At 40.3% G+C, this 144,179-nt stretch overlaps 2 protein-coding genes and 4 pseudogenes across 7 annotated transcripts; 3 read left to right on the top strand and 3 right to left on the bottom strand.

Annotated features, from left to right (window-relative positions):
• Window positions 1-10,964: 10,964 nt before the first annotated feature.
• On the bottom strand, window positions 10,965-13,277 carry LOC105101605 (ATPase family gene 2 protein homolog B-like). Its single transcript, XM_064479236.1, is given in 4 exon segments — window positions 10,965-11,389; window positions 11,426-12,712; window positions 12,715-12,964; window positions 12,966-13,277. Coding segments are annotated over 4 exon segments (2,274 nt in total).
• A 23,011-nt stretch (window positions 13,278-36,288) lies between these two features.
• Window positions 36,289-141,666, top strand: C26H10orf67 (chromosome 26 C10orf67 homolog). 6 transcript variants are annotated; one of them, XM_031444696.2, is made up of 18 exons: window positions 36,583-36,705; window positions 37,023-37,137; window positions 45,944-46,064; window positions 52,754-52,897; window positions 55,601-55,675; window positions 71,977-72,132; window positions 78,142-78,289; window positions 79,392-79,450; window positions 88,603-88,668; window positions 100,598-100,657; window positions 101,311-101,478; window positions 113,004-113,063; window positions 113,747-113,829; window positions 113,904-113,969; window positions 116,747-116,834; window positions 122,427-122,510; window positions 122,597-122,657; window positions 140,860-141,657. In XM_031444696.2, exons 3-18 carry the CDS (start codon window positions 46,059-46,061, stop codon window positions 140,949-140,951), a joined length of 1,416 nt encoding a protein of 471 aa, XP_031300556.2. In that variant the 5' UTR covers window positions 36,583-36,705; window positions 37,023-37,137; window positions 45,944-46,058; the 3' UTR covers window positions 140,952-141,657. The 6 variants fall into 6 exon arrangements, with proteins under 6 accessions (XP_031300552.2, XP_031300553.2, XP_031300555.2 ...); XM_031444692.2 differs by lacking the exon at window positions 37,023-37,137 and having other exon boundaries at window positions 36,289-36,705; window positions 140,860-141,666; XM_031444693.2 differs by lacking the exons at window positions 37,023-37,137; window positions 140,860-141,657 and adding an exon at window positions 124,760-130,207 and having other exon boundaries at window positions 36,289-36,705.
• On the bottom strand, window positions 54,028-54,955 carry LOC116150526 (ubiquitin-conjugating enzyme E2 D3-like; annotated as a pseudogene).
• Window positions 83,794-84,630, bottom strand: LOC105106236 (ADP/ATP translocase 3-like; annotated as a pseudogene).
• Window positions 95,514-99,382, top strand: LOC105106233 (paxillin-like; annotated as a pseudogene).
• On the top strand, window positions 118,581-120,031 carry LOC116150525 (E3 ubiquitin-protein ligase RNF130-like; annotated as a pseudogene).
• Window positions 141,667-144,179: the final 2,513 nt, after the last annotated feature.

Genomic DNA, 144,179 nt, shown 5'->3' with positions numbered 1-144,179 from the left:
AGCTGGGTCCTCTGTAAGCAAGAATCCTGTGGTCACCACCAGGGCCACCGTTGCATGAAGACAGGGAGGGGAGAAACCAAATATTGTTGAGCACTTAGCATGTGCCAGGCACTGGGCTCAGTAGTTTCTACACACGGATCATTCAATACGCTTGTCTGCATCTCCCAGAGGTGAAAAGGGGGCTCAAAGTAGTTAAATGTGGCAGAGTCTGGTAACAGTTCCCCAATATCCACTTTTTCTTTCTCCTTGTAATACTAGAACCTCCATGGTTTTAGGTAAGTGCATGACTGGCCAATGAGAGATTACAATTCTCAGTCTCCCTTGCAGTTGGATATAGTCAGGTGGCTCAATAAGAGCCAGGTGACAGGAATTGATGAATGTACCTTGTAGGTCCTGCTGTTTAAAGGAATACCTTCCGCTCCTAGATTCCGCCCCACCCCACCCCCATTCCCTACAGGCAGGAACGTAGATGTAGTGTTGAGACACCTGCCACAACACAGGTAAGACCACGCCTTGCGGCATGGAATTGCCCAAGTCCTCCAATCAGTAACCACCTGAAGCTGCCTGCCTACCAGCTTGGACTTTTAAATGAAAGAGAAACAGAGTAATGTATTTTATTTCAGCCACCGTTAGTTTGATCTCTATTGAAGCAGTTAAACCAGTATTCTAAGTCATACATGAACTCGCCAGAGGTCACGCAGCAGCACATGGCAGACCCGCGACATCTTCGCTTTCCAGCCTCACCTCCTGACATACGCTTTGACAAGGAAGCTGTTCTTATGCATGGAGAGTGTTATTTTTGCTCTTGGTGTTCTCGTATATTCTAAGAGCCAGATAAATATTTGAAAATGGGAGTGCATTCTGACAATTTCATGGCCTTTTTTAGTGAAGAACCAAAGCTACAATTCCTCCAGTGTTGAGCGCAATCTATCTCCATTACGATAAATGTTAACACTTTCTTTAAAAAAAACTTGGGCTCTGCTTATGCTGTTTTGAAGTTCTGACTCATTTTCTTTGGAACATAAGACTATTTGAGGGGTGTGAAATTTACTGATTGTTTTCAAATGCGGTGTTCTCTGAGCACGTTTTTCCTGTACCTTGTACGGATGCCTACCATCTTGCCATCTTTTTATAGCTTTTCCTATTCCTACTAAAAGTAGGAACACGTATAGCTAATATTAAGCCAATACCTACCGGTAGAGTCACACTGGTTGGTAACAAAATATTGAAATAGTTCCATATTCCTTGGGAAATAGCCAACACCCTATGACCTCTGAGGTCTCCCAGCTGCTCTAGCGTCTGTGTGGCTCCTCCTTCGGCACTCCAGATACCCCCAGCACCCAGAACCCAGCAGGGACCCTCCAGCTCTGTGATCTGAATCCTTTTTGACTAATTGGTACTTGTACCCTTTTCATTGCTATCTATTTTTAATGTCAGTTCTGGGAGCATGTCCAGACTATGGCTGGCAAAGTAACTTCATGATAGTTTCTACAGCTCTTCATTTCAACAATGTTTTCGGCAAACCTTTCAGTACAAAGATGTTACCCCTCCTGATAGTTTTATGTCTTCTCAAAAACATAATGTGTACTTCTGTAATTCAAGGCACACATTTTAAACTTTCTTTTAAGGCTTTCCCACCAAATCCCCACTTACCACTTAAGTATTATGCTAACACAAAATTGCACTATAGGGAAATGCATTAAGAATAATTCAGACTTATTCACAGCTGCTCTGTAGTTTAACCACTTTTCCCAAATAATTTTATGTTCTCGAAATGAAAAGTCTCCTGTTTGTTTTCATTGTCAAATTATGTTCTCTAAAGCTGGGGTCCTTCTTGGCATAAAGCCACACTCACATTGGTAATCATGGAACAAAACCCTACTTAAGTAAACTGTAATGTGTTTCTCCTTACCACCTTCTGACAATTATAACAAAATGCACACAGCTTTTATTGTCAGATACAGTAATCTTACTTGAAAAATATATTAAAGAGTGTATGATATAAAGCATTTAGCACACTGTCTGGTATATTATCAACCCAATAAAAATTAGCAATCATTATTATTGTTGTTATTATTATTATATATCAAAACTGCATATCTCATCCTGTTACCCTCCTCTGCTTAAGGTCCTGTGTGGTTCCCCATGGCTTTTCTGAACAGTTTAGCAGGCTCCTGGCTTCCTTTTCAGCCCTTATCTCTCAATACTCATGATTTGTCTCCCCTTTATGTTCCAGACATAAGAAGTGACATTAAGACCCCTAACTGGACCCTGTCTCACTTACCTCTAGGCTTTTAAACATATTGCTCCCTTTGCTTGAACACTTCACCCAGGTAACTCTGATTCATGAAGTCTTGGCTTAGATGATGCTTCTTCCGGGCAAGTCTGGGTACCATTCCGTTACTTGCCCAATTCCTAGATTAGAAGCTCTGTGAAGGTAAGGAAATGACCTGTCTCTTTTCCCTGTTGAATCTTCACTGAGGCTCTCTCTCCACTAATACTATAATGGTTGAATAAATCAATGTTTAAAGAGGAACTTGCGCTTTCCACATGAAAATAATAAATCCTTTCAGTTTGAGGAAGTTCACATATACCTGAAAAGACTAAAATACAAATATCATATGGTATCACTTTTATATGGAATCCCCCCAAAATAACACAAATGAACTTATTTACAAAACAGAAACAAACTCACAGAGGTAGAAAACAAACTTATGGCTACCAAAGGGGCAAGAGGAGGTGGGAGTCTGGGATTAGCAGATACAAACTACTACATACAGAAGAGATAAACAACAAGGTCTTACTGTACAGCACAAGGAACTATATTCAATACCTTATAATAACTTACAATGAAAAAGAATATATATGGATAACTGAATCTCTGTGCTGTACATCAGAAACTAACACAGCATTGTAAACCAACTATACTTCAATTTACACAAAAGACTAAAACAAAACAAATCTGTATTTATTTTACTATATGTAAATATATAAAAGCCTATTACACTTAGACTACAACCTATAAAATGGAGAAAAACCTATAAAATAGGGAAGGATGTTTACTCAATTGTATTAAACTTTGAGGACTGTGAGACAAAGAAGAAATTATAAATATGTATTAATATAATTATTTTTTAGTAGTAGGTTAATAGGTATGCAGTTATATAAATTTTATACCTTTTCCCCATTAAGCACACTTTCAGCAAATTTCTTTTAAACAAGTCTTTTTGAAATTTAAAAATGCCTGGGGTATGACTGAATATACTATTTTTTAAGAGATGACATATATTTAATTTACCACTTTCCTAAATGTCATGATTAGAGCATCTTTAATTAATGTTGGTGTAGGTATTTTTTTAATCCATCTATCATGTCATATGAGATATAAATATTCATATATACATTTAGAACTAAAAGAGGTAGATGAATTTTAAACCTTAAAATAGATTCTAATCATTAATGTAATTAATTACATCATATTAGGAATTTTCTTTGAATTTACTTGTGTATACCTGGTTATATTTCTATTCTTGCATGGTAAAAATTTTTCTGTATTTTCGATGAAAGCAGTGTGACAAGCACTCAAATAATGACTTAGTTCAAAATTAATGCCTGAAAATAAGAGTGGGGCCTTCAGCCTTCTGAATATTTTTTTGAACCAAATGTCTAGAACCCTTTTTCAAGCAAAAACTGAATACATTTCTTGTTACAAATAAAGGAGAATTGCTGTCTTTAGACTATGTATAGGCTTTCCCACTGGGATCTGAGATCACGTTTTCTGAAGAAAGCAGGCAAGTTTATCAGAACTACTTGTTTTTATGGAAAAATAGTCAAGTAGGAATGGATTATTCAACTGCCTGCCTGGAAAAAAATATGGGGAGGGTTGCAAGTAAAGATGTTCACGTTTAAGGAGGGGAAAGGAGTCAGATCTGCTGAGGTAGTCTTGAACTGAATCAAAGATACAGAGTTTCCAGAAATAAGGAGTGATCAAAAGAGTAAGTTACTAAGTGAAGAGGCAACTCACAGAATGGGAGAAAATGTTTGCAAATCACATACCTAGCTCATCCAGAATGTGTAAAGAACTCTTATACTCAACAATAAAAAGACAACCTAATTTTGAAAATGAGTGAAAGGATTTAATAAACATTTCTCCAAAGGAAATATAAGTGTGGCTTATAAGCACATGAAAAGATACCCAATGCCATTGTCTTTAGGGCAGTGTAAACCAAAACCACAATTAGATAAAACTTCTCACCACTGGACAATCTTTAATCAAACTAGACACAAATCTGTAGAGACAGAAAGTAGATGAGTGGTTGCCTAGGTCTTTGGGTGGAAAATAAGGGGGAATGGGGAAGTGAGAGTGACTGTTAATGGGTACAAAGTTTCTTTTCGGATGATGAAAATGTTCCAAAATTAGATGACAGTGATGATTGTTCAACTCTGTAAATATATTTTTAAAGCTGGCATGTACACTGTAAATGGGTGAATTGCATTGTACGTGAATTACATCTCAATAAAGCTGCTGAAAGAGAATGAATTACTAGGTATTTTATCAACATTCAGTTTTTAAGCTTTTACTTTCTTTCTCAAAATGTGTCTCATCCTTTTAACTGGCCATAATTCTTGAATAACATGGATATTCCTTGTACCTGAGTAAATTATGTTGAACATTTTCTGTTTTTTCTCGTAAAAACCAAGTAACTAACTTAGCATTTTCTTTCTTCCTCTTTCTGGTGTCAAGGATTACTGTTCTAAAATTGAGGGTCTAAATGAAGCAATCTGCACAGAGATATTTGAGTAATCCTCCAAGTAGGCAAAAGTTATTCTTCTTATTCTGCAAGACTTCCTAACCTATGCTGTACAAAATCTGCTCGCACCGCAAAACTTCTGCCATCACTCTATAAAGCTCACTAATGTAAAGATTTATGACTCATTAAAAGAGCTTCTGGTCAAACGTTTTTGAATTGTGAAATCTATTTTTTTTTAAAATCTGAATGCAATCTCTCCTTCCCATTTCAGGCAGTCACGCATCTCCAGAGCTAAGAATATAAGGATAGGAAGACAGACAATCTCAAAATACTTGATGGAAAAACAGAAACTTCTTTTTCTAAAAGGCTTCTTTATGTGTTTTTCTCCTCCTTCTCCCTCTCCTGGTCTTCCTCCTCCTTCTCCTTTTTCTTCTTTCTCTCTCTCTCTCTTTTTTTTTTTTTTTTTTCCAGAGAGAAATTTCCTCTGTTACTGGCTCTGTAAGTGAGATCAGAGCCTCAAAAATACCACACTGTATCATTTACTTGGACATTTTCTCAAAAGAGCATTAACTTTGGGAAGTTACAAATGACTCAGAGAGATACAAGATGAGTCAGTAAATGTTGCTAAGATTGTGGTCCCTTCACTATAACCTTAGGGATATTGGATTTCTTGGCAACTTGGCTACCATGAACATTTATTGATTAGGTTAATGGATTCCTTGTGAGTGTGATAGTAAGACACAGGCAGAGTGTTCTTAGTATATCAGTAAATCCTATCAGTCATTATTTGATGCTTGAAAAAAAAATCAGACTAAGGAAGCAAGGTATTAAGTACATAGCAATTTTTGCATTACTGAAAAGCCATATAGGAAGAAAGTCACGTTCAGTTGGATCTCTATTTACTCAATAATAAATGAAGATCAAAGGACCTTTATTAAAAAACAAACAAGTTAAAAAAAATAAAAACTTATTTGGGAAGCTCTCGCCCAAGCCACTAGTTGAGAAATTTTCTGATTACCTTCAATCAATATCATTTTTAACAGAATACTTTTGAATAAAACCACATACAAATGACTAACATTATTGAACCCTTAGTATGTTCCAGGCACTGTTTAAGAATATTCCATGTATTCAGTTCAACCTCACAACCACTTTACAAGATAAGCACTATTATTATTACCATTTTACAGATGAGGGAATTAAGGTACAGAATATACAGCAAGTGGCAAGAGATGGATTTGAACCCAAAGCAATCCCACTCCAGAGCAAACATTCTTTATCTTTGGTGTCATTCATCTATCTTGAGAGAGTACTCAGTACATGTCCTGGTCCAAGGTCTTTCCAAGGAAGAAGGGAAATTCCATTTAGTCTCATGAGTAGACCTTTGTGATGAAGATGAGTCTAATTTGTGCTGATCCTGAAGATCTTTGGGTGCTTTTTTGGATGAAATTTCTAGGAATCATCTGAAAACCTTATGAAACTGAAAGGGAAGGGTGTTACTCTATAAATGTGGTCCTTTGAGTCAGGTTAATAATAAATTGTTTGATTACCTAAGTGAATGGAGTGATAATCTTTGTCAGGAATAAAAAGGCGGCTCCTAATATATAAAGTTCTTAAATAGTATCTTAATTTAAAGAGTGACTTTAAGATTATGCCAGTGATGACTGGTATTTTGCATCCAAGACCATCCAAAGGAAAACTGTAAGGACTTTGACATTTTGGGATCCAATTAGAAGCAAATACCACTTAATTTAGGTGTGTTTCACAACTTCAAAGTAGTTTACTATGTTTCCCCTCATAATGGATAACCAAGAGCTTTATGTATTTTAAAGACATTTAAAAATCCTCAGGCAAATAATAATAAAACTGAGAATAGAGATTCTGACCTATTGAGACATTGGTGTTATTTGCTGAAATTTGTGATATGATCAGTGGTTCCCACCAGGAGTCTAGGAACATAATGATGGAGATTTAGAGCTATTTTTAATACTTTAAAAAGATCAGTAAAACCACAATTTCAAAAGGTTATACACACTGTTTCTTTGCTTTTTATTGAAACACATTGACTGTGTGGTTATCGCACTGGTAATTCACTACAAGCTCTCCAGAAAGGGACTGTTTCATTCATCTATCTTGGGAAAGTACTTAGTACATGCCTGGCACATGGTGGAAAGTAAACAGTTATTTAGTCCAGTGACTACATACCAACAGAAGCTCTGATTGGCGTTGATGACATCATAGAGATTCCTGGAGTTTATTAGATGAAGCAAATGGTTACCAGAGGGTTCCAACATTCTAGAGTTTTAACAACCCCAATTTTATCCATCTAACACATAATTAATGTCATACATAAGTACAGAGTAACTACTAAATTTTAGTGAGCAATAATAACAGTGAACAGTGCCAATGTGTCCGTGTATTACTTACATTATCATTTGTTGGTATCAACTAACACTTCTGCTTATTAACATCAGAACAACAGCTCTGGTCTGTGCAGTTTTTAATATCGTTAAACTTTTGATAATGATTTTTACCTGATGGAGACATGGCTCAATTTTGCAATAGACACACAATTGCAATAGATCCTCTCCCAATATATGTTTTTAGCCAGAAGAGCTCATTCAAAAGATTGCAATCCATTGGGGAAGATAATGAAAGGAATTACTGTGGATAGACAAGGTGATGGAAAAAAATATACATCTTTGTATTTCTGAGCCTGCTGGTCATGGCCAACAGTTCTGGAACTGTATGTAAGGCTGGCCTCATGACTTGGACTGAAGTCAGATACAGGAAGCACTCCCTCCCCCTGCCGGTCTGCTCCATCACCATTCCTGTCCCCTCCATCCCTCCACCCTTACCTGTCCCATTGCTCTATAGCCTAACTGCCAACTGGAATCCAGATTTATCCAGGTTCTCCGAAGCTCAGAAGTTAAGTAACAAAGAGAAACTTTGTTTCCTGTGGCCATTATTCAAAGTGGGATGAACAAGTCAGAGACAGAAAGGTGACTGGCTGATCGGCAGGGCAGGATTCTGGCATTCCTGGGTCCCCTTACTAAAGACCTTCAAAAATTCCTTTCTGAATCACCCAAAGTAACATAACTTGCATTGCTCTTTAAATCTCGGGAAAATACTGAGTCTCTGCTTTGAGAACAGGACATAGGTTTATTTTTTTCTTTATATTCACTACATTGTCCAAAGTTTCCAAACACTGAAATTGATTGATATTGCTTTTGTAATTAGAAGAAAAACAAGAAACCAATAAAGAATATAGGAGGGGGAACCAAGAAAATAGCTTCACAGCTGTTGTTGGGAACAGTTTGAAGTCCAAACTCTGGGGGATGGTTTTCATGACCACTAAGAGTCATGTTAGGAAAAAAGTAAGTGTGGTTTACAAAGTGGCTTCATGGATATTTTCTAGTGTATTTTGTTAGGACTTCCTCCCCACAGGCTGATGACTACCTAATTGCTGAATTCCTCTCCTATGGGAGAGATGTGTGAAGAATCCAGGGAATATGAGTCAACTCCCAATTTCCTCTGTATTCATTTAATTAGTCAGCAAATACTGAGCATCAACTATGGTCCAGATAAAGACTAGGTGCTTTGAATATAACAGAGAACAGAACAAGTTTGGTCCCTGTCCTGTGGAAGCCTGCTGTCTAGTTGTGAATACAGGAAAAAAAAAACTAAACAGATAGTATAATTGAAACATTTAGTCCACGCTATGAGAGGGTCATTTCCCTCCAGCCAAAGACCATCATGTGTGGCTGAACAGGTTGGTTTAATACTCATCACAGCAAGGAGAACACACTGCACGTGGAATCATGGGGCGTCTCAGTGACAGGGTGTTAGAACCTGATTGGGTGACTTGGAGGAAGGCTTAAGGAAGGGAGGGCTTTGCTCCATGTTGAATGCTGCCAGAAAGCGGGGGCCTGTCTCTGCCTGGGTACAGACATGGTCATCACTCATTTAGTAAAAGAGCGAATGTTTGCTGTTCTGTGGCTTGTACAGTGGCCTGGCTCTGTCTGTGCTGGGATGAAATGATGAAGTGGCCTTGCTTTGTCTCATTTTATCCTGGTCTCAGAGCAGCCTTGTCTGAGCTTGATACTCCATATGATTGTTTATGTCTAAGAGCAGAATAACATGGTCACCTGTGAATGCCAGGACAGCCTCTGAATGTCGGTCACCCCTCTTTTTTTTTTTTTTTTTTTTGTCCTTTTTGTTTATCTTTCTCCAGGGAAACAGAGGAGGGGCTGCAACAGTAAACCACAGGAGAGAAATCTTTATTCATTGGGGGTGTTCAGGAATTACTGGTATCTTCCCCAGAATTATTGTATCATGAGAAATCCTTAGAGGGACTTCTAGAAAGACATACTAATTGGTAATGCAACTAGGTATCACTTTGTCTCATGTAGAAAGAGAAATGTGTGTGTGTGTGTGTGTGTGTGTCTGTGTGTGTGTGGAAGGTTCTGGGCAAGGTAATTTTACAGTCCACATATCTCAGCCTATTTGTGTTATTCTGTCCTGTGCCCCTGACAAGACACCACAGGCATGTTCAGTGACAGTGTAGTTGCCCTGCATACCTGATCAGTAAGTCATTTGGAGGATCATCTATTTATAGTTAACAGTAACTCAGGCGTAAGACACTCCAAATACACAGTGGCAAGTTCCAGGAGTTTGACTGCCTCTGAAGATGGCTATGATACTGACTGGAGTTTAAATAATGGTACCAAAAATGGGGGGGATAAAAACCCCACACAATGAAGTATGGTTTATTTTTCCAGTCCCTTCACCCTACATCAATGCACTGCTCTCTCCACTTTCTATTTTTATTAGAAAACCTATATTAGGAAGATGTTTGTGCTCTGTGAATGCTGTCTCAAGTGCCATGGCAACCACTTGCTCTTAGTCAAGCGTTTGGTCTAGATTATACATTTAGAAAAAATTTTAAATGATGCTTAAGAGGATGGGCATAGCCCAGGAATAACTGTAGACATGGAATTCTTGTTCAGAGGGCCAGAAAGTTCAATGTTGAGGGAGAGAGGGATGGGAGATGAGGACTGACTAGTGTCTTTTACCAACAATGGAGGGCTTGAAGGCATTGTCCCATTGGCAGGTAAGCTTTCCATCACCACCACACAAATGTCTACAAGTATTGAGATGAATGGAGAATGGATGTTCTGTACATCTGGAGACCCTGGGTCCATGTGCTGGCTCATCTGCTAAGCATGTGACTGAGCGCTGTGTGACTCAGCTTCCCCATCTGGACGGAGAGATCTCTTAAGTTCCACTGGCTTTGTGCATCTGTGATTACAAATTTTCCTTCTTGAGGCCGTCCTCTCAAGAACTTTTACCCTGTATTTCTTCTTAGATGTAGCAGTGTGGTTAAAAGTTCAAGCCTGGAATGGAAACAAACCTGAGTTAAACCCTGGCTCTGCCCACTTAACTTGCTGTGTGTCCTTGGGAAGGTTCTTTACTTGTGAAATGGATCTTATAATAGTAACTACCTCATAGGGTTGTTGGGAAAGCTGACATGAGTCTAATATTAGTATCTACCTCATATGTTGTGTGGATTACATCAGACAATACACACAAGCTTGTTAAGTACTGTGTCTGTCCCATCAAAAGCAACCAATAAACATTATTGATATATTGATAAACGTTAACAAATATCAATTAAAAGACATCTTTCTCTTTAGAGTGTCCTTAATGCACAGTCCACCAGGTGTGTTGAATTAAAAATAGACCAACCAACAAATAAATAAAACTTTTAGGCTAAAGCAAGAAAACCTTGCTATAAAGTATTTGTAGCATACTGGTGCCTAGTCACTTTTCTTAAACTATCTTGAAACAATTTAACATCTGTTACCTAAAGCTTGCTGGTTCATACCACTAACCCTCACTGGTGGGATTATTCAAGCCTGGGTTCGAGGGTAAAATGGGTTTTGGTACAGCTATCTTAAAAAAAAAAAAAAATCACTCTGTGTAATTGTGTCCCAGACCTAAGCCTTTCTGGGCTAATTTGCGTCTGGTCAATGAATGTTTACCCATCAGGCTCTGCAGCTTTTACTCTGTATCTTTATTTTACTGTTTAGTTTTTTTTTTTTTTCAGGAGCAAGTTTTTTTACTTATAGGAAATACACAGAGTGTGAATATGTAAACTATAGTGCAAGTTCACATTTCAATTAATCCTTTGGCAGTTATGTAAAATAATTTTTAAATATCTTCTAAGGTAGAAAATCTTGGTTTATGAAATATGTTTCTATATGAAGTCAAATCCTTGTGACTTAGGGATGGTTTTACAGTTTCCAGTGATTTTAGAAAATGCTCTTGTCTCACTATGGTTGCTTCTAGTCCATTTTCTTGCAGAGCCAGCAAGGTGGCTTCTTTGCAAAGGTTTCCAAGATCAGCTCCAGAGGAAAAACAGGTTTCTGCTGCTAGCTTTTCTAAGGAAACATCAGGTCCCACTGGCATGTTTTTTGTGCAGATTTTCAAAATAGAAAGCCTGCCCTTTTCATCTGGAGGTGGAATATGAATGATCTTATCTAATCTTCCAGGCCGTAACAAGGCATCATCTAACACATTAGGTCTGTTTGTTGCTGCAACAATCATGACATTGCTATTAAAAACTTCTTGAAACACTAGCTCTTCTTTTTTTTCCAGCTCCTTGTATTTACCATGTTGTTCTGAATTACTTCCACTTCTCTCTATAGTCTTCAGTCCAGCCCCATCTAATTCATTTAGGAGAACAGAAAGAACACGCTCTTGAACATTACATCCTGTTCTCCCAACTGATCAAGAATCCAAGATTGAATCAATTTCATCCAAAAACACAATTGCTGGAGTATTTGCTCTCACTTGTCGAAATACCTGAGACAAGATTTTTTCTGAATCTCCAACAAAAGATGAAAAGAGATCAGCTCCGCTCACTGAAACAAAAGAGCAGTGACAGCTGGTGGCCAGGGCCCTGACCAGGGTGGTTTTCGCACAGCCAGAGGAACCATACAGGAGAACCCCCTTTGGTTGTGCCAGGCCCATCCTGACAAACTGCCTGGGGAATTTCAGAGGCCATTCAATGCTCTGTTTTAACTTCAGTTTTACATCTTCAAAGCCACCAATCTGCTCCCGGTCGACAGGCTTGATGTCCGTCTGTCCAATGACACTTCGGAATGATGAAGGTTGGATCTTTTTAAAAGCTTCAAGGAAGTCTGTTTCATCAATCATTGGATTGTCCTGGTTCTGAAGAAATTCACCCTTCTCACTATGAAGCAGAGCGTTCATGGCAGCCTCGCTACAGAGTGCGGTCAGGTCTGCACCAACATAGCCAACTGTCATTTCTGCAAGGAGGCTCAAATCGACTTGACTGGACATGGGCAACTTTGAGGTAATCACTTGTAGAATTGCATTTCTTTGTCTAAGTGTGGGAGTCCCAATGACAATCTCTCGGTCAAATCTCCCAGGTCTGCGCAGCGCTGGGTCTAGCGCGTCCCGCCGATTGGTGGATCCCACCACTACCTCGCGGTCCCCACTGATCCCGTCTAGCAGCGTCAACACCTGGGCCACCACGCGGCTCTCGGGGGCTTGGTGTGGGCCGCCCCGCCGAGGACACAGGGAGTCCACCTCGTCCAGGAAGAGGAGGGTGGGCCTGCGGCTGGCCAGCTCCCGGGCGCGCTGGAAGACCCGACGCACGTTCTCCTCGGCCTCCCCGGGCCGGGCGCCCTGCAGCGCCGGGGCGCTCACGGCCAGCAACTCCGCGCCCGCCTCCCGGGCCGCAGCCCGCATGAGCTGGGTCTTGCCCACTCCGGGAGGGCCGGCCAGGAGCACCCCGCGGGGCACTGCTAGCCCCAGTGAGGCGAGCGCGCTGGGGTAGCGGAGCGGCAGGCGGAAGAGCTCCCGTAGCGAGTCGGCTGCCTTCGAACGGCCCCCCAGGGCCACCTCGGGCTGCGGCTCCACTTCCGAGGGACCCCGCTGAGACCGATGTGGGTGCGAGGGGTGACCAGCCCGGCCGGATCCGGGCTGGGCGCCCCGCTGATGATGTGCAGGGCGGCCACCGGGCCAGGAGCGTCTGGAGGAGCGGCCACCACGTGGCACAGAGAGACTGGACGGTTCCTCAGCAGCTCCTGCGCCGCCTCCAGCACCGCGGCTGGATTCGGAGAACCGGGCGAGCCCGCCTGCTCCCGCAACACTGGCCACATGGCGAGGCGCTGAAGAGGCGGGGCAGGGTACTAAGCGGAGGCGGCTGAGGTTGAGACTCCCCGGGGACCCCCGCGCCCCCACTGCCATCCCGGGACTCGCGCACTGCTGATCCAGCTGCATAAAGCCGTCCGCTCCATCCCGCCGTGGCCAAGCGATGCGGAGACAGGAGCCGCCGTCAGGCAGCGAGATCTTCACCGCGGAGCCCAGGTGCGCGCCCAAGGCGCGGAGGGCGGCCGGGCCCAGGCGAGAGCGCTGGGTGGCCCTGTCCCTAGTGTCTACGGGTAGCAGCTTTAAGAGAGGCCCTTCGGGTAAGGGACTTGAGTCCAGAGCCATTGCACACGGAAGGCCCAAGGAAGGTACTGTTTAGTTTCTTTAAAAACAGCCTTCTCTTTGAACCAGACCCTGTGCTAAGTTACCCGCACAGGGGCGGAGTCATATTTGCATATTTGGCCTCAGTTATATAACACCTGTCAATTGGTTGTAACAGCACTGTATGTGTATTAAACTCGTATTAATATAGTGATTAGTTTTGATACCTCTAAATTTATTTAAGAAGACTATTTTAAAATCTACCTGTGTATATATTATTTTTCCCATCACAAAATTATAAGTAATCATTAAAAATTAAAACATTGTAGTGTTAAAAAATGATTCATGACCCTTGTTAAAGATGGTAAGGTAGACTTGTTTTCAAGTGGGTGGTTAGGTGTAGGCTACTAACAGGGTTTTGTAAAAAGTGAGACTTCACTCCAACAGGAACAAGTGGGGATTTACATGCAAAGAGCAGGCTGGGGTGTCAGTGGATGGAAAATTACTAAATGGAAACCTCAAGGGTAGGGGATTCATAATGGATCCAAGAGAATTCTTGCTGACAGCAGGCCAGAATGATAAAATATAGATGGTGGAGGATGAGGAATTTGATCAGCAACCAAGGATGGGAGATTTTCTTTAATTTGACCTAGCAGCATTCTTGCTCAAACTGGGTTCTGCAAAGACAGAGAGGGAAACTCAAGATTAGGCTTAGTTGAGCAGAAGCCTTAGAAGAGCCTGATTAAATTTAGGTCAAGAAGAGAATCTTGGTCAGTAAAATAAATATCCTAAAGTGATAACTTCCCAAAACACTACCCACGGACAAAGTCTCTATTAATGTAGTGTACAGTCTTCTAAATTTGTTCCATGCCTAGACTAACTTCATTAGGATAAAGACTAAGCTGTTACTACAAAGGGACTCAATGACTTTAAAAGCACAGAGGTTTATTTTTCTCATAGCTAAAAATGCCAATGTGAGAAGAGGCTAAATACGATGTGATTTCAACTGTATATAACATTCTGGAAAAGGCAAAACTATGGGAACAGAATAATGGTCAGTGGTTGCCAGGGGTCATGGGGGGTGGGGGAGCAGGTAGGGGAAGGATGACTAGGTGGAACACAGGGCATTTTTAGGGAAATGAAGCTACTCAGTATGCTACTGTAGTGGTCGATATTTGTCATCTTACATTTGTCAAAACTCATAGAATCTACAACACAAAGAGTGAACCCTGATGAATACTATGAACTTTAGTTAATAGTAATCATCCCCTGCAACAAATATACCATGTTACTGTGTGATGTTAATAATAGATGTTAATGATAGAGGAAACTGAGGGGGTGGGGTGGGGGAATTGTGAGAACTCTCTGTAATTCCTGTTCAGTTTTTCTATAAGCCTAAAGCTGCTTAAGAAAATAAAGTCTTTCTTAAAAAAATACTAAAGTGAAAATTCTACCTGTTAGGGAAGTTTCTAGATGTTAGGGATATTCTGCTCCATATGGTCATTCAAGGACCCAGGTTCCTTCTGAGTCATTGCTCTGCCATCCCCATGATATTGTCATTGTCTGCATAGAGAGATGCCACCGTCTCTAATCAGGTGGTTCCAATTGGTGGAAAGGAAGAAAAGAAAGTGGAGGAGGTACATCCTCTGTCCAAGACCCTAGCCCTACCCACAACTCCAAGCCATATTCTATTGTGAGACTACAGTCACTTGACCACACCTCACTGCAGGGAAAGCTTGGAAACACTATACAGATGCCCAGGCAAAAGTGAAGAGGAGATTATGCTGAGCATCCAGCCACATGCAAACACACACACAAACATTTGTATTTTATATTTTTATTAAGTATTTTATATATAACTGTATAATTATTTTCATTTACAAATATCTTATAATACCACAGCACATGCTATTCTGCAACTTGTTTTTTCAAATTTATAATGTATCTTGGACATATTTACATACTTTTGAGCTATGTAATTCTTTGAGAGTGGTATATGAGTCTATTTACAGATTTGTCAAAATGGTTGTAAACTTTTAACCTGTCACGAACTTTATGTCATTCCAATTTTATTTCTATTTCACTTATCCAGACTGGTCCACATCCTTTAATTACATGTTTTCATCGTGGCCTGTACTTCTCCTTCATTTGGAATTAAATGATATGTAATGTACTTCTCCTTCATTTGGAATTAAATAATATGTAATTAAATATAATTTGAATAATTTGTTGTATTTGGGGGCTTTTTTGTAATTTTAAATTAAATGTCTAAAAAAATCATGAATAGTGTGATTTGTTGTTTGATATCTATGCTGTCTTCTGGAATAGAAACTTTGTGACCATTCTTCATTAAAGTTGGACTACAGCTGATTCGTTCACTAATCTATCTCTAGAACACACCCCCACACCTATTACACTGTAGGTACCCAATAAATTTATGTCAGTTGAATGTTGAGTGTATGAATAACTGAATATCAAAACTGCCACAGACTTCTCAGAGTATTTCTGGCATAATCCTTAAAGCAAAGTTACTTCATCAAATTCATGAACATCTTGTACTTTTATAGATTGTGCCAAATTGCCCTGCAAAGAGGATGTACCAATTTAGTTTTAAGATTTTTTTTTTAATAACAGAAATATGTAAGACCAAAGAGAGGAGTTATTTTGAAACTCAGTTTGTTACATCTCTATAATTGTGAAGAGATAAGTGTTATTTTGGTTTTGGGGAAGGACATTTTTTAAAGATAAAGTAGAGAGAGCCCCCTTTAAATGAGAGATTTAGGTCTATTGAACTTCACAAAATTTTCAAACATTAGTTGATCTTCGATACCATTCAAATATGTATTGTCACGTGTATACAGTGTACTGTTGCAATTGCTCACATTTTTCCTCAAAATGTTGAAATGTAATACAGAAAAGTGTGCATATCATAAGTCTTTGGCTCAATGGATTTTTGCAGACTCAACCTGGATCAAGAAACTGAACGCTCTCAGCACCTCAGAAAGCCCATCAAATAACAGTTTTAGTCTACCTAGGTATTTGTCTCATTTATGAAAGCAAACTGATACGTATCTCGGTAATTGTAGTAATATGCATTTGATATGAATATATTTAAAATACCTTTGCATGCATCCACATATACTATTGCATAGGGGTTCCTATCAAATTTTTCTCCTAATTTCTTTCATCCTGACACTCTGTTATTTTAAAGATAGGTCACTGGAGATAAATAGAAGATCCCTTACATCATGCATGGTTAAAATTAAAGTCACTGATCACCCTGCACATTCTTAGAGGTTTCCAGATAGCGCTGAGAGCCAACCACGCAAGTCGTGGAAACAGCTGAGGACTCTGTGACAGGCTGTGACGTGGGGTGATTCAGGCGCAGGGGCTATTATTAGAGTAAGCAAGTGTTGGATGTGTACACAGACTATTAAGTAATCCCTCTGGAAGAGGAGGAAGGAAAGGAAAAGTGAATCTGAGTCTCTGGTGCTTTATTTCTCCAAACTGTACCAGTCACAAGCCAAGTGTAGGGTCAGCAGGTGTCCACGTTGCCCTGCTTCTTGGACTCCGTGTGTCTGTAGAATTCCTGTGAGCTGAGCCAAGCTCCATGTGTCTCTGTGTCCCTTTGAGTGAACTCAGGGTCACTGCTCTTCATAAAGTTCCCCCAAGGAGGAAAGGAAGACATGCACGTGATTACCAAGGAAAATTCCAGAGACTTCAATAAGCATATACATCTCTTTTTCTCAGATCTTCTATCCCATGTTACTTTAACTTCAAATATGATTGCTTTTTTTTTTAAGGATTTTAAAAAGAGCCAGAAATGAGGCAGTATTGTACAATTTTGTTGGGATGATAATTATTCTACATTTGAAGGCCCAAGTATGAATGACAAGCACCTGTCAGTGGTATAAATGGAATCAAAGCAGAATCATTAGCAGAGGTTAATACAACTCTCCACTAAAAACAAAGCCAACCGCAGAAAGAAAATAACAAAATTTAGAAAAAGTATCTGTCCTACCTTTACCAAATAATTACACACAAATCTGATTTTCATTTGGTAGACCCCATCCATATTCAAAATATCCCAGAAAATTAGAGAAATTGTAATATTGTTAGTGAATAGTGAGGCCCCTAAATTAGGATGCCCACCAAAATGCTGCACATCTTCAGAGAAATTCATTTTAAACTAAGAATAAGTTCTACTTTTAATAAACTACTGGATTACTGAAATTTAATATACGCAAAGCAGTATAACAGTAGCTATACAGGGTCAGAAACACTTGGGTGTGAATCCTCATTTAAACATTCACTATCCATGTGAACTTGGGCCTCAATTGGATCATCTATTAAAAAGGCTATAATAATACATCACTCACCAAGTTGATATGATTCAAGGAGAAAATGTGGACAGACGGTGTAACAGATGGTCTCGCACATAGTAAGCACTCAGTAAATGATAGCTTGGCTAATATTACGAGCAAGGAAAATTAGCTTATTGCCAGAGTTTCCCAAGGACAGTCCTTGGGTACCAGGGAGTTTCCCTGCTATGAAAAGTGTGACCTTAATGCAAAATCTCCCACTGCAAATCTCTACTTGCAGATGATTAGGATTTCTACAATTTCCCAGGTGTTTACTTTGTTATCAGGCCATGGTCAACAGAATTTTGAGTTCATCTTGATTTTTAACATTGTATCATCTTCCTTTTAAAGATAAGATACTTTTCTGTAGCTTCTTCAGAACCAGTGTGGCTGCTGCGGTTTGTTTGGTTAACTCTAGAGTAAGCAGTAATGTAAATTTGCATTAGCTCTTTTGGGGCCTGTAATTTTGCAGTAACCAGACCTTAAGACATGAATGCATTGTGACTTAAGTAGGAATTATCCCTACACTTCTTTCTAAGATGTTTTTGTATATTTGAATAACTTTTTCACTAAAAGTGAGACTAGGTGGACTTTGGTCCCAGTAAAGTGGACCATGGTCAAATGAGATTTAAAACATGACAACATAATATTCAAGACTACTCCTTGGAACCGTGGTTGTTTTTAATGGAAAGCCTGATCATTTTTGAAAACTATTAACACATCTTAGAGCATAGAATGTAAGGACTGTGGAGTAATTGTCCTCTAAATTTGGTACTAGTCATATGCTTGCAAACAATATATTTAATCCTCGGCTTTGTATCTAAAAGGGGACAGAAAACTTGGAGAGAGTTTAAAGGAAAGCTATAAAAATGATTAAAGCTTTGGGAAACAAGACCCATGAGGAAAAGCTAACGAGACCTTGCTTATTCTGTCTGCAGCAAAGAGCCTGAGCCCAAACTTGAGAAAAGCCTTCGACTTAAAAAGAGCTATTGTCTCTAAACTACAAATGGAAAGAATTTCACTTAAATATGAAATACCCTGACAATGGAGTACTTTACCCAAAAGACTATAGAAAACCCCTAAGCAAAGGATTTTACAAATAGAGTAGATTTTCAGTTGCCACATAAGAGAATTTGAACCTGATGATAAGAAATGTATACGCTGTTTTTTTGAAATGTCTTTCAGTCTCATGATCTGAGGACTTTTTCTCTCCTAAGTGAACAGCTAATGTTAAATTACAAATGGTGAGATTCCAACCTTAGAGTTGTGTTGAAGATCTTAATCAGACCCTGATGATCTGGTTGAGTAATAAACCTTGTGGTAATCCAGTAAGTGTGATTCAGCAATGACCATGACAGTACTGATGGAGGGGAGAACCCAGTTCTATTGGTGTTTACACCAATTCCTGAATTATGTGAAGAGTTCTCTGATTGCAGCCCTGCTTCATTGACAACTCTAGGAAATGTGGAGGAAATCATAGGGAACTTTGCTTGTTCTATAGGTTGAACTGTGATGACCAATAACTCAAAGACACATACATGGCAATTTTAATAGTCAAGAAATGTTGTTTAAGATCAGAATGCCATAAGCCAACATGTACCTTTCTCTGTATCGCTCTTTACTGGATGTTTGACCATGTGTGTTCTCAACAACTGTGTAGACCTTTCAAGGTACAGATGATGAACTGTGTAATGTGCACACGAGTGTTCTCTGCAGGAGTGAGAGCAGGGGACCACAATACTGTGCATTTGCTTGGTATTAGGAAGGTTTAAAAGGAAAGTCTGCAAGACACACCCTCTGGCCTCACAAAAACAAAACATACTAAAGAAACACGTCTTCTATTTGGTAGTAGGACCATGCTGTTTATTATGTAGAACAATTTTTTTTTTAAACCAAACTTGTTTACTGATGATACCAGAAGTTTGGGGAAGCCAATAATACCAAATAAAGAAAATCCAAGATTTGTTTTTAAATACAGCTTTAACAGCAACATAAGTATATCTGCCAGATTTGATTAATCTGAATCTAATAATGAAGAAACAAGTTAGAGAAATTCAACATGTGAGATATGGTTCAAGATTCTTGGGGGGCAGGGGGAATCATTGGTGTAGAATATTTTTTTAAGGCAGGGAAATTGTTCTAAATTAAAACTAAAGAATAATACAATGGAAAAATCTTGGTTAGAACCCAGATTAGGAAAACAAAAAAAAAACTCAGCTATGAGATATTTTTGGAACAATTAAGGGAATTCAAATATGGACTGTATATTAAATGATATTATACAATTAATGTTAATTTCCCCAAGTATGATAATTATCTCTCTCTCCCTCTTTCCTTCCATATGTGTGTATGTGTGTATTTAATGAATAGCAAGCAGGATTCTTTTTTTTTTTTTTTTTTTGCTAAACATGGAACAAAGAATTTAATTAGCAAAACAAGGCAAAACATTTCATGCATATATTTGTACGAGTATGTGCATAGATAGATAAACAGATCAGGCAAATGTGACAAAATATTAAAAAGTGGTGAGTTTGGGTAAAGACCATATGTGTTCAAATGAACTTACATATAAAACAGAAATAGACTCACAGACATAGAATACACACTTATGGTTACCAGGGGGAAGGGGGTGTGAGGGATAAATTGAGAGTTCCAGATGTGCAGATACTGACCGGTATATATAAAATAGATAAACAAGTTTATACTGTACAGCACAGGGAACTATATTCGGTATCTTGGAGTAGCTTATGGTGAAAAAGAATATGAAAATATATGTATATTCATGTATGACTGAAGCACTGTGCCGTATACCAGAACTTGACACAATATTGTAAACTGACTATATTTCAATTAAAAAAAAAAGACCATATGTGTTCATTGTACTATTCTTTTGACTTTTCTGTAATTTTTTTGTTTGTTTAAAAAAAATGCACAGGAGACATGGAATTGCTTCAAAACAATGCAGTTAAAAAAAAACTAATATATAGTTAAGGACCCATATTGTATTTGAAATAACAAAAGACGTGAACTTCTTTTAGTTGTCATTATTTTCTGGTAGCTTCTCTTATTCTCAATTTAATAATTGCTCTTCAAGAAGTATTTGCTTTAAAGACAAAAACTTCCAAGGCTAAGAAATGAAGTGATACAGAAATTAAATACAAGAGAAAAAGTAGAGGGAGTGTTACAGCTCAGTGGTAGAGCACGTGCCTAGCATGCATGAGGTCCAGGGTTCAACCCCCAGTACTTCCATTAAAGGAAAAGAAAAACAAAGAAAAAAGTACTAAATCTTTTAGCAATATGTACAGTCATTATGTGGGATACCTTAAACTTACACAGAGCTCTATGTCAATTATATCTCAATAAAACTGGGGGAAAATAAGTATTATGGGAATTAAAATGTAGATCCATTGTCTCATGATTCACAATTCTTTTTATTCCTGAGTTTTCAGAAATCCCATCTGTGTTTGCCTGTGTGATCATATCCAACAGTGAAAAAGTGAATAAAGATGAGAGGCATGATTATAAAAAATCCTTTGAGTTCCTATTCTTTAAGATGTCAGACTGTAGACCATGGCCTGTAATTTTCTTAAAAACCTTAATAGCGTGTAAAGTTCATTCAAGCAGACTGCCCGTTGAGTTGATCCCACTAACCCAAACTGTCACAATTTAAAAATATTTTTGTGCTCTGATCTTATCAAGTGTAAAAAAATTGATGAAACTGTACCAAATTCAATTACGTTTACCAGCATCAGCCTTTTTATTGTCTTGGCCTATCACAGTCCTCCTGAGGTTCATTTGCAATCTGCCAGATGAGTTGTAACTTGCGTATTTCATATTTAGGTTAGGGAATCCTTCTGGAATGCTACAGACTTGTTGTGCTTTGCTGATTGAATTCTTTGTTGCAAATGTTGCAAAAAAAAGAATTCAGCTGGACCATAAGAGGGTACACCCAGTCAGTACTTCAGAAACACAGGTTGGACCAAGCATTTTGTTTTCTGCTCAGCGGTTGCCTGAGTCACCAGATGACTTGTTGGATCTTGAGAACCTGCTTAAGCAGAACAGGCTTGAGGCATGAATCAGAGCAGCTGTTTGTGGTGTGCTTATTACACATCGGGTTCAGTAACTGGTCCCTGGATTTTTTTTTTTTTCCCCTTGTAATAGTCACATTATCAGATTTCTTCTGAAGCATTTATTATTGAAAAGCTATTCAAATTCTTTTGTGTTGGCCTATAGGTATTAAACAATTTGGGAGAGTCAGAGGCTGTTAAAATATTTCATCAGGGAGCATGCAGCTCATTCTTACAAGGAGAGGTGAAACATTTTACAATGGCATGGGAGTAGTCCTCTATGTTTTGTGGAAGGCAAGTTCAAAGTTCTCTGATTAATCACCAAAGAGAAACCTAGTAATTATGATGTACTTTCTTTCTTGGCAAAATCAGGTTTGTGCCATGGATATGTTTGTAGCAAATTATTTGTTACATAATATGGCATAGATCGGATCTGAGGAGTAACACTTTTGCACATAAAGGTCCACTCTTGAGTACATAGGGTTTGTGGATTGCATTGAAACACTGCAGAGAAAAAGAATCATCAATTGAGCATCATTTCCTCCCATGGGGCATTTTGACATTAGTGGATTAAGAACAACTCAGTCATCACAGTAAACGTTCTTTTCCCAAATGGAATGTACAGCCCTTTGTCATGTTTTATTCAATACGCCACCTGTATATAGGAATGCTTCAGTAAATGTTTACTGATTATTAATTGATTGGGAAGAGACAGTATGAGAAAATAAAGGACAATTAAATCTGGAATAAAATGTGTAGCCTGGACAGCCAAGACAAAGATGGAGCAGGACACAGCCATTCTGGTGCCACTGGGAGCAGCTTCCGAACCCATAAATTCAGAGAATTTATGAGCAAGTGGAAATGGCCCTTCAGTGCCCTTTTATTCTTCCCTCTCTTAATGCCTTCACTTCTGAGCTTTGCTCTCCGTGGAAGTACTTGGCTACTGAATTTCTGGGCTGCAGGAAATGCTCAGAAGTGACTCAAATTGTGATCCAAGTGGGCCCCCTTGGAAGTCCTCTGGAGGAAAGAGTTTTTAAATCTACCTTCTTAAAAATGGGTTGTTGTCTCTTTAATGGTAGCTTTTAAATTGTGTTTTGAAAAACCCTGGGCTGGAGTTCTAAATGATCTCTAAAAGATAAATGATCTCTATCCTGCCCCCTTTGTCCATGCTTATTTATCATCTCAAAGAACTGTCTTAAATTACTAAGATCTGATTTCTCCTTTATCTTTGCTTCAAGATAGCTGATGTCTCTTTCTTATCTCAGAAATCTCTGAGGATGTGACTTGTGTATGTGTGTGTGTGTGAGAGATATGTAACAAGCTGGATAAAGCATTGGTATGTTTTAAACAATTTGAAATTCACTTTTTAAACACAGAGAAAGGAAAAAACTAACAGGCCATGATCTGGTTCCAAATGAAAAGGTCAGTGGATAAGTTCCTCTTCGTGTTTCTCTACTTCAGGGAAGCCTGGGCTAGTTCCTCCTCCCTGAGTCAGAGAGGAGCTGATAAGACAAACTCACACAAAACTCTGTGTGATTCAATAGTTATCCTCTCGGGAGGAAATGCATCAAGGATGTATCAGAAGGCATGACATCATACAAACAAGGAATTGTTGAAGCTGGGAATTTTGATCATTAGCCAGAAAAGGAGATATTTCCAAGCTTCACATCAGTCATTTGTTCAGTAAACATTTACTGATTACTTTCCATGGCCAGACATTGTATTAGCTGTTAGGGATACTCAGAAGCTCTGGCATTCAAGAAGACTGTGATTTAGTAGGGGAGAGAGAAAAGACACAATTATGATACATTATCCTAAACTAACAGCAGGTTAAAGACCTGCCTGGGATACAGGATGCCAGGAGAAGAGACGCACAAGAACAGAAGCTGTGTTTACTCCACATCCACAGCACCTCTTTCTTCTTCGTAGCAGACACAAGGTTAGAGGTTTGAGCCCACCTCTGAGGGATGGGCCCTGAGGCATCTAAGTCTATCAGGATCCATTTGCTTCTCACTGGACACTGGGCAACACCCAGGACACTGGTCTTTGTTTGTGTGCTGCAGTTCAAGTCATTCCTTTGTGAGGAGAGGTTTTCCGAGAACTTTTAGCAAAGAAGTGTCCATGCTTCTTTTTTCATTAATTGAGATGTAATTCACACACCATAATATCTACCCTTTTAAAGTGTTCAATTCAGTAATTTAGGCACACTCACAAAGTTGTGCAGTCATCACTTCCATCTAATGCCAAACACTTTCATCACCCCTCTAAAGAAACCTGGTACCCATCCCCTATTCCCTGCAGCCGCTGACAACCATTAGAGTTGCTTTGTCTCTTTTGTCTATCCTGGATACTTCATGTAAAGGGAACCATACAATACATGGCTTTTTGTATCTGGCTTCTTTTGCTCAGCACAGTGTGTTCAAGCCTCCGCTCTGTTGCAGCATGTATCAATATTTTATTTCTTTTTATGGTGGAATAATGTTCCTTTACGTAGATAGACCACATTTTGGTGATCCATTCATCAACTGATGGGTATTTGGGTGGTTTGTACTTTAGTATAGTGAATGTTATGAACGCTGATATGAATGTTATCAAAAGATTGGTCCCTGTCCCTGATGAACCAAACTGAAACTTAGAGACAGGGTTTTGGAGCTTAGAAGAAAAGAGACAGCTTTATTATTTTGCCAGGCAAAGGGGACTCACAGCAGGCTAGCGCCTTCAAAACAGTGAACGCACCTTGGGGATGAGGTAGGGTGATTATGTAGCCATCGCTCAAACAGTAAAACATGGAAAACAATCAACAGAAACTTTTTCTCGTCATAAGACTTCTGATGCCTCCAGGTGACCAATGCTATAGAGGCCAGAGGTTGCCACTTTTTCAATCTCTTTATCTTGTAAGCTCCCAAGGAGTGGTCTTTTTGGTATTTAGCTTATTTTGTAAGATTACAGTTCCGTGACCTTCTCCCTCGAGAAAAACTCAGAAACCAAGTATGACGATTACTTTCGATTACTGGAATAAAGCAGAAACAGTAACATTAATAGCTTTATTTTCACAACGGGCCTGGAGCTGTGAGTAGCAACTGATCAGTCAGGTCAGTTGACCGTTTTAAGGGCGAGCATGAGAATGAGCAATCTGTCAGCCTAAGTGTGGCCATTTTATTAATCCTCCTTCATGAACAATCGTGCACACATTTTCATGCATGCCTATGTTTTTAATTCTCATGGGCAGATAGATACCTGGGAGTGGAATTGCTGGGTCATATGGAAAATTTCTATTTAACTATTGAAGGAAATGCTAGACTGGTTTTCCAAAGTGCCTATACCATTTTCGATACCCACCAGCAGTGTACAAGTGTTCTAATTTCTCCACATCATCACCAACCCTTATTGTGTCTTTTTGAATAACTAACCTCCTGTGTATGAAGCGATTATCTCATTATGGTTTCAATTAGCATTTCCCTAACAACTAATAGTGTTAAGCACCTTTTTTACAGGCTTATTAGCCATTTGTATGTCTTCTTTGGAGAGATGTTTATTCAAATCCATTTTCCATTTTTAGATTGTACTATTTGTCGTCTAATTGTTGAGCTGTAACAGTTCTTTATACAGTCTGGATACCAGACCTTGAATGGATGTATGTTCTGCAAACATTTTCCCCTCTTTTGTGCATTGTCTGTTTGTGCTCTTTTGAGAGAACTCTTGCATGTTACCCCCTCTCCCTCAGCCTGTGGGTGTGACTTTTTTCCCTTCCAGTTATAGTGAGATATCATTGACATACAGCACTGCATAAGTTTAAGCTGTCCCTCTGTATGTTGACATAATTGAGGCTGGACTGGTTGTAGCCATCCTGCTACGGGCCAGAGAATGAGCCAAAAGAATCCTAAGACATGGAGGTGGCGCTACTGGACTGAGCCAATCCTTGGGGGACTTTTTATCTTACCCAAGTTCATGAGCCAATGCGCTGATTCATTGTTTAACTGTGATGTTCAGTGACCTGCAGCTGAAAGTCTCCTAAATGACACAGGTAGCCAAGCCAGCCTGAGGGGGAGGAAGGCTTGAACATTTCCTTCTCCTCCAATCAAACCATAAAACTTAAGAACTAATGGTCAACAACATTAATAGCAACAACTGGGAGTTTATCCGAACATTTACAAGAGTTGTGTGTAGAATCACCTCACAGACAGGGAAACAGATGACAGGAAGTAAGTGGTTAGGGACATTTCTGTTGCGTTGTTATTTAACTGTTAATTTAACAAACTTTTATCTCTGCATTCAATTTTCTGAGGTACAATCTATATTTTAATGGCCTTTGGGCAGGTCAATAGAGGAAAGACTGAACAGGTAATCTACCTCCTCAGTCAGGAAATCATTCTGACTAAATGGGTTTCTTAATAAAGTGCAACATCTTCGCCAACCCCCACTTCCTCTCCTGTGGCACAAAGGAAGCATTTAGCTCTTCTGTGTTCAAAAACTTCAAGGTGTATCAGTTAACTAGCTGTACTGGATGTGGCTTTGCTCTTTTGTGTACCGCTACTGAATGCATTATCAAAGAAAAGAAAGAGAAAGCAAAAAAAAAAAAAAAAAGCGTGGAGAGAAGTAATTACAGTAAAGAGACCCAGAGCACCCATGGGTGAATTTCATCCTTGTTTAGAAATTCTAAAGCTGGTGGAGGCCACTTAACGCCTACTTGATTGTTTTTTTCCTTAAAAGAGAATTCCTTTGCTCTAGGAATCAAAACCCCTAATCATTTTTGACAACATTTTATTCTGTGGCTCTCTCAGTCCATCTTCTCACAAAGAGTTAGTAACAAAACTTCCCATTAGGTATCCTGCCCCCAAGACTTTCCTCTAAGACAACACTGAGTCGGGGTGGGGGCTAAGTGCTTAACCCACCCCCTGGGTAGCGCTCAAACAGCTGAGGAAAATGCATGGATCTTTCAGGCAAAGTACCTACTCAGTGGGTCCCAGCAACAGACATTTTAAAAAGGCACATTTCCCTTGCAAAATAACCTGGGCTGGGCTGGGCACCATAGAAGATTATATTCATGTTTTAGTCCAGTGAAGCAGTGGTGCATTGAGATGGTGATGTTGTACACTTTGGTTAGTGCTGCTGCCCCACCAGGAGCCTGCCCAGGACCACACAGCAGAGGGCACCCCTTCAAACCAGCCAAATACAGAGCAGGGGTACTCCTGGGCTAATGTACCTCAATCACCCTGGCATTGAGAACAAACACCACTATGCTGTGTAAAATGACCTCCAAGGATATTTTGCTGCTTTCTCCAGCCCTGGGCTCATAAGAAGCTTTAACAAATGCTTGCTTTGAATTTTATATGCTCATGTCCTTTTAGTTGAATCATTTATTTCTCTATCATCTCTGCATCGTCCCTCTGACTTAATCCTCAGCTATTGGAAGTTGCTCTTCTAAAAAAGCCTCCCCTGACCACACTAGCAGATGCTGGCCTTCACTATCCATGTCCCTCTCCTGCTTTATTCTCTATCACAGCACTTATCACCACCTGACACAGAATATATTCACTTATTGATTGTTTATCTCATGTGCAGTCACACACACATACATGCACACATTAATATAAGAGACACAAGAGAAGGGAATTATTTCTTCTTATTTCTTCTGTATCTTCTTCCAAAAGCCTAAAAAATTAAATGGACAATGAACTTTTTACAGGATAAACAGTTCAATGAATCTGCCTCTTTATTCTCTGATTCATCTATTTAAATAGCTTGCATAGAGGTTAGGATCATGGGCTCAGGACACAGACTGGTTGAAACCCAGTTCCTTCACTTACAAGCTGTGTGAATTTGGGCAATCACATAACCTCTCTGTGCCATAGTTTTTTGTCATTAATGTAGCAGGAATAATAACATACATCTCATAAAGTTTTTATGAGTATTAAGTGAGATAGACATAAAGCACTGAGAATAACACCTGGACCATACACAGCACATAAGCGCAATTCCTATAAAATCTCACGTGCTCACTACATGTTAACAATCATTACTCATTTATTCAGCAAATATTTATTGAATGTTTACCACAAGCCAGGTGCTGTGCCAGGTGCTGGGAATACACTGATGAACAAAACCAAAACTGGACCCTGCCCTTATGAAGCTTATAACATAGTGGGAGAGACAGTTATTAATCCAAGTAGCCACACACAAGAATGCAGAATTAATACTCCCTTAAATATTAAGAAGAGCTAGGGCAAGAGTAAATTTATATGGGTATTTGATCCGGTCAGAGATAGAAGAGAAAGATTTCTGGGGGAAGCTATGCACAGAGGGGGAAAAGTGGGTATAGCTCTGTATAATTGAATCACTTTGCTGTACACCTGAAATTAACATTGTTAATTGACTACATGTCAATAAAAAAATTTTTAATAGATGTAACATCCAATTTCAAGTTGTTTTGTGTTCTGTGCTATTCTGCAACCTCTTTTTCTTCAAAGAGTCAGCAAAACAAGAATGAGTGAACAGCCTTAAGTAGACAGTGATTTTTGCCTTGAAGGTTGATCTCTGCTTAGGGAGCTGAGCTGAGAGTAGACTTTAGCCACAGGCACATGGGCAAGTGGAAATGAACAAGGGAATAAAATTTCCTTCTCCCACATCTATGCTGGGGATCAAAAAAAAAAAAGGAAAATATTGAGATGTATAATTAAGCCATTTTATTTGGGTGTAAAAGGAAAGTCAGAGTGCTGACGTCTGAAGGAGTTTTGAACATCTGTTTATTTATAAATAAACATCTGTTTATTTATAAAACAATGGTCGGAGAAAATTTAGAGGAAAGAATAAGTTCATTCAAAATCCCACCTCTGTAAAACATAATCATTTTTCCTTTTTTGTTTTCCCTCTCATTCTTGGGTTATTCTAACTGCAGGCATTCTTAAATGGCTGTACTCAAAGGGCACAAATAATTTCATGTCTTGCTTTTATGTGGTGGTGTGTAGTCTTATAATTATTTGTATTAATCATCATCCTCTTTTTATAAGGGGAGAAATAGGAGCCTTTAGAACCTGGCTGATTGCTGCCCTCAACAAATTAAAGTCAGGGTGGCAAGTCTTTCCTTGGTCTGGAAAATTCAGTTAGTTGAAGCATCTTCTGGACCTTAAGGACCTGTGCAAACATGGGATGTCACCATCACCATCGCCACCATCATCTTCATCATTGGGATGATCTCCATCACTATCTTGTTGCTTGCAAAGTTGTTTAAGGAGGGTGATACGATGGAAGAAATACCAGTAGATATTACTAGTGTTCCCCAGTATCAGTTCCCCTCTACTTCTGAGCACTTGGAAGAATAGACTTTCCAGTTGCCTTCGCCTTCGATGGAGCCATGTGCCTCTCTCTGCTCAACAGAGTGGGTGAAAGGGGCCAATGTATTTAATCAGCAGTGCCTGAAAGTTTCTCCTTCCTTCTCCTGGTAAAGTGACTCAAGAGGCCTTACATTCCAGACAGATAAAATGTCTATCAGTGGATCCCTAAACAGCTGTGTGGAACAGAACTCACTGCCACCTCTGTGGGACTTGTCATGTGAGTAAGAAATTAACTTTTATTGTATTGATTCACTGAGATGTGGGATTATTTGTTATTGCAGCATAACATAGCCTAATGTGACAAATACACTGTGATGGACCAAAGGATAAAGAAATCCTAGAGGTAGCTGTGGCCTAACTACCTAAATGTCCTTGAGTGAGTGGACTCAGGTATGCCATCTCTAAGGTCCCTTCAGCTCTGGAAACTCTGACATTACAACACCACAGGGCAATCCCATGCAAATGACAGAGAAATGTTGCCTATCATTTAAGGAATGAAATAAAATTTCAGCTACAGAAAATCATCTCAGAGAGACAATCAAGCTAGAATAACTTTTAGAATTAAGACAATATATTTTTAACTGTTTTATACACACACCTGCCTCTTAAAGAGAGTGTGTTAAAATAGTTGCATTAAATACAATGACTCATGGTCATTATTATGAACCTTAGTTATTTTACAATATTATCCTCAGGGCCAGTGATGAGCGTAAGTCTCTTGATCGCTCACAATGGCCTAACCCTCTCACGTGACTGGAACGTCTGTTGTGGATTTTTTTATAGTCTTTTGGGGTGTGTGTGCTAGACACTACCTTTCATTGCTGTCAATCTACTGACGACCTTCAGCAGCCTAGCTCCCCACTTTCATTGGCTGCAGAGGTAGAAAACAGATTTCAACTCTGTTAGAATTGCACATGATAGTTAGGCTTTACAGGATATAAGTAAAGCAAATAGGTTTTCAGCAGGAACTTTGTAGCCTCTGTGGGTACACATTTTTTTTGCTTGATTTCTTAGTCTCACTAATATTGCACAAAGGTAAATTTCCCCAATAACTGGGCTCTGGTAGACAGTGTGTTAATGTATTTGATTCTCTACAGCAACCCCAGCAACATATATTCATTACGTTGCTATTATGTGCCTGATAGCTTTAGAGATACTTCTTAGGCCACTGCCAAAACTAACATCAGGGAAAAACTGCAGTAATTTGTCCCACGTGAGAGTTTGGTGAGGCAATATAGCATAATGATTAAGTGTGGAGGCTCTGGAGCGAGACTGTGTTCAGAGGCCCGTTTTACCATTTGCAAGCTCTATGAACTTGGGCAAGTAAATCAACCTCTTGCTGTCTCCATGTCTCCTTTTTAAATAGTGAGTAATCGGCTAAATGAGTAATGTGTTAAGTGCTTAGAAGAGTTCCTGGCACAGTCAGCATTCAGTAAATATTAGACTTGTAAGAAGTATCTTTCTCAGTTCTTTTAGTATATTTACTGTATTGGTCAGGGGTAACAGAACCAATAGGATATAGGGATACAGAGAAGAACTTATCATGAGGGATTGGTTCATATGATTATGGAAGCTGCGAAGTCCCATCACCTAATGTCTGCAAGCTGGAGGAACAAGAAGGCAGGTGGTGTAGTTCCATTCCAAAGGTGGAGGCCTGAGAACTAGAAGCCAAAAGAGGAAGTCCCAGTCTAAGTTCGAAGGCCTGAGAACCAAGAGTGTCCATGTCTGAGGATAAGAGTAGATAGATGTCCAGGCTTAAGCAGAGAGCAAATTCACCCTTCTCCCACCTCTTCATTCCATACGGTTCCTCTCCGGATTGGATGATGCCCACAGACGTCAGTGAGAGGGCTCTTCTTTACTCAGTCTGCCTGTTTGAATGCTAATCTCTTCTGGAGGCACCCTCCCAGACACACCCAGAAATCATGTTTTACCAGCTATCTGGGCACTCCTTAGCCCAGACAAGTTGACACATAAAATGAACCATCAACATTCACAATGACCGATATCAACACCAGCAAAGAGGATAATGGTATTCCTGATTGTTAATTTTTCATTGGTTCTGTGTTAGGTCAGTTCTCCAGAGAAATAGAGCCGATAGGGTGATTATATATATAATATAGAGGTAGATTTATTTTAGGAAATTGACTCACGTAATTATGGAGGCTGGTGAATCCAAATCAGAGCTGATGTTACAGTGCTAATTTGAAGATCATCAGGCTGATGACTCAGGAAAGGACCCATGTCACACTTCAAGTCTGCAGGCCATCTGCTGCAGAATTCCCTCTTGTTCAGGTGAGGACAGTCTTTTGTTCTATACAGGTCTTCAACTGATTGGGTGAGGCCCACCCACGATATAGAGGCCAACAGGCTTTATATAAAATCCACCAATTTCAATGTTACTTTCATCTAAAAACACCCCACAGAAATATCCAGAATAATGTTTGCCCACATGTCTGGGCACCGTGGCCCAGCCAAGTTGACACATAAAACTAACCATAACAGACACATACCATTTTTCCTTACTGGGTCAATTTCTTCAATCAGCAGCTTGGACCTAGCCCTATAATTTCCTGATGGGAAGTTCTCACTTGCAATCCTTTCCCTCTCCTCACTTATACATTGATAATGGGGGTTTCCTTCTCTGTGAAGGAGGCGACAAATGATTAAAATCTCTCTAGGCTGAAATACCTTGTTTCTGCCCTGGAGTGAGAATTTCTGCATGAATTTCTGTAGCCATCAGACACTGGCAGCTTGGATTAATCTCTCAGCCTACCCTTTAGAAAGCAGCCAGCAGAATTTTTCTGCCTAGACTTCTGGGGCCAACTGCTAGGTGCACAACTCTTTAGGAATGGCTCTTTTAAAGAACTTACTCAATTACTTAGTCATTGATTCACTTGGTAAATACTGGACACCTACTATGTGGATGGCATGGATTGCCCCGGGGATACAAGGATGAATAAGACAGATACATATTTTACACACCAAAATCAGTCCTATTAAAGAAGATTTTATGATTTCTTCTGGTTTCTCAGAAAACTGACCTAATCTGGTCACATGCAATTAGGTTTCTTTGGTTAGAGGCTGTATCCTTTAAAGATGTTTGATGAAGATCAAGTTTGGCTATTTCCCCACAACTTTGACCTCAGTCTATAATGAAAGCAAGTTTCAGACATTTATTAAAAAAACAAAAACAAAAATCATTCACTCGCAAGCAAGACCCAAACAGTTTATTCAACCTGTTCAGAGAGGTCCACCAAGTCCTGCCTTTCTGTTCTTTTAGGTGCTCTGACTACTGCCAGGTTTGAATGGTTTCTTCTAAGCAGATGTGATAACTTTCCAGAAGCAAATTCCTAGGCCCTTTTAGTAAGCATCAGGCCACTAGACAGCAAAGGCTGGACAGAAGACTGTTAGGGGATCAAGCCCCATCTCTCAGGGTCTTTGTGAGGTTCTTGCATACCTCCTGTAAGGGTGCGAGGATTTCTGAACCATGTTAGCTGACCTCCATATCTCGAGGATCTTTAAATTCAACAGTTCAAGCCTACTTCTAACATCTACCATGATAGTCAATAGGCCACTACATTCAGTAAAAGCCCACTGCTGATTTCCGTATACTAACTGGCACAGTGTGGCTTGTTGGTCTAACAACAAAGCTCATTAACAGCAAAGCTCGGAGTAGTCCCTTGTATTGTGTGAGATTCCTGATCTGAGCAACAGTGGGTGGACCAGCCCTGGACTGTGTGCTGCTGATCAGCACCTTGGTTATGTGCTAGGTTATGGCAGAACCCATGGGCCATACACATAATACCTCTCTGTGTGCACTGAAGTGTTTCCAGGTAAATACATCCAGGCAAATAAACATACGTCACAAAAATAAACTGAGCTTCGCACCACTATATTCTTCCACATCCAGCATTCCCCCAAGAGTTCTCAAAATTGCTACAGTCAAAATTTTTCCACCATATTTCCAAGATAGGCTTTGAAGCTGAAGAAAAATGAAGGTGCCTGATTTTGCAGCTACAGGCTGTTCATGAGAAATGAGCTGACTGCCCAGGTGGAGCCTGACTTGGTGGTTTGTTGTGGGGAACACACACGGGGGCAGGTCTAAAGCCTGTATTTTATAAGTTTGTTAGGTCAGGGGAATCCTCATACTAACCTAAAATCACACTTTCACTGTCTAGACCAAGTCTTTTTTGGAAGTCTCTCTACCTGTGACTCTGTGTTAGTTATGGGCAAGCTACCTTGTGACACTGGAAAAAGAATAGAGAACTACATGGTACTATGTGGGTATTTTATCCAACTCATGGAAAAGCCTGATGAATGTTCTTTTCACGAGACTAGCTCCCTCTATGATCTGATGAAATGGAGCCCCCTGAACAGGACTTTGCCTGATAAATCCTTATTAGACCTTTTTCAACGGATTCTAAGATTCACATTTTGAACACCTTTGTATAAAATCTTGGATTGCACGAAATACGGTCACTGCCTTTATGACACTCCATTCAGACTTTTTCCTGAACCACCTCACCATAGGCTGCAAAGGACGTGTTACAGATTTCCTAAGAGCTGGGCGTGAAGATCCCCTCTGGTCACATGACCAGACCTGGAGATTTCCCCATTCCCTTCAGCAGCAGGTCCCTAAATCTCTCAGGTGGATGGCTCAATTCTCCCATTTTCTTCCCATTTTTCTTGAGCTCCCTTTTAAAGATCTAAACTTAGCTCCAAACAGAGGATGCCCTATTATGACACTGCTGGAGAACATTTGGCAGTAAGATCCAAATTCCCTGTCCAAGTCCCTCCTGCCCAAACTCCCTATCCCGTCCCTCCTCTTGCTTTTCAGCTTTAGCCAGATAACAAACACTTACTGATGGATTTTTGCAAGAGCGGACACGTTATCTCATGGCAGCAAAATTTAAGATGTGAAAATGATCATGTCTCAGGAGTTTTTCCATAAAGGATTTAGCAGCATCACATTGTCTTGGCCAAGGACTTTGCTCTTTGCTTTTCCACCCTTTTTATTTAAGATCTTTGGTTCTGGATGAAGCACGACATAAAACTAGTTTACATAACAGAGCCTGCACCACATAATGATAGATTACAGCTGGTGATAAAAGAAAAATAAGCACTTTACATAGGATGACTCTCTAGAAAGAATTTAAATTACAAACCTACACTGAAACCTCTTGGCTTTTATTATACTCTAGAACTGATAATATCCAACTGGAATATATAAATTACTACGTTTAGAGCCAGCATTTGACTCTTCATCAAATCCTTCTGCTATTTAACCTGAGATGTGAACCCTTTTAATAATTGGTAGGTGTTATTTTCATATAAATACACATGATATTTATACATGTTTCAGAGAAGCACTTGAAAATTTAAAACTGGGCCCTAAGTCCTATTAATTTAGCAAGTAAAAACTATTTCAGCTTATGAAATATTTGACTTTTTTCAAATGGAAAATGGGAAACAATGCATTCCTCAGTTGTGGTTTAGAAGGAACACACTCCTTGAAGGCCAGTTCAGCATCGGACTCGCAGTGTGTTCCCTGGGCTGCCTGCTTTTCTCGCTTTCTGGACTATTCCCAACCACCCCAAAAAAGGCTCCTTATTCAGTTTATACTGGTGAGAAAACAGGGGCTCAGAAATGCTATTTAAAAAAAAAAAACAAAAACTTCCCCCATGTGCTAAAGCAAGTAAGTTTTAAAGCTACTATTATTTTTTAATGTTTACTCCAGAGCTAATGAGCTTTCTACTAACAACCATCAGTGAATTCAACATGTGATACAAAAGGCCTGGATTTAGTATGATAAATGCTTTGCCAGTGCAAGCCCTGGGTATTAGAGGCGGCCATAGGATCTGAAATGAACATTTTTATAAGGCAGAACGCCTGAGAGATTAATGTAGGTAACTGATAAGAAGTGTTACGTAGTTAATAGTTTGAAAAACAAACATCATCATAACTTGGTCTCCTAGATACTGAAATCTGAAGCTCCTTGATATGCTATATAGCATTGTTTCAAACAAAGAGGTTTTGTTCAGTACATGTTTTCGTGGGATGGTGTAACCACGCATCCCATATAGATCAACAAACACTGCACAGGGCTGACCAATGACTCATGAAATCTACTGTGAAATCTCTCTCCTCAGTTTCAAAATATTCATTAAGCATTCCATTAGCAAAATAGCCAAAGGCTTGTCAGTCTTGTCATTATTTTGGCCCAGCTCTAAGAGGATCAGGCTTTTTATTTTGACTTGGAATTTTACTCCCCTAAAAAATGTCATATGCATTGTGGTAAAATAAACACTCACTTCAGGAAAGACAATTAATTTTATTTACATATATTTATTATACTTACATATATATTTAAAAGTACTCTTTTGATTATATAGTAAAGTTTTCCGAAGAAAACTTAGAAGTTAGATTTTGAAAATAAAACTGGCCATAGAGTAAAAGTAACTCTTTTTCTCCTCTCTTCACCTTCCCGGAGGAAAATGAATCTTCACAAAAGATTGTTTTGGCCCTGGTTATGATTTTTATTTGGCATTTAGGACTTCACATCTTTGTCTTTAAATATAGGAGCAGCGCTAACACTACAGTGATACATTCTTTGTATTCTTTGTATTTTGAGCTTCCAATACCAAACTAACTTCTTTTTCACACAATTAAGAGAATTATAAGAGAAGAAAATAGTATTTTCCTGTAGACAGTAGAAAGAAATGAAAATGTAGTCTGCTTAGTTCTAAAACCAGGCAATGACATAGTGATGCTATCAAAATAGATGTCTCTCATCATTGCCAGTAAGTGATACACAACTTAAAGGCTGAGCAACAGTTTCCCTATAAGGAACTTGTCTTATTGTTGAAACTCAGTAAAAATGAATTTCTCGCAACACGATATGGATTGAAAGTTAATGCCTTTTAACTTAATGTTCTGACTTTATATTAAATAAGAATGTAAGCTTGTTTAATCTCTGCAAAGAATTTTTTTGTCCATGAACGCCTGTGGCCAAGTGGCAGGTGTAAGGCCATTCTCCTGGCTGCCTGCTGCCCTCTTACTATGGGATTGCTCTGACAGCCCAAGGCTCACTAGGTAAAGGGCATTCTTATTAGATGAGCGCCCTATTTTTCATCCTCCCCGAGGACGACCTTTAGCATAGGGCCAGAGTGAGCCTGTGACCTCCCGATGTCACGTGGAGAGGGGTGTAGATGTAGACAAAAGCTCAGGTGTCCACTCCCCTCCCTCGCAGGAGGCAGAAGAAGACACTGCGAGTTCGGGGCGTGGCGGGATGCTGCGGGATGACTATGGGGTCCAGCTCTCCTGGAGACACATCAGCGGCGACCTGGCCCATGCGCACCCAGGGAGAAGCGAGCCTGGTGGTGAAGCCCTGCGCCAGGCGGGCCGTAGACACGGCAGCGGGGCGACTGCGGGCCCGCCCAGCTGTTCCGGGGCTGCCCGCCGCGCCTGCGCCCCGGGATTCTCGCGCTCCGCGGGTTCCCGAGGAGTCGCCATGATAACGGTCGCAGAGTTCCCGACTCCGCGGGAGGCGCAGGTACTGCCTGGCCGCCATCTCGGCGGCTCGGATGGAGAGCTGTGGCGACGCGAGCTGTGGCGACGCGCCCGAGACCGAGGAGTGCTGGAAGAGCATCGAGGACCTCCAGTCCACGATTGAACAATTCCAGTTCAGCCCCAGGTGACCGGCGAGAGCAGCGGCGCCCGGGTCCGCGCCTCCTGCCTCTCGCGGGCCCGCCCGCCCGCCGCCCCGCTCCTCTTCCCCTCTACCTTCCCGCGCTCCACCTCCCCGCCGCTGCCCCGCGCCTCTTCCCGCGCTCCACCTCCCCGCCGCTGCCCCGGGCCTCTTCCCGCGCTCCGCCGCCGCCGCCGCCGCCGCCCCTCCCCTCTTCCCGCGCCCCGCCCCTCTTCCCGCGCTCCATCGCTCTCCAGGTCCCTCGCTCTAGGCCACAGGGCTGCCGTTTTAATGTCTAAAGTGTAATACTGTACACTAAGCAGGGCTCTGGAGCCAGACTGCCTGGGCTGGAATCCTGACACTCCACAGGGCCCAAGAGTTGGGCAAGTCACTTAACTTCTCCGTGCCTGGCTACCTCATCGGGAAACAGCTGTGATGGTAAATAGTGCCTACTTCATAGTTTGCAGCAAACATCCAGTGAGTTCATCTGGGTAATGTGTTTGGGAAAGTACCATAGATACATAGTACGTAGAACCGAATAACTTTGCCAATGTAACTGTTACTCCTTGATCCTTTTTTGCAGTCCCTCTCTCATAATCCTTCTTTACCCCCTCTGCCTCAGCTTTGTTTATTTGGGTAATGTAGAGCTGATGTTTTGGGCCCAGGGTTGGGGGAGAGTAGTATTTTCCTTTCTAGAAACCATCTGAAATCCTTAAGTGGCCTGCACTAGGTAAGCTGCTTTGGTGGGGGGGGCGGGCGGGCACTTAAGAGTTCCCGAAGACAGAAGCTTCATGGTGCCAGGTGGGCTGGCTTAGAGGCAAGCCCTGCACACTGAGGCAGCTCCAGGGGTGAGAAGAAAGGATCATAGCGCAGTGGTGGGGACTGGTGAAATAAGATGGCACTGCCAGCTCAGTTGCCCCCGCTCAACTGTATGAAGTGGGTGCCTCTGTTAAAAGAGATGAGGGTGCACACAGAATCTGGTTTATTGGTGGTTGTGAAAGCGCATATTGGCGCTAGCGGATGGTAAGCACTGTGGGCACAGTGTCTAACCTGTTCCAGTTGTTTACTGATAGGAATGACTTCTTGCCCTGGATTCCCTGGCATTCCCTGGTGGGGATCTTCTCCGGCCAAAGGCAGTGGCTGTGCCCAGCGGACAGACTGACAGTGCCAGGTGTTCAGTTAATGCTTGTTGCCTGAACAAAGGAGCCACTGATGCCCATGTGAATTTTTCTTCCCCCACAGTCCTGGGGGGACTGTGTTAATGCTCTGGTATCTGGTATGTGTGGGAGAAGCTCAGTACTGACCGCAGTCCTGGGATTAGGGAAGAATTAGTCACTGCGGAGGCAGCAGTCCACAAACTGACGAAAATCTGTCCTTTGTGAAGTGTATGTTCTAGTCAGGAAACCAATGATAAACAAGCAGACTGTATAATAAATAAGCTAAGTGGTGCTAAGTGCTAAGAAAGAAACAGCAGGGAGGGAACAGGAGAAATATTGTGTGGAGTGGGGAAGGGGCTGTCATTTTAGATATTGTGATCAAGGATGGCTTCTTGGACATGTATTTGGGGGGAAGACCTGCAGGCTTGAAGGGGAACCATTCTGATCTAACAGGGAACTGTGTTCCACGCAGGGGACAGAAGCAGGAGAGAGTGGGCATGGGTGTCACAGGCCCAGCAAGGAGGCTGGTGTGGGGGGAGCGGGGAGAGAGGAGGGACAGGGGGAGCAGTGCAGATGAGGGCAGAGGTGAGAGGATGGTGCCGGAGGGGATGAGACCTAGATCATTGTAAGGACTTCAGCGTTCACCTTAAATGAGGTGGTCAAATGTGTTTTTTTCAACACCACCAAGCAGTTCCTCAATTCTGAGCAGACACTGACTGGGTGTATCCTGTAGTTTGCTTATTGATTTATATGATTTTTAATGGAAATATAGTTGCTGTATAATCTTATGTAAGTTACAAGTGTATATAATATAGTGATTCATAATTTTTAATCATTATGTTCCACTTATAATTATTATAAAAATATCATCTATATCCCCCATGTTGTACAGTATATCCTTGTAGCTTATTTTGTACCTAACAGTTTGTACCTCTTAACCCCCTACCCCTGTGTTGCCTCTCCCCTTACCTTCTCCCCCTGGTAACCACTAGTTTGTTCTTATGTCCTGTAGTTTAACTCAATTCTGATGCTGTCTACCTGGACATAGTGTTAGATCCCACATTTTGAGGGCTCAGTCCCGCAAGACTGCCCCATCCACCCTCTTCAAGGGCTGGTTGCAAGTCTAGGTTGTCACCTGTGTTTCTGACAACCAGCTGTAAATCAGAGGTTCCTGTGAGCCCCCTCTTCAAGTTCAGTTAGTTTGCTAGAGTGGCTTATGGAACTCAGGAAACCAGTTTACTTCCTTGGCTATGGGTTTATGACAAAGAATATTTATTAAAGGATATGAAATAACAGCCAGAGGAAAAGAAACTAAGACTTATGCTGGCGAGGCCTCCTCCTGCTCCAAAAAGCCAGCTTCTAGATGGGTCCAGAGAGAGGAGTCAGAGAGTGGGGTTGCCCCAGGCTATCAATGCTGGGATTGACTTAGGTAACAACATGGGTGAGGGGGCAGGAAGGAAGTGAGGCCTGGAGCACAGGAGCTCCTGTCCCCGTGGAGTTCAGGGTGCACTACTCTCCTGGCACATGAATGTGTTCTTGACCACCAACCTGGGAGCTCTTTTAACCCTGTAGTTCAGGGATTTTTTTGAAGACCTCATTATATAGGCAAAATTGACCTAATCATTGACTTTTGTGATTGATTCAACCTCCAGCGGTCTCCGGGGAGGGGGTGGGGGGCTGGGACAGAAAGTTTCAACTCTCTAACCCCCATCCTAGGGGCTTCCCTAAAGTGACCTCATTAATGTAAAGTCAGGTGTGGTTGAAAGGGGCTTCTTATGAGTCACCAAAGACACCCAGTTCACCTTTTTTCCTGCTATTTCAGAAACTGAGGACAGAAGATGAGATATTATAAAACATTATAAAAAAAGATCCTATTGTGCTTGCCCCTTAGGAAGTTCCAAGGGTTTGGGCTGCTGTGAGGCAGGAAACATGGCTGGAGACCAAAACATATACTTCTTGTTATAAATCACACCATCACAGATGGGAAGACATGAGGCGGTTGATACAGAGGAATGACATAATCTGGTTTATCTTTCGACAGAATTACTCCGCCTGTTGTTTTGCTGTTGGACTATAATGAGGACAGGGGCAGAAAGAGGGTAACTAGCTAGAGGACTATTACAATGTGCCTCATGAAAAATGCCCATGGGGGGAGCAGTGGTTGGAGGTGGGGAGACGAGTTGGGGCCTAGATCTGTGTCAGAGGTGGGACTGATAGGCACAGAGTGCGGAAGATGCTGAAATTTTTGAGCTGAATGATGGGAAGAATGGAGGTGTCATGAACTGGGATGAAGACCAGGAGAGGATTTGCCCTGGGGGGACAATCATAAGCTTGCCTTTGGACATAATATCTTGGGAGTAACTATTAGCCTTCCATCTAGGCTGTTAAGTTGCTAGGTGGTTATATGAGTCTTTAGGGGAAGAAAAATAATTTACCCTGTATTCTTCTGAGTTCTTGGCTGAGAACCCCCCGCCCCCACCCCCCCCACCCCCAGTTGTTCAAAGATTAACAAGAGGAAAACAAACAAGTGTATTAGTGTTTACATAGGAGTTATCCAGGGAAAATGAGTAAGACTCCAAGATGTCCCAATCTAATACCTTGAATACCATCTTCAGTTAAAGACAAAAGAAAGATGTTGGGTAGAGGGAGACCAGTTATGGGAGGTTACCAAGAAGTCCAGTAAACAAGGATAAGTTTTGTTGTGCAGATTTAAATTTGTGCCTTCTCCATTAATAAGATTCCTCCCTGAATTAGAGTCATCTTCCTGGTGAGAGAAAGACACTTACACTTGGAGATTTCCTTTGTAAGTGTAAATTTCTTTTACAAAGGGGGAACTTCTACTCTGTTTCCAGGACTTCTCCTATATGTGCAGTTCCTCAAAATAATTAGCTCAAAATAATCCTTATGCTAACGGAGCATATTTTGGGGGTGCTGTATTCTGCTACCCTTCAAGCCTAAAGTTGAGAAGGGAGCTCCAGTATGGCTGTATCAGTTTGGAGATATTTGGCACAAAATTGCACCTAGAGCTGGGAGACTTAGTGAGATCACCCAGGAAGTGAATGAAAAGAAATGTGCACCTTGGGATGCATCAAATTTGTGTGGTCTTTGAAGAGAAAAAAAAAAAAAAAAAGGGAGCAATGTTTTCCTTGTTTAAAATTGATCAGTACACCATAGTGAAAGTTCAGCATGTTTAATCCCATTTTCTTTGACTAATTCATTAATAAGCGTTTGTTAGGATAGGCTATTCAAGGATTTAGTGAAAAGTGTCATTGCCTTCTATGAATAAATATTCATGAACCTGTTTTCTGTAGTAAGTTAACATGTTAATTTTGTATCTATTTAAAAAAAAATCTGTAATTGCTGTCTTTCCAAGACTGTATTTTATGCATAACAACCAAGCTATTATTCAGAAATCAAATTGCTGAGTCTATAAATAAGGGCTGTGTCGGAATCACTTAGCTCATTTGTTGTGATGCGGGTTTCCATTCTAGGCAGCGGGGTTGTCATCTAAAATTGGGACATTTGGAATTTGATGGGAGGCTGAAGAAGGAACCTTCTCATTTCACTTAGATTCTGAATGAACCAGAACTTTCTGAATCAGTCATTCAGAAAGTTAGGACTCAAGGGATGGTAAATCCAGAGACCTGTACTTGCCATTCTCGCCAGGGGTGAATCTGTCACCTCTCCGGCTTATGGTTTTAGGTGAGTTACTTACTCTCTTTGAGCCTCAGCTTCAAAGTTAGATAACCTGAGAAGAAAATGTGTGTGTGTGTATTAAGACATGTACCTTAACTAAGCATGAAGGACAAGTTAAGCATTCGATTGGTAGAAAACAAAATTCAGCCAAGTACATTTGAAGATCTAATCAGCTTTATTAGGTGATTCATGAATTGGGCAGCCACCCACCTAGCAATTAGAAGGGTGTTCAGAAGGGGTTGTACAAAATGGAAGGTCTTTATAGGGAAAAGGATGGGGTGAGGGAGCTGTTAGCACAGAAAAGAAAACATTGTTTTTAGGCTAGGACTTTTTTGGGAAAGAGCAGGGGTTTTTATCATGCAGATTGCCTCTTCTTCCTCTGGGGGTGGGAGGGGAATGGAAAGGGCCGCGTGACAGATTATCTTCTTGGCACTGACCAGAAAATTCCAGACTGGTTCATTAAGATTACACTTCTGGGGGAGGTCAAAACTTCAGTTAAGTCAGGTATTATGTCTAGATCTGGTATCGTGGACTTTAGAACACGTGGTATCATGGGCTTTAGAATGCCATTTTTCTCTTCAACATGATAAATAGGTGCTAATATATTTTTAGACACCCCAGGGGAGGTATCTATAAAATTCTTGAATCTGATTTGAAAATATCATGTTATATTACTGTAATATTATGGCACCAGAGGGAATAACTGAAAACATCATTCCAAGTTTCTAAATCATCCTGAAGATATATCTGGGGTGTTTTAATTTTACACTTCTATTTTTTTCCAGCTTTGAGATATAATTGACATATTATATATTTATCATAGAAACTACTCACACTCAAAATGTGCCTCCCACCAAGATCTTTTGCTTAAAATGGGAAGGAAAGAAAACATACATGGTTAATGCGAATGAAAAATGAAGTTGAATAGTAAAAAGCAGCCACGTGGCACTGGGGAGGATACAAGATTACATTTCTAGACTGGAAGGATGAGTCACTGAGGTCTGTTAAATGGGAGGCATTGAAGAAACAGGTTAAGTTTAGGTAGTCGTCTGTATTTATTATATTGATGTAGCACTCAGGACCCAAACAGGAGACAGAAACCTCACCAGTATTTGAACAGGGAATAAATATTTCCTGTTTCTTATTAAATATTAACAAGGATTTTTAACTAGGCAAAGGCTGTCAAGGAGATAAGACTCTAAGCAGCGTTGTAACAGCCAATGCGAATGCAGGGGTGACCCCAGGGGCAGAGGAAGAGTAAACATGGGAGGGACTAAGAATTTAGAAGACCCCCACCCCCACCAAATGCTGAGATTAAGACCTCTTAGGGGAGGATGCAGCTGGTGGTAGAGAAACTTGCCAGGGGGTGCTGGCCAGAACTGGTCTATGGAGATGGCTTGTTGAGTGGCCAAGAAATTTGGTGAAAGATACAGGCAGGCCAAGGTTCTTTATGTAGTTGGGAGATCCAAATCTTCATTCCTGAAGGTCCTGAGTTCTCAAAAGCCCTGCCTTTTTTGGGAGGTTGCTGTATTTTTCCATTAATGTTTACTGTTTAACGTGGAAATACTAAGAGGCACCCCAGAGAGACTCCTGAGTTCCAGACATAGCCCTCTTTGACTCTGTCGTGTATGAACAACCCACTTTCCCCTTGATAATCAGAATTAATCACCTCAACCAGTAGAGTGGCCCCTTTGATACAGGTAAATGGGGCATGAGAAGATGGCCATGTCCTAGGTCCCAGGTGAGTCCCTCAGATGCTCCCCATCAAGTGAGGGTCTTTGGCTTCGCACAGGAAGAATTCAAGAGTGAGCCATAGTTGAATAAAAGTAGATTTATTCAGAGATGCACACTCCATAAACTGAGCGTAGGCCATCGCAGAAGGCCAGAGAGGCCATGAGGTGTGTGTGGGGGTGGTGTTTAAAGTAAAAGTAGATACACACTCCACAGACAGAGTGTGGGCTGACTCAGAAAGTGACGGAGCGAGAGGCCATGAGATGCAGTGTTGCTAGTTTTATTTCATATGCTAACAAGTGGGAGGGTTATTCTGGCTACTTTGGGAAAGGGGCAGGATTCCCAGGAATTGGGCCACTGCCCTCTTTCTGACCTTTCATGGTCAGCCTCAGAACTGTTGTGGCACCTGTGGGTGTGTTATTTCTCATGCTAACATATTACAGTGAGCATATAATGATGCTCAAGGTCTACTGGGAGTCAAATATTCCACCATCTTAGGCCTCAAGATCTCCTGGGAGCTGAATTTTCTGCCATCTTGGTGCTAATTGCTGTGTCCTTCCTTTAATGGCTGTGCCCTCCCTCCTTCCTTCTTGTCTTGCCTTTCTTTGCCTTTGATTTAGTGTATAAGGCCAGGTCTCAGGTCAGTTCACTCTCATCTAATTCAGTGGAACCACTGTACTTCCCAGTAGAAGCAGCCTCCCCTTGGGAACTAAGACCTCCAAGCCAGCAGATCGTGAAGTTGCTGGGACAGGAAGCAATCATTTGAGGGGTGGCTTAATCCTGACTAACTCAATGAAATAGTCACTATTATTTTGCCTAAGAGGAAACTAACTCACAGAAAGGGTAAGTAATTTACATCATGTCACTTAGCCAGACTATCAGGATGCTTTCAGCTAGAGCTGACAGAAACTCTCACCAATTGTTGATTTATTATATGACATTCCAGGAAGACCAGAGACATGACAGGTTTCCGAGCTAGTTGAGTCAATGGTTAAACAAAGTCAGCAGTCAAAATTATTTCCTTGTTTTTAAAAGCTCATCGTGGAGCGTGGGGGTTAGCTCAAGTGGTAGAGCACATGCTTAGTATGTGCAAGGTCCTGGGTTCAATCCCCAGTACCTTCGTTAAGAAAAAAATTATAAAATAAAAGCTCGTTCTCTATGCACTGGTTTGTGGCTACCAGGTGACTGTGCCAGTTCCTGGCATCATTTCCACATGTGGCAGTGTTGAGAGCCACAGAGAAACCTCCTCCCAGTGCTACTGTGTTCCCCTCCGCCACAGACCTTTCCTAACATCACACTGCCCAGAACCAAGTCCCACGCCCACCCCTAAAACACCTGCCCAGAAGACTGGGAACAGCGTGGTGGGCTGGACAAGAGATACCCCTGCACTGGGAATATGTTCACCCCCCACAACCGTGAGGCCTGTGGGAGAGAAATCTGAGGCTCTGCCCTCTGTGAGAAGGGTGTTGCCGTGTGTTGCCCCCATCACAGTCTGCTCCACCTGCTCAGCAGAAAAAGAAGGGTAGAAACACAGGTGCTCCATCTACGGAGCCTGCCCTGGGAAGTCTGGAAATTCTATGTGGGCTTTCATGGCTCTCTTTTTTTTTAAGCAGACATTTTAGAAAACCATAGTTGTGGTAAGTCTGATCAAACTGACAGAATTCACCCAGAAAATTGGCCTTCTTATTACTGTCTGAGATGCCCCTTGTTAAAAGTCCATAGGAGGACTTTACAAATTCTTGCTCCTACTTAGATTTTTTTAGGGAATCGAGTTTAAAATCAAATAGAGCACAATGGTGTGATTATCTTAAAGAGGGAGTTTGCAGATTTTTGGTTTCAGAACCTCTTTATGGTCTTAAAATTATGGGGACCTTAAAGAATTTTAGTTTATGTTTAGTTACCATATGAGAAATTTTAAAGGAGAAACATTTAAAATAATGATAATCTAATTCTGTGTTAGTACAGATAATGTTTTTTTTAAAGAAAAATGAACTCTACTTTTCAAAACAAAATCTTTAATGAGAATAGTGTCATTGTTTACATTTTTGCAAATCTTTTCAATGCCTGGCTTGATAGAAAATAGCTGAATTCTTCTGTCTGCTTCTGCATTCAGTCTGTCAAGCAGTCATATAACCTATAGATTCTGGAAAAGCCCATTGAATATTTGTGAGAGAATGACAGTGGAAAATGCAAATAAAATCTTAACATTATTATGAAAGTAATTTTGAATTTGTGAATTTCCTCAGAGTGTTCCGGAACCCCAGGGGTTCCTCAGACCACACTTTGAGAACCACTGTCTTATTCTTGCTTAATATGCCCATGCATAATTTATAATGGCTTTGAGCATCAGCACATGCAAAACAGTGGATAAGCTATTAAAAGGAGGCTCATAAATTGATCCATAGCTCAGAAAATGGAAATAAAATGATATCAGTGGAGTAATGTGCTGCAGTCCAGGGAATCTGATAATCCAGCAGAGTCCTAGGGGAAAACCCAAATTGTGAGCAGATAATTCAGTGTTTTCCTCGCTTCACCAATCCTATGAATCTTTAAAATATGGTTTACACAAGATATGCTCACTTAATATATTTTTAAGGAAATATCTATTATATCAAGCACATTTAAACTCATCCCCTCTCCCCTCCACCTTTTTCCCCCAGATTTAACATTTCAGATGATTTGAAGATTGGCTTTTTCAGCACAGACCATGCCACCCAAACAGATTACAGTGAGATTGTGCCATTAAAAGAGTTGAGTTTATCTATACAGAAGCTCATGCAGGTAAATCTGGATTTATTTTGAAACTTCAGATAATTTTTAGGTATTATTTGCCTTCATATTTCTTTCCTTGACAGAATTTAAATGACTAACATTCAAAAAAAAATTGACATCTTTTACAAACCGAGTTGGAGGACAGTTGGGGTTTTGAAATTATTAGTATAAACTACTATTTTTATTTGTGTCATGTTTATGTCATGCTTATATATGTCAACTTGTTTAGTGAAGTGTTTCCTTAGTCTCTCTGGAATTCTTTTGACATCTGTGAACATTTTCTATTTTAGGATACTTCAAAAAAACATAAAATTTTTTTGGCATATAGGAAAATGTCAAGAATAATATAATGAATAACTGCGTTATCCATTGTCAGAAAAGAAGAAAGTTTCCTCTGTGCGTCTGGATTTTTCTGGCTGGCCTAAGAATTGAATTGACATAAGACAGATTACCAGGAGAAAATCCAACAAAGGTTTAATAACGTAATGTGGGAGAGACCCAGAAAAACTTCATAACTTCCCTAAATAGCCAAAGCTGTCAACTTTGCTAAAGACAAGGGAGAATGTTGAGGGTAGCACTTTGGGACTTCAGAGGAGAGGAAGGTAATTCACATGAAGATGGACAAGCAGATATTGGATTAAAAAAGTTTGCTGGGCATGGAATTTTAACAAACAGACTTTACTAGGTTCCTCCCTGTCTACACACCTAGTTCATATTATCCTATAGTCATCTGTAGTGCTAGCCCCCTTCCTGGACCAGGTCTTCTTATACATTCTTTTAGGAAGTTATGCAGAAGATCAAAATTTCCTCTTGAATCTTCGGGGCCTAAAAAGCAACCATCCTAAAGAAATCCTCATGCCAAAGAGACACAATTTGAGGTGGCAGATTTTGCTCCCCTGGATAACCATACAATTTTGTTAAATCTCAGTATTCATCATATTTCCTTCGGTTATAAAAAGAAACAGAACATTTCATACACATTGGATAACAAGTATTATTATTAAAAGCCCTAAATCAATAAAAATGTGACATAGGGTGGCGTGCTGCTGTAAGTACAGGAGGGTCCTTGCTTCTGTTTTTTGTTTTTTGTTTTTTTTTCCACTTAACAACATAACTTGGAAATCATTTATGTCCATTGGTTCATGGAAGGCTTCCTCATCTACTTCACAAGTACATTGTGTCACAAAATGACATCATGTATTTAGCTATCCCCCTAATGATGGGCATTTCAGTTGTTTCTTTTACTGCAGTGAGTAATTCTGTACATCCTCACATGCCAGTCAATCTGTGGTGTCAGATCTTAGAAGTAAAATTTTTGAGTCAAAGGATGCCTGCATTCATCATTTGGAAGGCTGTTGCCAAATTGCCCTGCAGAGAAATTATACCAACTTTTACTCCCACTTTAGAGGATGTCTCTCTTCCCACCCACTGGCCAATGTACTGTCTTCTTTTTAGGCCTTCAGAAAAGTGTTATAACTTTATCACATTGCAACTAGTGTCCCAGTAATTAAGTTCTGGTCAGCAGAATTTAGATGGAATTTTTATATGGCTGCTTTGGGGAATCTTTAAGACATAGTCCATATGCACTGTCTGCCCTTTACTCCCTCCTCCCCTCCCTCTCTCCTTCATCTTTTTTCTTTTTCTTTCCTCTTTTCTGTGCCTGGAACATGGATGCCAGCACGTGCACCATGATTTTGAGGCATACAGGGGACTAAGGAGATAGAAGGGTCTTCGGACGTCTTTACCACCTAGTGAAAGAGAAGTACACTTTCCTCTCTTTTAGGCTTCTGTTATTTGGATTTTTTCAATACAGCTGAACCAAATTCTGATACGATATGCTTAAATCAGGTTAAAGATGTTTCCTTTATTTCTAATTAATGAGGAACTTTTTAAAAAATCATGAATGACTGGATTTGAATGCTTTTCATGGATCTGTTGAGATGATCATAGAGTCATGTGGTTTTTCTCCTTTATCTGATGATGTGATGAAATTCAGTTTGTGAATAGTGAACTTGGAATGAACCCAATTGGACCACGATGCTTGTTTTTGCATCTTTACATTATTTGCTGTTATTTTGCTAAGGATTGTTTTCCATCTATGTGCGTAAGTGAAATTGTCCTATAATTTTCTTCTCATGCTGTTGTTTAATCTTGGTAGCAAAGTCATAGAATTGTCATAAAATGAGTTGAGAAGTGTTCCCTAGTCTGTTCTCTGGAATAATTGGCATGAGATTGGAATGAGCTATTCAATGTAAAATTGCACATAAAACTGCTTATTTTTACTGCTATTGTTGTTTTGTTATAGTTATGTTAAGGTTTTCTTAAATCTTCTTGGGTCAGTTTGATGTTACATTTTTCTACAAAATATTAATTTTGCTAAATTTTCTGAATATCAGTTATGATGTTGATTATTGTCATCACTTATTATTTTTAAAACTTTATTGAATCTGTAGTTATGTTTCTCTTAAAATTCTTAATGTTGTCTGCATACCTTCATTCTTTTTTTTTTTTTTGATGAATCCTGACAATGTTATCTATTTTGTTAATTTTTTTTCAGAGACTCAATTTTTGGATTTATTAATCCTCTCTATCATATCATTATTTTCTAGTTCATACATTTCTGTTTTTATTATTTAATTCTTTCTACTATCTTTGGGTTTACTCTGTTTTTCTTTTTCTTATTCCTTGAATTGGAGCTGAGTATCAGTTGGGTTGGCATATAGCTCTATGTATAACAATGCAACTGTACTGACTTAAGTAGCGAGAAGTCTTGGGTTAAACAGTCTGGGGTTAGGGCAGTAGCTCCTGATGTCACCTGTGTACCAGATTTGTTTTATCTTTTCACAGCTCCATCATTAGTGCATGGCTTTTGCTTTCATATTTCCGACCTCATAGTCACAAGATGGCTGCTCCATTTCTAGCCTTCAGCTAGTTTTCAAAAATTCCAATCTAATGATCTCTTTTAACAGGTGATTTGTTCTATTTGTATTGATTATGATTACTGATATATTTTTATTTTTATGCCAACTTACTCTGTAATTTCCATTTACCTTTCTTTTTATTTTTTTTTATTGAGGTATAGTCAGTTTACAGTGTTGTGTCAGTTTCTGATGTACAGCACAATTCTTCAGTCATACATGAATATACATGTATTCATTTTCTTATTCTTTTTCACCATGAGCTACTACAAAATATTGAATATATTTTCCTGTGTTATACAGTATAAACTTGTTTATCTATTTTATATATACCAGTCAATATCTGCAAATCTCGAACCCCTAGTTTATCCCTTCCTACCCACCTCCCCACCCTGTACCTTCTTTTTTATCTATATTTCTTTTTTCTCCTTCCCTGCTTTGTTAGCTCTCCAAGCATGCTTTTTAGTTACTGTTTTGTTGTTGAGTTTTAACTCCAGTGCTTTGTTGTCAGTGAACAGTCTTTGTGAGACAAATTATTTAGTGTTTGTTGCGACTTGACCTAAGGCTTTGTGCGAGGTCAGTCTTCATGATTATGCCACGGAAATGGAAAATGTAAAAAGCCCCGCCCTGCTTTCCACTGAATTGATAAACTTTCTTTAGTTCCTGTTCTCTCTTCTACTAGAAATCAAGTCAGTCATTTTATCTTTCTTCTTTAATGGTTGTCCTCCAACGTGAACATGCGTACCTGGTTTTACTGTGTCTGCAGTTAAGTAGAATTTCTAATTTGTGTCAACAATCCAAGAAACGTAGTACCTTTATCTATAATCGCCCCCTCTGTCTGACATATTATTGTCAAGTGTTTTAGGTCTACCCTCTTCCCCAATTATTTTACAGTTACTTATTCATATCATTATTTTATACAGTTAATGTTAGTTTTTTATTTGCTCACATTCACCAATTTCTTTGCTCACCGTTTCTTCTTATATCTCAGTACTTATTTTTGAGCTTAATTTCCATTGATCCTAAAACTCGTTGGATCCTTCTTTCAGCAAAGATCATAGTCTACTTAACATTAATCTCGCACAACTTCAAGTGACGTGTAATAACCTTTCAACTGTGTAGGTGCACTTACCACCCTCGCCTACCCTCTGCTGTGGTTATCATGTGTATTACATCTACATATGTTACGGATGCAAGTTATAACGTGCTTTAAACAATCATATATATTTTAAACTAAAAAGAGGAAAAACTGGTCTTTATATTTACCTGGATATTTACTATTTCCAGTGCTCTTCCTTTTTCCCTAGAGAGTTACGTTTCCAGCCCATGATATGTCTTCTTAGCCTGAAGAACCTTCTTTAACGATTCTTGTACTATAAGTATTTGGGCAATGGATTCTCATAGTTTTATTTAAAATGTCTTCACATTGAATATCGCATTCTGGGCAGACAAGTTTTTTGTTTTTTGTTTGTTTTTTGTGTTTCTTTCACTTGAAAATTGCTCTTCTGGCTTCCATAGTTTCTGATAAGAAAACGTTAATTGTTCCAAGTGTTTTCTAACGTTCAAGATCTTTTTACCTTAGGTTTTCAACCATTTAATTCTTATGTACCCAAGTGCGTAGGTGTGGTTTGTGTGTATTTATCCTGCTCAAGGTTTGTTCAGCTTTTAGAACTTTTCAGCAAAACTGGGAGATTTTTGGCCATTTATGTTGCTGAGTCCAAACTCATTCTGCTCACCACAAGACAGGCCAGTAAATTGGGAGACGAGGTGTTGGGGCAAGGAATAGCGACTTTATTTGGAAAGCTGGCAGACCAAGAGGATGGCAGACTAATGTCTTGGAGAACCACCCTGCTCTAGTGAGAATACAGGCTCCTTTTATACAAAAAATAAGGGTTGGTGGTGGTTGGTAGTTGGTGGTTGTAATCTTCTTGCTGCAGGCATTCTTTGTTCTTGCAGCCATCCCCATGGGCCAGGTCATGGTGTCCCTGTGAACCTCCCACAAAACAAAGGTTATTCTCTACTACGATTTTATCCTCTCCTCCAATTACTCCTATGTCAGACCCTTGATTATTGTCTAACAAGGCCCTGTACTCTATTCATTAGACATTTTTAAAAAAATCTTCTTTCTCTCTATTGATCTATTGATCGATCTTCAAGTTCAAACCTGGACCTCCCGTTTACCAGCCACATCGTGTTGAGCTGGTCGGTCACTTAACCTCTCATGGCATTGATGTCCTCATCTGCAAAAGAAAACCTTCCATGTGGTATCTGGATCCCAAAATTGAGATCCTCCCCAGATTGCTAGTATACAAGGCATCCAATCCCTAAGGGGGCGTGACATCCCATTTGCAGAATTTGCCAACAGGATGTTGTACCTCAGATCAATGACTCTTAGCTCTTGAATCAGACCAAGGGTAAATTTTTAAAAGGGGGGGTCAGGAGGTGAAGGGGGAAAATGACTGAAGCCAGTTCTTTCGCTGGCACTAGTGCCACGCTCTTTGTGGGAGAGGGGTAGCGGAAGGGCTCTTGCTCAACTCTAAGCCAGTAAGGCGGGCTTTTGTGGAGCCTGAAGTGTACTTGCTGCTGTTGGAAGGCTCAGAGGACTGGAGCTGATTCACGTGTGAGGAAGCGAAAATGGGCTTTGAAGAAAGTGGAAGGACTAAGCTGGGATCAGCCTGCACTTGCAGAGTTGTTGGAGTGAGGGATGCGATTGCTTCCTGTGGACCATGTGTAGCCAATGAGAGAAAGAGAGAGAGAGAGAGAGTGCCAGCATGGGGCCATTCTGAGTCTTATCCAGTGGAGAAATCTAGAAAGACAAAGATCCCCCAACAGCGGGGAGAAGAAAGAGAACCCTAGATTCATGGGGGCTAGGATGGAGTTGCAGAGACCACCTAGAGTAGAGAAGCATCTTTGGTCAACATGCATCCACGGGAGAGAGGGTCCCTGAGCGGGCATCTCTAGAGAAGCAGTATCGTCGGTGCCCAAGGGAAGAAGGGTTAGTTCTCATGTCCTGCCAGACCAGGGTGAAGCCCCCCTGCCAGGTGGCCACAGCTGTGCCTCGCTATCCCCTCTGCCTTGTCTGTGGTGGAGACACCCCAGCTGGGTGTGGGGGAGGAAGAGAGAAAGGACAGAGCTCAAGAGTGAATCCCACTCTTTTCCTTAGAGACCCGTAGCTGTCAACTCCTGCCCTTGGCTTGGAGTACAGGGAGCAGCCTTACCCATGAATGAAGTTGGAAATGTCACATTCTGAATGCTACTTTGAGGCTGTGTTTTGAGTGATGGTACGACTTTCTGTTCTCAAGAACCCTGAGCATGAACTGCCTACAGTTTCCATTCAGGGTAGAGTTACCTTGTGAATGCATTTTAAATAGGTGGTGGGAGACAAAAGTACATTGTGTTTGGATGATAATGGTTCTTAGTCAACATGCTGGTTATATATTTAGGTACTTGGCTGGTGAAGTCACAATTGTTGATTCTTGCCCATCTTTTCTGATCTGAAAGCCACATCTTGAAAACTATTTTTTTTTGGTAGTTTTTTGAGGTGTGGCAAATGGGACGAAACTGCTAGGACCCTCCTGTCCCTTCCTCCATTAGCATATAGTAGTTGAGCAGATTAACTGGACACCCCCCAATGTACATGATATTCAAGAGGGAGCCTTAGATTTGGGACAGGCCCCTGACCAGGCACCCAGGTTACCTGCCCAGAACCAGGCCAGTTGCTGGAATCTTTACACAGAGGGCCCTTACTCTCTATAGTAATGTCTTTGTTTCCATTTTTAGATTATGAGATCCCTTCAGTTGGATTTTGGGTTCCTCAGACAACTGCTTCAACAGAAATTCGAAGACCGTCTTCAAGAGGAATCTTTTAGGCTCTTCACTTCTCTGCATGACAGGATCCTGGCGATTGAAAAACATTATCAACAGGTAAACGTTCTCTCATTTCCTTTGTTTTGTGTGGAGATTAATTTTGTGCTTGGATGTGTAGGTCCTGCAGTTTTTAATGTAGTGTCTTATGAGGGCCATATAATTTCCATGTGTTGTGTCCCCTCTGATAGCTCCACAAAGCTGTGTAGTACCTGTTGCTTTACGATGTGCGGGAACTTTTGTGAGTGCTCCGTGTACAGACTCATTCAGTGCTCACACTAACCTGATGAAGTAGGTCCAGTTATATTATACCTCTTCTACAGATGAGGAAATTGAGGCACAGAAAGGTTAAATCACTTGCTCTAGCTCACCCATTAGAAAACCAGCAGGGTTTAGGTTCCAGGCCAGACAGTTTGGTACTTGAATTCCAGCCCTTAACTACAATTTTATGTGATCTTATTTACGCTTAATGGCTCTGTAGGAGCCAAGAACATAAAAACTGCTGCTTTGAGGAACTTCCTAAAGCCTTCGGTCAGATTGGCATATTTACTTGTCATTAGGAACAGACATCAGTGTTATTTTCCTGCTGTAAAACAAAAAGCCCATGTGTTGTTTACTACACAATTCAAAGTACCTTTTATTTTATTTTATGTTTTTTTGTGGGGGGGAGGTAATCAGTTTTATTTACTTATTTTAATTGTTTTTTAATGGAGGTACTGGGGACTGAACCCAGGACCTTGTGCCTGCTAAGCACATGCTCTCCCACTGAGCTATACCCTCCCCACTTCAAGATACCTTTTTTTTTTTTAAGAACAAGAACAGATCATTCCTTTATTGACATGCATAAAATACATCACATTTTCTGTTCTGCTGATGCTATAAATTCAATACCAATTCTCCAGCCACATCAGTTATGAGCATAAAGCATATCATGTAACTTCAAATCTCTAACAGTGGAAGGCTTAAACAAGAATGGATGCTGCTAGAATAATGCTGCTTCCTTTGATGTGACAACTGAGCATCCATCTCCCTCCCCCTCAGATGATTCTTCAGCATGTTAGAGCAGTGAGGAATGGTTTTAGTCTCATGACCAAGTTAGAGTGAAGATATTGGCCACATAATACACATGCTCCATTTTTTTTTTTTAATTCTGAATCTTGGGCAACTGTTCTCTTGTAACTACTAGTTTCTAAAAGCAGTTATTGTCCAAATCAGGAAGAACTTAAGTCTTCTCAGATGAGCATGTGAATGAATGGAGGGAGGTAAACAAAAAATAAAATTAAAGAAGATGAGGTCTGATGAGGGGGCAGCCGGATAAGAAAATCAAAAAAGGAGCAGTAATTTAAAGTCTATTCCAGCTATAATGCCGGTTATTCTGACTTTAAGGTAGCATCACATGGCATACTTCTGAGCCCATTCCTGAGATATTCTGTTGTACTTATCTCTGTTTTATAGATCCGTGGAATCTCTGGCACTAGGAGGTCATCTGGGTTTGGATCACATAGCAGTGAACAAATGGATAAAAGAACTTTAGAAATAGTGAAACCAGGAGACCACTGTGATCTTAGAATATCAAGACAAATACTGCCATTACTGTTAATATTGGGATGTAAATTCTTATTGTAAATGCAATCTTAGGTGGTTTGAAGGGGTAGTCTGTAGGGAAATGAATTGTCAAAACGAATACATGCCTTGATATGGGCTGTTATTAGGTCCCAAAATTGTGGCTTGCCAATGAAACATCATCCCCAACTGGACCTGCAGAACATTGTGCTGGAGGGTCACGGGCCAAATCACTAAGTTCCTTAATCCGTTTCAGCACCATAGTCTGTGCTTTTCGTCTGGCTCCTCACTCTCTCGGTGTGTGCTCAAAGGTCCGGCCAGAACTCTTGATTATCCTTGAAAGGATTGTCTCTTCATTTCATACCAGCTCTACCAGACACAGGCGCAGAGGGGCCGGGGTCTCCCTCAAGCTGCGGCCTCGGCCTCCTCCCGAGGGCGGCAGCTGGTGCCTCCCCAGCCCTTCAGGGCTCACGCGCACAACACCCTTCAAGATACCTTTTTAAATGCATCTCCTCTTTAAGTCCCTCAACAATCTACAAGTGGAAATCCTGTTATCCCTGCTCTACAGATAAGGAAATGGAGCCACCCAGGTTAAGTCACTTGCTTAAAGTCAGACAGTAAGTTGTACAGTGACATTGAAATCCAGTTCTGCCTGATTCTAAAGCCCATTTGTTGTATACACTCCATGTTAGAATCAAAATTGGTAAGAATCAAGGCTATTTTTTTTTAAACGTACTACCTTTCATTGCTATCCATAACAGACAGGATCAAATAATTTGTTTAATCAGAAAATGACTCTGGCTTGCGGATTAACGGCACTGGATTTCTTTTCATGAGCAAAATCCATCCAAAAAGTACAAGGACCAGAAGGAAATGTGAATTCCAAATAGATTTCACTACTTTAAAAAGAATTTCTAAGACACTAAAAAGACTTTGATATGTAAGGTAAAACAAAATGTTCACATTATCTGTATTTATTTTATCCACATGAGCTCTCGATTGCTCTTGGTAAAGTGTGAGTAACAGTGGAATGTGTTGTAATTGCTGTAGGGTGGGGGAAATGATTATGAACTGAAGTTTTCAAGGAAATGTGAGGATTTGAATGCTGCTTGTATACTGAGCCCTTCCCTTGGAGGTGGGAGAATTGTATTTGGAAATATATTGTAGTGCTCACTGACTGTATTTATATTTCATTTGCAGAATGAGGATACTTTAAGAAAATGCTACAATCAGCAGTTGGCCGATGCCATAGCTGCCATCAAAGGGATGTACAAGGTGGGTTTTTAGTGCTTTTGTGAGTGAGAAGGGCTTTATAACCTGGGAATTACACAGTGTGGGTCTCACCCCGGGCTCCCTGTCAGTGTGTTTAGCTTTGAAGATCTGATTCAGGTCACCAAAGGGGGATCAGATCTAAGGCTATTCATGTTCAGTTTAAATCCAGAGACTGGAAAATTCCAGTCTGGTGTCTAGTGCACCTGGGTAAGTGGCGAAGTAATCCGGAATTTGGTGAGCACGCAGTTGGGCAGAAGATCATATAGTAGTCGCTAGAGAAAGTTCGTCAGGTCTGTGGTAAATCCCAGTGAACAGTCTCAGATCCTCAGTGGAGTAACTTTATCTAATGACAGGGACACTTCTGTCGGCCAGGTCATTTCCAATGATTATTTTTCAGTCTTACCAAGCACCTTGCAATTCTTTTAGTACTTATAACTATGATCTTGTCTTTATCTTTGTTATATTCCCATAAAGATATGTTATTTTATTTACAGCAAATTGTGCATTGATTGCACACCTTTTTTCATAGCCCTTGATGCATTTGTATTTAATTATGTGTTTGCTCATTACATGTCTCTGTTCTGTGCTGGACTGTAAGCCCTATGAGGACAGGGCTGCTCGCCTTACTCGCTGGTGTGCCCCGCCTCTTAGCACTGCGCCTGGTATGTAATTAGCAAGCGGCTAATAACTACTAAACTGATGGATGGTTGCTGGTACTGGTGGCACCACTGTCATTCTTCTTCCTCGTCCTGTTTTTTAATTAGCAGAGGCACTTCTTACTACGAAGTCAAAATGCTGGATCCTTTCTTTCTCAGCTTCCTTTTCAGCGATGACATGAGCAAGGGCAAGGGCCAGTCCAATGTGACCGGAAAATAAGTTGACTGTGTTTGGAAAAGGAGGTTTTTGTTTGTTTGTTTGTTTTTTGTTTTTTAACTGAAAGAGACTGATGAGAAAAAAAACACTCTCTGTTGTTTTGCTTGACATTATTATGTCTCCTTCTGAGGCTTGGAATTGCTGTAGCCAGTTAAACTGAGGACTGAGATACTCTGGATGTGTACAGGGTAGCAGAGAGGAAACACAGGAAGCACTGGGTTCCTTGGTGACATCACTGAGCAACTAAATAACTCTGGACTTGCCCTGCCTCTGGCCCTTTTATTTCATGAGACAATAACCCCCTTAGTATTTAAGGCACTGTTAGTTGCATGTTCAGTTACTTGAGGCTGAAAATACCCCAGACCCCATTGCTCTGTCAACAGTTTCTGTGACTCTGGGCAAAATTGTGTTCCCAAAGGCAGCCCTGACACTGTCTCCCACTCACCTGCTCTTCTGCAAGGTTACCTTGCTCCTCCTCCACCAGAGGTAAAGCCTGATTCCCCATCCCTAGATCATCTGGCCTTGGTGACTTGGTCCTAAGGACAGAATGTGGAGTAAGTGACATCCAAGGCAAGGGCACAAGAACTACATCCTGTAGCCTCAGTGTTTGCTGTCTGGAGTCTCTCCTTCTGAGAGCCCAAGCCATTTGGAGGGTCTGCATGTGGGTACTGGGTCCACAGGCCCAACTGAGCCCAGCCTTCAGGTCATCCAGCCCCCAGCCATTTCGTCTTTCCACCTGGGGTCCTGGCATTATGGAGTGAGGACAAGCCATCCCGCTATTCCTGTCCCAATCCCTTGACCCACAGAGTTTGTGAGCACAATAAGTAGTTGTTGTTGGGTGCTGCTAAGTTTGAAGAGATGTGTTATGTAGCAGTAAGTAGATGGCTGGGACAGGATCCCAATTCTCACATCAGTAAGCAGTTTCTTAATGATGTTTGTTGGCTAAATTACTTCTCTTATGATTCTACCAGCATGATACAGCATAACAGCTCTGAGTTAGCACAGTGTGCATTTCAGAACAAGGACTCCAGAGTCCAACTTCTCAGGTTCGAATCCTCTGCCACTTAATTGCTGTGTGATCTTAGGCAAAATATGACCCTCTCTGTTCACATTAATACTTAATTTTAGGTGTTTAGTAAGATAAGTTGTCTCACTTTCTTTCCTTCTTCAGGAGTGGCTTGAGCACTCACAGCTCTTTGTTCTTCCATATACATTTTAAAATAAGTCTGTGTTAGGGAGGAAGATAATTCCTTCTGCCCTTCTAAGTTCTTCTGGCTGCTGTAAGAATTAAATTGACATGAAACAGATTAACAGGAGAAAATCAAACAAAAGTTTAGTGGCATGCACATGTGGGAAAGACCCAGGGAAGCTGAGTAACTCACTTTAAGTATCACTTCAGCTGAAGACAAGAGGATGTTGAGGGGTACGGTCTGGGACTTCAAAGGGGAGGGAGGAAACAGAGATGGAAAAGCAAATGTTTGGTAAACAAATGTTTGCTGGGCCAGACAGAGACAGTGGGACACAGAGTGGACTCCGAATTCTAGGCCCTGCGCAAGTTCCCCCCACCACACCTCGCCCACATTCTTTACAGATACCTCTGTTGATAGCTCTTTTCTGGAAACAGGCCCCTTCTCTACATTCTTTAGGCAGTTAAGGGGGAGGTAACAAGAAAACCTTTCTGAGTCTTCTGTTTCTTAAAAATAATCAACCCAGTTAATCCTTTTGCCAAAGAGACACATTTTGGGATGGCAAATTTTGCTGTCCTACAATTCTTACACCATTTCTTCATTCATTCATTCATTCATTCATTCATTCATTTCTGCCAGCTGCACTGTTGGGGCATCTAGTAAAATGTTAAGTAAAATTGATGACAACAGGCATCTTTATTTTGTATCTAATCTTACAGGGAATGAATACAGTATTTCAACATTACACATAATGCTGTAGATACCATCAGGCTATTTCCTTTGCTAGAGACTTTAAAAAAATTTTTGAATGCATTTTAATTTTGTAAAATATGGGGTTTTATGCATCTACTGAGAGGCCATATAATTTCCCCCCCCCCTTAATCTATTGGTGTGGTAAAATTAATTATTTTTAATGTTAAATCAACCTTTCTTTGTCTAAGCCCAACTTGGTCATAAGGTGTCTTTTTGTTTGTTTGTTTTTAAAATTTGTTCCTGAATTCAGTGTTAGTGTTTTATTTAAGATATTTTAAATCTGTATTCATTAATGTGGTGAGTTGTCCTTTTCTTTTCTTTTTTTTTTTTTTAACTATTCTTGTTCAGGATTATGCTAGTTTCACAAACTGAATTGGGAAACATTACCCCCATTTTTTTCCCTAGGAGCGTTTGTGTGAAATTAGAACTACTTTTTCCTAAAATATTTAGAATTTTGCCAGAGGAGCCAACTGGGCCTGGAGAGGTTGGTTAATTGACTGACATATTTTGAATTCCCCATTCAATTACCTAATGATTACTGGACTATTTGGGTTTCATATTCCTTTTGAGTCAGATACAGTGAAACATTATTTGTCTAGGGCCTTTGTCTGTTCCCTTTAAACTCAAAAAATTGATAGGAATAAAGGCTTTATATCTATCTGTCTGTCTATCTGTCTATCTTACTGCTCTTGTATACTTTAATCCTTTATTTTTTAACCCCACTGCATCTTTTTATTGCTATTTTATGCATTTTCATTGAGTTTTAAAATACCACTTGTTTTTTATGACTAGAAGTTTTTCTTGCTGACATTCTATGTTCGGTTATTTTTTAATGACTTTCTCTTTGCCCATAACATGTCCTATTAGTTCTATAAATATATTTAAATGCACTTGATGGGTAGTCCATGTTCCATAATTCCCATGCCTTCCGTCTTTGAGGGTCTGATTAGTGTTGACTGTCACTCACGGTATGTCATTTACTTTCGGGGTCATGATTTTTGACTGTGAACTCATATTTCTGTGGAAATTCTTTGAGGCCTGGATTGGGGATGGGTTTCTGTGAAGAAGATTTGTTTGCTTCCGTGAGCTCTTGGATCTGTGACCACTTTAACCTAATTCTCAGCTTGAGACACTTTAGACCCCCCAGAGGTATGAATGCAGGTCACAAAACTCCTGCTTATAAAACTCAGAAGATTCTTCCCTCCTCTGTGCTTGGAGCCAAGTTTCCAGACAGGAGGCAATTTCACTTTCAGTTGGGTGGGAGGAGACACAGGGTTCAGGGTGATTACTTCTAGTTCATTCTAACGCTGAAGAGATGGCCCTTTGGTGGAGTGGTCTCCTACTTTTCCAGAATCACCTCTTTGAGGGGGACCTATGTGCTGTCTCTTCTCTGTGCCCTGTAAAGAGGTGTAAACCAAAGTTCAAATATACCGGGTCTAGCAGTGCCCTGCAGGGCGGGCCAGCTTCAGTGCTCTGCCTACTGCTCTGGATTTCTGCACTTTTTTTTTGCGCTCAATTTTAGCCTCATCATTCCTTACTTTGTCAGCTTATAGAAGCATTTCACCTATTTTTTTTTTTTTTAGTGTTTATTTTCCTTTGATTTAAAAAAATATTTATTTATTTGTGGTTCATTCTGAAATATATTTCCTTTTTAAAAAAAATTATTTGGTGGGGGGGGCAATTAGGTTTATTTATTTATCTATTTTTAGAGGAAGTACTGGGGATTGAACCTAGGACCTCGTGCATGCTAAGCATGTGCTCTACCACTTCAGCTATATACCCTCTCCCCCACATTTCACCTATCTTATCCAGAATTTTTGTTGTTTACAAAGAGAAAGTCAAAATAACATTTTTTGGGGGGGGAGACACTTTTATAGTTCTTTGTGTTTTCAACAATTTCTGGATCACTGATAAACTTCTAGTGCATATCAAATACTCAAAAAATATGGCAAAATAAGTGACTGTCAGTGTTTCTATGTGCTTTCTTTATGTCTAGGAGTAGAAAACTCTGAAAAGATTAAATGCTTTATATGCATCAGTGTTTCATAAACGTGTGCTGGTTAAATACGCTTAGCCAACTGTGTATTAATTGTGGTTCATTGGTTTATCTAAAGAAAGAATTGGTTTAAAGATACAGGAGTGATTCTTTGGATCTTTGCTTTGGCTTGTTGGCATGACTTTGATCCCTGACCTCAGACAGCCTTCCAAATCCTGGCCACCCAGTTTGTTAAGGCTTAGTCTTAAGGAAGAATAGAAGAGTGTTGAAAAAAACAACCTAAGCACACACTTCTGGTTAAGAGGTAACTTTTGGTTAAGCGTAAATGACTCTCTGCTGCCCTCTGGAGACCAATTCTGGTTACAGATACAAGTGTTTTTTTAAGCTATAGAGCAAGGTTTTAAATCTTTTTAACTATTAAAACAATTTCTTGTGTGATATAGTACTTTATTTGCAGATAGAAGAAAGTATTTTACTAAAACTTACACCACCTTTTCTTTTTTTGGTCTTGGAAATGTATCAGCTCTGATTCAGATAAGAAAACACACTACTCTGGGTCCCTCAGAACAGAGGGATTTGGGAACATATAAAACCCTTAGAAAGACTGGAGGAGTAAAAGTTTGGGAGACTGTCACTAGCTTTCAAATTAATAAGCAATTTTCCCAGTATCTTTTGTTTAGGATCTTTTCCTTTTCTGTTGATATATGATGTTTCCATCATATTCAATGATAAACTGAGGCATATTAAATTTTTAAGTTTATTTCAGCAAAAATTAATAAGTCATGAGGATGTAATGTAAGGAGTAGGGACTCTAGTCAATGATATTGTAATAAGTTTGTATGGTGACAGGTGGTAACTAGACTTACTGTGATTATTTGGTAATGTACACAAATATTGAACCACTATGTTGAACACCTGAAACTAATATAATATTGTCTGTTTATTATATTTCAATAAAACAAGAGGGAATAAATAAATGGTATGAGTATTTTTAATGAATTTATTTGTGCAAAAATTGATTCAAGTCAGGCAGCAATAGAGCAGAAGTGGTTAGGAGCGCTGCAACATGGGAGTCAGGGGAAAAACTTTTATAGAGGAAAGGTGGAAGCAAAGGAAGGGAATTATTTGATTGGCTGTAGCTTAAGTGTTTGCCTTCTATGGAAAAGCCTAGTTGGCTGTTTGTGACTGGTTGTCCTCAGGTATTAATTTATTAACCTTGAGGCATTTACAGGCACAGGTTTGCTTATGTAGGCTGTGAAGGTATTGATGGCCTCCATGTTTAACTAACTTAACACTCATCATACATCAGTAATCAGATAAATAATCATTTATCTCAAGGTTACTTCTGCTGTTTTGTGGCTCTATGTTAAGATTACCTATGCAGTATTATATCTATCCATTGCTTTTTTTGGTATTTAATATTTTTAGCATTATAATACGTTTTAATATCTGGTATGTTTGGGTCTTTTTTCATTAGTTGTTCTTCCCAAAAATGTCTTTGCTTTTTTTATTTATCCAGATTAATTTTAAAATAATTATATCTACTTCTTTTCCATAAAGGCCTCCCTTAGCATTTGTATTCAAATGAAACTGGTTGGAAACTTATTCATGAGTTTTGGAAGAAGTCTGTATCCTTTATAATTAATTGTCAGTCTTCCTATCCAAGAATATTTTTTGATTCACTTATGTCTTACTTCATGTATCTCAATAAAGTTTCATAATTTATTTGCATACATTGAATATCTTTTTCATGGAACTAAATTTTTCCTAAATATTATATTTTATGTCTTTAGAGAATGAAATCTTTTTTAGCCATATTTTAAGAGTCTATTTTGATGTAGATGGAAACCATTGATTTTTCAGCAGCTTTATTGAGATATAATTTATATAGCATAAAATTCACTCATTTGAAGTGTACAAGGGGAGAGTGTGTGCTTAGCATGCATGAGGTCCTGGGTTCAATCCCCCAGTTATCTCCATTAAGAATAAATAAATAAACAAACAAACCTAATAACCCCCTCAAACAAAGAAAAAGTGATTAAAATTTAAAAATAAAGTGTACAGTTCAGTGGCTGATGTTATATTTACAGAGTTGTGCAACCATCATCATCATCTAATTTTAAAACATTTTCATCACTCCCAAAAGGAAAGCTTGTACCCATCAGCAGTCACTCCCTGTTTCTCCCTTCTCCCTTCCGTCTCTTGTTCCAAACCTCCTGCAACCTCTAATCTACTATCTCTACAGATTTACCTATTCTGAACATTTTATATAAATGGGATTGTACAATATGTGCTCTTGTGTGATTGACTTCTTTCATGTCATGTTTAATTTTGCTTTCAGGTTTGGAAGATGCTCACTTCCTGTGCCTTGCTGCATGTGCTTGAAAGCTGCTTTAGATAATGGTCTCCTAGATCTTTTAAAAGAGAATTTTAGGGAGACCTCGCAGCTTTATTCTGTTCTCCATCTATACTGGATGTTGAGGATTTCCTTTTTTTTCTCTCTCTCTCTCTTTTTTTTAATTGAACTATCATTGATTTACCGTGTTGTATTAGTTTCTGGTGTACAGCATAGAGATTCAGTTACATATGTGTATATATATATATATATACACACACACATATTCTTTTTCATTATAGGGTACTCCAAGGCATTAAATATAGTTGCCTGTCCTATACAGTAAATCCTTGTTGTTTTTTTCTGTTTTCTATATAATAGTTTGTATCCGCTAATCCCAAACTCCCAATTTATCCCTCCCCCCTCCTCCTTGACAACCATAAGTTTATTTTCTATGTCTGTGAGTCTCTTTCTGTTCTGTAAATAAGTTCATTTGTATCATTTTTAAGATTCCACATATAAGTGATACCATATGACATTTGTCTTTGAGGATTTCCTTATACATAGAATACTTTGGGACTAGCCTAGAACTGTACCCAGTGGGCCCTGTGGATATTTATAGAATGGATGCTGACGTGTTCTTGCAGGGTTCTGTGTGTGGACGAGATCTCTTAGGGTGGCACAGTAAGGGAAGAAGGCTTCCCGTTGTTCAGAAGCCTTGGCCCCAGACTGCTGGAAATATAACCATCAGCATTTCGTTCCCTTAAATCACCTCCCTCTCCTTTACCAGCAGGGGGCTAATGAATGAAGTCATTACCTTCTTAGTGGGTATTCTTTCTTCCATCAGTAAAACTGGGCTGGACAGAGGACCTTAGGTGATGGACTATTGGGGGAGTTTGGAGGAGGAGAGGGGGATGGAGGGATGTTTACACTGAGGAGAGGATACAGAGGAGCAGAGAGAGCCCTGGATAAGCTGTACCTCCACTGTCCTGTGCGTACCTGATCTCCTTGAATCTAATGTAGACTGGGGCTCCCCTTCTTTTGTCTTAGGTGACACTGGTGACGGGGCATCAGTTATAGAACAGTGAGTGACAGTGCTTGGGGAAACCTCCTCCTTCTCTCTAGGCAGATAATTAATGACAATGAAAGCTGTTGTCACTAAGTGACTTACTGCGGCCCAGGCCCTGTGCAGAGTGCCTCATGTGTGGCATGATATTTATAACATTTCTATAAAAAGACCTAAAGGACTAGCCTTAAACTCAAATGGATTACAGAAAAATGCAAAGTTTAATATCTAAGTTTTTATCTGAGTGCCTTCCTTTTTGGTGTGACCATAATCAGCATTCAGAACGAAAAGGAAATGAAACTAACTCCTTTTCCGCACGTCCTCACTTGGATATTTGGAGAAAACCCTGTTATTCGTGCCTTCTCCCCTATGGCTGGGCCACCATCTCCCTCATTTGTCCTCATATGAAGAAGATTCCAGATTCCTCAGCAACCTGCTCATGCTCTTAAAATGCCCTCTGGTTTGTTAGTCCTCTCGTAACATGCAGGATAAATACGTAACCAGAACCACCAGCAGTGTCTCCCTAGTGACTCTGAGAAACTTCAAAATCCCAGGAGCATGAGAAAAGTTATCCGTCCTTATTCTAGTTCCAGGCCCCGGGAGTGAGAGGAGTCTTCCTGAAGCAGACCGTTGGCTGTGTATTTTTTTATATTTATTTTTCATGAAATAGAAATAATGCTATTAATAATATTTAAAGTATTCATTCAATATTGTTAAAATGGTCACACTGCCCAAGGCAATCTACAGATTTAATGTAATCCCTATCAAATTACCCAGGACATATTTCACAGAACTAGAACAAATCATAATAAAATTTATATGGAACCATCAAAGACCTAGAATTGCCAAAGCATTACTGAAGAGAAAGAAAGAGGCTGGAGGAATAACTCTCCCAGACTTCAGACAATACTGTAAAGCTACAATCATCAAGACAGCGTGGTATTGGTACCAAAACAGACATATAGACCAATGGAACAGAACAGAGAGCCCGGAAATGAACCCACAAACTTCTGGTCAACTAATCTTTGAGAAAGGAGGCAAGAATATACAATGGAATAAAGACAGCGAATGGTGTTGGGAAAACTGGACAGCAGCATGTAAAACAATGAAGCTAGAACACTCCCTTACACCATACACAAAAATCAACTCAAAATGGATCAAAGACTTAAACATAAGACAAGATACAATAAACTTCCTAGAGTAAAATATAGGCAAAGTATTATCTGACATACATCTCAAAAATGTTCTCCTAGGGCAGTCTACGCAAGCAATAGAAATAAAGGCAAGAATAAACAAATGGGACCTAATGAAACTTACAAGCTTCTGCACAGCAAAGGAAACCATAAGTAAAACAAAAAACCTACGGATTGGGAAAAAAATTTTTGCAAATGAAACCGACAAAGGCTTGATCTCCAGAATATATAATAAGCAGCTCATACAACTTAATAAGAAAAAAATAAACAACCCAATCCAAAAATGGGCAGAAGACCTAAACAAGCAATTCTCCAAGGAAGACATACAAATGATCAATAGGCACATGAAAAAATGCTCAATTTCACTAATTATCAGAGAAATGCAAATCAAAACTACAATGAGGTATCACCTCACACCAGTCAGAATAGCCAGCATTCAGAAATCCACAAATGACAAATGCTGGAGAGGCTGTGGAGAAAGGGGAACCCTCCTTCACTGCTGGTGGGAATGCAGTTTGGTGCAGCCACTGTGGAAAACACTATGGAGATTCCTCAAAAGACTAGGAATAGACTCACCATATGACCCAGGAATCCCACTCCTGGGCATATATCCAGAAGGAACCCTACTTCAGGATGACACCTGCACCCCAATGTTCATAGCAGCACTATTTACAATAGCCAAGACATGGAAACAGCCTAAATGTCCATCAACAGATGACTGGATAAAGAAGTGGTATATTTATACAATGGAATACTATTCAGCCATAAAAACCGACAACATAACGCCATTTGCAGCAACATGGATGCTCCTGGAGAATGTCATTCTAAGTGAAGTAAGCCAGAAAGAGAAAGAAAATACTATATGAGATCGCTCATATGAGGAATCTAAAAACAAACAAACAAAGCATAAATACAAAACAGAAATAGACTACAGACATAGAATACAAACTTACGGTTGCCAAGGGTGCGGGGGTGAGAAGAGATAGACTGGGATTTCAAAATTATAGAATAGATAAACAAGATTATACTGTATAGCACAGGGAAATATATACAAGATTTTATGGTAGCTTACAGAGAAAAAAAGTGACAATGAATATATATGTTCATGTATAACTGAAAAATTGTGCTCTACACTGGAATTTGACACAACATTGTAAAATGATTATAAATCAATGAAAAATTTTTAAAAAAATATTTAAAGTATTCAGGATGCACTGACTTTTTCCAGTTTTATTGAGATAGAATCAATGTAAGCACTTTATAAGTTTAAAGGATACCATGTAATGACTTGACTTACACATATTGCAAAATAATTACCACTATATGTTTAGTTAACATCCATCTCCTCATATAGTTACTAAAAAATATTTTTTTCCTTATGATGAGAACTTTTAGGATTTACTCATTTAGCATCTTTCAAAAATTACATAACCAGGAAAGATGCAAAGAAAACTTGGTCTACACCACAGTACTGGACGTGGGTCATGAGTTCTTAGTAAACACTACATAGATCAAAGGCAATGCATGATGTTGAGTGCTTTAACTGTTCGTTTGCTCAGGTATTTTTCCATCATCTGATTTTGTGGCAGAGGTAAAAACAGTCCTTGCACTCAAGTGGTTCATAATCTAGGGTCATGGAAGGTAAGAAATGTAGCAATTCCAGCTTGTAGTAGAGGTGTGCACCTGATGGCTGCCTGGTTACTTGGAAGGATAGTTAAGAGAGACTTTTAAGAGGAAGTGATTCTTGAGCTAAGCCTTGAAGGTGTGGGGGAGGGAGAAATTTCCCCCTCCACCCCTCTCTAGTTCTTCTGGTGGGATTTAGAATACTGTTGACACAAGGCAGATTCACAGGAGAAAAAGAAATTTTCATTTGTGCACATGGAAGTCTTACAAAAGTGAGACCTAAGAAGTAGCCAACACAGGAAGCTTTTATTTTTAGATGAAGAAACAATACACTGAGGGATTAACAGGACAAAGAAACAGGTTTTGAGTGCCCAGTAAATAAAGAATGTGAACAGAGTGTGGGTTTCTCAGGTTGAATTTCCTCTCTGGTGATTAGTGTATGCACCTACCTCCAGATGCAGGGAGGGTACCTGTCTTATGGGAGATTTATTTCCTGCTTTCAGGAAGACAGAAAAGAGGGTCAAAGTACCCCCCTTGCATTGACCATTTCTTAAGTAATTTTAATTCAAAGTAATCAATATGCCATTGAGGGGCAGCTTACACTGGGTCCCAACAAAGGATGATGAATTTTGATGAGCTTAGGGAAAATAGGAGAAAGACAGGGAAGTGGCCCATCTGACAACAGAGAGGCATTAAGTTTCAAGGCACAGCCAGGGAACTGGCAGGTCTTTGTTAGGACTGGAAGACAGGGGGCTGGAGAAAGTGGTGAGAGGAGATCCAGGAAGGGAAACCAAGGAATTGATATTTTATCTCAAAGACATCAAAGAATTGTTGTAGAATTCTAAGCAGCTTTCATGACCTGCCTAGATTTGCAGCCTTGAAAGATAAGTATTATTGGAGTGTCTATGAAACTTGATAAATAATACCCATCTCTCCCACCTAGGTTCTGGATCAGTTAAAAAATGAAGTCAGGGAGCCAGCAGATGGAGATGATTGGTTTTACTGAGAAGACAGGCTACTCAGTGCTAAATCCCACAATTTGGCAGATTATCTCCCATCACAGGCAGCACGGGGCTGGGGAGGTCTGTTCCCACTGGGGCAGAGCATCTGCTCCCCCAAAGAGAAAGGGAAGGGGGAGGTGATGGCCAAGATATGACCAAGTTCCTTCTTCCAACGTCTTAATCAGATAATTGTTGGAGGATGTCCCTCTACATGGAAGGAAACAACGTTCCCTGGGTTCTTCTTCTTCACTTAACATATTGAGCTCAACCATTTAGCCTGTGATCAACTCAGTGTGTGTCTCGGCCTTGGAGAGGAAAGCCCTGCTCCCGCCTTCGTGATGCAGCCCCCACCAATAACAGCCATGCTCCTCTGGGGGTCCTGAGACCACCGGTGCCCCGGAAGACTCAGCAGTGGGTTAGAAGAGTGCATCATTTACATTAAACTCCGAGATCACTTTGTCTCCAATATTGAGAATTTACTTCCTGGTTAATTTCTTACCCCAGATTATGTCCAGCTGTGTTGACCAATTTTGTCTGTCAAGAGATTTTGCCCATGAGGTCAAATGACATCATAAAATTACTCTATAATAAAAAGCCAGTATCTGTGCCCCAGATTTAAATATTAACTCCTTCTCACTTTCAACTGTCAAAGGAAAAATTTTAATATAAATATTAATTATTCTTATAAGGCCAAAGGAATTAAAGTCCAAAACAAAATTTTCTTGCCATTGTGAATGAAAAGACCAAAAGACACACTCCTGCCTCTTTCCCTTCCTCGTTCCCTGCATCAGAACCAAGCTCTCAGAGTGCGGTGTGGTCAGGATATTAGGTACATGAGGGAGGATGGAGCAAATGTCAGTGCATCGAACATCATGGGCACCAGTTTTCTTACTGCCAGAGAAGGTGTTATACTCTGGAAAGGAGACAAGCCATAATAAACACTGTGGTGTTGGGTTGGAATGGGTGGTGTTGGTGTGACTGTGTGGTCTTTAGATGTAGATGTTGATTAGTCACGACTCTCTAGAGAAAGAGAACCAATAGGATGTATGTACAGAAAGAGACAGAAAAAGATTTATTTTAAGGAGTTTGCTCACATGCTTGTAGGGGCTGGCAAGTCTGAAACCTGCAAAGCAGGCCAGCAGGCTGGAGACCCAGGGAAGAGTTGATGTTACAGCTTGAATCCGAAGACACTCTGCTGATAGAATTCCCTCTTCCTCCAGGGACCTCAGTCTTTCTCTGAAGACCTTCAACTGATATGACGAGGCCCACCTGCAGTGGGGTAGTCTGCTTTACTCAGTGTCTGTTGATTTCAGTGTTAATCTCACATGAAAAGTACCTTCATAACATCTAGGCTGGTGTTTGACCAAATCTCTGGATGTTAGAAAGCGAAGCCAGGCCCAACCGCTCTTCTTCCCTGAAGGCTGCCAATCTAAGGGAGGCCAGAACTGGGAAAGGTCAGGAGCTTTGATGGGTAAGAAGAGTAGGCTGGATTGGGATTTGGGGATTTTGAGTTAGGGGGGTTTGGGGGGTTTTTTGGCTCTTGCTTTCTTCCTTTTTTTTAAATTCAATTTTGTTGCTGAGAGTTTAAAAAAAAGGCATGGAACTTTTCTGAGAGTTCTAAGAGGAAAAACATGAGGCAGGAGATTATATTTGGAGGGGTGGTGAGAAAAAAAAAACAGCTGCTTTCTGCTTACCTATTCTTGAGTCCAGGGTGTTCAGTAAACACTAGTAAAACATCAGAAACATTCTGGAAGATGAAGAGAAGTGAATCCAATGCGTTTGGGCCTGAACGATTAATTTTTGTAATGTCAAAACTGAAACTTTTTGTTCTTCTGAAGAACTGTGGTGTGGCCCTCCCTGCCCTGAAGTCCAGAGGGGCTGAGCGCACCCTAGAGGCAGGTCCAGCACAGCGGGGTGTGTGCAGTGTCTCAGCACAGTCCTGGTGGGATTTTAAATGAACTCCCCAGGATGGTTTATGCTGTGTCATCAAGGAGATGATTTGGCCAGCTTGTCAGATGCATCTTTGCTCTGCTGTTTTTTTAGGAGGAAAATAAACCCATCATATTCAGAACATAAAAATTAGTAAGCAAAAAACAAGTAATAAATAAATGGACCCCAAAAGAATGTTTATAAGGTATAGAAAGAAGCCAGCACTGGAAGGGGGATGGGTAGGAGAGTGGTGCTCAGGCTTCCCAGAATACGTGGCATCTGGGTTTGAATGACAAACAGTAACAAGAACAACAAATGCTAAGATAAAGTACAGATGGGGAGCAAATTGCGCTGTAGACACCATCCAAAATTGTTTACATGCATTATCTTACTGAATTCTCATGGCAATTCAGGTGGCATTATTATTTGGCCCATTTCACAGATGATAAAACTGAGGCAAAGGATTTAAGAAACTTTTTCAAGGTCACAAAGCTACTAAGTGACAGAGCCGGTCTGCAGACCCAGGCCCCCTTGTTCTAATGCCATTCAGGAGACTGACAAGTAAGAGCTCCCCAGCTGGCCTAGGAGTTCCAAGTGCAGAGGCACGGAGGCCTGATCACCATGTGCTTCCGGGAAATGGTGTGCTGCGTGCCAGCACCGGTACGATGCCCAGTCTGGTGGGGAAAGGGAGAGAAGGCTAGCACAAAACAGGTGAGCTGGCAGCAGGCCCTGAGGGGTGCAGTTTTGTCCATCATGCTAAGAGTCGGACTTTACCCTGTGGGAGCCGGGGAGAGCTGCAGTTTAGAAAGGTCATTTTGGCCACAGGCTGGAGATTGATTGCAGAGGACAAACGAAGATGCAGGGAGGTAAGTTAAGGACTGTTGCAATAGTCCAGGTGAGCAAGACAGGGATGATGATTGTAACCAATCAGGACCCGCTGGGGCCTTCCTGGGACAGACCCCTCCCTGAATCCTCTGTTTCAGCTCCTCCCTGAAGTGTCTAAATAACAGTATCTGAGGCCCCTCCCTCACCTGGCCTTTAAAAATGCTTTCCTGAAGTCGATGGGGACTTCGGGTGTTTCGGCACCGGCTGTCCCAGGCTTCTTGCATGGTGCCCTGCAGTAAACGCTGCACCTTCCTTCACAACCTGGTGTCAGTAGGCTGGCTTTACTGCGCGTGTTTTGCTTTGGTAACAGGATGGGAGTGGAACAGGGAAGGAGAGGGTAATTTCAGGAGTGATTTGGGGGTGGGTTGAGCAAATTTGGTGAGTTAGTGAGGGAGTAGAAGGGGCTTAAAATGACAGAAAATGGGTTTCCGGCTTGTGCTGCTGTTATGGGGGAGGCAGATAGGAGGAGTGGAAAGATGGTGACCTCTCTTTGGACCTGTTGAATTTGAGATGCCCAGTAACTGATGCTCAGGCCACTAGTGGGTTAACTCTCTTGGCCTCTGCAGAGCATTTGATCTGTAGACCTAGAAAAGAAAAGATGTGAAGAACAGGTCTGTGTACTTAACACTGTTCTTTAAAATCACCCAATTAAAAAGCGAATATTGTCATATGGATTGTTCTGTTTTCACTCTTTTTAATTCTACTACATATTCATTTACTGATTTTTTTCCATTGGTGCTGTGTAGACTATGTCAGTGTTATGTCCTTAGCTTGACTCTTAACGCTACCTCAGTATAACATTCTTCTTCTCAGTCTGCTGATATTCATTATATACCAGTAGAACAATTTTAGTTTGTAAATCTAGCTCTTTGAAATATAGTATTAAGTATATTAGCAGATATGGTTAGGTTTTACGACATTTCTCATATGTCCATGTGTCCAAATGTATTAGTAATGAACAAGTGATAAAAAATAAAATAGTTCTCCCATAATTCCCAAAAGAGCCCAAAATGTACAATACAGTTTTGTGTGTCAGTGCTGAAAATGGGGTTTTTATATCTTGGAAGTAAGTATCCACGTCTCTGTTCCAAACCATTGAGGGAATTGACTACACCACCGAAGTTCACTTCCTTTTTACATATTAAAAATTTTTTGCTAGCTTCCTTTCTAGAGGAAGATTGAAGTTGGACATTCACCATTATGATGTGGATTTACAATTAAGATTCCCTATTATTATTATCATTTGCACAGCTGATGCAGTTAGGGTAAGACACCATGCTTTGTGTTTCACAAAATAATACTGTGCTGTTTTCCATTATTGTTCAATATGAATATAGTTGTTTACTAAGATGTGTGCAACTTGCAAAAGTAACTTTATAAGACAGAAGCTTGAATAAAACATGAAATGGTTTCTGCTGGTGCTAGCTTCGTGTCTGATTTCCAACACTGTTTTCTCCCCCCAGCAATTCTTTGAGATAGAAGAAGAGAAGATGCCTGTGCAAGACTCAGCCACTGCCAAAATTACTTTTTTGTTGAAAAAAATGAAGGAGAAAGAAGAACTTATTAAGGAATTAAAAGAAGAACTAGACCAATATGAGGAATTTGGATTTCATAAAGTTGTAAGTTTCACAGCAAAGAGTAATTCATTTAATATATGTAAATAAAGTTACAACTGTCTACAAGCTGCGTTAGGGAGAGAGGAACTACAGTTGATAAAATCAACTGGGAATCTCTCCACAACATAAACCAGTCCAACCCTTTTCTTTTCAACAGCACATTCTAGAAAACCCATGATAATTATAAATAGGAGTAATATAATTATTCTCAATTCTTATTTATAATGGAAATAAAATAACCTATCTCCCACTGCAAAAATTATCTCACATGAGAGGAGCCTGTGAATAGATTTTTGTTTTAATTTTGAAGATTCCCACCCTTTTTTGCAGTCCAGACAATTTGAAAGACACAAAATAATCTCAAGGCTTCCAAGAAATGAACTTGGCACAAGATGATCTTACGTAGAAATACTGTCCACAAGGAAAATTCTCAGAGGGTTTTCACCCTGTTCTCCCAGTTGCAGTGGGAGCCAGGAGTGGCTTTCCTGCTCAGACAGAAGACTGATGAGAACAGAAATGGGAAGATAGGTGAGAAAGGAGAGCTTAGGTGTCCATCAAGGAGGAGACTTTTAAGGATCTGGAAAAGTGTGGTCTCTGAGGGCAAGTTCATTTCCATCTCAAGTCAGCTCTGAGCCACTGGCTGTCTTGGCCCAACCACAGTCCAGAGCCAGAGGGATTTTTGTTACTCGGTTCTAAGAGCAAGAAGTGGATTGTCTGAGTAGGAGAGGCTAACAGAGAGGCCAGAGAATAGCAATCTGTTGAGTATCAGCTAGCAGGTATCAGGTACCTCATCTGGGGGACCTCCTCACCTGAATCCAAAGGACCACATAAGGAGGTGGGGCTTTATCCTCTATAGTAAGAATAAAAGGTTGCAGTTTATTTATGTATATACACATTATAATATTATAAAGGATTGTATTATTGTATATATTTATATCACAATGTCATTATAATTAATGTACGATATATTAATACATGTGCATATACACATAAATATTGAGCCATGCATATAACATGTACAGAAAAAAATCTGAGAAGTTATACATCAAAGTGTTAACACTAGGAAGAAACACTTGTGGGTTGCTGAGCCCTTTAAGTGCAATCTGTGCTTTATCTAAATCCCACACTATTCAAAACTCCAAAGTTAGAAGAGCTAAGGAATTGAACTTGCACCATTCTAAAGGACTTTGTTTACTAACTGCTGAAGGGGTGTTTGCTTTTTTTAATCTATTAGGATTATTGTTTGTGGTTAAAAAAAAAACTTGGAGCATCTTCTAAGCAATGTAGTATTAAGTAGTATGATTGTAGATCTAATCAAGTTGAATATTACTTCATTTTACTTGTTCTGATTGCCTTGGAGGATCCAATTTTTCCATTCTTTTCTTGGGTCTACATTTACTCTTATTTTTTGGAGAAAATTATTTAATAGAAAGAGCAAAAAAAGCTGTAATAATTTTGGCTTTGAATCCTGCCTTGGCTAAAGATATCCTGCATCGACTGGCAGGGCAATTTTGGTGCATTTATTTCCCATTTGTGAAACGGGCCATGATACCTGCCTAGCCAACAGACAGAGGTATGAGGAGGAGACCTGTCGTATTGAATGTGAACTGCTTTGAGTTCCTTGAGGAAAGGCATGCATATAAATTCTAGTTATCATTATGAGGAAATACACTAATTCTTAATGACCGTCTGGTTTACACATCATGAAATGCACTGAACAGACATCTGGACTGTTGAGAACATCCCAATTCAGTAATTGAGCTCCTTCCAGTAAAACAAGAGGTCTTTCTTGGCGTGTTTATACCTCTAAGTGTCCTCAGCCCATTAGCTGGTCTGTCTGGATGTCCTGGAAGACGGACAGAGGCTTGGTGAGGACCACCGGACGTAGGAGACTCACCCTGCTCTTATACAAGCAGGGAGGGTGTTGTTCCCTGGCTCAGGATGCCTTCCTGAAGACCTGGTTGTTCTACTGCAGTTTGTCCCCAAGGACAACACATCAGTATTTCTGTAAACACCTTAAGGTCTGAAGAAGATGAGACACTCCTGATAACTGGGCATTGGACATCTCTCCCAACTCCTTAGGACCCCAATAAAACGAAGGCTGCCTGAGGGCAGCGCAGAGCAGAGCTAATGTGCATTTGGGATGTGAACGCTGCAGAGGCGGGTCATGGCTTATATAAAAATCAACTTCTGAAAAATACGTTTTTGAAATCCTCTAGCTTTCCCAGAACTCCGTGCCACTCAAGTTCTGGGTGCTGTACCCTTTTAAATTAGAAATTTCATCTAATACAGCTGCTCCCTCTAGTGGTGTTAGGAAAAAAAAAAAACTAGAGACGCCTGGTATCTGAGATTGGATTTGGAAAAACGAATTTGGAGAAACAATTAGAAATTTTCAAAGTGGCAATGGAAATAGCTTGAAGAAAATGTGAAATAAGCAAATTAAATAATCAGTGAGGACATACTCTAGTTTTTTCTTACTCATAGTCCAGTTCCATAAATTGCTTTGTCATTAATAGTCATAATATCTCTCCAGGACTATTTTAGAGAAATCTAAGACTGTGATAGGAAAGGGAAAGTTTGATAAACAGCTAGTTTAACCTCTATTTATGACAAAATGGAAATCGGAAAAAGGAAGCTCTTCAAGTTACAGAAGCTTCCATCTCTCCAGGTCAGAACATCCTTAATGCTGAGTTTTCCCCAAGAGCAACTTCCTTCAAGTGTCTTTTGGGTTTTGGGTTTTGTGAAAAGCCACTATGACTTAATGCATACCGCTGTAGTTATCAGGTTGTCATGCTGTATGTTGATAAATCCTCTTGATAATACGAGCATGTGTCTGTCTTTCCATGCACAGGCATGTTTTCCATTGCAATCAGAGTGGTCATTTTGGAAAAACTTTGTATTTTTCTTTCCTACCCCAACATGGATGCACTGTGCAACCATCGCCCATACTCCCACCCTCGTAGGTGAACGTAATTGCTTGTGGCTGACAGTTCGGAAACAGAGCTGTCATTCCAGAGTGGCAGCTCTGCAGGGCTGCACTGCCTAGTGTGCTGCTTTCCTGGTTGTCACTCACAGGGGAAGCACCTGCTCTTCTCTGTGACTGTCATGCAGCATGGGCACACATCGGGACTGCTCCACACACTCCCCCCCAACCCCACCATCAAATTGAGATGTCCTGGAGTCCTCTACGTGGAGCCTGCAGAATTAAGATGCCAATATGGCAGGAGGGAGACTGCTGGGAGGGCACATGTGGTGCTCCTAACAGTGCAGCTCAGACTTTATTGTGTGTAGGGGGGTCACCTGCAGCTCTTGTTAAGATACAGATTCTGACAGTAGGTCTGGGCTGAGCCCTGAGATCCCGCATTTCCCAAAAGCTCCCACATGCTGCTGGGCTCCTGGTCCTTGGACCACATTCTAGCAAGGCTCGAGTCTTCAGACTCTGCGCTTGTCTTCAGAAACAATTCTTTGATGACTCAGTTTGGAATTCTGAAACCCAAAAACAGTGATACTGCACATCTTGTGACTGTTCACAGGAGAAATACCATGTCAGCCACCACCTGAAAGTCCTAACTCTCACTGCATGAGAGGAAAACTCTAAATTGGCAAGTTACTTTATGAATGTAAAATTCCAGAGTGATCATGGGTCCCACACAAACTGTCTTAGACTAGAATGTGACTTGAAATTGCTTAAACTAGTTAACCCCCTTTTAATGATCTCCATCCTTCTTAACTTTCATTTTTTAATGCAGTTCATTTTACAGAAGTCTCATGGTTTAAGTCAGGGAAAGCTAGTGGTATGGGCAGATGGTAGAAGGAACACCACCACAAAACCTGCCACTCAAAGTGTAACAGATGACCGTAGCCGCCCAGAACTATCCCTTTGTTCATTTTGCTAATGAGTGTCCTCATTGCTGTGGGAATCTGAATAGTTAATGACCTGCAGTTCCTGCAGCTGACAGATGGTGGGGACAGAGCTAAAGGTTAACCTCTCAGAACAGGGGCTTTCGGTGGATTTGTGGGGTGGGGGGGGAGGAATAACAAAAGCCCTGAGTTGAATATGTTTCCCTGTTTCCTGCTTTTCTATGAGATTTTTAGAAAGTCATTTAGGTATTCGCTGCTATCACTTGTAATTTTTATACTTCATCTGATTAATTTAAATAGTTCATATTTAGTTAACAGTAATGGAGGTGCTCACCTAATCTGCTGTGGATGTTCATTTTCTGCCACTGTTAGGAAATCTACACTTCAGTCTATTAAGGAAAATATTGTTTGTTTGTTTTTTAAAAAGCTTTTTTAGTCTATAAATACATTCTGTGATGTTCTCAAATTTAACCATGTGGGATAGGAAACTAATGACTGGGATTCTTCCTTTATTAAGAAAACAGCATAGTTTCTTAGCTTTTAACTTTGTTAGTTCTCATTAATTAAGAATGAATTGGGCTCAAACAATTTAAGTGGAATGGTGAATCAAAATCATGAAGATTCATAATTGGGCTTAGTGCAAAATTTAACATTAAGTGTTAACGTTGATGTAACTAACTTCAGTAGTAAGTCACTTGTTTTTTAAGGGTTTATGAATGTCCTGCAAAGCACTGTCACTACTCATTTTTTTCTCTCAAACCATTATGACCACAGAGGAAAACATTTTAATAATTTGCTTTCAGATATCTCTAGAGTTAAAAAAAAATATAGTTTCAAAAGGACACCAGTTATCTTGGGAGAGATGATTTTATTTTCAAGAGGAGATTTTATTCTTGTGTATTTGCAGTCATAGCATTGCTACAAGAAATAAGTTATAATTCATCTCAAGATTAAAGTTCAGAAGTATTTCCAGTGTCTATATTAATTTTGAAGGAAGGCATATATAGACACGTCTCTTTTAGTGTTAGAATGTAATGACTTTCAAACAGGCACTTTAATATTTTGAAATAATCAATTTAATTGCATAATCAATTTAATATTTTACCATCATGAAGTATAAAGTTTTGCACCAGCTTATCCAATTCATTACGTCTTGATTTAAAAAAAACAGTGTGTGGCAGGAAAATCTGCAGGAAAATCTAGACAGACATAAGCAAGTATATTCAGATGTTTTCAATAGCTTTGAACCAGATGAGAAGAAGAAAAGGAGGGTAGCTTTCCCAATAAGCTTCTATCGTGTAAGAAAAAGCTTCTCCCATAATGGACGTGGCAAGATTTAAACAAAAGACACACATAATAAAAATGTAAATGAGTTTGCTTTACTAAAACTATAACTTTAAAAGTCTTTTGTTGGAAGTTATCCTGAAACCTTCTTACAAGGTAATCACTGTTTGCATAGAGATTTAAACCCATGTCTTCAATAGCATTAAACGCCTGCACAGTCCCAGTGTGACAGGCATGCAAAGCCATGTTAATGTTCAGAATATGAATTGCCTCTGGGTGGCTCCTCCACCCAGCAGAAAACCAACTGTGTGGATATCCGTGTGCCTGATGGACTCCATGCGGCTCCCAGCCTGGAAACGTCACCACTTTGACATGTGATGTGCTCCTCCTGACACTGGCAGCGCTGACACTGGGAAATGCCACAAAGGCAACAAGCCCCCCTCCCTAGCCATGCGCTTTGCCACCCCCTGGCGCTGCCCGTCCGCGGTCCCCGCGGCCTGCCTAGTTACGCGCGGACAGCACTTCAGATGCACACAGAGGGAAGTGTGGGTGGAGGGGCCCCAGCTGCCTCCCCGGACACAGCCTCCATAATGAATTGACCTGAATGATGAGGGCACACAAACAGTATGATATGCATTATTCCTGTCAATAAACTGTCCCCATGTGCTGTGGTCTTTGTACAGAACGGACTGCAGCCTTTCTTCCAGCAAGCCCCATTTAGTCTCCTTCCTTTTTACTATTCATATTATAAGTGTGTAATAGAATTCAGAAAATTATATGATAGCTCTTGTGTCTCTGTATTGTCTTGTGTTGCATATTTAAATCCTTGGCTCCCGGCTTAGAAATATGGAATTCTCCATCTTTTAGGACTCTTTTGTGAAAGACATCAGCCCTCTAAAAGCAACTCCAGAAAGGGAAAATTTGGAGTACAAAATGGAAAACGAGAGAATGCTTCAAGTCATTTCAGAACTCCGAGAAGAAATCCGACTCAATCTAAAAGAAAATTCTGTATTAGGTAACATTTTAAAGTTATGTTTGAGAAAACACAATACGTGGGGTACTTTATAAAATTCATAGCAACGTTTGTCTTTTCCAATGTGTTTGCTTATTTACATTTAAAAGATCAGTTTGATAGTCATTTTTGATTTTCATTCTTTTCTTGGAACAGAACTTGGTCGTACTCCCCTAGCCACACGTTTTTAACTCAGGGTGGTTATTTCTTAAGCCAAGTATTGGCCTTTGAAAAAATACGCTAATTAGTGCTCTACATCACTTAGAAATATTATAAACAAACTTTTGCTGACTTCTGTTTCATGTGCTTAATCGATTATCTAAAAATGTGTAACATTTTAATACTTAAGCATACATATCGGGATATGCTTTGTGGAGAAACAGAGTTAGCCCTTCAGAAAATATCATACTATTTACTACTTTACCTTCAATTTTAGGGACAAATTTTAAGTACCAATTTCCATTTGTAGAACCCTCCCCCCCCCTTTTTTTTTACATACCATAAACATTGGTAAATGTTGCATTTAAATCATCAAAGTTAGAGTGCTCTAAAGTATTTACATGTACTGTTCTCTTTATATGTATATTGTTTATATAATTTTGCCCTTAATCTGCAGAATGAAAAGCTCTGAGTAAGCAATAGAAAATTTATAGCAAAACATTGATAAAATCAGATGCAGGACAGTATTCCTTGAATATGTAATTATACCATGCCAGTGTAGTTTCATTTCTCTTCTGACACAGTGTAACAGTGCTTTTTTCGGGTTTGGGTGGTTCTTACTGAGTCATAAGTGCCACCTGCTAAAGTAGTTTGTATTGGTTGTGACTAACAGCAGAAGTGTCCATTGCTGGTCTTGGTGAAAAGCTTGCAATCCTCAGCCACACTTGGATCTTGAACTTAGTTCTTAATCCCTATCTGACCAGCCGTCTGAACAGCAGGAAGAAGGCTGTGAATGTCAAGGGCAGTTGTGAAGGTCACAGTCCTGCTAGGACTTGCGTCCACCATGCCTGCCAGTGGTGTACAGCCTGCCCTGAAGCAGGCAGATTGAATACAGGGGCATAAGCTTGTAATTTCATGGTTGGCCCCTCTCTCCTTTTGTTTACAGAAGATGAAATTATAAGTCTGAAAGAGAAGGCAGAAAAGGATCATAAAACCATTAAAAAGGTACTGTAACTTTTTTTTACATTGATGGATGACTCTTTTAAATGGAAATATCAGCATAATTGGTGAAATAACACTGTGTCCCCCTTGTGATGCAGAGAAAAGCTGACTTCTGTATTTAGTCTCTCCCATTATTTGGGTAGGATCTCTAGTAATGAAAAAGGATTCCAGCTTAAAAATGAATTAATGTTTTCTATATAAAATAGATAAACAAGATCCTACCATGTAGCACAGAGAACTTATATTCACCACTTTGTAATAGCCTATAATGAAAAAAATATGAAAAAGTTTATATATATAAAAAAGTTTTATATATATATAATATATATATAATGTATATAATATGTATAATATATATATAATATATATATAATATATATAAAACATATATATATATATAACGTATATATATATAACTGAATCACTGTGCTGTACACCAGAAATGAACACAGCATTGTAAACTGACTATACTCCAATTGAAAATGAATTATTGTTTTCTTTGATTTGGGTTAACTGAGTGTCTACCTTGTTGATTGTAAGAAATTGAAAAATCATGTAACATAGGAGTCCAGAGATGTGCTTGTGGAAAAATTATGTTATCAAGAATAAACAGTCTTATTTTCCAATTAGATGTTGGTTTAGGTTCATTTTCCTGTATATAAATGGACTGGGTTTGTGTTACCCAGGTAATCTCTATTTAGAGCAGGGAATTCTTCTGGTGTTTCCTGGTGCATCCGATGGGCCGGACCATGGCAGGTCCACCCACAGGTCAGATGCTCCTGCTTTGTGCTTCCTTCGTTCTCACAAGTGTTGCAGCTGTGGTAGCTTTCAAAACCCTTGCCTGTGATGGTCAGGCTGTCCTGCGATGGCCCCGTGACGCAGAGACAGCACTGTCTCTCAGTTTCTGGTATCCTCCCAGCGCTCAGCACAGTGTCTGGCATACTTATAAAAATGCTCTATGAGTGCTTCACAGAATGAGAATGTAGTTAGAGATCATAAAATTTACAGATAAAAATGTGGATTTACATCCCTGAATTATTCCAAATAAATGTAAATGCTTTCCAGTAACTGGATTGAATATCAATTTTTAATGAAGATTAATTAAAATTAGATAAAACTTCAATTCCTCAGTCACACTAGCCTCGCATCCAGTACTCATGTGACTAAGTTTAGATTCAGATTTCAACCTGATTTTACAGTTGAAGGTATTCTTAGGTTTTAGATAAAATTACCTCCAAGAACTGTTTTTAAAAGAAATGCATCCCATGATGGGTCAGAGTTGGGGGATGTTTTCTGTCATCACTGAATCCATCACAGGCTTCTACAACATGATGTCATTTTCTTGTGCTTCATCCTATTTTCAATGGTGACAGTGCAAATGCCATTCTTACCAAGATAACAAGAGTCTGTGAACAGAAAAGTTTAACCTTCTTGGCATCAACTTCCAAGAGTGAAAATGAGATCTCAGCTTTCTGGTTTCAATTAGTAACCTTCAAGGGAACCATCTCGGTTTATGTAAATGTTTGCCAGGCTGTTCGTTCTGTACTGTCACTGGTAGAGATGAGTTGGGTGAGCCTAGTAGTCTTTGGGGAGAGTTCAAGAAAATTAAAGCAAAAAGTCTCACCATTAAGCCATTGATTAGGAAGAAACATCCCCACCGAGTGGCTGGTTAGACCCTGTGTGAGCTTAAATATTTCTATTAAATGCTGCCTGAGCTTTCTAGCTCTGCACTGCCCAGTGGTTGTCACCAGCCACACGTGGCTATTGAACACTTGGGTCTAGTACAGCTGAGAAGTGGAATTTTAATTATATTTAATTTAATTTTAATGTAGAAATTGATATTCGTTTCAGTTAGTGAAAAACCTTCATGTATGTTTTGAATAACTCGAATATGTGAATCTACTTTTTTACCTGTATATTTAATGAAATCTAGATATAAATTGAGTATCTCCAGTGGAATTTTAGCCCCTAAATTGAGATGCGCAGTAAGTGAAAAATCACACTGGATTTCAAAGACTTAGGTACTATAAGAAATGTGAAATATCTCACTAATGGTTTTTAAGATTGCTTATTACACATTGAAATAGTATTTTAGATACCCATTGGGATAAATAAAATATATTAAAATCAATTTCACCTGTTTCTTTTACCTTTTTTAACAAGGCTACTGTAAAGTTCAGAATTATGTCTGTGATTCACATTATATTTTTATTTGACAGCTCTGTTCTAGACAAATATAGCAGACCCCTAGTCTGATCATTTTTTGGATTCTGGCTCTTTTTTTTTTTTTCTTCGTATGCACTGGCCCTCCACCGAGGCCAAGAATATAGGCCCGATTTGGTATTGAGCACAAGGAATCTAGAACCCTGGGTTCCTCTTCTGTTTCTGACACTACAGCCCCTTATCCGGTTCCTTATCCCCCTTCTTCTTGACTCTTTCTTCCCAAGTCTCTGTGTGGATGGAATGAGATAACATATGTCAGAGAGCTTCATCAGTTGAAAAGCAGATCAGGAATTGTTGAACAAATGGGGGCTGATGTTTCCTGGTTTGTTTCCAGTATCCTTCACTAAATCAATTAATTTGGCATGTTTAGTAGATGCCTTTGAGCACCAGGCACTGCTGAGATACAAAAATTTTATATGTACATCACACACACACAGAGTCCCGTTGTGAAGCAGAGCTAGTCTAGAGGGAGGGACAGAACCCACAGGCCTGTGTGATGGGGACCATAACAGAAGGACGTACGTAGAGAAGAGATGCTGGGCTTGACCTGGAAGGTCCTGGAAAGACTTCATCAGTTCCGCACCTATCTCACTCTCCTGCGCTTGAACTGATTTTTCCAGGTGGCTAGGAGGGGAAGAGCTGCACACAGTGTCAGGTCCACTTGCTGAGCTCTTCGTGACTGGGGTGCGTACAGCTTGCGGTGGAATCCGGTGAGACTAAGCGGTGAGAATTTGTGTTGCGGCAGGAAGAGGAGGAAGTGTGGGTGCGTGGAGGGAGTAGGCAAAAAATGGAAGAATGGAAATGGGCCGCTCTGGAGCCTCTGGATGAGCCACAGGGTCTCCTTTTCAGCCCTGGAAGATGCAAGTAAAAACAAGTTGAAAATGGAACTGAATTTGGGGAGGATGACTTCTGGCCATTGCCCTGGGCTCAGCATTGTTGTGTATGGGATTCAGTAAATTTTACATTTAAATTTCAGTAATCTAATGACAGCTGAATCTGTGTCCCAGCTATGGCTACACTGTGAATTCTTTTCTGAGGGGACAGACCAGTGGTCAGAGATCGCAGCCCAGGTGTGGTTGGCATCAGGACACAGCAGCATCAGCTGCTGTGGGGGCAGCTGGGGGCACACCCAGCCTGGACTGTAAGGGAGCAGGGAAGTTTGGAGGAAGGACACTGAGCTGAGTCCCAGAAGAGAGGTTAGAATTAGCCAGGAAAGGATGAAGGGGAGGTGGGAAGGGCCAGAATGTGAGAAGGGGGCATGCACACAACTTGCTAAGGCTGGAGGGTTTGTGCGAACAGGGTGGTGAGAAGCAGGGCATATTTTGGAGGGCTGTTATTCATGCCAAGGAGTTTGAGTTGCCTTCTGAGTGGATGGGAGCTTTGAACGTTGGGGCAAGATCAGATCTGTGTTTCAGAAAGAAAACAACCAAGAATTGCCAAAGCATTTTTGAAGAAAAAGAACAAAGCTGGAGGAATAACCCTCCCAGACTTCAGACAATACTACAGAGCTACAGTAATCAAAACAGCACGGTATTGGAATAAAAACAGACATATGGATCAATGGATTAGAATAGAGAGCCCAGAAATAAACCCACAGACCTATGATCAGTTAATCTTCGACAAAGGAGGCAAGAATATACAATGCAGAAAGAAAACAAATGACAGGGAGGAAAAATTCAAAGCCAGAGAGACCAGTTATAAGGTTTCTTTTTTTTTTGGAGTCCCGATTTTATTCTGTAGCTGAATGCCCAACTTAGAACGTAATTGCAAGTATTCGGCTATGCAAAAGAGAACAGTGCCTAAGTACAAATGGGAGACATGATTTGTTTTAAATAAATACTTAAACATGGGTGGGTCCTACAAGCACTGGGAGTCTAGGTGTGCCTTGGCAGAGCTGCCTCACCTGTGGACCCACGAAGATGCCATAATTCCCCAATCAACGCATGGACCTGCGGTGTCGATGGCCACAGTGACAACGCGCTCTCGGCCAGAGCTGCCCAGCCCCCTGCAAGGCCTGGAATTTCTCGAAGGTCAATGGCCCATAACAGTTAGGTGTCAGTATCACTCTCCGGGGCCCTGTGGGCCTGGGCCTGCGTCGCCTAGATGACCTTGTTCAGTCTGTTTTACAGGACCAGCACGAAGGTGCCCTTGAAGAAGGCTTTGCCCCCTTCATCTCAGAAGATCTGCCAGCAGTCCAGGGTGCCCCTGTACATGATGTTGGCTCCTTTGCGGCCAGACTGCATCATCGCCGGCGCAAGGGTGGGAGACCACGCTGGCCATGGCCGTCACCGCTGCGCGATCATCCAGCTTACCACGATGTGGGTGTTTTGGGGGTCAGGGAGCATGCCTTTGGCTGTGTCATACATGCAGAAGTAGGCGGCCCAGTAGATGATGATGCCCTGCATGGAGATGTTGAAGCCCTGGTACAGGCCTCGGACTGCGTCAGACTTCATGATCTTCACCAGACTGTCCCCTAGGCCTTTGAACTCCCGCTCCTTGCCAGACTTCCCCACATCGGCTGCCAGGCGGGTTCTGGTGAAATCCAGCAGGTAGACAAAGCAGAGGGAGGTGGCTCCGGCTGCGCCTCCAGAGACCAGATTGCCGGCAAAATACCTCCAGAAATGCATGTGCTTGTCCATGCCCCCCAGGAAGATCTGCTTGTACTTGTCCTTGAAGGTGTAATTGAGGGCTTGCATGGGGAAGTGGCAGATGACATTGGCCAGGTTGCCCCTCCAGAAGGACAGCACGCCCTGCTCCTTGAGGATGAGCACAATGCAGTCCACGACGCCTTTGTACTGCTTGTCGGCCGCAATCTGCTTACTGGCATGAGGCACCTGCAGCAGCAGCAGCTTGACCCACTCGATCAGGGCCACGTCTGTCTTGGAGATGGCGGCGGCAATGCCTCTGGCCAGGAAGTCCTTGGCGAAGGAGATGGCCTGCTCTGTCATGGGGGCGAAGCGGGCAGCGAGCAGGTGGAGAGCGGAATGGAGGCACAGAAACCTGAAGGTTGGGCGCCGCCAGTCAGCCTTGCTGCCACCAGGACCAAAAAAAAAAAAAAAGAAAGAAAGAAACAGCAAGGTTTCTCATATAAACCAGGGCAACTACAAAGTACTGAAACAGAAAGAGGACTGTGACCCTGGAGATGAAGGAGAGGATGAGTTCAAGAGATGATTAGAGAGCAAAAGTTATGAATTTGATAAGGTTGAAGGTGGGAGAGATAAAGGAGAGAGAAGTGAAAGCTGGGTAACATTCAGATGAGAATGGGAACAGGAGTAGGGCAGGAGGGAAGCAGGGCAGACGCCATCACAGAAGCCAAGCATGAGAGTCTCAAAAAGGAAGGAAGCATTCAGTGTGGCCAGTGCTGCCAGAGGCCAGGTGTGCAGAAGGCTAAAAAGGGAAGACTGGACAGTTAGCTTTGGCAACTGTTAATTCATGAGTGTCATTTGACTGGATCCTGGAAGCAGTAGAGAAAAGGGGGTGAATGCACAAGTAGGGACAGTGAACAGGGCAACTGTCTAGAAGTTTGGCTGTGGGTGGCCAGGGAGACGTCAGGGAGGAGTTGGAGGGGGACATGGGATTGAGGAAGGAATTTTTTAAAAGATGAAACTAGAGTGTTTTGGGGGGGAGGTAATTAGGTTTATTAATTGATTTATTCATTTTAATGGAGGTACTGGGAGTTGAACCCAGGACCTCGTGCACGCTAAGCGTGTGTTCTGCCACTGAGCACTACCTTCCCCCACAAAACTAGAGTATTTTCAAATGATGTCATTGGGAAGAAGAATGAGAAGGGAAAAGCACAACAGAGAGAAGAGATAATTGAGACATCTAAGGAGGGAGGAAGGGTGGGGCCAGTGGCCAGTAATTGATGCCCATTGGAAACTTAATGACACTTCTTTTTAGACTAAGGTATAATGACTTAACACGAAATCTTTTCCTTTCCTTCCACTTCTCATTGATTTACTTTCTCTAAAGCCTCTGTCCAGCCTTTCACAGCTTCAACTACACCACCTTATGAGGCTCTCATATAACCAGTGCTCCCTGCTCCCCAGCCCTGCTCGGGGACTGCCCTGTACCTTTGGAGACAGCCGATCCTTGATTTAGGTGACACTGCAAGATGCATATGGAGCTTTAACCCAGAGCCACTGTGTGCTCCCTCTCCCCATCCTTTCACTTGGGTCTAATTGGCATGCTTTCTCACTGCCCACTACCACTCTGCCCATCACCACTACTTTCCTCAATTCCATCTCTGTTCCTCTCCTCTCCTCCTGGAGTAACTCACAAAGAACATGGCAGGCACCTGGATTTGTTTTCTCCTCTGCACTCTCTTGCTCACCCTGTCACTTAGCGTACCTAGCCTCACCTTTACACCTTCTCATCAGAAGAGGGGACATTCTTCTTTGCCTTGACCTATCCATCCACCTGTTTGCCTGACTCCATCTCTTCCTTCCTCCTCTTCTAGGATTTCTTCATCAGCCTTTCTCTCTCTCGTGCCTTTAAGCATTTCCCTCCAGCCTACAGACATAGCCAAGGCATCATCCTGGGTGGTATCCCCTGACCTTGACCACCCCTGAAGCCATCACCATTCCGTCTTCTTCAAATATCAACAAAAAGAAATCTGTGTCTACCAGTCCCTTCTTCACGCCCCCACTGCTAGTTTTTCCCATTGATAAGGTCACAATGAGATTCCCCTTGCTCTCAGCCCATTTCATTCTTATTCCTTCTTGAATCTTCTGCATGACAGATCTATGCCCCATGTCAGAGATGCCTTCTGCAGCAATGCTTGCTTCTGATTTTTTCAGAAGCACACTTCTTCACTCTTTCGTGAGCAATACTTGTCGATAGTTTCTCTTCCTCCATCTTTCACGAGAATGCTGTCCTGGGAATTCTCTTTATCCTTGGTTGTCGTTGTTTTCTCTCTGGCTGACCTTAGACTCTCCTATAACTGGCACATCTGTTTACCGTTGACCTCCAGACTTTCTCTCCTGCTTCGTGTTTTCCCTGAACACTACATCCATAATATCACTTCCGTCCTCATCCTCAATTTCCTTGTTACATGCCCTGCGAAGACTTCCTTGACAGTCCCCTCCTGTCCCCTATGGTAATTAGGGACTTCCACTGTGCCCTCGCATACCTGGGACTATCTGCTCCGTGGAGGTCAATAACCATGTCTTATCTTTGTATCCTTTATTATCAGCTCTTAAAAATATTTGCTGAACAAAAATGCCTTCCATTTTCCTCAAACCCAGTGTCAAAACTTGAATTTATTACTCCACAAATTTGGACTTGGTCGTATTCACCACTTAAATGAATGACATTGCCATCTGTCCAGAGGACCAGAGACAAATCTAAAGTCATCCTCTACTCTCTCCTTGACATCTTGTGTCTAGTTGGTCATTAAGTCTGTAGACTTTCTCTCCAAAATTTATCTCCAGTCTCCTTTCTCTGCAGGAACGTTGTCACAGACTTGATGGAGGTCTTCCTCATGTCCATCAGGTCCTACTTCATTTTCCTGTCTCCAAGCTCATCCCCCTGCAAATCTGGCTTCCACGTTGCTGCCATGGGATCTGATACCCTCATCCTAGGTGCTAAAACTTTCACTGGTTTCCCATTGCCTTCAGCATAAAATCAGGCGGTCCCAAAACACTCTGGGTGATTTTTATGTGCCAGGAACAGCTAAGCACTTTCACATTTACTGTCTCAAATTCTTTTCAGAAAAACTCTTCAATGTCGGTTTTGTTATACTAATTTAGAGAAGAGAAAACTAAGACTTGAAGCATAGAATTAATTTACCTCCACAGCTAGTAAGCAGCAGTGCTCTGATCTGAACTGACCCCTGTTCTCTGCATCACACCTTTCTGACCTCCACTCCTAACTGAGGTGGGCAAGGACCCTCATAATTTCCCCTTGGATCACCATCTGCCTTCATTTCCTGCCATTCCTGTCTAGACGTGCCCTGGGTCCAGAAACACCGGACTCTTCCCAGTTCCTCCATCACTCCATGCTTCTCTGCGGTTACTTTGCTGTTTTGTTTGCCATCTTCTTTGCCTTCTCCTCCTCTAGCTTGTTGAACTTATACAGATCCTTCAAGACCCTTGTCCAATAGCACTTCTGTGCCATTACCACCAGGCATAGAGATCTTGTTGTAATTACTGTTGCTAGGTGATGTGGATTTTTATTCTTTTGGACTACCTGAAGATTTGATTGAGTGACCTTTTTGCTTGCGTGTTACAGTTATTTTTTTCACATTGCTCCCCTACTGTACTATATATGCTCCAGGGAAGGGATCTGTTTTCCATTTTTATACCTCCACAGCCCAACAAAATGCCTCGCATCCAAAAGGTGTTCCAAACATGTTTATTAAGTTAATAAGTATATGAATTAATTGAATGGAATGGATGTCAAAAGGAGTTGTTGAATTTTGTCAGTGTATATACCACACACAAATGACAATCATTTAAAGTACTGAGACAAGCCAAATTACTACAAAGGTCCCACAGTATATGCTTTGATGGCTATTTTCAATTGGCATAATATGGCTTGATGTGCATATAAGTATAGCACAAAAACCTAAAATAAGAGAAATGGGTCATATAAAGAGAAAAACAAAATTGCTCTTTTTGATAAACTAGGACTTTTCTTTATTTTGCATTGATACCACATTTTGGGGGAAGTGGGGTGAGAAAGACTGTAAATAAATTGTTATTTTCTGTGTATGTTTTGCTTGTTTATATAATAAAATATAATAGTTGTATAATAATGTATTATTATTACATGATAATCTGTGGACTTATTTTTTTTTTGCTTTGATTATACTGGGATCCATTTTCCCCTCACATTTAGAATCAAAATATGTTTCACTAAATTTTATTAAGGAGGAATCTCAGGTGCTCTGTTCTTATCTTTAATCAAAATGTAACATTCTTCTCTTCCAGCTAATGGATGGTAGAGACAAATTACTGTATGAGCTTGATTTTGAAAAATCATTGGTTCAAGAAGTGGTAAGAGGATTTACATTATTTCTTAATAAATTTGAATCCAGGACTTTAATTATGAAAGTTTTATAAGCTTTATTTGTAACTATTTGCTGTGAACTCTTCATTTCATTTTTATCAATAATCTAAATGCGTGCATAATTATAAACATTTTTAATGACTGTTTTGAAGAAAACAGTTTAGGTGGTACTGTAATTAATATACTTAAAATGTAGAAGAGTCTTACGTAAGAAAGAGTATTACAATTTAAAACAGTTTACAAAATTCTTGTTTATTATAGGGATTAAAAAAACAAATATGAGAGCCCAATATTTTGAAGGATTTGCTATTTTTAGTTACAAATTGCCATAAGTGAAAACAAAAAAGAGACTAGCCAGATATTTTGGCATTCTGTGTTGGTCTCATAAGAAAACACTGCCTTTTTATGTTCTTTTAAGAGAACTTTCCAGACGGCTGGTCTTTTATTTTATCAGTTGACTACCCACCCCCCCAGGATCCCCCACTTCACCCCCTGCCCATCTTATGGTGTTGTACTCTGGCTTTCAACTGATCACCACGAGTATGTCTTTGTTACAGTAAACTGACTGTGTTTATTATAATCAAAAATAAAACACAGCTTGACTTGCGTTCTAAATGTGCTTGAAAAGAATATGATACTGTTTAGAAGAGAAAAGGTTGTTCATAGGAAATCAACACCACTTCAGATATTGAAACATTCCCTTTTTTACAGCTTGTCACACTTTGTGCCAAGTCATGACTGTTTCCCTAACTCTGTTTTGTTACTCTCAGCACCATGTGTTTTGGGTGCCTTGTCATAGAAATTAATGCAAAACAATTCTCGGGGGCTACAATAAAGCCTTCTATGAAACCAGCTTGGGAATGCAGGCTAGGAAAACAATCGTGGTTAGCTAGCCACCAAAACCATGTGTTAACAAATATGTTTCTTTTGAATTCTTTACTTTTAAACACCTGACATATAAAAATTGTCTCTGTGATGGAGTTTCCTTGGTAGATTTCTCCTGCCTCATCCCATCCTCTTCTGTCATTACCCCCAAGTCCAGGAGCTGCTTCTGAAAACAAACAACTGAATGTGCACATTGTCATGAATGGAAATGTATTTTTATAGAGCGGTAAGCCAATGTTAAACTGTCAGTTCGTCAGCAGTATTAGACAAGAAATTAAACTACTTAATCAGTGAGCTTGTGCCTAGGCTGTGAACAGACCCCACGGTCTCTGAATTGCTTTGCCTCTTTATTTGAACTGTAAGCGCTTGCCGGTGCTATTCTCCTGCCCATGGGGGAACCAATCGTGTTTTATTTTGTTGCCTAGAAGTTTAGAAGTTGAGCACCACGCTTGTTGCCAAGCAGCGAGATCTTGCACCGCAAACCTCACAACTGCAAAGAGCGTTCAGCATGCTCAGAACTGGTTCGGGGGTTCACAGTTTCAGTAGAGGGAGTGTACTTAAGGTTCTTATGACTGGGTTTCCATGGCATGCCTTTGGGTCCAGCGAGACCTCTATTTGGCACCCCCACCCCCACCAAGGGAGTCTGTTGTCCCCTCAGAGGAAGGCTGACTTTGTGACTGTTTGGGCTTCCTTCGTTGCTCTAGTGCATTTTTCCAGAAATGGAGATTTGTGATTTTGACTAGATGGAGGAGTGGGAGAAGGTGGTGTTGACCAGAGTCATTGTGTAAAAATTAAAAGAACTTTCTCACTGAAGGGCTTTTGTTCCATGCTTGACTATTACTTTTTCAATACAGTTTATTTTCTGGCCTATTAAGAGCCTAGTTTAAAAAGTCAAAGAGCTTGAAGTAAACCACTAGGATCAGTAAATAGAGGTCAGTAGTAAAGTATGGAGCGGCTGTGTCCTTGGATTGGCTTTGAGGGAAGCATATAAAATAATTTTGAATCTTTTTGTGATTCCTACACTTAGTGGCTTTTATTTATCCTTTTTGTGTGTGTGTGTAAAACTGAGATATAATTGCCATATAACTTTATATTAGTTTCAGGAATGGAGCATAATGATTTGATATATGCATATATTGCAAAATGAACACTGCCATCAGTCTAGTAGTTAATATTCATCACCACACAAATGTATACAATTTTTTTCCTGATGAGAACTTTTAAGATTTATTCTCTTAGCGAGTTTCAAATATACAATACAGTATGGTTAACTGCAGTCACTGTGTTGTACATTGCATCCCCAGGACTTACTTATCTTTAAACTGGAAGTTTCTATCTTTTGACCACCTTTACCTGTTTTTCCCACCCCCTCCTTCATCCCCTGCCTCAGACAACCACCAATCTGTTCTCTGTATCTAGGGGTTTAGGGGCTTTTTGTTGTTATTGTTGTTGTTTTTAAAGATTCCACATAAAAGTGAGATCATACGTCACACGTATTTGCCTTTCTCTGTCTGACTTATTTCACTTAGCATGATGCCCTCCAGGTCCATCCATGTTGTTGCAAATGGCAAGACTGCCTTTTTATCCATGGCTGGATAATATTCCACTGTACAAATAAACCACATCTTCTTTATCCATACATCTATCAGTGGACTCTTAGGTTGCTTCCATGTCTTGACTATTGTAAATAATGGTTCAGTGAACATGGTGTGCATATATCTTTTCAAGTTAGTGTTTTGATTCCTTTGGATAAATACCCAGAAGTGGGATTGCTGGATCATATGGTAGTTCTCTTTTTAATTTTTTGAGAAACCTGTGTACTGTTTTCCATAGTGGCTACACCAATTTGCATTCCCACCAAGTGCACAGGGGTTCCCTTTCCTTCACATCTTTGCCGACATTTGTTACCACTTGCCTTTTTGACAATGGCGATTCTAACAATTGGGAAGTGATATCTCACTGTGGTTTTGATTTGCACTTTCCTGAAAATAAAAGTACCAGTTGACCATTTGAATATCTTCTTTGGAAAAATGTCTACTCAGGTCATCTGCCCATTTATTAATTGGGCTATTTGGATTTTTTTGCTATTGCGTTGTATGTGATCTTTATATATTTTGGATATTAACCCCTTATGACACATATGGTTTCCAAATGTTATCTCCCATTCTGTAGTTTGCCTTTTCATTCTGTTGATTGTTTCTTTTGCTGTGCAGAAGATTTCTAGTTTGATTTAGTCCCAATTTGTTTATTTTTTATTTTGTTACTTGTGTTTTAGGTGTCATATCCAAAAAAAAAAAAAATCATTGCTGAGACCCATGTCAAAAAGCTTTTCCCCTGTTTTTCTTTAGGAGTTTTATAAGTCTTTAATCCATTTTGGGTTAATTTTTGTGAGAGGTGTCAGATACAGGGGTCTAGTTTCATTCTTTTAGATGGGACTATCCAGTTTTCCCAGCACTGATTAGTGAAGAGAGTGTCTTTTCTCCATTGAGTATTTTTGTCTGCCTTGTCAAATATTAGTGGTTCATATTCTTGATGCTGTTCCATTGATTTATGTCTCTGTTCTTAATGCTAGTACCATACTGTTTTGATTCTGTAGCTTTATAATATATTTGAAATCAGAAAGTGTGATTCCTCTAGCTTTATTCTTCTTTCTCAGGACTGCTTTGGTTTTCTGGGGTCTGTACAGTTCCATATACATTTTAGGATTGTTTTTTCTACTTCTGTAAAAAGTGTCATTGGAATCTTGATAAGGATTATATTGAATCTATAGGTGACTGAGTAGTATAGATATTTTAACAATATTGATTCTTCCAATCTATGAACACAAAGTTTCTTTCCATTTATTTGTGTGTTCTTCAATTTCTGTCATCAGTGTCTTTTCCAGTGTAGAGATTTTTTCACCCCCTTGGTTACACATATTCTTAAATATTTTATTGTTTTTGATGCTGTTATAAATGGGATTATTTTCTTTATTCTCTCTCAGATAATTCATTGTTAGTGTGTAGAAATGCTACTGACTTTTATCTGTAGATTTTGTATCCTAAACTTTCATTTATCATGAAGCTAACAAAAAAGAGTGTTCTCATCAGAAGAGTATCATAACTGAACTCTTATCCTTAACTGATTTTCCATCTACTTCATTCCAGTGCACCTTATTTCTAGGAAAAATCCAGACTTGAGATTGAAAGGAGTTGCAAATGTTACTCTAGCTTCTCATTTTGAGGGCACAGCACTGAGTTATCTCTGCAGTCAGCTTTGATCTCATAACAGGTTCCCTTGTTGCCTGGGTTCCCTCTGAGCCACACTTCAAGTCTGCCCAGTTCTATTATATGTAACATGGCAGTGTTTGGTCATTCAGCTAGAAAACTGATATTTTGATAGCCCAGATATTTACTCTAATAAAATACATGTCTGAATTTCTGTGCCTAGGAACCATCACACATTTCCAGTGGGAATAGATAAATCCATGACCCAAGGCAAGGGTCTTTAGAGGTTATCTTATGTTCTACCATGGTATATTGGCTGTGGGGTCAGATAACTTGCCTCTTTAGTTTCTGTGTCTTCCAATCAAGATAGACTTAGTCAAGGGGCCTCATTTGCTCCTGGACCTGATTTAAGTAATAAGATTCTGACTTCAAGCTGATACTGTTACAGGATGAGATTTTTGCAGGCCTCCACCCCAGTTCTCTCATTCTTGTTCTACCTTGCTGGTTTTCCTCCTTTTGGAGTCTTCTAAATGTTGAGTTTCCTCCACTGAGTGTAGTGGGTTCTCTTGTATTTCTCTGTACCCTCTTCCTTGGTGAGCTATCCATTCCACATCACTCGTATTCTTATGACTTCCAACTTTTTATTTCCAGTCCACACCTCTCCTTAGCATTCCAGCCTTACAATTCCATTTGCCAACTAGACATCCATATTTGGATGTTTCAGGCATCTTGAATTTGATTTCTTTCTTTCCCTTGCTGTTCATCACCATCACCACCATCAATTCATTCAAATAGAAAAATCTAGCTAATTATCTCTAAAATTACAGCTCATAATCCCATCTTCATCTTCATCACGCCCCTGTTATCCCCGATCAAGCCACCAACATTTTTCACCTGGATTACCATAGTTATGACATCTTAACTATCTCTTCTCCTATAATCTTACTTCTCTCTTGTTTAACCTCCACTAGGAAACATCATCAACCAATAGGGTTTAATTGGCATATAGGGAACACTCCATACAACAGCAGAATGCTTTTTCTCCTGGTACCTATGGGACTCTCCCCGCAATAGACCACATTCTGGGCCATAAAATACACCTGAACACATTGTTAAAAACTATAATCTTGCAAAATAGATTTGCTGATGAAGATGGAATCAAACTACAAAAGATAAGGGGAAAATCTTTAAACACTTGGAAATTAAACAACAAGCTCCAAATAGTTCATCAGTTAAAAAGAAGTCCCTCTCTATATATATATTTTTAGGTACAGAGAACTGAATGAAAAATAAAACATACCAAGCATGTTAGATATAGCTAGAAACGGTGCTGAGAGGGAAATCACTAAATACCTACAGCAGAGAAGAGGGAAAAGGTCTTAAATCAGTAACCTAAGTTCCTACCTCAAGAAGTCAGAAAAAGAAGAGGCGAAGGAAGAAAATAATAGAGATAATGGCAGAAATAAGTAAAGTTGAAAATACTGAAACAACAGAGAAAATCTATGAATAAAGATCTCATTTTTGAAAATATATCAATAAAAATGATAAACTTCTAGCAAGACTAAAAAAGTATGGAAATAGATGGGGTAAAAGACACACATCTCCAATATTAAGAATGAAATGGGATATCACTATAGAAACTAAAGTCTTCAAAAGGATGCTCAGGGAAACTACAAACAACTTTATGCTCATAAATTTTACAACTTAGAAAAAAATGGAGCAATTCCTCAAAAAACAGTAACTACCAAAATTCAACCAAGATGAAATAGGTGATCTTAATAGTAAAAATAATAAAAATTGAATCCATAATTTAAAAGCTCCTGAGAAAGAAATCTCTAGGTCTGGGTGGTTTCATTAGAGAATCTAGCAAACATTAAAGAGCAAACAGCAATTTTACAAAGCTGGAAGCAACTCCCATGTCATTAAACAGTTAAATGGTTAAACTGTGATACATCCATACTATGCAACACTACTTAGCAGTAAAAAAGAATAGTCTAATGCTGCAGTTGCAGCCTGGACGAATCCAAAGAATTATGCTGAATGGAAAAAACAATCCCCAAAGATTACCTTTGTATGATTCATTCATATAACTCTTTTGAAAAGACAGAGTTTTAAAAATGAAGAATAAAATTTTGGTTGCCAGGGTTAAGGATGGGGAGGGGGCACAATAAAGGAGGTGGATGTGGTTTTAAAAGGGCAACAGGGGAGATCCCTGTGGTGGTGGTACTCTTCTGTATCTTGACTGTGGTTACGGATAGAGAAACATACACAGATGATATCATTGCATAGAAGTACATGTATGAATGTATACTAGAAAAGTCTGAATAAGATTGGTGGATCATAATTGCCAGTATCCTAATTGTGATATTGTACTATAGTTTCACAAAATGTTACCTTTAGGGGAAACTGGGTAAAGAGCATCACAAGGTCTTGCTGTATTATTTCTTACAATCGCATGTGAATCTACAATTATTTCAAAAGAAAAGGCCATTTTAAAACATTGAAGTTTTTAAAATTTTATTTGTGAATAAGGGCAGACAAATTGGATACCTAGAGAAACAGTTTGACAGGTTCTTCAAAACTAAACATGCCACCACAATATAGAAACTGTCTTGGGTACCAGTCTTGTCAGATACGTGTTTTGTAACTATTTCCCCACCAGTTGTGCCTTTTATGTTCATTTTCTTAACACTGTGTTTCGATGAGAAAAAAAATTTTTTTTTACTTTAAAGTCTAATTTATCAATTGTTTTCTTTGATAGATATGGCTTTATGTATGTTTATAGTGTCTGGCATATAATGTGCACTCAGTAAATATATTTTTAATGAATAAGAGATAATTTATTAATTTTTTTAGCAATTTCTTATAATTATATGGAGAAAGTGATTTTAAACCATTATAATGGAGCTTAGTTATAACATCAGCCTTGAGTTAAAACTCACCAAGACCCTCTAAATACAGTCCCTCTTGGGCATCAGTTACTATCCTTCCTGTTTCCAAGATTTCATGAGACAGGGGACAGGCAGCGAGCACTATGCTGAACCGGTTCCCGGCGCCCCCAGCACGGCCATGGACGACCTGGATGCCCTGCTGGCAGACTTGGAGTCCACCACTTCCCACATCTCCAAACAGCCCGTGTTTTTGTCTGAGGAGACCCCCTACTCGTACCCAACTGGAAACCACACGTACCAGGAGATTGCTGTGCCACCCCTTGTCCCGCCTCCCCTGATCAGCGAGGCCCTCAATGGCACGATTCTTGACCCCTTAGACCATGGCAGCCCAGCACCTCCTGATTTGTCCATGAGTAGCCTCAGTCCCCGTCCTCTGTGTACGGCTCCAGCACCAAAACTTCCAGTGCCTACATCCCGCAGGATGGCATGGGCCCTCCGTGTTCCCGAGCCAGTGAGGAAGAGTACGTGTACAGCTTTCCCAACAAGCAGAAGTTGGCCAAGCTGTCACCCACCGTCATGAGCTCCTCCTTGGGCAGCAACCTTCCGGAACTCGACCGCCTGCTACTGGAGCTGAATGCAGTGCAGCATAACCCCCCGGGCTTCCCCACAGATGAGGCCAACTCAAGCCCCACCGCCTGGTGCTCTGAGCTCCCACTATGGCATCCCGGAGAGTAACAGCCCGCTGCGGGGCAAAGCTGGGCCGCTGACCAAAGAGAGGCCCAAGCGGAACAGGGGCCGGGGCCTGGAGGACGTGTGGCCCAGTGTGGAGTCTGTTGGATGAGCTGGAGAGCTCTGTGCCCAGCCATGTCCCCACCATCACTGTGAACCAGGGTGAGATGGGCAGCCCCCAGCGAGTCACCTCCAGCCAGCAGCAAACATGCATCTCGGCCTCCTCTGCCACCAGGGAGCTGGACAAGCTGATGGCCTCACTGTCAGATTTTAAGTTCATGGCCCAGGGGAAGATGGGCCCCCAGGGGGGCCCCCAAAGCCCGGGAGCCAACTCGACAGCATGCTGGGGAGCCAGCAGTCTGACCTGAACAAACAGGGAGTCGCCACAGTTGCCAAGGGAGTCTGCGGGGCCAGCAAGAAACCCGTTGCAGGGCAGGTCATGACTGCCATGGGGAAAACATGGCGCCCAGAGCACTTCATCTGCACCCACTGCCAGGAGGAGATCGGGTCCTGGAACTTCTCTGAGCAGGATGGCTGGCCCTGCTGTGAAAAGGACTATCACAACCTCTTCTCTCTGCGCTGCTACTACTGCAGTGGGCCCACCCTGGATAAAGTGGTGGCAGCCCTTGACCGGACGTGGCACCTGGAGCACTTCTTCTGTGCCCAGTGTGGCGCCTTCTCCGGGCCTGAAGGGCTCCACGAGAAAGACGGCAAGGCCTACTGCTGCAAGGATTACTTCGACATGTTCGCGCCCAAGGGCGGCGGCGGCGCCCGGACCATCCTGGAGAACAACATCTCGGCCCTCGACACCCTCTGGCTTCCTGAGTACTTCGTGTGCCGGGACTGCTTCATGCCTGTCATCAATGGCAGCTTCTTCAAGCATGATGGGCAGCCCTACTGTGAGCCCTTGTGCTCCTGCCATTCCGGCCTCTCCACGAGCAGTGGGGCTTACTGTGCTGTGGCTGCCAGAAGCCCATCCCGGGCCGCTGCATCACCGCCATGGCCAAGAAGTTCCACTTGGAGCACTTTGTCTGTGCCTTCTGCCTCAAACAGCTCAACAAGGGCACCTTCAAGGAGCAGAACGACAAGCCTTACTGTCAGAACTGCTTCCTCAGGCTCTTCTGCTAGGCGCCCTCATCCCTTCCTTGCACTCCCGTCCCCGGCCCAGCCTCCCAACTGCTACTGGGACCCAGAGGCCCGGGGGTGGAGGGGCAAATCCGACCGAAACTGGAACCACATCCTTGGCTGCTCCAGGATGGCATGAGGACCCTGAGGGGTCCTGCCTGTTTTTGTCACCTGCTGCCAGAGCCTCTGGGCCTCCCTCCTCCTCCTGCAGCTCTCCCCAGGATGCCAGCTCTTCACCCTCCCCAGAGGCAGAGGCTGGAGGGTCCCACCCCACCCTGCATGTGTCCCCACCAACCCACCTGGCCATGCCAGAACCCCACACTGGGGCCATCCCTTCCTCGTGTTTCGGCAGTAGAGCCAGCGGGGAGGGCAGGCAGGGTCACATGGGGGCCCCTTTTCATCCATATTCTCCCCTTTCAACCTAATTCTTGTTTTGAAAGTATTGGGGGACTAAGCTCCCTCCAGACAATGCCAGCATCCATCTGTCCATCCAAGGGTGGGTGGGCCCAGGGGCCACAGAAGGTTCCTTGTGCTCCTGCTCTTCCAGCCTCCCCAGGCCTGGGTGACTGCCCCCACCCCCCATACCTGCTCTGGATCTACTGAGAAGGGCCTCTCTCCAGCACTAATGTTTTATAGTCACTTCCTCCGTCCCCAGGGACGGCGTGAGGTGGGGACATTCACCCCGTGCCTGGACACTGTACAGACTTTGATAGATTTCTACACTGAGGCTTGAATTCATATCATCTGAGTTGTTTTGACTTCTCTATACAAAAATGATTTTGAAGATTTTAAAGACGTTTCCTTTTGTATTCTTCCCCAGTGTCCACCACCACTGGTCCTGTGGGTGACGGTGGCTGTGGTAAATGGGGTTTGCCTTGTACTGAGGGCTTGGGGCGGGGAAGCAATTTGTATTTTATTTTTTCTTAGCATGAACGGGTGAAGTGGGAGCAGCTCTGCGACTCCCCTTCCTTAACTTCACAGCTCACCAGGACTCTTTATAAACTGCTGTATTCTGAAAAACAAAACAAACAAACAAAAAAAACTCTTCCTTACTGCCCAGGCCAGCAAACTCTTCACTGAAACTGGCCTTAAGGGTGTCTTGCCCTTTGGGGCCCAGAATTCTGAACCCCATCCATCCTGTTCCTGAGGGAGGAGAAGAGGGAAGTACACTTTGGGGGTGCTGCTTCCAAGTAAGCTATTAGGAGTGTCCACTCCCCTGTGAACTTTCTGGCAACAGAGAGAACATTCTCAGCCTCCTCACTGCTTCTCTGGAGCTCTTTCTTTTGCCTTCTCAGGGACTGGTATCTGATTTTGACTGTTAGCCTTGTTGATTCCACTGAGTGCATCATGTCCCCAAATTTCCTGCCCTCCCTGGAGTCTGGAGGCCTGGGGGAAAGAGCCCAGGTTGTTGCAAGGGGGCCTGATAGGACTCTGGGCAGAGAGACAGGATCCTGCTGAGACAGCAGGAAGCCCCCAGAGTGCTCTCCCCCGAGGATGAAACAGACAGGGCTGGGGTTCCAGATACAGCAGAGGCTGAGTGTGCTGTGGTCCTGAAGAGGGTCCCTCCTTGGTGGCAGGGCTGGGAGCAGCCGGGGTCTGGGAAGGTCAGCCAGGACCCTCCCCCTACAGGTCTGATGTCTCCACTTCCACCCATAGGCCTTACTGGTCTGTTTATAGTGACCTGCCCAGGCCCCTCCCCTAGGGGGCGTGGGGTTTCAGAGGTTCACCTGCTGGGTCAGTGGTTATTTGATGATTTGATTTTTTTTTTTTCCCTCTGTAAACTTATAACCTGGCTTTCCCCCATTTCAATTCCTGTGATTTATGCCAATAAAGTTTGCCATTATTTTCACCTTTAAAAAAAAAAAAGATTTCATGAGACAGACCTGCTTTCTGTTGAATTCTGCTCTATATCAGTAGGTGAGAGAGAGGTTTGAAAATCTGTTGTAGTTGTTGTTCAGATACCAATGAAATGAATGGTTAGATGTATTTCTCATCATTGTTTAATTTCATAATAAGATCAGCCAGAATTAAAATCACTAGCATTACTCATAAATTTATATTATGAAAAAAAACTTAATATTATTGAAACATGCGTTAATTTTTTTTTTTTTTTTTTGCCATTTGCAACAACATAGATGGGCTTTGAGGAAATTATGCTAAGTGAAATAAGTCAGACAGAGAAAACTAGATACCATATGATCTCATATAGGTGGATTAAAAAAAACAAAACCCAAACTCATAGATACAGAGAACAGATTCACAGTTGCCAGAGGTGTGAGGTGGGGGATTAAATGGGTAAAGGTGTTCAGAAGGCACAAATTTATAGTAATAAAATAAATAAGCTAGGGGAATATAATGTACAACATGGTGACTGTAGTTAATAATGCTGTATTGCTTATTTGAAAGCTGCTAAGAGAGTAGAAATTCCCAATATAAGAAAAAATTATAACAAGTATAATGATAGGTGTTAGCTAGACTCATTGTGATCATTTTGTAATATATGCAAATATTGAATCATTATGTTGTATACCTGTTACATGTCAATAACATCTCAATTTAAATATATATCAAAATGTGTATACACACACACACACACACACACACACACACATTGATAAAATGCCTTTTATGCCTGGAAATTAGAATTAACTTTTTAAGCTAAAATTTTGTTCATTACATTATTGAAGTTTGGCTACTATCTGAAATTTCTCCAAAAATATCTTAAAAGGCCTGGGATTTATAGCTATTATAATAATACATGAAACAAATTATTACCTCATAAGCAAAGAATGCATGTTTTCGTATAATGCCTGTTATGCTTAAAGAAATAAACACATGCCAATGACTTTAAATATTTACAATTTTATCTATTCCTGTTCACTTATAAGTACTTTTTTCCTGGGTACAAATTTATTTTCTCTTCTAATTCATATTCAAGATTATAACTTATATTCCCATAATAGTTTTGGCAGTGAAATGTTAAAGTGCTATTCTTTCATTGCTTAAAGAAGTTTTACTGAAAAGCCTCTTTTTTAATCTTTGCAAATGATAACAAATGATATGGGTCTTTAATCTCACAGGTTAATAAACAGAAAGAGGACATTGAAATGAGAAGAAAGTTTGATGCCACAGGCACCAAGGTTTGCTTTTAAGTTCTTTTTTTTTTTTTTCTTTTTTATTCTGTTCAGCTTTGATTTGGGCATCTGGGTTGAAGAAATTGAACATACCACCCCGAGGCTTTTCACTTTCCAACATCTTAGTTTGAGGGAGAAAATGCTTAAAAGTGAGGCAAGAAGGGTGAATGGGTGACCAGGAGGCTAATGGTGGAGAGCAGTGAGGAGAGAGTGAGTGGAAGGTGCCATCTGATGTGCCAGATCTTAGGCTCAGTGCCCTGTCCCTTCAGACTCCTGTCCCTTCATTCCTACCTGCTGCTCTCCTGCCTCCTTATAAAGAAGATACACACCTCAAGCTACACCTCATCCCACTCCATGAAGACCCCCACCTTTCCAGGTGCTTCCAGGAAATACTGATCTGTTGGCATGTTCTTAGAACAGGAGCATCAGTGGGAGAAGCAGAAAAACAGGCCCCTCCAGCAAATTATATCAGGCCAAGTGGGTGGGGGGTGGTGGAAGGGGAACGGTGGGCCTGGGAGCAAGAATAGATCCAGGCCCTTTGGGGCTGAAAACTTCAGCCCTGGGATTCTAGTTCAGGAGAGGAGGGCAAGGGAGGCAAAGGGAGGGGCATGGACCTGAAGCATGAAACGAGGATAACAGAATGGTTTCTTTTGTGCCAGGGCATCAGAGAAACACTCAAGGGGAAAGAAACCACTTTGTCCCCGCAGCCCTCACAGCCCAAGAGTGCAGGTGTTTCGAGGCCACATTCTTCCTCCATCAGTTTATTGCATTTTAAGACCAAACGAGTCAAGAGTCCAATGAAGCCTTTAAAGGAAGAGCAGCCCACGGTAAGACCCACTCACAGGATGATGCCCTGTGACACTTCCTTCATCTGCAGAGAGGCCACTGTGCTGCTGCAGCCTCCACACCCCTCCTCCTGTCCAGCATGGAGCCCACAGCCTCCAACCCCCCACTCCCCCCGGCTCCCTCTGCACGCAGCTGGGCAGGGGCTCTGGCTGCTCTTCCCTGCAACGGCGTGTCCTTTTCAGTCCCCTCACCCAGGAGGATGCCACCATTATCCTTAGCTTGGTGGTTTATTTCACCGAGTCACTAAGCCTTCGTGGCTCTCTATTAAATTAGCAAGATGGAGAAGCCACATTGCAAGCACTTTCTGGGATGTATCACCCCTAATTCATTACTGCCCAGTATCTATCAGAAGCTTCCTGAAGATTCCCTGAAGGACATGCGTGTGTACAGTCCATTTGCTCATGGCCTGTTCTAAATCTACAGAGGATTAACTCGTACTGTCAGGGACATGTGTGCATGAATTATATGGTATTGCTCTCCTTGCCCCACTTGCCTCCAAATAATCAGAATCCCTTCTGCCTGACTGCAGTGGTCCCGCTGGTCTGCATTAAAGGCATGTTAAGAAGCAGATCTGTGACATTCAACTCAGTGTTGGCTTATTGTGTGGACAGTGCAAAGATGCTGCTAACTGCATTACTCGATCCTCCTTTATAAGGAGCCGGTGGGGAAACTTTCTTCTGCAGTGAGTTATGGGAAGAGTTGCACTTCTCTGAGCAGTTGACACGTCCAGCAGGCACTGTGAATCATGCAGCCAGTCCAAGGTCCTTTTCCACGCTGACTTTCAGAAAGTTTAGAGGCTGGTTGGTGACACACACAGCCAAGGTACAGCCCTTCCTGGAATGAGTCCGTCTGTCCACTAGCACATTTTGTTTTCCCTTATGCCTTTGTGTTGTTTCCACGTGTCCCCATGTTCTTCCTCCTTCCCCCGCAGGGGGCAGATCTGCCTCTCCAACATTTAGGGCAGGAGAGCAGAGCAGAATCTTGCTCGCTGTGTCATCCTCACTCCAAACAGGGGTGAAAAGAGATCTGGTCCTCTCGCTGACTCCTCAGGCAGGTGCTCATTGCTGGAACCCAGCTTAGGAGGCGGAGAGCAGGCAGAGGAAGGCCAGGGTGTTATATCACTGCAGGTCACCCCACTGGGGAGAAAAGGCATTCTTCTCTGAAATCACTTACACTTTGCAGAAAGTTAGGAAGTATCAACAACTGGAAAACAATGTCATTTCCCAAAGAGGAGAGAATGACATTTGGGGACTACAGTGTATGACTCCACCAGTGACTGGGTCCTAGATGTAAGATGTTTAGAATCCAGGTTTGGGAAGTTGGGTTTTTTGGTTTTTGGGGTTTTTTGTTTGTTTGTTTGTTTGTTTTTGATGGGGAGAGGCCCATGAGAAAACAAAAAGCAAAACAAAAAGCAACCCCCTGGGCTGAGTGTGAGGTGCTGCCTGCTGACCTTGGTGGGGGCCCAGCCTTACTGGGTGAGGGGATCTGGTCCAATCCTGAGCCTAAAGGAGCCTGTGGTGGAGGTGATGTCCTGTTCCGGAAAGCTCTGTCAGCTGCCATGAAATCAGGTCGTGTGCAGGGGTCTGTGGTCCAAGGCTCTGAGAGGATGGCGGGGAGGATTGCAGAGCAGGGTCAGCAACTGATGGGGACAGAGCAACGGAGCCTCCACCCTGAGCTCACGGCAGCCAGGGGAGCTGCCCGGTCCTCACTGCAGGCCCAGGGCAGAAACTAAACCCTAGAATTGCAGATTAGAAACTCCAGTGGCCCCAACGGACAGCTCAAAATTGAGCTTCCAAAGTCACAGCCATGAGGGGCAGAAATACCACCCCTGACGGAAAAGGCACCAGCAAGGGGAGACAGGGGCAGACAGGGTCTCTGAGAGGGTATCATCTCAGTAGGATTTTCCCTTCATGTCACAGCCTTTCCTTCTGACCAGAATGATTGCTACGTAGATGTTTCCAAAGCTTTAACAGTCCATTTTGTTCAGCAGGAGAGACTCTGAAGTTAATGTGTAACAGTAAGTTAAAACTGGGTGGGGGTGGGGAGGGGAGAGATGACGTAAGCTGGTGTTTACATTTTCATGGGAATTGACTCGATTTTAAAGAGAAGTATATTTTTCTAGCTCCCCGTTACTGCTCTCATATACACCTTTGCGAGGAATAATCCTGTTACTCTTAATAATCCTGTTTGTCCCTTCCATCACTTCCGTGCATGCTGTATTCCTTATCACAGATGAAGTCTGCGTGTATGCACTCTGGTTATCATTTCCCTGCTTCTCTCTCTTAAATATTTTATTATGTCAAGGTAGTTGGACTTAAAAATAGTCTCTGAAGGGTTTTATCATCTTTACTGCTTGTAAATGACCAAACGGAGAGCTTGCTGCAGGAACTTTTTTACATCAGTCATTTACCTTATCTAATTAGTCATACTTATTTTTTGAAATCTGTGTCATTTGGTGGGAACGGCACCACGTGCTTCACACGGTGCGCACACAGCGATAAACTGAGTGTTTAGCCAGTCTGAAAAGCCCGGTAGGAACATTGCTGTCTGATTCCTATTTATGAAAGATTTCACAACATGAGATTTGTATTTGGACAGCGTTTTGGTGTAAAGTTTATTTTTTGATAGCTCTGAAACATTTCAAATACTGAGGTTTCACGTAACAAGGTTACATTGGATTCCCAGGTTTTTCCCCTCCCCGCTCCAAGGTAATTAGTTAATTAAGGTTGCACCCAGTAAATGCTCCCCTAGAAGACTTCTGAGCTTTCACGGGGTAACCTGTCGATGCTGATGGGACATATGGTGCATGCTTAGATCTGCAGAAAGCATCAGGGTCCTTCTGTGTGGGAAATGGGACACGGGACAAAGTCAGTGGTACTCCCATTCTTCAACTTCACTCCACACACAGCCATCTGTACATCGTAAAAAACTTTAATAAAAACTCTAGAACGTGTTCTTTTGGCATTCAAGAATTGTGAGGTGAAATATTCTGCGGTTGTTTTGCGGTTATGGCCGTAGTCACCCTGCAAGCTAGTAATTTTTTAAAAATTATTACTACTATAGGATATAGAACTATGATGGTACATAGTGCTAGAGGCCAGGTGGGTGAGAGGAAAATCTTTCCCACCCCTTTCCTATACATCCCTTTCCCCTGATTGGTTTGCCTGTGAAGTTGAAAATAAGCTCCATCAGAGAAAAAATTAATATAGTCCGTTCATTGTTTCATTATATCATTATTTTTCCCCTGGGCTTGGTTGATAAAGCAGGCAGTTCATAGCTCTTCAGAGCTACGTGGGAAAGCCAGCATTTTGCTCCTTGTCGATCTTGCCCCCTCCCCCCGGGTGGTGGAATAACCCAGAGCTAAGATGTGATGGTCTTCAGGGGCTGCCAAAGAATATTTACTGTATTTTAACAGATTATGTTGACCCAAAAGAATTTTCTTTACCATACTGGATCTTTGTTTCCTAACATGAACAACTTTAAAATGTAGAGACAATTGAAATCATAACTGCAATTACTTGTTTTATTTTAAAACCAAGTTTTTCATCTGCCACTAAAGTGAATTCGTCTTTAGATTCTGCTCTCAGAGACCAAAACTGAAAAAAATCTGAATAATATCATACTTAAAATTCAACTGAAGATTGCTTTTACTTTCTGTATTATTTTATTCTGAGTAGTTTGATGATAAGTTAAATATTTTCAGTATATGTGGAACTAAAAATTTTTTAGTGAAAATAGTATCCAGTGTTTGTTCACAGATGAAAAAAATTTTAAATGTTTTTCTTTTCCTTTTTAAAATTTTTCCCTATTTTTATTGAGTTATAGTCAGTTTATAATGTTGTGTCAATAAATTTTTTTAAATTAAAAATCACCTGAGAGGTTTTACGCCTTGTTTTCTTCTTGTTTATTTTTGTTGGGGAACAATTATAACAATTCACTTGTAGAAATTCTAATATTTTAGTATAATTTAAGGACCTAAGTTATTGGTGTGGAAATCAGGAAAAGATAAACTTGAGATTTGTTATCAGTTTCTATTCATTTACATGCAGTAAAGATGGTAAAAACCCTTCAGACAATTTTTAAGTCCATCTCCCTCGACATAATAAAATATTTAAAAGAGGAAAGCAGGGAAATGATAACCAGAGTGTATACACGTAGAGTTCGTCTACACTGTCAGTCCTGGGCAGATGCTAGGACCTGACCATGGGTGACATCTTGGTGGGAACAGAAGAAACGTCATCCAGGAGCCCGCAGGGCCACCATCTCACTGCATGGGGTTACTCTACTCCATCTGCCTGGGTTTTAGCTGTGGGTTTCTTTCCAGCTCACACTGGGAGTTGGGGCCAGTCTCGAACACCAGGTCATTTGACCAGAGTCCTAACGCTGCCCAGACTGGAGCCTCAGCCCCTGAACTCTTGTCATGCTGCCCCTCATCCTAACGACCATCGTGGCCTATCCCAGTCCTGCTGTGACTTCCATCACAGACTCACTGCTGTCAAACAGCCCCAGGATGGATGCTAGCCCATCGGCTGCTGCTGTTGGACTACTGGCCATGCTCCTTGGATCCAACTCTGCCAACTTGTCATTTTCTCCAGCCCTGACCTCTTCAAGCCTAGTCACCCCAGGTCCCAGGTGTCTCCTCAAATCCTGGGGATTAGTTTATGTAAGTGAAAACATACATCAGTTCCCCTTTCTTTAGGAATGTCTTTTCACGGACAGTGGTACTTAAGACTTTTCTTCATGTAATGCCTTGTTGATTTCTTTTCCTCCATAAAGTCTCTGCTTGTTCATCAAAAAACTGAAGTAATCGAAGGACAGTTATTTGCTTTTCCCTTATTTATTCACCTCTTACGTATCACTCCTAACTTGTATTTCTGATCAACCTTAGACAACCAGTCATAGCTCACTGTACTGACTTTATGCAGGCCAAACTGTAAGAGTTCTAATGTTTTATTAGCCTATGCAACTTTATTAGGGAATCAAGGTACACTGATATTTAGACTTTAAAGTATTTTGAAAATAGCCTGAGGGTCTCTGTCACCAGTCTCTATGTGGGAGACATTTCTCGGTCTATTGTAATAATATATATCTCCAGAATAGAATAGGAGTTACCTACACCAGTGCCATGAAGTGTATGGAGTCTAGTTAGTTCAGTGGCTGAAAGCACATGGGAACCCATGTTGGGCTTCATGCCGCCAGAATGATGGACATGAGCTTGAACAACAAGAGTGTGGTTCTAGTCCGTCTCTTAACTGAGAGTCTGCAAGTGGATTCTGACCCAGATACATGACATTTCTGTCTGGTTTACATTAAGTAAGGCATATGCATATTTTAAAGGTAACTTTTATATTAAAATGAGAAAGATTTTAATAATTTTAGATTCTTGTACAACCATTGGAAGAGCTAGGCGAACACCTATTAGGAAAGCAACAAAAAAACATTCAGATGGAAGCACCCAAGCAGCTAGTGGACAAGGGATCAGTGAGAAGTCACTGCAGTTTGTAGGAACCTCCAGAAACCTCCCACCAAAGGGCTTAGTCTTCAGTGGTAAAGATAGCATTTTGGTGAGGAGGGTATAGCTCAAGTGGTAGAGCACATGCTTAGCATGCAGGAGGTCGTGGTTTCAGTCCCCAGTACTTCCTCTAAAAATAAATAAATAAATAGACCTACCCTCCCCTATGCAAAAAAAAAAAAATACAATTTTTAAAATAAATTTCATAAGAGCTCTGCAGAAAGTCACTGTGAAACTCATATTTGTCCATTCAAGCCTGCCTGATTCACAAGTCTCCTGTCCTGCCCTCAGCTTTTCTCACAAGCGTTTGTGGGGACAGAGACAAAGCTGTGAGTGAGAACTCCCCTGTTAACATGGGCTCTCAGCTACTTTAGTCCGCCCTGCTAGCCTGTACCTGCTCCCCGCTACTTTGTATTTTAGCTTATTTTTCTTGCCTGCTTGTGTTGTCCCCTGATAACACAGGCTCTCAGCTAATTCAGTCTGCCCTGCTAGCCTGTACCTGCTCCTCGCTACTTTGCATTTTAGCTTATTTTTCTTGCCTGCTTGTGTTATCCCTGCCATGGTGTTCCTTCTGCTGTGGGTGAGGCTGTTTATTTGTCTCTTCTCTCCTTGGAAGGGCTCGTTCCTCTTTGGAATTCAGTTACCTGGTTGTGACCTCAGTTTTCTGATGAGTTCAAGAAAAGTTGTGATTTTGTAGTGTGTCTGGATTTTTCTTGTTGTTAGTGTGGGAGTGGCATTTTTTTGCATCCTATGAGGGAGCCAGATGTGTTCCATTATTTTTTTTTAACAGATTCATACTTAGTACACAAAATTTGCTCAGTAAAGAAACATCAAAAGAAGAAAGAAAAAAGAATCCTGCCACCCAGAGATAATCATTGAAAACCTCTTGTGAGCATCCTTGCAGACAAATGATGCAGATTTGCACACACAGCAAGTTACAGGGAATGTTGTTCAATGCCACTGAATAACTATATCTATGTATGTGTATAATTAATCATGTATAGTATTTCACTCCACAGAAGTAGCACAATTTACTTAAGCAATATCTATCAATTTACTAGTGCCTTTTAAAGACATTTTTGCTATTCTTTTGTTATTATAAACCATGACTTTATCATCTTTCATAGAGAGATTACCGTCATGGAAGAGTTGTGGTTATAAAGGTTTTAGATAGAATCATTTGATGAGAGATGTATGTGCTGCTTCTGTAGTCCTGACTTCCTGCAGTGAACATGAAGTCTAGGATGATGCGGAGCCAGGTAAAGAGACCAATCTGTATAGACTTCCATGACCTTCCAGGCCATTGGGCAGATGTGCTTGAGGTTTGCATATAACCTGGATCAGCCTGGTTTCTATAGGGCTTCATAGTCCAGTCATCTGCCAAGATGTCTCACGGCCCCTTGGCAGATGTGGAGTGGCACCCTTGGGGTACATCAAATAAGGAGTCTTGTCCTATTTTTGAAAGAATTTTGAAATTGAATGCTAATGATTTTGTTAGAAAAAAATTTACCACTGATACACGGAGGTCAGTGTTTTGTTTGGACTTCTGGCCTACACAGTGATTAGGGCTTGCTTAGAGACAACCTCCTGTGCTATATCCTCAGCGTTCCTCATTCTTAAGTCTCCTCTCACCAAACTGTAAGCACACAGGCTGCAATTGCATCTCTCTCCCCTCTCCCCCACACCAGCCACCACCCAGTCGTACATTACTGGTGTTCAAAAATAGTTGTTTGTTTAGAAGGTAATCAGAAAAAAAAATGATAATGTGAAAGTCAAGATTAATGAAATTTTAGGGACAGAAGATCATCTTTCTTCACGAGTTAGAAAGATTGTTTTGATAGTAATGTATTTGACGGTTTCAAGGAGAGAATTAAGGAGGCATTAAACCTGGGACAAATGGCCAAAGTTTCAGAGGAGTGTTTGTGAATTAGAAACATAATTGCACTTCTGTTGTTGCAAACCTGAGCTGTTGATACCAAATTTAGATTATGTGTTTTAAGTGTTGGGTTTTTTAAAACATGTTTTAAGTGCTTAAAAGTGGGAAACAAATTTAAGAATCGTAATTTCTCTTATAAGTAAAACTTATTTCTTAATTTTATGGACTTTTAGTTATAAAAATATATACAAAATCAAAAGAAAATGAGAAATATTTATAATGAATTATTTCTAAACACAGTGTTTGATTATCTTTATTATTATTTTACATTTTCCTACTTAGGGAGTGATCTACATTTATATTACCATTCATTGTCACCTCTACCTGTTGTTTGGCAGTCCAGCATTTGCACCTGTCAATAAAGTAGCCACATAAAGACCAGGACATGTATTCCAGAGAAAGTGGAATGTCAGCAGCTGGCAAAACAAAATGACAGTTTACTGTGGACAGAGCCAGGATTCAAAATAACGAGCTGCAGGAGAGTTGAAAGTTCATCTCAAACTGGAGAGCAAACACTCTAGTCTACATGTGCTGTTTTATTATTCTAACAGTATTGTCTTTGGGAGAGACTGAATAGTTATTTGCTTTACAGAAGATACGCTTTAGTACAGTCTTATCTCTAGCTATGACGGAGTTGATCATTATGTAAGAGTCAGGAAAAGGGGGCCTTGAAAATCGGTCCTAGTTTTTACTGTAGGTGACTTTAAACATAGAATCTTTCTTTTTTTTCTTTTTTAATAAACTTTCAGTTACTGATGGGACTTCAGGTGGAGTGAAATAAGTAAATGTAAATGTCTCTCTAAGTGGACACCTACTTGGTTTTGCCAGTTTGTTTTCCTAACTTCCTGTGGGTTCGTTTTTTAAATTTGCATTAGCTTGTTCCCATTAGCATATGGGCAAGGCCCTGCCGAAGTCTGGGCTCTTAACCCCAGTGACTTCCTTGGTCCACTGTTAACCAGATGGCAGTGAACTTACTCTGTACTGCTTGTGACCTGCTCAGAGAGGCAATTCAAGTGGATTGTGCTCTTTGAGAACAAACAGGTGGAGGGAGACCCCAAAATGCATGCCTCCTATGACTTGGGGGACTCCCACTTTTTGGAGGCCAAGGAAGGCTAATGGTAACAAAAGGCTTTCATTGTTTTGTTCAGCTGGTGGTGTTGTGCCTTAGGCTCTGTTTTTGGCTTGCTGCCTGTCACATGGACCTTGGGAAGACTGAGTCACTCTGCTGGTGGTGGGAGTTGGTAGTTTTCTCCAGGGAGCTATATAGACAACTAAGGGAACAATAATCTGGGTAGTTGTAGGACCACCAGAAAGCTCTCCAGGACTGTGGGCACTGATGGAGCGGGAGTTCAGTGAGCTAATGGAAGAGCAGTGGGTTAGGGTCCCAGTTCAGGATTAAGGCAGTGCTGAGAATCCTGTCAGCCTGGGGATAAATCCGAACTGTGCGTCAGCCACACGTGGGCACAGGCTTCCATTCCTGACCTTCTGTTCTTCTCTTTCTAGAAATTTCATGAATAGTCTTATCCGAGTCTTTAGCATCTACTAACACACTGATAACTCCTAGGATCAACTGTACTTCCAGATTCCAAGCCCTTGTCCTGGTTACCTTTTACATGCTTTCATTTGTGCCGTGGGTATCTCAAACTCAAAGTGTCAGAATCTGAATTTACCAAAAAAAAAAAAAAAAAAAAAAAAGAAAAAGAAAAGGAAAAGAAGAAGAAAAAAAGAAAACTAGCATAAAATTGTCTGTATTGCTATAATTTTTTTAATCGTTGTTAATGGTTCCATTCTCCATCTAGTTGCCACATAAGAAATTATAGACAATTATCTTCTCACCCAAAAAGTGCCCCCAAATTCTCTTTCATAATTCCTTTCTAATATGTCGCCTCTACTTTAGCTCTCCTTGTTTTCTGTTGTACCTTTAGTGCTTAGAACTTTTCCTGTCACATAGTAGGACACATAGCCAGTACGTTTGGCACATAGTGAGTATTTAATAAGTGAAGGAACAAAGAGCATGAACAAAGCAGTTGGACCTGTAGGAAAGTTTATCTAGGAAACAGATAAGAACTTAAAAGACATTTTAAAAAATAAATATATTTTGGAAAAACATTCAAGAGAAACTTTTATCCATTAAACAAGGACAGGTTACCATGAAAAGGAGCAGTTTGAGGAATAGAACACTTTCTTGGAAGTAACAACAAACAAACAAACAAACAAAAAAGGCATTGGGCAGGCTGAATAATAAGATTGACCCAGCTAAAGAGCTAACTAATAATCTAGGAGATAAAGCACAAAAAAAAAAAGTCTCTTAGAACATAGTGCAAAGCAGCAGATAGAGATCATGAGAAAAGTTAAAATACAGAGATTAGATCCCAGAGGTGTAATACCTTTCTAAAAGAGTTTTCAGAAAACAAAACAGATACAGTGGAAGTAAGACAGTAATAAAAAAAAAATAAAACTTTCATTAGCTAAGGGGAAAAAACATTAATATTCAGAGGGACAGACCCACCAAGGGCTAACCAGGATTGAAAAGAAAAGCAGAATGTCAACTCTTTTTTTTTTTTTTTTTTTTTAATTGGAGTATAGTCAGTTGCAATGTGTCAGTTTCTGGTGAACAGCACAAAGTCCCAGTCATGCATGTGTATATATATATATATATATACACACACACACACACACATATATATATATATATATATATACACACACACATATTTGTTTTCATATTTTTTCATTAAAAATTATTACAAGATATTGAATATAGTTCCCTCAACTTTTTAAAAAATCAAATCTCAGATGCTCCTGATTGTAAGATACACCATTATTTTATGTACCACTAGCAAGGAAAACCTGTTGCCAATTAAATTACGACATACACACCAACTACAAGACACCTCAGTTTCAAAGATGCTAAAATGCTGAATGAGACGGAATAAGTGTCTTAGAACTGATGTAGGTACATTGTGGAGAAATTTTAGGTCTCTGAGAATTGAAAAGAGGGAGAAAAAATCCAGTTTACCTACAATGAGACAAAAAAAGAAAACATTAATTTTCTCATCAGGATACATATCCATAAAAAAATAAGGCAAAGTTTTCAAAAGGAAGAAAAAAGTTTGAACTTTTTTATATCCAGCTAAAGTCTAAATTGAGTATATAAGAAAAAGATATTTTGAACATGTAAAGACTCAAAAAGTTTATCGTTCATGGAATCCAAATCAAGATAAATTACTTGAGAATGCTCTTAACTAAAAATTTTAAAAATTCAATATGCAGGATGATATGGGCACAAGAAAAAGGAGAAATTAAGGATGACCCTGCTTGGCAGAGCCCATTCGACCAAAATGGGCAACAGATCAAGGGCTTTCTGGTCACAGAACCCACTAGATAAGACAGTGGTGCTAATAAGAAGCAATTTTTTCCATCTGCTATATAGGAATAGAGGGACAGCTAATCAAGCAGATTTTTATATTCAGTATATTTTCTCACTACCATTTGCTCTCTGCATCATTGGAGAGGTATAGTAGTGAAAATTCATTATAATTATTATTTAAAATAAAATTTTATTCATTTATGGTTAAGTAAATGAGCAAATGAATGCATTAAAATCTAAAAAAACTGCAGTATGTGATTTACTTAACCATTTTGAAATGCAGCTTTTTAATATCTATAACTGGGATTAATTAAATTTAATCCAAAAGATAGTTGAGAAAAAGTAAAGGTTTTTTTTTTAAGTTTGTAACTTCACTGGGTGATAACTGCCCACTTCATTAAAAAAAAAAAAAGTATAATGGTAAAATTTGACAAATATATAATTACAAAGTAATGTATTAAAAAACATCCATAGTGAGAAAGTTGATTTTAATGGGATGTAGTTGTCCAATTGCAAATGCAATGGATAAACACTGAGTCTTGTAAATTAAATAAGGCAGTCATGACCCTTGTGGGACTGGCATTGGCATACTTTTAAACTCATTTGCCTTTCTGTAAGCTGCAGAAAGACCACATCTTTATGCATTGATTTGAAATGTTATATTCACTTTGGTTTATTTTCTTTCCAGGTTAAATATGCTGTACCTGTTGTGATGCATGAAGAAGAGGCAACACCATCAGTGACTAAGGTATAATACTGACTAATATGACCATTATTTTTAACCTAATTATTGTTTATATAGATGCTGACTATTCTTAGAAAGTAGCAGTGGCTTTGAAAGCTACACAAAGTATCAGTCTAATGAAGAGACAGAAGACCTGATTGCCTCTATAGTACGATTCTGGGTTATACCCCTCCCACACCCAAAGAAATGTCATTCAGGACATGCCTGAAATTCCATTGTTATAGATTCATTTCTTTGCTAAAACTTTGTACCCTTGTGAAATATAAGGAATACTGAGAAATGACAGAAAGCTCTAATGTGACTGAGTTGGTCAGATCCTTTCCTGATGACTCTTTTGATAGAAAGAGGAAATAGAGTAACTGGTGGTAGCTGCTGCCTATGAGGAAGAGATTTAGAAAAAGTGGCACCTGGTAAGGGGAGGGGCAATGGAGATACATTTTGGTTGCTTTGTAATGTTGCCTAGAGCCAGCTGTTTTTAAGTGAATCGTTTACAGGAAACGGAGGCATGGGATCCTAAATGTTTCCAATTTATGGGAATTTGCAAGTAAGGGTAACTCATTGTTCCCTCAAATTACTTTTTATGGTAGTTAGAATATGCCCACTAATCGAAATAGACTTTCAGATTTCCGGAGAAATGGGGTGGACTGTTCATGTAATTAACTTTGTGATGTATTTTCTGTTGAAAGATTGAAGAAGAGAAACGTGTTTTGGAAGAGCAAATAGAAATATTAAAGGCTAAGTTAGAGAAACAGAAAAAGAAGACAGAGAGGTACTGGTAATAATAATTCATAATTGTTCATTTGCAGCTAATACAATATTTAACCATCTCTAAATTTATTATAGGTGTCAGAAGGAATCAGATCAGATGAACAAAATCTGGGAAAAGAAATTCTTAATTCTCAGGAACAGGTATACTATGGTGACATATACAAATTCTATTTATAAAAATACAACCAACCATCTTTTAAAGAAATTGGGGGCCTTGTGTTTATCTATATATATTAACTAATATAAAATGCCCACACACTTCTAACAAGAAATGCAAAATAGTTGGCCTAAAATAGAAGGGTTGTCAAAAGTCACTTCAAAGGAAAAATAATTCAAGTCTCTGTTTTATTTTGGATCTCAGTGTTTCAAATTTAAATGATCAACAGGATGGACAGACCTGATACCTGGTTTAATCAGAGTTACACAGTCATCTTCCTCTATAGAACTATTAATCATTTTCCTGCTTGTTTGCACATAATGATATTTGTCTTCAAATATAGAGACCTGAATGAGTGAGGGAGCATGCCAATATGATTACCTGGAAGATACTTCCAGGCGAAAGAATGTCAAGTGCAAAGGTCCTGGGGTGGGAGCTTGCTTGTGTGTTCAAGGACAGTGAGGAAGCCAGCTGGCTGGAGTGGTGTGAGCAGGGGAGAGTGGTAGAGGAGGTCGGTGAGGTACAAGACTTGGAGTTTTTCTTTGAAATGGGAAATCACTAGAAGGTTTGTTTTTAATCAATAAGAAAAATTTCTCATTTACATGCCTAGTGGGTCATTATCACACTTAATACAGTTAGCAATATAAATTCTTTAGTATTACTTACTGACCAGATCATATTCAGACTTCTTGATTATCTCAAGGAAATCTTTTACAGTTGTTTATTTAAATTGGGATCCAGGATAGGTGGACCACTGCATTAGGGTGTTGTCTCCTTTAAATATTTATTTTTTTTCTGTAATGGTCCCACTTACCTCCCCATTTTCTCCAATCCATTGATTTGCTAGAGGAATATGCCCATTTGTTACATAGACTGTCTCACATTCAGGATTTGGCTAATTGTTAATGTGCATGTGTGTAGGTGTGTGGTTCCTCTATCTGTATTTCCTTCTTCAGCTGTATTTTCTACAAACTGATCTTTAAATCCAGAGTTGATCGACTCAGGTTCAGTATTTTAGGCAAGACTACTTCCCTCGAAGTTCTGTGTAATTCCCATTGAATCACCTCTTAAGGCACATAATGTCTAGCTGTATTTTATTCATGTGTTATCAGCCTAGTTCATATATTGTAAAATTCACCATTTTCCTTTCTCCAAATAATTTGAACATCCATCAGGGATCACAAACCATGATCCAAGATTTCATTAGGGGTTGCAAATTGGTGATACTTGAATTTTATCTTACCTTCTGCATTTCTTAGCTGAATTCTATTCAAGAAAAAATTTCTCCCAACTATTTAGTTACCCTGAAATATGGTTTCAGGTGAGATAAGATAAATGCTTGATTCCCTTTATTTGTCAATATTCAGAATAATGAGTTGTTGCCCTAAAACCTCATTGGAAAATCTTGAACTAAGGAAAGACCCAAACTGACCTGATGTCTTAACAAGAATTATTCTGACCTCTGTGTTGATAAAAGGCCCTAGAGAAGTCAAAGGAAAAGCAAGGAGGAAAGTTAGGAACTCCAGAAAGAATAACCCTCTCTTAAGCAAAACAAGATGGTGATTTGACTGGGATGGGAGCAGTGGAGGTGTTAAGAAATGATTAAATTTGGGGTATATTTTGCAAGTAGGATGTGTTGAAATATTGGAGATAAAGTGGGAAAGAAAGAAGTCAAGGATGATTGCAAGGATTTTACCTAAATGACAGGAAAGATAGAGTCACCTTCAACTGAGACAAGCAAGCACATTTTGGTGGGAAGTCAGTTCAGTTTTGAGACATTAAATTTATGATGCCTTAGTCACTTAAGGATAGATGTCTAATGGCAGTAATGAGCACATGAGTCTGGAGTTCAGAAGAAAGTTGAGGCTGGGCACATACATTTGGGATGCATTAGCACAGATGGCATTTAAAGCCATGAGATTAAATGAGATCAACTAAGAGTGAGTGTTGGTGGAGAAAAGCAGAGACATACAAGGACTGAGTCCTAATATTTGTTAATATCTGACTCTCAAAAACTTTTTTCAATCTGATGTTTTCCCTCCAAAGGACCTCCCTCTTTTGTGAACTGTTTTCATCTTTTGCTTTCTTGTCGGCTTGTGAAATTCCTTTATGTATTCTTCATCAATTTTAGATGTTATATATTTCTTCTCCCAGTCTATTAACTTTGTGTATGCTGTCCTTTATTGTACAGAAATTCTTAGTTCTTATCCAACAGTATTTTTGCCCTAGGTTTGTGTTTAGAAAGTCCTTCCCCATCTCCACTAAAATGTTCTCGCACGCTTTTATACAAGCCTACTTGATTTACCTCTCATATTTAGGTCTTCACTCCATTGGGAGGTCGCCTTCCTATGCCATGGGAAGTACTTTCCCCAGCACCATCTACTAAACAGCCCACCCTTTCTAGATTGGGTTGTGGGGCCACTTTAGTCATATACTGTGTTCTAGTACATTCCAGAATCTGTTTCAGTGTTCCTACCCTATTCCATTTATTTTTTCCTCTCCAAACTGTTCTTATACTGTGATTTCTGTGGTATGTGTTAATATCCCGTGCGGCTCTTCCCTCCTGTTTGCTTTTCAGGGTGGGAAGATAGGTAGTTTTAAAAATGAAAGAAATAAGTTCATACCAACATGTTGACATTTTTACTTGTATCCCTTTGCTCTTATATCGAAAACTCTAGTTTCTAATTGCATGAACATAGGACTGATTTGCTCTTTCCTGTAATTTCTGTTCCTTTTCATCCCTCTGCTTCTTTTGTTTCAGCTTTCACACCCTCAAGAACGAGATGTTTACTAGGCACACATTGTTCCGTCAGTTTGCAGTGCTGGCTGATACATCCTTCAGTTACCAGGTAAGTACCTGTCAGGGGTAGATGCTCTTGGTCTCTTTGATGATATCTGCAACATGCCTTCCTGAACCTATTTCACATTTGCTGACCCCTGACGTTAGAGGCTCTGGAGATGACAGTCATTCTGCTAGATGCTGACAGCATAAGGCAGAGTGTCTAAACCCAAAGAGCTCATCTAATGTGCGATATAGATGTATACACAAATTGTTACCCCACAACATGGTTGAGCTATCGTAGAGGCAAGTGAAAAATCTCAGAGAAGGGGTGACTCATTCCAGCTGGGAAGCATCTGTCAACCTCACTGTTTGTGGGTATGGATGGAAAGTGGGAAGATACCACAGCTCAAGATCCAAGTATCCAGTCACTTCCAAAGGGAAAAAGGAGGTAAAAGAGGCTGCTCCAAGTACCAAGCCATTCATTTTCACACTAGAAATCACCTGTAGTTAGAGCCCAATTCTAAAATAGACTTTTTAAAAAACCAAACATTTACTGAATGTTTTTACTTGGGAGTTGTAACTGTGAAGGTAAATGATGCCTGGGATAGAAATGTAATCAATAAATTGCAAACAGTCAGTTAATTAACATACTATAAATGCTGCTGAGAAATTGCTATTATACTAAGTGTTCTGGGGACAAGGCATGTTTGTGGGAAAGGTCACAAGAAATATAAAATACGGTTTCTTGTGTCAAGAGGCTTACAATCTAAAATCACTTTCTTTTAAAAATTTTTCAACAATTTTCGCTTTAAGATGATTTTCTAAATTCAAGTTGCTGCAAAAGATCAAAGAACTTAAGAACATTGGCAAGATAACATTATTTCTAATTTGTAACTAAATTTACATAGTAATATGAACCTTGCTGAGGAAGTGTTTCGAGTCTGGTCTACATTGCTGGGAGTATATGTAGTCTCTTTCTTTTCCTTTTGGTTTTTCCTCTTAACTGAAGTTTAGATATTTAATCAGCTGGACAAACTAAACATTGGAGGACCCATGAGAATGTTGTGCTACTAAAACATCGGTCTTTTAAAAGATTATCTAGTAAAATTTTTTGATCCAAATTTGAATTGTCCAGACTTTATGAAACAGAATTCTAAAATCTTGAAATTATACCAGTCCAGGCATATTAATAGAGCCAGTCTTTTCCTTGAGAAAAATCTTGGCCCTGCTCTCAGATGTCCATGCACTCTGTCTTCCTGTGGGGGAGGGGCGGTACTCCATCTAGTCGAGAATACATCTGTGTGCCACTGCTTGTTTGGGATTCAGGCTCATGAATCCTTATCTGTACAGCTACACAGTATGTAGGCACTGAAGACACCCATCAGTGTGGATGGCAAATATTTAAGAAAAATAGACAGGAAGTGAGGGAAGAGAGAATGATGAACGAATGCATTTTGGGTAAAGTAACATTTTCTCTTGGGTCTCTGCACTGCGGTCTGCGGTCACTCATCCATTCACAGATACTTGCTGAGTACACATATGTGCCAAGCACTCTGCTCCAGGCTGGGATAAGATAGTGCACATGGCAAACATGGCTTCTTCCCTTACGGATTATAAATTCCACAAGATCCCAGACTGGTCTGTCCTACACCCCAAGGTTAGAATAGTGCCTTCACCCACAGTGTAGACAAGATAGATGCTGATAGGGAAAGTTCACATTTTTGGCTCTTGCCGCAGCGCCGGCCGCGCCCGCCCCGCCTCTAGGCGCCGGCTCGGGAGCCCGGTCCGCGAGCGGCAGCGGCGGCTGCGGGGGGGGGGGGGGGGGGCGATGCGCGGTTTGGCGCGGGCGGGCCTGGCCCGGCTCCCCGCGCTCGCGCTGCTGACCTGCGGCCTGTGACCGGTGCGCGCGGACAACGCGAGCCAGGGCTACTACACGGCGCTCGTCAACGGGACGGTGCAGGAGCCCGGCCGCGGCGCCCTGCTCACGTTCCGCATGGACCGCGGGCGCTACGGGCTCGGCTCGCCCCAAGGCCGAGGTCCGCGGTCAGGTGCTGGCGCCGCTGCCCATCCACGGAGTTGCTGATCATCTGGGCTGTGATCCTCAAACACGGTTCTTTGTCCCTCCCAACATCAAACAGTGGATTGCCTTGCTGCAGAGGGGAAACTGCACGTTTAAAGAGAAAATAGCGGGCTGCTTTCCACAATACGGTGGCTGTAGTCGTCTACAATAATAAAGCCAGAGGAGCCAGTCGCCATGACTCATCCAGGCACTGGAGATATTATTGCTCTCATGATTACAGACTTTAGGGGTAAGGATATTTTGAGTTATCTGGAGAAAAACATCTCTGCACAAATGACAATAGCTGTTGGAACCCGAATGCCGCCAAAGAACTTAAGCCGTGGCTCTCTGGTCTTCGTGTCAATATCCTTTATTGTTTTGATGATTATTTCTTCAGCCTGGCTTATATGCTACTTCATTCAGAAGATCAGGTACACGAACGCTCGGGACAGGAACCAGCATCGCCTTGGAGATGCAGCCAAGAAAGCCATCAGCAAATTGACAACCAGAACCGTAAGAAAGGGTGATAAGCAGACACACCCAGACTTCCATCATTGCGCAGTCCGCATAGAGAGCTATAAGCAGAACGATGTCCGGATCCTCCCCTGCAAGCATGTTTTCCACAAATCCTGCGTGGATCTCCCTGGCTTAGCGAACACTGTACCTGTCCTATATGCAAACTTAATATTTTAAAGGCCCTGGGAATTGTGCAAAATTTGCCGTGTACTGATAATGTAGCATTTGACGTGGAGAGGCTCACCAGAACCCAAGCAGTTAACCGGAGATCAGCCCTGGGTGACCTTGCCAGTGACAACTCCCTTGGCCTTGAGCCACTTCGAACTTCGCGGATCTCACCTCTTCCTCAGGACAGGGAGCTCACTCCTAGAACGGGAGAGACCAACATCGCAGTGATAAAAGAATGGTTTATTATTATTGCCAGCTTTGGTCTCCTCAGTGCTCGCACGCTCTGCTACATGATCATCAGAGCCACAGCTAGCTTGAATGCTAATGAGGTAGAATGGTTTTGAAGAAGGAAAAAAAATGCTTTCTGACTGATTGCCTTGAAGGAAAAAAGAACCTATTTTTGTGCATCATTTACCAATCATGCCACACAAGCATTTATTTTTAGTACACTTTATTTTTTCATAAGATTGCTAATGCCAAAGCTTTGTATTAAAATAAATAATAAAATTTTAAAAAAAAGAAACTTCAAATTTTTAAGTTACATATTTGAATAAAAGCTATGAAAAGAAAAGGTTTAACATTTTCTGACTCTTGAGGTGTACTTTACATAGGTAGAGTGCACCAATATTAAGGTTATCATGTGAAGAGTTTTTACCTGTGTGTAGCTGTCACCTCAATGCAGGGGTAGGACATTTCCATCATCCCTGAAAGACAATACCTCCCCACGTCAAACCAACGTGTTCTGATTTCTCTCATGACAGCTTAGTTTTGCCTGTTGTTAAAATTCATGTCAATGGTATCCTGTGGTCTGTACTGACTGAATAGTATTCTGTTGTATGAATAAACCATAATTTGTTTATCCCTTCCCCTCCTGGTGGACACTAAAAAGCACCTATAAACATTCTTGTGCAAGTCGTTTGTGGAAATATGTTTTTGTAAGTCTCACGTAAGAATAGAATGGCTGCGATATAGGAGTATATGTGTTTATAAGAAATTGCCGCTGTTCCACAGTGATTGTATCATTTTCCCTCCCACCTGCAATGTTTGAGTGTTTCTTTTGTTCCACATCTTTGCTAACTTGATAATGTCAGTTTTTAAATTTTAACCATCCTAAGATAGTATTCCATTGAAGTGTCAACTTGGCATTTCCCTGATAAATAATCTTAAGCATCTTTTCATGTGTTTATTGGCCATTCTTAGATCTTCTTTTGTAAAAAGACTATCCAAGACTTTTTTTAAAATTGTGGTAAAATACGCATAATGAAATTTGCCATCCCGACCATTTTTTTTAACCTTTTTTTTAATGGAGGTACTGGGAATTGAACCCAGGATCTCATGCATGCTAAGCATACGCTCTACCACTGAGCTATACTCCCCCCTCCACATTGTAACCATTTTTAAATGTATAGTTTAACAATGTCCAGTACAGTCACACTGTTGTGGGACCAATCACCTGAACCCCCTTAATCTTACAAAACAGACGCTCTATACCCATTAAACAACAACTCCCCAGTCTCTCCTCTCCCGACTTTTGTCTGTTTTTAGTTTTTACTGAGTTACAATATTTTGTTATGGGTTTTGGATACATATGTGTTTTGTCAGATGTATGTATTGAAAATATTTCTCCCTAGTCTGTAGTTTTTCCTTGCATTTTCAGAACAATGTCCTTTGAAAGAAGTTTCTAATTTTAATAAAGATCAACTTAGCTCTTTCTGTTGCAGATTGTAGAACTATATCTCACATTCCACATAGACTTCTTATGGTATAATTTTGATCTTTCTTTTCCCATTGAATTTTACTGGCTCCTTTGTTCCAAATCAATTGGTTATGTGTATATGAGTCTATTTCAAAACCCTCTATTTTGTTCTGTTGGTCTATGTATCTGTCTGTCCCTTTGCCGATACTATACCATTCTTAATTAATAACTTTATAGTAAGTCTTGAAACTAGGTAGTATACATCCTTCAGTTTTATTCCTCTTCTCCAAGATTGTCTTGGCAATTCTCTATCCTTATTACTTCCATATACATTTTAGAATCTACAAGTCAATTTCTTTTTTTAAAAATCCGCTAGCATTTTGCTTGGGGTGTTGTTGAATTGTATTTCTTGAATGTCTTGAGCCAGTAGTTTATCTCAGAATCCAGAGACCCAAAAAGATGCCAGACATTTAGTTAAATAAATCAATGGCAAAGATTTCTTTTTAAGGTTTGAGGCTGTGCTCTACAAGCTAGTAGGTGTAGCTGTCAAGGAAAAGCTCACGAGGATTGTTCGCTGTTGCTGTGTGTTATATATTATGTTACTTTCTCATTCAGCTCAGGGAGATGCTTCACTGTCATATCTTTTTTATGGATTAGACTTTTCATTCATAGCTTGTTGGGTTCTGTCTAGCCCTGAATTCTAAATTGTCTGTTATCCATTCTATTAATGTCTTCTTGTTTGTCTTTTACTGTTAACTTTGCTCAACCTTTGGTATTTCTGTGTCATTTTGTTTTAGTTGTGAACTTACAAGGAACAACGTGATTGGATTTTAGTTCTTCGAAAAACGTTTTGCTTTTCACCATTCAGCTCCTGGGAATCAGGACCACTACAGTGTAGCTTCCAGGATCCAGGCTGCCCTAGGCTGTGTAGTACCTGACCACGTATGTCAGTAAATCCCAGATGGCATAGGGATAATCGGAAGGAAGTAGAGTCAGAAGAGACAACAAGGAAAACATTTTTCTTGAATTTTCTCTCAAAGTAGCCTGAGTCAGGAAGGGATCTATTCCTTGGATTTAAAAAAAAGGATTTCCCCAGCAAATAAGTTAGGAGCATAATTTTCACATCTTGGTTAACTCAGGGTTGAAGAACATTCTCCATCCCTTTGGGCTGATCATTATTGCCCCTGGATAACACGGTACATACTGTCTGTGTCTTTCAGAAAGTTAAACCCTTACTTGTGCAGTCCAAAATGAACTTGGTAACAGAGTCACTGTCTTCTGGAAGTGTTCATCACTCGTCGTCGGTAGGTAGATTATTTCTTCCCTATGAAACATTTAATCTGTCAGTATTATTCAAGCTCAGTAATGGAACTTTTTGATTTACCTGCAGATGGACAACAAGTATGTAGACCTGGTCAGCGATCAGATATCCTCTCAGCTTTCACTGAAGGGTAAGGACCTTATTGTTGCAGGAAAACATTCACACATGGGATGGGTATGTAAGCAAGGGTAATATCACTTTTCTTTGCCATCCTAAGATGTTTGGTTTCTGGGTGAATGCAAGACTTTTTTCAGCCAATTTGTAAAATTAATGCTTAGATATGGTGGATAAAAGAACGCTAATATGTGTTTCTGAATATTGATCTCTGCTAACTGAAAATGAATTGAGTCATATTTCAAACCTAGAAACTGTCTCAGTTGGAATCCATGTTTCTTTGTTAAACTGCCAGCAAACCTGAAGCTCCTGTTAAATTCCTATTGTCCAATTTAATACTTAGGAGAAAAGTACGACTATTTCTAGCATCCTTGTCTCCCTTCAGTCCTTGCGGGGCCTCAGATTGGACCCCTTTAGAGGTGGCAGTACATTTGTCCATAAGTTTCTGTAAATCTTTATGAAACAACTGTGCTTGCTTTTCTCTAAAAAAACAAGTTGGGTTAACAAAATATGACATGATTAGTTTGAATTATTATTATTGATACTAATCAAAGGGTGTCAGTCATTTCTGTTTTTCATCTCCTGGAATGTTTAAAAGTAGACTTTCATAATGAATCTCTATGCACAGAGGAAGTGTGTGATAAGAGCTTAAAATCATCTACTTTTTGAGAACTAGATTGAGCTTTGGCAGAAAGGAACGTCTCTTCTGGGTCTCTGTGCATTGGAGAGCCTTTTTCTGTACTGCTGACATGTATAGGCAGTATCTTTCTCACATGCGTCTGCCCTGGGTACAGAGGAATCTCTGTGGTCACATTGCTGGCTGCCTCCTGGGCTGGCATTTTAGATCACAGTGACCCCCAAGACTGGACTCCAGAGCACGCAGCTGCCTGCTAAGACCGTGGCAACCTTTCAAAGACATCAGCATTTAAATCGGGGATTAGATCTGTTGAGTTGTTGGAAATTCCAACCCGTACAGTAACTTATTTCTAAACATCATTTCTAAAACATCATTATGTGTTAGGAGAAGAGAGACTCTAATGATTTATTATTAAAATGGAGCTTGTTTAATTTGGAACCTGTGTTTGACCTGGTGTTTTAGTTAGAGAGTTTAATTCACAGCAACAGTCCCTTCCCCAAAAATTGAGTTGAGGATTTTACATCCAAAACTGACTGTTCTCAGCCAAGCAGACCATTTTCAAAGGTTCATTTGGAGTGAATACAAACCAACATTGATGACCACATGGGCCATGAGGCAGCCTCTGCCAAAACAGCATTGTCACTCCCGGTCGTGTCCTCTGCCCTGAGAATGCCAAGCGTAGAGTCATTTCCACCCTGTCTACTGAAAGCCCCCTTTTTGGCCTTACTAATAAAATTGAAAGTAAATGCTATTTGATGATCCACAATTTTGCAGGACGCCACTAGGCGTGTCATTCTGAATGTGACAACTGCACCCAGAAAGCCTCTGGACAGAACCCTGAAATGTCTTTCTACAAAATCTCTGATGTAACGTTGACACCTCCTGTTCTTAAGTTAGTGTGGGGAAATCATCCCATTAACAGAAATTTCTGGTTAAGTGGGTTCCAATGAAATCAAAATTTACTAAAAATTAATTTTCTATTTTTAATGGATAAGAACAATCAATAAATGAGTGCCAGAAGGAAATTGAATGACAGATTTAGTAATTTGGGGAGTAAATGAATTTTTTTCATTAGATAGCAGTGTTCAATGGTTATGGCAACTGAGTGGCATTCATACTAGAAGCTTAAAGGGCCAAATTGTCTTCACAAAACAAATCACCCCAAACTTCTCAGGTACTTCAGAAGATTGAACACCCCCTTCGGACCCCTAGGAAATAGTTTAATACATTATTAGTGTTTTCAAACAGTAATTGACAAATACATCATCAAATAGGTGATTAGCTACATGGTTAGTATGTACCTGACTTACAAACCGTTATTACTTTCTGTAACATGGGAGGTTACTGTAACCTACCTGGGGACAGAAGCCAAATTGAGCTCCTTAAAGTCAGTGTTGCATTGAGTTCTGTTTTATAAACTATGTAAATAGAATATAAATATTTTAAATATCCTATTGACTACTTCTCCCCTCCACTAACAGGATCTTCAGGGTTGTGTCAAAGACTGAGGTTCTCACATTGTACTTTCATACCACAAGACTTTTGAAAATTATGGATAACTAACACTTCGTGGGTTGTAGGTACTGTTCTAAATGTCTTTCTAGTTTTAACCCTAATTGTCACAAAAACCTTATAAGGTCGGCACTCTTGCTTTCCCAAGTCTGCAGAGGAGACAGTTGGATACAGAAGGGTTTAGTAAGCTGCCAGGGTTATGACTGCAAATAAACAGATTATTTATTTATAAGTAAGGCTTAACTCAGACCCAGACAGTGTTGCCCCAGAGCCCAGGCTTGTCACCACCCAGTTATGTTGATTTGTCCGAAGACTCATGCATGACAATGTGCGGTCCCATTTTCAACCGCACACACTGTAGGAAAACATGTGATGTAACAGAAAAGCTTTGGAGGTGGACAGACTTGGGTTCCCATCTCATTCCAGCCACTTACTCACTGGGTGACTTCATCTCAGCTCCCTTGGCTGTGTAAAATGGAGAAGGTGACCTCCTAGCTTAGTTATGAGGATTCAGTGAGTTAACATCAGTGACGTGCCTAGCTAACTGCACCCCTACCTCTCCTCCTGAGCTGTGCACAAGGTAATCCCTGGGTCCCCAAAATAAAGGCTGGCAAACCTGCATGTTGATCCACTACACGAGACCTGTAATGTCCTCAGCAGCAGGCTACTGCTTTAAACAAACTAGTCTGTCTCTCACATTCTTTAGTAACTGTCAACCAAGCATAAGTAAGAATAAAATCCATCAAAATATACAGTAAGTATTTTGAAAAGAGCAAAATTAAACATGGAATATGACTTAAAGCAATGTTACATGAGGTGATATGTCTTTCTTAAGCAAATTTAAATTGATTTTTTGTTATGCAGCAAACTTTACTCCAAAAAAATTCTAGCAAGAACAACAGAATGAATTGTGTAGCACAGAAGGCTAAGAGATAAATAAATCCTCGTTAATATAGGGGAGTGAAAAAATGAGGTCCAGTACTATCTGCAGAATTCCAAAGCCGTTTTTTACACGATAGTAATTATCCCAAGAGATCCCAGGTAACATTATTAATTTGTTTGCTGCTTACCTGTGATAAAATTTGGGATCTGAGCTGCTCATTGTGTACCGTGCACTGCTGCAGATTTTATGTACTCAAGAAGACCTTTCTCACAGTCCAGTAATTAGGTGCTGTTGACATTGTAATCTTTGGAAATGTTCCTAATGAGCCCCAAAGACACGAATCTCATAGATAAAACCTCAAAGTAACAGTGACTCTTTAAGTGGCTGGTTGGTAAGAGAAAGCGCAAACATGAATATCTGAAACGCAGGAGAAACCCAAATTTAAACCTAGATTACATTGTGTTGTTAATTCTGAGACTTTTAGGGAAGAAACATGGAAGAGGTGATTTGAAAGGCTTTTAGAGAATAGTACAACGATCGCCATACATTGGATAGGATCTTTAAAACTTTCTTTTCACCCTTTGAAACTTTGGACCTGAAAAGTGTTTTCTTTACTGAGTTTATTATCTACCCACCAATTTATAAAAGTAAGTATTAATAGAGTGGAGTTCAGTTGCCCTTTTTTGTTTTAAACACAAAGATAATTTTAAAAATGACAGAAGAAATTGGAGCTTAAAAGATAAAAAGAAAAGAATTTCAGGCATAAGTGTTAGCATTGTTTTACATATTGTTTCTCCACTTCAGCTATAATGAATATAATTTAGTAAGGTATTCATATTCAAATACATACTTTGTAATGTTCCTCTACGCACCACATATATACACAAACAATAAATAACATCACTTAGCATGTGACTGAGGGCTATTAAAAATGTTAAAACAGGACTAATCTGATTTACTAAATATAATGTATTAAAGGATCTGTTAATGTTTAAGATGTCACTGTCACCAGTTTTTCTATGTCCCTTATTGTCACCAATTTCCTATAATCCAAACGTTGTATTTCTAAGTTATATATGTCATCCTTGTCTTTGAGACTTGGGCTGACTCTCAGCTACCTTTCTTTAGGAGTTTTTCTGGCTTTTTATGCATATATTCCAGAGACATTTTCTATTCAAGGCATGGGGTTTAGGATATGAAATAACACATTAAATCCTGGATGATCAGCATTGTGTCTCTTAACATACCTTTCCAAGTACACTGAATTCTCAGTGGCATAGAGAAGACTCAAGATGACAGTTGGATTTGAGAATTAATCCCAAAAATCCACAGCTCTCTATTTAACTGAAGCCTCATCTGTAGGTCAGATAAGGGTTTGAAAAATGTGAGAAATGAAAATGAAGGATAATTCATATTTTGAAGATAGTGTTAATAGTTGAAATAAGTAGGCGGGCCTTTGAATTTGTAAGATCGTAACAACTTAATAGAAAGGTCACAACGAATACATATTCAATATGTACTTTACTAATTTGATGGGCTGTCTTGTCATTCAGTCAGGTGATGCTTTTAAGTATATGTAGACAGTGTTTCATTCAATAAATGCCACTAAGCGTCTTCCTAATGATGCCCCAAACTGGTACTTAGAGGTATCCGAAGCATGATGCAAGGATGCTTTCTGGTGTGTGTTCTTACTCAGTCACTGGACCACGAATTGGATCCCAGCAGCCTCTCTGGATCCTGTGGCCACTGATTTCATCCCAAACCTCAGCTGCTCATTGCTGCCCGGTTACTTAACAGTCATTATAAACCATATCAGCCTTTATGATGGTAACAAAATACTGAGAAAGATTTTAATTAGTGTCCAGACAAGTGGGTATTAATTTTTAAATTTAGGAATGGTTCTGTTAGAGAAATGGCAAAATGTTAGAAGATACTGTGTATGGATTTATGCTAATTCATGGGCATAGCAAGTGTACCCTTAACTGAGCTGGGAATGATGTCTTTGTATGTGAAAAATACCCTATGAAGATTCCTTTCTTCTTTTTTTTTTTTTAAATTCCTATTTATTATTGAAGTGTAGTCAATTTACAGTGTTAGTTTCAGGTGTACAGCAAAGCAATTCAGTTATACATACACATACATATATTTTTTTCCAGCACAGCTTGTTACAAGATACTGAATATGGCTCCCTATGCTATACAATAGGTCTTTGTTGTCTGTCTGTTTTATGTATGGTAATGTGTATGTGTTAATCCCAAGCTCCTAATCTAGCCCTCCCCAAACCGCCCCCACCCCTGCTATAACCACAGTTTGCTTTCTATGTGAATACTCCTTTCAACGGGAGGAACCCCAGTTTTGGAATTCGAGGGAATAAATTGAGATCAGAAAAGTGGGGATTTTTGGGTCAGTGTCCCTGAGCTCCAGTCATCAGCCTATCACATTCCTGGCTGGTCCCGATTCTTTAATGTACGTTCCTCTTCTTGCATGAAACAATCATATGGGAAAAAGTAGGCTGTAGGGAGAAGTGTGTTGGGTACTGTTACATGCTACACAAATGTAAGCTAGAGTGACGAAAAATTATAAAATAATCTTATTATCTGTGTTTTCATATCCGTAAGAATGAACTGAGGAAAGGCTTAATGTCCTCATAGACATATTTACTGTAGAAACTTTTTGTATGTTTATCATGAAATATTTCAAATATTCAGAAAACACAGAATTACATGTTGAACACCCCCTGACTCTTGTTAGATTTTGCCACGATTGATTCATTAAAGAAAGAAAATAGGAAGAAGATTTGAAGCCCCCGAAAACCATTTCCCTCCCTCCCTCCCCAGAGGTAACCACTGCCCTGATTTTAGCACTGGTCAATCTTGCATAATTCATAGTATTTCTACACACGCGTGACATATGTGTAACATCATTTGGCATGTTTTCAAGCATTGTATACATGAGCGTGGAATGTATGTATTCTTTCTTGCCCCATAAATGTTATGTTTTGGAAATTTAATTATAGTGTCTTGCTGCGTGCAGCTTGAGTTCACTTATTTTACATGTTGTATAAGTATATTCACTGTATGATATGCTATAGTATATTCTCGCTCCTGTTGTGAATTCAGGTTCTCAATTTCTTGCAGTCAAAAGCACAGCTGCTATATAAACATCCCTGTACATGCCTCATAGTCTTACATTGAAGAGTTTCACTAGAGTAAATGCAATTGCTGAGTTGAAGAATATATAGCCATCTTTAACTTTACCAGATACTGTCAAATTGTGCTATTAAATGGTTACAATGATTTAGACTCATACCAGTAGTTTATGAGTTTGTATTGTTCCATATTCTTACTAACACTTGAGGTTGCCATAGTTTTTAATTTTTGCCAACCTGATAGATGTGAAATTATATCTCATTTTAAAATTTGCAGTCAAATGCTCTACCCCTGAGCTATACCCCCTCATTTTTTTAATTTGAAATTCCCCAGTAACTAGTGAGAATGATTGTTATTTGACTATTTATTTTGGTTTCCTCTTCTATGAATTGCTTGTTATTAGCAGTTGAGCACTTTTATATGATGTGGTTATTCATATGTTTCTTATTGATTTGTAGGAGTTTCTATAAATTCTGAATGTTTACCTTTTGTCAGTTTTATATTTCACAAATATCTTCACATTATTTCTGGTGTGTATTTTAACTTTGCTTTTGATGTCTTTTGTGGGTTCAAAGTTTTTTTCAGATAATTATGTTTTCAATCTTTTAATTTATGCATTGTTCTTTTATTATGTTTTTTAGATAAATTGTCCTACTCTGAGTTAATAAAGGTAGTTCTACATTGTCTTTTGGAATTTATTTATTATTTGGTATGATTTTGGAGTGTAACTTTTTTGTTCCAATAGAATAGCTGATTGCCCCACCACCGTATATCTCCCCCGCTCCTGGTTTGTAATGCTACCTCTGACACATGTTGTGTTTCCACACAAGCTTAGACCTTTTCTAGGCTCTCCATTCTCTGCAGTTGACCTATTTGTCTTACTGCTCTAATGCCAGGGTCTTAATAACTTTGGCTTTAAAATAAAACTTTGGTATCTGGCACAGTAAGTGCCTCCATCTTATTCTTCAAAATCGTCTTAGCCTTTCTTGGGTCTTTTGCTTTTTGTATGAATTTGAGGTTTATCATTTCAAGATCCATGAAAAAACTGTTGACATTTTGATTTAAGGATCAATCTGGAAAGAACAAATATTTTTGTACCAGTGAGTCCTCCCAGCTCTGAATATAACTTTGCATTGATCTGGAGATTCCTATGTATCTTCTTTATAATGATGTTTTGTAATATCATCATAAAGGTCTTACACTTCTTTTATTAGATTTGTTCCTAAGTAACTAATAAATGTAACTATCTTACAGTTTTTGTTACTATTACAAATGAAATCTTTGTTTTTCTATGACATATTCTAAGTGTTTATTACTGTTGAGTATTTGATTGTATATTTTGATGTTTGTTCCAATAAACTTGCTGAACTCTGTTGAGTCTAAAAGTTTGTCTGAAAAGTCTCTTCTCATTTTTATTAGACAATCACATCATCTAGAACTTAAAAGACTGTCTCACCCAATCTTTGTGCACCGCTTTTTTTTTCGTTTTCTTATTGCACTGGCTAGGATTGTCAGTATGCTACTGAATAGAACAGTCAGTGTCCCCCTTGTCTTGTTTCTCTCTTAATAGGACAGTTTCTAAAGTGTCACCATTAAGTATAATGTCCATTTAGGTTTGTCATAGCTCTTCTTTCTCAAGTCAATAATACTGTCTTCTATTGCAAGTGCTAAGAGTTTTTATAACAAATTGATGGCCAACTTTTATTTCTACCTATTGAGCTAATAATTGTGATATTTCTCCTTTAATCTGTTAGTGTTGAAATACATTAAAAATGTCTTATATTGAATCATATGTGCATTTCCTAATTTGTGTTCATAGATAAATAAAATAGTAGAAAATTAAAGTTAAGATTTTTCTTCTGAGTTTGGTCTATATAATTTTTCTCCTGAACTACCCTTATCTAGTTTGGATATAAAAATTATACTTGACTCATAGAATTGGTTAGCTCCACCCCTTATTTGAGACTGCTAAAGTTTGTATAAAATAGCATTATCTGTTCTTTGATAGTTTTTGTTTTTGTTTTTGTTTTTGTTTTTTACTATCTGGCCAACAGACCATGTGTCTTTTATGAAGGCGGGAGAGATTTCTGAATACCAATTTAGTTTCTTTAATGGTTATAAGTCAGTTTCAGCAACATTTCTTCTAGGTCATTAATCCATTTTATCTAGGTTTTCAAATATGTTGAGATAAACTTGTTAATTATATTCTCCTATGAATTCCATAATCTCCATAATTGTGTCCCCTTTTCTGTCCCTAACATTGTTTAATATATTCACCATTTGTTTATTCTTAATCCTGCTAGAGGTATTATACAAATTTTAGTCTTTAATAAAGTACTACAAATTTTTGGGTTTTTTGACTCACTCTGCTATTTTTGGGTTTTCTGATTTATTTTTCTCTATTATTGTCTTCTATTTTTGAAAGATATTTTCTGTGTGTTTTTCCTACACCTTACTCATTTATTTTTTAAAAAATGCATTTATGACTCTAAAAACTATTTTAGCTCTATTCTATAAATCTTGACATATAATACTTCAATTTTTGCTTAGTTCTAAATATTTTATTGCCATCATGATTACCTCACATGTTAATGGGAGATTTTAAACATACTTTGTTGTGATTGCTTTACTTTAAATAATGACTTCTAATTTAATTGTATTTAAGTCAGAGGATCTGGAGTGTAAGACATTGATCCTTGGAAATTTGTACAGATTTCCTTTGAGAGTACTTTGTAAGCTTTCCAAACAAACTTGAAAGTAATTTTTCTTTTCTATTTTTTGAGTGCAGAATTCTGTACCTATTCGGTCATCCTGTTAATTTGTTAGTTCAAATGTTTTCTATTCTAATTATTTTATGCTTAATCTCTTATTTTTCTGAGAAAAAATGTAAAAATATCTCACTGTAATTGAGAATTTATTGGTTTCTCTTAATAACTGTTGATTTCTGTTTAACATCTTTCAAGTCTGCATAAAATGCATCCTAATTTATTATATTTTTTTCCTTGGTGATTCATTGTATACAATATTCCTCTGTATCTCTTGTAATTCCTTGATGCCTCAAATTCTATTGTATCTGATATAAATAACACTGTAATAGCTTCCTTTTTATTAGCATTTGCATTAAATTTCTTTTCCCATCCTTTTATTTTTAGTCATTTTATAATTCTTTATATTTGATTTTTCTCTTTTAACCAACTTAAAATTAGATATTTTACTTTTTAGTTTTTGATAATATCTACTTTTTAATGAGTGAATTCTATTTACAACAATTATAATTATTGATAAATTTAGACCTATTTCTACTATCTCACTTTTTACTTCCTAATATTTTGCTTTACTTCCTAATGTCTGTTTTCATGCTTTCTTGGGGATTGATATTGTTATATTGTTTCTCCTCTGGTGGGTCTGAAAGCCACAAGCTCTATTTCTTTTATTTTGGTGTGTATGTTTATGTATATGTCTTATGTTTTAGTATATTTGTATATCTTATATTTTAGTATATGTAAAAAGTAACATTACTTCAAAAATTTGTTTAGTGAGGACCTATTGATAGTAAATTCTGTTTGTCTTAATTTTATCTCACTCTTGAGGACAGTTTAGCAAGATACGATATTCTAGGTTGGCAGTTATTTTTTCCTCCACATTTTGTTATTATACCATTGCCTTTGAGCCTCTTCTTAGGGTTATTGACGTCTGTTGTCAATTTGTTAACTGTTAATGGTCATTTTGTGTTTTCTTTATGGTAGCATTTAAGGTTTAGTTTTTTTTTTTTTTTTTTAACATTTTTTATTGTTATAGTCATTTTACAATGTAGTTTTTATTCCTGATGGGCTGTAGTTTTACTACAATGTACTCATTGTATAAAATATATTTTATCTTTATAAATATTCAGAGTATAATTTGGATTTGATGACTCATATCTTTCTTTACTTCTAGAAATTTCTCAGCTACTATCTTTTCAGATATTGCTTGTGTAACATTCTCTACATTATTTTCTTCTGAAGCACCTCACAATCTCTTCTCATGCCTCTAACCTAAATTTTCTGATTTTTATGTGTATTTCTCTGTTGTGCATATGTCTGGATTCCTCAATCTTACCTTTTCCAATTTTCTAATCCTCTCTTCAGCTATGCCCAATTTAGCCTATGTTGTATTTTCATTTTAGTGACTTCAAAAAAAAAAAATTTCCCAAGACTTTAAATGGATTCATTTTCATAGCCACCAGTTCTTATTTTATTCTGGCCTGTTTTCTATCATAATTTATTTTTTTTAGTGGGCACTATCTGCTATTTCTTTGAGCATACTAAACATACATGTTTTTTAAATCTTTGTCAGACTGTTTCACCAACTTAAGTGAATTTGTGTTCTGATACCTTATCTTTCTGTTCTTTTATTTATTTTAGAACTTTGGTTTACAGGCTCAAGTTTCTCTCCATCATTCAGTCATTCATATGCATTCGCTCTTACTCTCGCTCTCCTCCCCACCCCCAGGCCTCCAACCTGAATGCAGGATTTCCTAAATACAGGTCTGTGACTGCACACACTTCTGCTCCTCACTCTCAGTCTACACAGTTCTTTTAAGTTTGGGGTGTCCCTTCTGCTGTGACATTAGGGTCTTGAAGCTATCCAGTGGCTTGGCTCAGTTCCTCTGAGTGAAGTAAGTTTTGCCTCCAAGCCTCCCTAAACCCATAGCTTTCTCAAAAGCCTGAGCCCCAGGTTAGAAACTATTTTTTTCTCCCAGTTTCCTTTCATTCATACTTCTGTCTTCAAGGAGTGATTTGTTCTTTCACCCAACATGGAGCACATTTAGCCTCTGTGACAAAAAGGGGGCTTTCTTCCTGGCTGTCAGAATGAACTTCTGCAGCTGGAATTAGACAGGCCTGTGGTTTCAGCCTGTGTATGTGTTTCCTAGCGCTGCTGTAACAAAAGAAAGCCACCTGATTGGCTAAACCACAGAAATTCATGGTCTCCCAGCTCTGAAGGCTGGAAGTTTGAAATCAAGGCATCAGCAGAGTTGGTTCCTTCTGAGGGTTGTGGGGGGTGGGGGTGGAGGAGCATGTTCCATGCTGCTCTCTCAGCTTCCAGAACCTCAGGTGTTCCTTTGCTTGTACATGGCAGTCTTCTCCCATGTCTTCACATTGGCTTCCCTCTGTGTGTGTGTACTTTCCCCTTTTTATGAGGACAGTGACATACTGGATTAGTGTGCACCCTAATGACTTCATCTTATCTCCATCATCTGCAATGAAGTACCTACTTCCAAATAAGGTCACATTCACAGGGACTGGACGTTAGGACTCTGTGGTGTCTTTGGAGGAGACACAATTGGGTCCAAGAGTCTTGCTCACTGCTTTACACTTCTTTACCTGAGAAATGTTTTTCTTGTTTTGCCCAGTATGTCTTCGGGTTTTTTCCTTTTTCAGTTGTATTTATCACATCCATACATTGTACTAATCATGAACTTGTTACAGTGTACTTCCTCCTCCCCCCACCAAAAAATTCCTGTATGTTCAAACCAGGTTTCTTCATGTTTCCAGGCCAAAGACCCTTCATTTGATTTCAGCCTTACCTTAAGTATTCAATCTATTCTAAGAACACTTCCCCTTTGTAAACAATGGCCACATTTATTGTTATCCTGTGCATCAAAAGCATGCATCAAACATCTACCAATATTTACCATTTTTAAAAGAACATCTTAAAAGTCTCTGGTGCATCTTAGTAAGAGTCCTTTCCCCTTGTGTTCTGTCTGTGAAATAGGGAATAAATTACCTTCAATGAGAAAGGATGTGTTTTGGGTTGAATTATGTCCTCTCTCTCTCAAAAGATTTGTTGAAACCCCAACCCCGGTTCCAGTGAATGTGACCTTATTTGTAAAACAGGGTCTTTGCAGATGTAATCAAGTTAAGATGAGGTCCTTACGGTGGGCCCTAATCCAACATGACCAGTGTCCTTATAGGAAGAGAGAAGTTGGGACCCAGAGATGCACAGAGAGAATCCTATGTAATGACAGAGACAGAGATTGGAGAGAGGCCAGGGAGCCACCCCCGCAAAGGATGTCCAGCCACTGCCAGAAGTTAGGAAGAGGCAAGGAGAGATTCTGCCCAGAGTCTGAGAGTGAGCATGGTCCTGCCAACACCTCAATTTCAGATTTCCAGCCTCCAGAACTCGGAGAGAATACATATGTATTGTTTTAAGCTGTCTGGCTTATGTTACTTTGTTATAGCAGCCCTAGGAAGCTAAAGACAGGAGGGCAACTTAATAACTTCTGTGTGACATCCACATTCAGTAGCTGGACAGCCACCATCCCAGCTGCGTTCAGGGACCTTGTATTTCTAGTTGGCATCACATTTTAGGATTAGGAGTTCTGCCGTTGACTTCCCACGTAATGGAGACGTTTATCCTTGACTCATAGGCAAGCTACTTCCTCCCACCTCAAAATACACTGTAGTGTTAAGGAATCAAATGTGATACGGCTAGTGCATATAAATGTGCCTGCCACTTTCCTGGCAGTCAGTAAGTAATCAATAAATGTTTAGTAAAACTGAGTCTGAAGTTCGCTCCACTCAGACTTGTGATTGTATGAACTTGGATTATAACCTGACAACCTCCCCATTCGTCTTCAGACTTAAGAGTCCCACCGTGTCCAGTGCTCTCTTCCTATAAATGTGTCGATGCCTCCTTTTCTTATTCACCCCTCCCCTTCCTGTTCAAGTGAGCACCCTCTGCTCCTCCTCACCTTTAATGTCAGCACCCCCAGAGGGAAATCGGGACCTGCTCTCTCTCCTTCTCCAGCCCCAGGTTACTCCCCGTGGCTTCTGGCTCCACAGCTCCCTGATTTGGCTCCTCCCTAGGTGACCAGAATCCTCCAGGTGTGGAATAGGCTTTCCAGTGTCCCCAGTATGTCTCCTCTCACTTGGCCACACCCCTTGCATTTTGTTGCTAATAAGCCTCCCTCATCTCTTGAGATGCTCTCCTCTTGACCCCAAGATACCAGCCTGTTCTATCCTCCTCCCCCCAGTTCTCAGAGCATCCTCCCCAGTCTCTCCTGGTTCCGCAATCCTGCTCCTGCTCTGAGTCTTATGTGTTGGAGTCCCTAAGGATTTCATTCTTTGATTCACTCTGACACACTTTGTTATTCCTCTGCTTAATCCTTCCATAGATGCCTGTGGCTTTCAGGATGCCAGTAAATTCTTCAGCTGAGCATATAAGGCCACGCATAATCCCTACCTCTTCCCGCCAGGAGCTCTCTAATCCAGTCAGAGCAGATGACTTCCTGTTCCCCACGACTCCAGGCTATTGCATGCTCCTGGGCCTTGATGCATGCCTGCGCCTAGGCGGTAGGTCCTCTGCCTTCTCTTACTGGGACTCGCTCATATTCTGTGGTTAGCTGGCCATTGATGGCCTTAGGCTGGCTGGCTGCTGGGGTGACAGGGGCAACCATACCTTATATTTCTCATCACTGATCAGGCAAACCCAATCTTGCTTTCATGGTTGTGTCAGGGTTCTTAAGAGCAGCGAAAAGAAGAGTGAGCTCCACCCACTGCACCAGGACTGTGGAATTCAGCTGGCACCACGTCTTCTCCTGTCTCGTGAGTCAAAGCAAGTCTTGTGACTAAGACCAGTCAGTGTGGGAGGCAACTGGAAAGGCGACCACACTACTCAACCTCCTAGGTTTCACATTCTGTCTGCTCGTTCATTCATTCATTCCACAGAGACTTTATGAGCAAAATTTTAGGAGCTGAGGATGCAGAGGGTCTTCTCAGGACTTGGAATTTCTATTCTAAGTCTGACACTCAGAGACTAGCACATTCAGTGAGTCCTACCAGGATTTATGGAGGGCCCATGAGGCAGGGCGAACCTGAGATGGCCTCTCTGTGGTCGTCACCATTTCTGCAGAAATTGCTACCTCCTTACAATCAGGGTTGTCTGTTAGTAGCCTCTTCCCCCGTAAAGATCACAAAAAGCCTAACTATAGAAAAATAGCTATAAAGTATTTGGGGTGTGTACATTTAAAAAATTGTAATGGAAAAATTACTGTATTTCTTTGGCTGCCTATAAATTCAAGCATGACATTGTGTGAAAACAACATTTCTGATAAATATCCAAACATCAAATGTGAGCTAGGGGAGCAACTGAAGTTTCAATCCTCCTTGCTTGTTTATAGGAACAAATTTGCTTGTAACTTCAAATTCATAACTTACACAAATCACAAAGACTGAAAGTCCGAATGAAAAATCCCCTTTTAAATAACTATCTGAAGCTTCCATATTAGGTCTAATGATTTTCCCTAGGACGAGGGCAGATTGCACTGGGAGCCAGGCTTTCATAAAGACGGGGGCTGGGCCTTGATTTTCTCACAAAAGGCACAATGTGAAGCGCATCTGTGAACATCGCATAATTTGTTATGTTCTACAAAGAGGTGGGTTTTTGTTACACACATACCAAAGCTACTTGGTACTGTTACACCAATGATCTCTATTCAGGTCCCGAAAAGAAGTTGGCCTCAGAAGAGTGAAAGGAGAGTAAATTTTTCTTTAAAAATTAGATACAGATTATCACTCCAAAATGCAGGAGGGAATTTTACAAGTGACGGTGCACTGATCAGCCATCCAGTGGACACCCAGGCCTTTATGAATTGCATGCGAGCTGTGGTCAGCTGTGACCAATGTGGTTTATTACTCTCCAGAAGAGCTGAACTGAGATTATGCATCTAATTTAATTGAGAAATGTTGGGTGAACTTGAACTGTTTCATGGATGTGAATGACCAGAGAATTTATTTGATAAGACATTAAAGGCTGAATATGGTAACGATCCTTTTGATGGTTTGATACAGTCATTGCTTTAGTTCATTAGCAAGTGTCTCATATATTTTTGTTGTTATTGTTCTTCTGGTGATCACATGAGCAGCCCTGATGAAAAAGAGGAGAAACGTTTCTGTGCGACATCATCAGAAAAAGTTTCAAAACTTACCTTTATCGGTAAATATTCATGACAGTTTTTAATGTAGTTAGTGTTTTAAAAAGTGACATCAGCTTTAAAGTAAAGGAAGTTAACAGTAATAAAGTTGTGAAAAAATTAGTGAATCTACTGTATTTTCATGCAGTAGTCCCTAAATTATTTTTAAATATTGTCTTCTGATTTCATTTATTAAGGGGTAAAAAAGTCATCAGGGAGTTAACATGTTATTCACCAACATCCTTTGTATTTTCTTGTAAACTGGGTGCTGTGAGCTCTCACTGATGGCATCTCAATGAAACATGATAACTTTATCAGTAACAGAACACACAAGGTGACATCAGATGAAAAGGCACTTTCTCTTCCTACATCTGTAACATTTATGATAAATTCTGCTATATTCTCAATGACTGATGCTAGGGTATCACATTTGGATTGGTATGCGTTTTTTTCTATATTTAAATTAATATCTTTTAAACTACTCACAAGAACTCAGAGATGGAAACTCTAAGAATAAATTACAAAATCATACCTCATGTTCCTAGTGACTCTTTAAATGGGATTTTTCATTGAAACTTTGTCATTAACACAGAAAAGCCTTTTGGTTGTGCCCATACAAGCATAATAAATTGTATATGTTTGTGATGCTGAACGAGTCTTGCCCATATGCTGCACTGCAAAGCTACATGAATGAGGCATTTACCAAATCAGGCCCACCACATTAAACAGAAAAACAATCTTTATTCATGGTAACTTATCAGTTTCAATTAATCAACCCTAACAATGGAAATTCTGATGTGTTCAAGCAACTTGAAAGCAATAGGTCATCTTGAGGGCAGCCATGTTGTGTCTTTGTGCCTAAAGTTTCAAACAAAGCAACATCTCCAATAAATATACATGCACGTATATACATACGTGTGCATATTATACATACCAATGGATGGCCACAGCTATGTCGGGTCAGGCCAACCAAAATGCATGTTCATTGTTTATGATTTTTATCATCGCAAATGTCATTGTTTTCCTCCAAGTATTACTTTTTGTGCTCTGCAAGTGTAAACAAAAGGAAAGAAATTTCCATTGGATGACCATCCTTTCAGTTTCTGTGCTGCTATGTGAATAGCATTGTGCAAACCATTCCAATGGTTTTGAAAAGGGGTAACCATTGGTTTGATTTGGTTACACGGTTTAGTAAAGAGCTCCCTCCCACTGCCTTAGGGTCTGTGAAAGGTCTGTGACCTGTTTAGAACTGCCAAGTGAAATGTCATGTCGCCCCTCCCAAATGGGAGTATCTGCATTCATTTGATCAGTATAAAAAATGATTGGGGATGGCGAGATCAGTGCTTTTGAATTGCAATTTATAGCAGTTTACAAAAATGCACATTGTTGGAAAAGAAAACATGGAAGTGTTTCTTTCTAAATTGCATTACCTGTGAAATGTCATTAGTCTTTTAAGGATATTTACATCCTTTTTTATTATTATCATTTAGGAGACTTACTTCAACTAAAGAAAATGAGAATTTTATTATATGGTCATTTTTTAGACTTGTATTTTGGTTCTAACAGCAGAATTTAAGGGCCACAATGTGTCTGTATTCTCAGGATAAACATAATTTGTTGTCATTTCCACTTATTCATTCTCTAAGATGGTCTTTGCTAATCAGTTGCATTAGCAGAGGAGTCCCAATTATCTTTCCCAGATTATAGAAAGGACTCATTTGCTGGCAAATGCCTTGTCTGCTGACATCTAATAGGGAATCAGAAACCACAGGCATACTTAATTCTACCAGGCCTCCACTATTCATTCCTTCAGTGGTTTGCTACTGAACCTTCTCTGTTGGATGAATACTTTTTCTAAAGTAGATTCATCTGCATGTATGCACAGTTTCATAAAAGGAAATGTTATTTCTTTTCATTAAATGCATGCAAGAGTACATGACCTTTGTCCCAAAAGCTAAGGAAGGCTGTTCAAGTTCATAAAGGCTTAATGCAGCCACCTGGGCCTCTGGGATCCAGAAGTCTTGAAGCTCCATCTCTTTCCCCTTAGGCTGTGGGTGGAATCAGGAATTATTCTGAAGAATTCTTCTTTTAGTAAGAAAAGTTACGTTGGGAAAAAAGCCTCAGGATTTCCCTGGTGGGTACTTGGCTGGAGAAGGAGCGGCCCCGCTTCAGAAAAGACTTGACCCAGATACACTCCCTAACACTCCACTTTGAACCTCCCCACCATTGAAAGCTGAGCTTGTCGCGTTTTTATCTTTGTTCATGTTAAGCCTTCGAGTGACAGCCTGGCTCTGTGTTCCCCTCTCCCACTGCCCCGGCTGTAAGTGTCCACATTGACACCTACCGGTGACCGCAGGCTGCCACTCTTTGTTGCCTTCTCCACGCTCCTGGCTTTCACTGGGATTAGCTCCGGGCCTTTGTTCCCTCTTCAAAGCTGGAACATCACATCCCATGTTGTGGCTTTCCTGTCTCAGACCCCCAACGCTTTCCTCACAATTTACACACCAGGTAAATGTCCCTCCCTACAGAGCAGAGAGCCCAGCCTAGGGTGGGGTTGGGGGTGGGGAGGGCCAAAACTTCCCCATTCCCCAACTTCAGACCCCCATCCAGTTGCTTTTCTTTCCTTCTCATTCAAAGTTTTCTATTTCCTAAGGAGGAAAGATTGAAAGTGCAAATGGAAATGCAAACCTTAGTTAGATCCTTGGACCCAAACACAAGACAGCCCTTGCCTTGTTTTATTCTCTTACAATGACTCCTAATTCTAGGGCGGTAACTTTCAGAGGAAGGTCATTTACTAGCCTTGGTCACAGGCCCCTAAGACCATTTCTCCAGTCTGGCACATCAGGAAGACTATCTCAGGGGAAAACTTGACTGTCACAGAACTATTCTGAAGGCCAAGGAGGAGCTGAAGGTCTGTCTTACCTCCCTCCTGGCTCCAGGATACTGAACAGGCCCCTCAGCTGGGGCCAGGCCTGGGAGGACCCACTAAACAAGAGGTAAAGAGCTCTGGGTGAGGAGAGGGGAGTGGTTTATGTACAGTAAGTAAAACCAAGTTCAATTCTCTTCATCTTCCCATGTATTCAGTGATGCTGTCAGGAACCCCGGAAGAAGAGTCTTTGGGGAAGCCATCGATGCCCCAGAACATGCCAGTGAATGACACGGAAGCTACTGAGTAACAGGACAGGACCGTGGGCTGCACAGAGCAGGACTCCGGAAGGAGGGCCCTCACCATCCTGGCCTAAGGCCTGCCTCCCTGACAAGGGAGACCATCTCCAAGGCATTTCTAAAATAACTGCCCTGTCTCTCCAGATGTCTACTAACCAGCATGCCACACTTGAAGAGGACACTGAGTGCGCCCTCTCTGCACATCTTTCCAAGCCCTTAAGGAAACCGCTCGCTGGTGCTTGGTGAGCTGGGCGCACAGACCCGGAGCAACCGCCAAATCCACCCAGGCACTTCCTGGGCTCAGCGGTGTGCCCCAGCTCCTCGGGGTGGGAAGGAACGATCTTCAATTAAAATGTAAAAGTTTGAGGCACTAACCCTGTGTCACTCCCTCTCTAAGGTACCCAGGCGGTCTAGAACATGAAGTCAAACAGATTTTCTGTCTCCTCACCAACTGACCCCATCAAGGTGAACCGTAAAACCTGGAAGGGGATTTTAAATGTTCTCTTAAGGAGGTCCACGCTCATCTCACACAGGCACGGGGCTCCCAGCCGTATCTTAAACGCCGTACATAAACAATTCTTTAGGAAATGTGCAAACTCTTTGGAGTGTTGCTTTCTGGTAAATATGAAGGTGAAGATTCACGTATCTAGTCTTTCCAGAACGTCAGGTCCCATTTCCTGAAAAGACCGGTTTGCTTTCTTCCATGCGTCACGGCCAACTCAGGCCTTTCTGTTCCCCTGACTACCAGTCAGGCCCAGTCTGTAGGCTGTGGATTACAGATTTCTAAAGCTGTTTATTAAATCTCAAGAAATATATTGGTGGTAGCTGTCGCATAAAGCTGATACACTCTGGTGCAAAAGAAAGCTAGGCAATTTATTTGCGCGTAAAAAGGCACTGGGTTTAATTGAAGAGAGACGTTATTTTCAAGGCAAGGACAGAGGGTGGCATAGCGTGGTGGAGCATTATTCGAGCTCCATCTACTATGCACTATATGCCACCGTCTCCAAAGGAGTGTTGCCCTAGAAACTTGTTTTAAATCTGCTGCTATATATCAACACCTTGTTTTAGCAGTCCTTGGCTGAATTACAGTTACACAGTTTGGCGCTTCTTTCAAATTTCCTCCCATCAGTTTGGCTAAAGAAAGGAATTTTTCTCCTTTAGAAATGAATTGGCTTAATTAGTAAGTAGATTAATGGCAATTGCTGGTGAGTTGGTTTCCAGCAGAGTTTCACCAGAGAGGGTTAATCGGAGTCAGGTCTGGAATCTTTCCCAGAACTGGCTGCCAGCCATTTCCACCAACCAATCAACCCTACAAGAAATGGAGGAAATGAAATAGAATTTATATTCTCTGTGCTATTACCCTGGATGGAAATTCCTTGGAAGCAACCTCCTGGTTGGGTGTAGATCAGGCTGTTTCATTTTAGAATTTTATCAGAAACCCTGAAAGGTATTACCTTCAAGATTTATCTGGGTACCAAAGCAGAATTTCAAATGGCACTGTGAGTGTCTCCACAGAACACTGAGGGTGCATTGGAAATGCCTGAGGCACTTAGTCAATTTCAGGGTTTAAAGAAGTTGCAAAAACCTCCTAAGTCCCACTCTAAATCTTATCTACCAGAGATCTTTAACAAAGTTTCCTGTATGTTTTGCAGCCTTTTCAACTTATTTTTCCATAGTGATAAAAATGCATTCATAGTTTAACTTGCAGCTGCATTAGTCTTGCAAAAAAAAAAAATCCCTGCTGAGAAATGCATATAATAGGAAAAACAGATCGGCTGGACAGCAGTGTAATTAATGCCAGAAAGGGCTGAGGCCGGTTTCATAGTTTGTCTTTTGAGGATATCAAGACGAGACCTGGTGAAAAATGACGCATGCTTTAGCATTTCAGAAAGCTGGCAACTGGCTGCGCTTTTCCTTTTTTCTTTGACTTTCTGCCTTGGAACAAAGAGGTCGGCAGAACTAGCTAGGTTGTAATGAGTTCTATGTCCCTAGCACATTAAGTGCATCATGGAAACATATTGTATCGAAATAGTTTGGAGGAGAATACCGGGGATGAAAGAGAATGGGTGCTTTGATCAGCTCCCTGGGGTCCTGAGCGCGCACAGACTGACTTGCAAGGCGTTATTCAGCTCCAGCTAGACACACTTACAACACCATTCAAAGGAATTTGCATATCTGTAATTTATCACATTGGTCCAGAACATTTTTGCAAGGTAAATAAAAGTTGGCTGAATAAAAAAAAAATCAGTCATCTCATATATAGAGGAAACTGTGAAGCCTGTTTTTCCAATAAAAACAGAAATAAATATATCCATAAAACATGACAATTTAGAAGCTGGCTTTATTATAAAATGTGCTTGGAGCAACAGGTTATTTGCTAACAAAGACAAGAGTGGCCACAATTTCTTTGCGCTTCTACTTTAGGGGCGTGTATCTGAAGCTTCCCACTGTAATAAAGGCAGAAAGTTGAATAGATGTGTGGCTATAACCAGCCTGCGACATGCAGAGAAAAATTAGTACACACTTTTCAGGAGATGTGAGAGATGGCTTAATCTCCTTGGTGTCTGTAAATGCTAAGGTTAAATCTCATTTCTTCTCCTGTTAATTTCATTGCCAAGCCCTGGTAGCTGAGTTTAGAAACTCAGGAAGATGAAATGTCCCGACACTCGGTCAATAGGAAAACTTGCTTCAGAATGCCCCATGAGAACAAGTGAAAATTTAACAGGCAGGCATTGTTCTGAGTTTTTAAACAACCCAGTTAAACAGCAAACAAGAATCTTCAACTTGACCTTGGAAAAGGCTGTGTGCCTGCAGATAATCTATCAAACAACTCTGGATGACAATGATATATTTCAAAGTATTGTCAGATGAAAAGATTGATAAATTTGCTGCTGCAAAGGGAGAACTTTGGAAACAGGCAACAGGCAATTTAGCGCGTTCTCTCTGCTACCACCTCCTCTGTCCCTGCTGCCCCATCCCCACCCCTCCACCCCCGGCCTTGGGGCCAGCTCTGTGGAAGAGGGCCAGTAAATCAGCACTGTAATATTTCTTAAGGGGCACAGAAAAGCTGTGAACAGTACTTCTCATATTAAACGCAATATTTCTTGGCTTTCGTGGGGAACAAAAGTCATAGCAAGACGTCTTTATGGCTAATTCAGTCAAAGGCACATCTCCGTTCCCCCCGCAGAAAGGTCAGTGTCGTTGTGTTTGGTCCACCGAGGGGGTGTTTTCACGCTGAA

Source organism: Camelus dromedarius, chromosome 26, assembly GCF_036321535.1.
Source record: "Camelus dromedarius isolate mCamDro1 chromosome 26, mCamDro1.pat, whole genome shotgun sequence".
Lineage (NCBI taxonomy): Eukaryota > Metazoa > Chordata > Mammalia > Artiodactyla > Camelidae > Camelus > Camelus dromedarius.
This window is presented reverse-complemented; position numbering and strand designations above follow the sequence as displayed.

Bases quoted from the DNA above. Each gene is read 5' to 3' on its own strand.
- C26H10orf67 (XM_031444692.2), top strand. From the start codon at position 36,596: ATGGAGAGCTGTGGCGACGCGAGCTGTGGCGACGCGCCCGAGACCGAG. The intron at 55,676-71,976 runs GTGGGTTTTTAG...TTCTCCCCCCAG, and splicing joins CCATCAAAGGGATGTACAAG to CAATTCTTTGAGATAGAAGA. The intron at 122,511-122,596 runs GTAGGTAGATTA...ATTTACCTGCAG, and splicing joins GTGTTCATCACTCGTCGTCG to ATGGACAACAAGTATGTAGA.